Source organism: Anabrus simplex, chromosome 12 (assembly GCF_040414725.1).
Source record: "Anabrus simplex isolate iqAnaSimp1 chromosome 12, ASM4041472v1, whole genome shotgun sequence".
NCBI lineage: Eukaryota > Metazoa > Arthropoda > Insecta > Orthoptera > Tettigoniidae > Anabrus > Anabrus simplex.
The window spans coordinates 62,086,886-62,205,322 of NC_090276.1; the positions used below are offsets into that span (position 1 = coordinate 62,086,886).

The following is a 118,437-nucleotide window of genomic DNA, read 5'->3' on the forward strand; positions in this document are numbered from 1 at the left end:
GAACACAGCCCTTGAGGCGGCAAAGTGGGATCCGTCGCTGAGTCCGAGGGAAAACTAATGTAGGACGGTAAACGGGTTAAGAAAGAAAGAAAGAAAGAAAGAAAGAAAGAAAGAAAGAAAGAAAGAAAAAAAGGAAGCAAGTTAAAATCCCCAACAGGACCGAGAATAGAACCAAGAACAATATGAACAGAAGGCCACTAAGCTAACTCACTAAGGAAAGCAGCTAGATTTGTGGTAGGTGATTTCCGACAAAGAATTCATGTTACGAAAATGTTGCAAACTTTGGACTGGAAAGACTTGGGATGAGGAGAAGAGATGTTCAACTAAGTGGTATGTTTCGAGCTGTCAGTGGAGAGTTTGCGTGGAATGACATAATTAGACGAATAAGGTTGAGTGGAACTTTTAAAAGTGGGAAGGATCATAATGTAAAGATAAATTTATAATTCAAGAGGACAAATTGGGGCAAATTTATAGGACGAGGAGTTAGGGGTTGCATTAAATTATCAAGGGAAATGTTCGATAAGTTTCCGAGTTCTTTGAATAAGAAAAGGCTAGGTAAACAAACGTTAAGGAATCCGTCACCTGTGCGACAGACGTAAATGTAGATTATTTATTGAATCGTCCCTGGTCCTCCTCTCCAGTTGTATCCCCCCAACCAAATGTCTCAGGCTCCAGGCTCCAGGCTCTTGAGGCAGTAGAAGTGGGATCCCTCTCTGGGGAGACGAAATGGAATGACAAATTTGACAAATTAAAAGTCCAAAATCCTCCACTGACCTGACTTCAAAACGTGAGAACGAAAAATGAATGGATGGATATGAATTTTAAACAATCAGTGGAACGGATACGGTGCCTCACATTCAAACAAGCTGGCGTAAACCAATAGTATTACTGACCAAGAGACTGCTTCTATAGCACAACAGTGGAATCGATGATGCTTGTAATCGAAAGGAGTACAAACTCCAAGTCATCCGCCCCTCATAATGGTACTTATCGCTAGGAAAGTAGAACCATGGTATATGTCATGTCGCGGTACTAATCAAAAGTAGCGTAGACTCGCGGTATTCCACACATTATGGTACTATTCACAGGTAATGAAATTCGCACATGTAACAGAGACCTATGGTGTTTCGCACACTGCGGCGCTATTTACAGGTAACGCAAACCTATGGTGTTCATTACATAAGTGTACTAACCACTGGGACTCGCGCTATCCCGTGGTGTTCCTCATATGGTGGTTACTAATTATAGGCAAGCCAGAAGCATGGTGTCGCTCATATAATGCTACTAATCACAGGTACTGTAAAAGCCGGCAACGTACTCTGCTTCTACTAATCACAAACCTATTTGGTACCTAAGACAGTGGTATTACGCGCAGGAAAAGCGACCCAAGGTGTTCCCCGCGTGATGGTATTAATCACAAGTAGTTTCGTGGTTCTAATACAATCATCCCTTGGTCGCCCCTTTTAGTCGCCTCTTACGACAGGCAGGGGATACCGTGGGTGTATTCTTCGTCTGCGTCCCCCACCTACAGGGGATTTAAGAAAGAAAGAAAGAAAGAAAGCTTAAATCCCCAACTGAACCGAGAATCGACCCAAGAGCATTAAGCAGGACGGGAATCTTAACCCTAACGTGAGTGAGAACGCGAGAGGTCCGACACTTCGAAGAAAGAAGGTATCGGCGAAAGAAATAAAAAGGCCGTGGAGGGCGTGAATATAAAAGACTCCCTAGGCCTCACAAACTTATAATACCGTCCGGGTCGCACCAACACAGATATAGGTCTTACGGCGACAATGGACAGGAAAGGGCTAGGAATGGGAAGTAAGTGCCCGTGACCTTAACTAAGGTACAGCCTGGTGTGAAAATGGGAAACCACGGAAAAGTATCTTCAGGGCTCCCGACAGTGGGGTTCGAACCCAATATCTCCCGAATACGGAATACTGGCCGCACGTAAGCGACTGCAGCTATCAAGCTGGATAGGATAGAATAGGATAGGATAGGATAGGATAGGATAGGATAGGATAGGATAGGATAGGATAGGATAGGAGGAGCGTGACACACGTAAGTGGAAGAATACCCCATTCTGGTAAGGGAAGTGTGGCAGCCTACGCACTCTCCTGGTCCCCTTTACGACGGACAGGGGATACCGTGAATGCATTCTCCGCACCCCAACACACACACAAGGGGGATCAATGAATCCGAGATAAGAACAAAATATGAGGCAGAAATCTGAAGTGCACACACAAATTATAATGATATTTATCTAGAGTGGAACTAAGCCTCTCTTATCGGGTCCCTGCTTTGTCAGAATTTCTTTTGTACTTCCATTATCAGATGGAATGTACAGTTTTGTCAGCTGGTGTGTGGGATGCTGTGACATGCATCGTAGGTACATCCACGTGACATCTGAGATTACAGACAAATAGACCCCGGCGTGGCGCACACTTCGACACTCCAGTTCATTGCGAACCAGCCACCTGCACCAGAGGACAACCATCACTCCCAGGCACCAACACACCGACAGAGAGCAACAGTGAGTAAACAAATACGGCGCCTAGTGTCAAAAGCCGCTAACTCCATTTACCTGAATTTTTCGCATATTGAAAAAAATCCAGAGAGCCTCCGTAGCTCAGACGGCAGCGCGTCGGCATCTCACCGCTGGATACCGTGGTTCAAATCTCGGTCACTCCATGTGAGATTTGTGCTGGACAAAGCGGAGGCGGGATAGGTTTTTCTCCGGGTACTCCGGTTTTCCCCTGTCATCTTTCATTCCAGCAGCACTGTCCATTCTCATATCATAGCATCTATCAGTCATTAATACATCACTTTGGGAGTGACGACCCCATCGTACCAATAGCCTATAATATATGATTCATTCATTACATCCCTGACCCGGTCAATGCCTGGAAAACAGGTTGTAGGTTATTTTTAAAAAAATCCACAGTTGTAGCCCTTCAGGCAAGGAGTTCAATGTTGAAAACATCCTAGGGATATGAGCTACGAATTTTAGGTAAATAAAATATTATAAAGTATGATAATATATTCCTAAATATTACAATCCTTTTCTTAATCATCGTTATCCGGTCGGTTAGATTAGCACTTTGCCTTTTCCTACGACTAGGAGCGCTAATCTGAGTCAATGCAGAGTTTCACCTAAGCTCTTATAACTACATTCGGTGTGGACATTTTAAAAAAAAATCTTTAAAATGCCTGAGGGAGGTATTGGACCAAGGAACACATCACAGAAAGAATTATGTAAATAAGTTCATTTGGTTAGGATTTGAAGAAATGAAATTTGTTTGTTTAGTTTGATAGAGCTATCCAAGATTTCTCACAATATAAAACCTTTCCGGGCCCTTTAATCCTTCAACTTTCGGTAGAATTGAGGAAACTGCTTAATTTTACGTGTTTCGTAGTGTAGTGCCGCTACTTTATCTGTTAAGAAATGTGTTTTCAAGATTAAAAACTGCCCAATATAAATAATTATCCAGAGTAACAGCGATTTAACATTACAAATTTAAATTAGCTATTTATTTATTACTAGAATGTACCCGCGGCTTTACCCGCGTTTATTCATTCAACAGCTAGATGTTTTTAAAGCCATTTATTTGAAAGGAAAATATTTATTAACACAAATCGTTTTTACATAAATAGAATTCATAACATTATTTTATTTTCAAAAATAATTTTGCTGTACCGGGTTGATGGGTGGTACAAGTAATATTAAAACAATATTACAGAGCTTTCGTATAATCTATATAAATATTGTCCTTCCATTCGGATCTAAGATGTGTTAGTGTTTTTGACTTTCCAACTCTTGAACAACCCACGTACCATGAGGCCATGAGAGGGTGTCGTCCAGATTGCGAACAAGTGGGTACCTGAAGGGGATGATTTGGGTTTGACACACATGAATGAGTCGAGATTGCGGCCAGGCATAAAGTAGAGGCGCTTAAGCGAGAATATAATGGGCAAGAATATATCACTTTATATATGTCACGCCGCTTATCTAGGTGGATTGTGGCAGCAGTATGCATCGCTAGAGGCACGTACAGTCTTCTGAAATTCTTTAGAAAGCCGCTTTAATTATTACCAGGGAGATTTGTATGTATTCACAAACCAGCTCTGGCAATAAAGAAAGCGGCGAGAAAAATTAACCCTCAGTTGGTAAACCAAGTTGAGGTACACACAATTGGAATACTGGATGATACACAAAAAAATTGAAAAGTATGTAAGAAAAAACCCACTTGTTTCCAAATAAACTGATTATTTCACTTCTTATGTATTATTTTGAATAATAATAATAATAATAATAATAATAATAATAATAATAATAATGAAAATCCACAGCCTGTTTCCAGTCATCCGACCGGGTCAGGAATGGAATGAATGAAGCCCTATCTAGCGGCGAGGATAGGAATTGTGCCGGCTGCCGAAGCCTGTCGCACTCCTCTGGGGCAATGAATAATAATAATAATAATAATAATAATAATAATAATAATAATAATAATAATAATAATAATCATCATCATCATCATCATCATCATCATCAATATTCTAAAGGCTAATGGCTTGTCGATGCAACGACTCACTTCTTTCATTAGCATAATAATAATAATAATACCGGGCGAGTTGGCCGTGCGGTTAGGGGCGCGCGGCAGTGAGCTTGCATCCGGGAGATAGTGGGTTCGAATCCCACTGTCGGCAGCTCTGAAGATGGTTTTCCGTGGTTTCCCATTATCACACCAGCCAAATGCTGGGGCTGTACCTTAATTAAGGCCACGGCCGCTTCCTTCCAACTCCTAGGCCTTTTCTATCCAATCGTCGCCATAAGACCTGTCTGTGTCGGTGCGACGTAAAGCCACTAGCAAAAAAAAAAATAATAATAATAATAATAATAATAATAATAATAATAATAATAATAATAATAATAATAATAATAATAATAATAATAATACAACTCTCACCAGTCCACCATAAACAACTACCCCTCTAGTTATGTTATACAATAAAAAAGATAATCTTCTAAATGGTAAGATTACCTCAAACTAAATTATTAAACATTTTTCAATAAGACAAATATTTTTTAAAATATAGTTAGGTTATCTAAAACATACCAATGTACCAGTTAACGTTAATACTACTAAAACAACAATTACATATGAGACTGTTTTGAAAATTGTATCTGTGATATCTATCTCGCGTCAACACTAATCTCTTGTTCGCAATCTGTACTGTTCGCAATCAAGACACAAGCCATGAGAGAAGCCCCATTTCCGAAGATCGAGTCCTACAACTTTAAGCGATTGCCCTTGTGCCTTGTTGATGCATATAGCGAAACTCACACAAACTGCAAACGTCTAAATTGAAACGGTTTGTGCGAAGGGATGGTGTAAACCCGAAATATGAATAATACGCCCGCGGCATGTCCAGTCATGATGGTGGCTTCAATATATTTGGCATCACTTTCTTGACTGAGAGTCGTGTTCCGTTGCAGAGGGAAGGAGGATAATCGGTGCCACGGTCGTGCGCTCCAAGGTGTTTGATGGTGCTCCGCGTGACTCCAAGTTGCCGTGTAGTTGACACAACCTCATCTGTATTGTATGTTGTGCCGATAAACTCGTAAATGTGTAGAACACCGGCTATATCTTGTAAAAGTTGCTTGTTGATGACGTTGACAACTTCATTTCTTGGAGCAAAAATTTCCTTAGACACAGCCATGCATGATCGGTGAAATGCTGTAGGCCTACCCACCTATGACAACATTTTAGATCTCTGCGGGCCGTAGATACACACAGACCAACACTTTCGGATATTACGGACTGAATTGGGCTCCTCGTGTCGCGGACCGAAAATGGCTTCCTATGGCATGGCTCATTCACTTTGCTTGTATTATTATTATTATTATTATCATTATTATTATTATTATTATTATTATTATATTTAACGTCTTATTTAGTCAATTATTGAAGGATTTCAGCAGCTAGCCTACTCACAAGGGGTATTCTTTATTTTTGCCAAAATTGTTGATTTCCACTAAAGTCCGTTTTGAATCAAGATCCCTCTAGAAGTGCATTTGACCACCTGATGACATAGTGTCTTGTCAACTCATACTCGTCAAACTACGGCCTCAGCCACTCACATGTTCTTTTTACTTCTGAGATTTAGAAACTTAAAACCATCTTGCAACCTGACAACTAAGCTACTGCTATATTTCAAACAAGATTTATTTGATTCTTAAAGCCGACCAATTTAACTTGGCTTACCGCCTATATTCCAATGAGGATCTATTTTTAACAAACATTAAATAACGAATAGCTGTGCTCTTTTATAATATAACAATACTGGACACTTACTAATTTTATTTACATGAGTATTCTCACATGATAGCACGTCTAAAAATTTTAATACTATAGGAATGTCAATGCCCCAAATTTTATTAGGTGTATAAGCTGTTCAGACAGAAGTATTTTTAAAAGACGTCTTTTGTTATTTTACACACAATTGTAACAACAAAACATCACAGATATCATAGAACTGTAAATAGATCAATTTTACCTTTATCGTAAATTTTATAAGAGGTATATATAAGAGATTTTATACATTCAAAATTTTGTACAGATCAACGCTATTATGAATTGCCAATATGGTAGAAAGTTTATTTGTGTATTGACATGTATGTAATTTACTTGTGTCCTTGTTTATCTAACTTTAGGCTGATGACGGCATAAATATGCCGAAACCGGTCCCTAATATTTATTAATAAAATGTGACATTTCAATATATATCACATTTGAATTTGTATTGAACAGCTGGAAAATCATATACTTTCATCTCTTAATTGTTTACCTATCTTATGTACGTTGCCTAGCGACGGTGAATCTATGCATTTAATCCTAGTAACAACACGTTGGATTGTTATATCCTAACACACGGTTTACGCCTGTTTTTCGTTCGTAACTTATCAAGGAAAGAAAAAATTAAAAAGTCGACCTCGAGGTGCATTTGGACCTCGTTATATCTACCTACATTAAAACTTTTAGATCTTTGCGTGCTGTTGATTTGGCTGGGCATGGCGCAAAGAAAAACACTTCCTTTTATTTTAATATTATGTAACTTAAGACGACTTTCTGAACATGGCGGGGCTCAAGCTATGAAGGCTTCCATTATGCCAAACGATATAATTAAACATCTGCATAAACGTAATATATTGAGCATTATAACTACTTCGAATTAAAAGCAAATTTAATATAATTTAAAGTTAACTTAAAATGTAATGCAACTTAAATTTAAATTATCATAAAAATTAGTTTTAAAATGATTAAATGAATGTACATTTTCTGCCGGCCCTGTGGTGTAGGGGTAGCGTGCCTGCCTCTTAGTGGTGGTGATTATTGTTTTAAGAGGAAGTACAACTAGGCAACCATCCTCTATATAACACTAATCATAGAGAAAAAATGGAAGGGGTCCGATACTTCGAAGAATGAAGATATCGGCCAAAGGAAGACAAGAGCCACGAAGGGCGTGAAAATGAAAGACTCCCTAGCCCTCGCAAACCTAATAGCGTCGGGGTCGGAAAAAACAAGAGTTGACCAAGATAGGTCGGATAGGATAGATGAAAGTGAGGAGCCTGGCACAAGTAAGTGGAAGCAATGCTAGGACTCAGCTAGGGGCCCCGTGGTCGCCAACCCACGCTCCAAAAATCAGAGCCCCTGGGGCCCCTTTTAGTCGCCTCTTACGACAGGCAGGGGATTCCGTGGGTGTTATTCTACCGCCCCCACCCACAGGGGGACCTGCCTCTTATTCGGAGGCCCCGGGTTTGATTCCCGGCCAGGTCAGGGATTTTTACCTGGACCTGAGGGCTGGTGCGAGGTGCACTCAGCCTACGTGATTAGAATTGAGGAACTATCTGACGGTGAGATAGCGGCCCCGGTCTAGAAAGCCAAGAATAACGGCCGAGATGATTCGTCGTACTGACCATGCGACACCTCGTAATCTGCGGCCCTTCGGGCTGAGCAGCGTTCGCTTGGTAGGCCAAGGCCCTTCAAGGGCTGTAGTGCCATGGGGTTTGTTTTGAATGTATAGTTTTTACTACGATTAAAAACTAAATCTTGAAAAAATTAAACTATAATGTCACTAACATTACATTTACATAATATTTATTTAATAATCTAAATTTTGAGGGTGCCATTAATGCCATTAATCTTAACGTAGGTGCAACTTTCAACACTTTCTTCTGAATAGCTTTAGGTTACTTATGTCTCTAATTTGCCGGGCTGAGTGGCTCAGACGGTTGACGCGCTGGCCTTCTAACCCCAACTTGGCAGGTTCGATCCTGGCTCAGTCCGGTGGTATTTGAAGGTGCTCAAATACGTCAGCCTCGTGTCGGTAGATTTACTGGACACATAAAAGAACTCCTGAGGGACTAAATTCCGGCACCTCAGCGTCTCTCTGAAAACCGTAAAAGAGTAGTTAGTGGGACATTATTATGTCTCTAGTTTGAGACGGGATAGAATTCCAGGAACGAATGGTCCCCCGTACAAATGAGTTGTTATACGTTAGTGGCGATGGGCGGCAAGGATAGTACTGATGGCCTTGAGGGTACTCTACCCGAGGTGGAGAGCTACAGTAGAGTCCCGTTAATCCGAACTAATTGGGAGCGGAGTCTGTTCGGATTACGAAATTTTCGGATTAACCGGAAAATATTTTCTAATAATAATGTTATTGTTTTTACGTCTCGCTAAAATACTTTTACGGTTTCCGGAGACGCCTAGGTGCTGGGATTTTCTCCCGCAGGAGTTCTTTTTCGTGCCAGTAAATCTACTTAAACGAGGCTGACGTATTTGAGCACTTTCAAATACCACCGGACTGAGCCAGGATCGAACCTGCCAAGTTGGGGTCAGAAGGCCAGCGACTTAACCGTCTGAGGAAAATAGTTTCGACAGTACAATACAGTACAGTACATACTGTAATTTGAAATGTCCATTCTTTAGCAGTTACATTAATAAAATACTGTATAAAAGAAATGCACTCCGCTGCTACGCCCACTGATGTGACATTTATGAGACGCTGGTTTAACACTGCATCTTCGAGTAGGTTCCAATCACTACGGCAAAATAAACTAAAAGACATTGTAAAGATGAACGACCAGTGATTGAAGATTTATGATGTGTAATTATGTTTATATTAAGTTATTCTAGTAACATATGACATAAAATGCAAGTAAATCTCCATTCTATAATATGTCCTTTCATTTCAATAAGGATTTTTTTAAAAAATTGAATATTTCAGTTCGGATTAACCGGACTTTCGGATTAACGGGACTCTAGTGTAGTGTGTGAAGAAATTGAATTAGGAAGAGGTGTAAGACAGGGCTGCTCTTTATAACCGACACTGTTCAACATCTACCTCGAAGAAATAATCATGAAAGTTTTAATGGAAATAGTGGAGTTTGTGTTGGAGGTAAGAGAGTAGAATGTATAAGATTTGCAGATGATATGGTTGTGATGGGAGAAAGCGAACGTAAAATGATACAAATGTTAGATAAACTCACCATGAAACTAGAATAATATGGAATGAGAATTAATAAGAAGAAGACCAAAAGTATGATAATTGGAGGAAAAGGTAGAAGTTGTATTAGTATAGGGGGAGAAGAAATAGAGCAAGTCAGTAACTTCAAGTATTTGGGAAGTATGATCAGAGATGATGTGTATTGCATAACAGAAATTAAGAAAAGAATTGCCATAGCAAAAGAAGGTTTTAAGAAAAAATCAAAATTATTTTGTGGACCACTAAACAAAGATTTGAGGAAAAGACTTACTAAGTGTTACATTTGGAGCATAGCGCTGTATGGCGCAGAGACTTGGACATTGAGAAAGAAAGATGAGAGAAGATTGGAGGCACTAGAGATGTGGGTATGGAGAGGAATAGAAAGAGTGAAATGGGAAGACCGGGTAAGGAATGAGGAGGTATTACGAAGAGTTGGAGAAGAACGAAGTATGTTACAAATCATTAGAAGGAGAAAAATGAACTGGATCGGATATTGTTTGAGGAGTGACTGTTTACTGAAAGAAGGAATAGAATGAATGGTGAAAGGCAAACGAGGAAGAGGAAGGAAAAAGTATTAAATGTTGGACAATATCCAAGGAAATAAATATTCGGACATGAAAAACTTGGCGCAGGACAGGCAACAATGGAAGAGGTTTATCCCATGACAAGACCTGCCATAAGGCAGAATACCTAGCTGAGCTGAGTGTAGTTGAAATCTATTCTGAGGTAATCTGGTTTACCTGTTTGCAGAAGAGAAACAGCTAATTATGTCTATCACATAATCTTAAAAAGCTGATGTGGAAATGGAGTGGAACATTTAGAATGAATCGAAGGCTGGCTCTGCGTGACGTTATGAAAGTCGCATGCTTCTTTCGAACGTTCTAAAGGCTATTTTCTAACGCTGCATGAGGGCCTACCAACCTTACAATTTAGGGTCTTAAAGGTCTCCAAATGGAAACTTCGTTTCAGGGACTTTTGGCCAGGTTTTCGGCATTTGAAACCACTATGTGGAGTGATTATACAATTAAAAAGTCATTTAGTATTTGACTACAAAGTAACATACTGTACACTGGACAGAACTAAATGTTGGGTATTCAGCCCGAAGGCTGGTTTGATCCTCCACAGCTATGCCAACAGCTGTCCTAGGTGGCTTAGGCATCACTGAAGAGGCGTACTAGGGAACTGAGGAGTGAGGTAGTTTCCCGTTGCTTTCCTCACCGAGCCAGAAGTTGCTCACATATCAGTCTGCCAAGCCCACTGAAATGCATGCACCAGCCGACCCTATGAGTGATATTTTCAAAGCATTCATAACAGGGACTGGCTGCATAAGGAATGGTATTACTAGCATCGCTGATACCTGAGTCACTTTCATACTGTCGAAGTCAAAGATAAGACTGAGACAAGTCAATGAAAGTAACACATTTATTCTAGCCCATACCAGAAGATATAGTGCACTGTAAACACTACATCTCGCCAGCAAAGGCATAGGACAGAATTGAACAAACACATTTACTGGGTGAGACTGGCAGACTAACGAATGTGCGCGGCAAGTGGGTGACCTTGGCAAAAATCTACCCCTGCAACGCTTCGTCTCAGAACATGCTACACTTTGCTGTAGTGCTGTACAATTCGGTTAGCCGCGACGAACGACATTTTGTGCGTATTTCCGCCAAGAATTTTTTTCTTAACAATTAAAGAAATTAAGGGAAATAATTAATTTGTACAAATTCCTTTTTTATCTTTATACTTCGTAGTTTCAGGCGGGTAAAATGGAACACAAATTTAATTTTTTTTTTCTCCGCTAAAGATCGGCACTACTGCAAAAATTCTACCGGCGCCCGTGCTCGTGCGATATCGGTTGTCTGCAATTCTGCTTCTCACTGTCATTCAAATCTTCAATAAATGTATTATAATTGTCATCATTATCATCAAAATCTCATTGTTCTCCACAATCACTCATATTATCTAACATTCGCGAACATCGAGACATGCTTAGTCACCGCACACATCTCCATCTTCGGTGAGATGTTTATGCCGGAAGCTAGCACATTTATTTATTTGATAAAACTGAAGATGCACAGAACTTGTGTTCGAGGAGGCTCCGTGCGTATAGCAATGTGCTGCTGTGGGTGGATACTACGAGTACTTCTTAGAGGCATGTTCATTAACAATATTGACCGCAAGAAGCTCGAGTAGGTGCGATGCTTACATGCATTTATTCAATCATTTTATAGTGCTATCTTCAGAGATTATTTTTTTAATGCCATAACGTTCCGGGAGATGTATGTGATTTCTGCTGGGTGCATTAATACCGTAGATACTGTAATACAGAGCTTTTCTTTCACTATCTAGTGAAATTTACTTCAAAAAAAACGGTGGATTTTAGCAGTAAATCGTAAGAAGTAACTCGGTTTAAAGTTCGGCCCCGCGGTGTAGGGGGCAATGCGTCCGCCTGTCACCCGGCGGTCCCGGGTTCGTTTCCCGGTCGGATCAGGGGTTTTTAATTGTAAATGATTAATATCTGGGGACTGGAGTTTGTGTCGTCATTAACGTTCCTTTCCTCACATTCAACATTCTACACTTCTGCAATTCCAATTACACCGGTTAATATCACATGGTGCAAGTAGGGGCAAAAGTTTTCTATAGGTCGACGCCCCGAACAAATAGAATTTTGTATTTAAAAAACTCGGTTTAAATGTTTTAATTAATACAAAATAACTCCTTACGAAACTTTTTTTTTTTATAAAAGGTTAACAATTACAAACAAATTACAGCAGTGTTATATTTGCAAAGTAAGCTGCAGCAGCCATCTTTTTTAAAGCACACGAGTGGACGCACTATTGTACTCTATAACCGTAGTATTAAATGTCTGTCTGTCTGTTCGGTCATCAGCCCAGAGGCTAGTTGGATCCTCAAATAGCACCACCAAAGGCGATGCAGTTATAGGGAAATTGCAACAAATGGCAGAGCCCAGATGAGGCATACTAGGCAAGATGAGGAGTGAGGTAGTTTGCCATTATTTTCCTCACTGGGCCAGAAGGTGCCACTGCAGCACGACTGACCCTATGAGCAACACCTTTCATAACACTATTTGTGCTCCGAATGTCATTACTCAGCACCACCCACACCCCAGCAGCTTCCATATTGTCACAGCCATGGGTGAGACTGGGACTTCAGTGGAAGCTACACTTTGCTCTGGCCTGTGCCAAGAGACGGATAGTAAAGTACTGCATCCATCAAGAAATGGCAACAGGCAGGCAGTATAATAATAATAATAATAATAATAATAATAATAATAATAATAATAATAATAATAATAATAATAATAATAATATTTCCTGCGAACTTTTTTCTTGTAAATATGACCACAACACCGGGCGAGTTGGCCTTGCGGTTAGGGGCGCGCAGCTGTGAGCATGCATCGGGGATATAGTGGGTTCGAACCCCGCTGTCGGCAGCCCTGAAAATGGTTTTCCGTAGTTTTCCATTTTCACACCAGGCAAATGCTGGGGCTGTACCTTCATTAAGGCCACGGCCGCTTCCTTCCCGTTCCAGGCATTTCCTATCCCATCGTCGCCATAAGACCTATCTGTGTCGGTGCGACGTAAAGCAAAAAAAAAAAAAAGAGAGACTATTTTCTGCAAGATTGGAAGAATTAGGCTGATAGCTACCATATAAAACACTCTGAAGTCCCAATGTTATTTTAGTCGGCCGTTGCAACACGCGGTGAGATTACAGCAGATACCGCGGCAACACACGAAAACTTAGAATGTTCGCCACACGCAGCGCAGCGGTGCATTTCTCCCATTAACGCACGGTACGACACTGAGTTAAAATACTCGATGGCGGAATATTCTGTCTACGACAGTGGCGGTGGTAGTGATGATTGTTTTAAGAGCAAGTACAACTGGGCAACCATCCGCTATTAAACCATTGGATACTGAATTATTTTCACCCGCAGTAACCTCTGTCCATTTATTCCGAGGAAATGGCACAATGCCTATCAATTGTTTATCTAGTCTTTTCTTGAAGACTTCTCTTTTTCAATCAATCACTACTGACCTGCATTTAGGGCAGTCGCCCAGGTGGCAGATTTCCTAGCCTTTTCTTAAATGATTTCAAAGAAATTGGGAATTTATTGCAAATCTCCCTTGGTACGTTATTCCAATCCTTAACTCCCCTTCTTACAAATGAATATTTGCCCCAATTTGTCCTCTTGAATTCCAACTTTATCTCCATATTGTGATCTTACCTACTTTTAAAGACACCTCTTAAACTTATTCGTCTACTAATGTCATTCCACGCCATCCCTCCACTGACAGCTCGGAACGTACCGCATAGTCGAGCAGCTCGTCTCCTTTCTCCTAAGTCTTCCCAGCCCAAATTTTACAACATTTTCGTAACGCTACTCTTTTGTCGGAAATCATCCAGAACAAATCGAGCTGCTTTTCTTTGGATTTTTTTTTTCCATTTATTGAATCAAGTAATCCTGATGAGGGCCACACACACTGGAACCACACTCTAGCTGGGGTCTTACCAGAGTCGTATATGCCCTCTCCTTGACATTCTTACTACAACCCCTAAACACCCTTATTACCATTTGAAAGAACTTGTGGAATTGTATTGAACATTTCCCTTGATAAATTATTCCATTCCATAATTATCTTCCTATAAATTAATATTTGTCCTCTTGAATTCCAATGGGTAGGATGAGAGGAAAGAGAAGAACTAAGTGGGTTGTCTGGTCTGAGATGGGGATCAAGGTGGAAGGGGCGGAGACCTGGAGAAATAAATAGACACCAGCTAATATACCAGAGCTCAATGACAGAGAACGGTACAAGAATAGGATAGAGACATACCAGTGGAAGAGACAAGAGAAGAGGATACTGAAAATATCAGCTGAAGAACGGGAGAGGAGAGAGAGATTGAAGAGGTTCTGGGAGGAGAAGAAGAAAACACAAACCATGACAAAGCTGTCCGGCTCCATGGCTAAATGGTTAGCGTGCTGGCCTTTGATCACTGGGGTCTCGGTTTCGATTCCCGGCAGGGTCGGGAATTTTAACCATCATTGGTTAATTTCGCTGGCACGGGGGCTGGGTGTATGTGTCGTCTTCATCATCATTTCATCCTCATCACGACGCGCAGGTCGCTTACGGGATTCAAATCAAAAGACCTGCAGCTGGCGAGCCGAAAATGTCCTCGGACACTCCCGGCACTAAAAGCCTTATGCCATTTCATTTCACGACACACAGCTGACTGTGGTCCTTCAGAGGCGACAACGAAAGAAGTAGAAGAATCAATGTTGGACTCAGCTAGGGATCTCGTGATGACATACCCACGTTAATGCCGTCAGAGCCTCGGAAGAAAACAAGAGTCGACCAAGAGAAGTAGGATATGAATTAGTTCACGTGTTATATACTTTCCGAGAGTTTCTGTGACCACGTAAGCCATTTTCGCCTGCGCAGGTCCAAAGTACTTTAAAAGCCATGCATACACAGGATTAATTTAATTCGCTTTTATAACATACACATTCAGAATTCTTGACAATGGAAAGCGGTTTATTAGGTTGTGTAATAATGGTTGAGGCTCCAAGGACTTGACCTTGCTTCAATAATCTTCATTAAGGTACAGAATTAAGTAAATATGATGGCATAATATAATATGACTCAAGATAAGAATTCCACATGGCCTCCTGGAACGGAGAGGACGATGACCTAACCATAGAGAACAGCCCACTGATCTCTATACCTGGATGGCTGGTAGCTTGGGTAGCAGTAAGCCGAATAGAAGATGACTGGCGTAGTAAGATGGCAGCGAGCGCATGGTGCAATAGACCACGAGGAGCGCGCTTGCTTTGTTTATGCTTAGTTCAGTGACGCCAGGCCTCTTGATTGTAGTTCCACGAGTGTTCTATGCTGTGTTATTGCAAAGTAAATAGTAGTGTATTTTACGAATTTAGGTTCGTTGCCTTGTAGTATACTTGTGGATTACAAAATTCAATTTAAATATGTATGTGTTTATCTGAAATATGAATGAAGAAACATTCTACGGGGTATTAACATACCGCAGTATTCAGTTTATGGATGTACAAACAGAACCGATCAGCAGAAGGAGAAATCATTTCATCGAGGAGTTTTAATAATAATCTTATTTGCTTTACGTCCCACTAACTACTTTTTTAAGGTCTTCGGAGACGCCGAGGTGCCGTAATTTAGTCCGGCAGGAGTTCTTTTACGTGCCAGTAAATCTACCGACACGGGGCTGTCGTATTTGAGCACCTTCAAATACCACCGGACTGAGCCAGGATCGAACCTGCCAAGTTGGGGTTAGAAGGCCAGCGCCTTAACCGTCTGAGCCACTCAACCTGGCTCGGGGAGTTTTATACTGTACATAAGAATCTTCCTAGGGTAGTTTTTTGAGTTTTAGGTTTATTGTATCTTATTTCGCATATTCCGGGAGCAAAATGGCAATTAATTTTTGTAGGTTTCCTTTCTCGAGACCCGAACATCTAAGATCATCGATTAGGAGTATCAGGCGGGAGAATTGGGAGCCTTCTAAAACAGCTGTTCTCTGCTCGGATCACTTAGAGGAAGACTGTTTTGATAGAAATGGACAAACTGTACGCCTTAGAAGTGATGTACAGCCAACTGTTTTCAATTTTACTGAACATTAACTGCAAGTAAAGATTTACTTTTTTTTCCCTCATAATTAAACTGACGGTTTCGATGAAATAATTGACGTGACCTTATAACAATCTTAGAAAATGAAGTCTGGAGGAATTCTAGACCTTATTTACATCAGTAATAATTATGGGTTTCAGACACTGAAGTGGTGGGAGAAGGGAAAGTGTGGTGGGTGTTTGGGGCTATCCCATTATACTATTCGTGGTATTTGGGACTCTTTTAACTGGTGTTACATATTTCTGATGATTACTATCAATATCGCTTTGCTAGCTGAATTTAATTAAAGAGGTCTGTAATAGTAAATTAAGCTGCAGGTAATGTGATATATTGACAAGTTTTGAATATTTGCTGGTTTTATAAATGTGTACATTTGCTTCAATGATATTTTAATTTGATAATATGCGCGTTATTTCATGAAAACAGGAAACAGAAATTCATTATCAAGCACCGATTACGATATGTCGAATCTAGGCCTGTATATTGAGCTACGTGTATAGGTACATCATTTTAAGAATGCATAATTTCGTGGCATAAATGTATACAATTTACAGCAATGTTTCCAGAAACTGGTTTTCACTCGTATTGTGTTACCGGTCGCTAATTGCATGTATTCAGCACCTAAGTTAATATTTGTCGGCCGTTATTATACACTCATGTTTATTGTTATCCCGGAGATTCAGTGACCTCGGAATGACGTGTCAGTGATCCCAATGTCCTTATGCTTTGAGTGAACATGTCTCTATATTTTTAATTATTCCAATGCGCCATTAATTGCGACTTAAAATTGACTATATTATCATTGCTTCCCTATAAGGAGAACTCTAGGTTGGGTACGCCAACATGGCGAACCGCGCGCTCAACTTGGCGTACTTTCTCCTGCAGCGGAGACCTGCCATCAGCGATCCATGTATAGAGATCAGTGGAACAGCCTTATTAATAATGCTTAGCTCCCTGGCAACGAGAATTTCGTGTCGACTCAAAATATCCAAATTCCAGAAACCGGTTTAGGGCCGGTATTATAATGAAGGTTTAAACTGAAGATTGAGTTAAACTGTAACTTGGGTTTAAACCGATGTTGAGTCTTATAATGGCCAGCCTAAGTAAAACTGAGGTGAAGAAGGAAATATACGATCTTGGTAGCAGTGACTTGTGCGAAAAGATGACTATCGATAATGTTCTGCAGTGACTTTCAAGAAAAGATGACTATCGGCAATGTTTTGTTTACTTCTTGTAGGGAAAATGGCGGATGAAAACAATAAACGTTGTTCTAATTTTACTTGTAAGTAAATAGAATTCCTTGTGCAATTAGTGCAGAAATATATGTATATAGTCCGTGAAACAGTGGCCTTATGAATCCCTCCGAAATCTCCCATTGTAATAAACATACTACCGGAGGCATAAAACCGTAATGCTATTCGTAGGTGACTGAGGGGTTCTAAAGCATGATTTCCAAAATAGAAGGAAGTTACTTTATTTTCTAAAATTTACACTTTTGACATTCAAACAGTTCAAGAAGTCATTTTTATATTCTCACCTTTTCGTTGCATGTTTTATTCTAGCACCAATTTGCTGAAATAGGGTGATGACAGTCTGTTTTGTAAGCCTAAACCTATTTAAAAACTCTGTTTACATTCCATATATGAAAGTGACGTGCTCTTGCTCGAAAAACTCGTGGTGCCCGAGGTCGTTCAATAATTTGAACCACTTCTTCATCATCGCTTAGTATTTCTTCAAACACCTCAAAAATATCTTCGAGACCCATTCCTTCTGCCATGTTGTAAGGTTACGTATTCTTAAACTCCAGTTTAAACGGTAGATGAGTGGCAATGAATGTAATCTCTAGTTAAACTTAAGTTTTATAATACGCGACTAACAGATAAACCGCAGTTTAACCTAAACCAACAGTTTAAACCTCTATTATAATACCGGAAACCGGCCAGTTTGCTACCTGGACGACGAGTCCCAATGGTGGTACTGTTTTAAAACACCCTGCATTTCATCATCATACACTAGAGGCTAAGCCTTGCCGCTTTAGGGCCGGTATTATAATGAGGGTTTAAACTGAAGATTGACTTAAACTGTATCTTGAGTTTAAACCGATGTTGAGTCTTATAATGGCCGGCCTAAGTTAAACTGAAGTGAAGAAGGCAATATACGATCTTGGTAGCAGTGAATTGCGAGAAAAGATGACTATCGATAATGTTTTGTTTACTTCTTGTAGGTAAAATGGCGGCTAAAAGCAATAAACGTTTTCCTAATTTTACTTGTAAGGAAATAGAATTGCTTGTGCAATTAGTATAGAAATATTTATTTATATAGTCCGTGAAACAGTGGCCTTATGAATTCCTCCGAAATCTCCCATTGTAGTAAACATACTACCGGACGCATAAAACCGCAGCTGACTGAGGGGTTCTACAGCATGATTTCTGAAATAGGAGGAAGTTACTTTATTTTCTAAAATTTATACTTTTGACATTCAAACAGTTAAAAAATTTATTTGTACATTCTTACCTTTTCGTAGCACCAATTTGCTGAAATAGGGTTATGACAGTCTGTTTTGTAAGCCTAAACCTATTTAAAAACTATTTTTCATTCCATATATGAAAGTGAAGTTCCCTTGCTCGAAAAACTCGTAGTTCTGGTGGTCGTTCAATAATTTGAACCACTTCTTCGTCATCGCTTAATATTTCCTCAAACACCTCAAAAATATCTTCGAGATCCATTCGTTCTGCCTTGTTGTAAGGTTATGTATTCTTAAACTTCAGTTTAAACGGTAGATAAGTGGCAGTAAAATTAATCTGTAGTTAAACTTAAGTTTTATAATACACGACTAACAGATAAACCGAAGTTTAAACTGAACCAACAGTTTGAATCTCTATTATAATACCGGCCCTTAACCAGTCTCTTATCAATCCTACAGTTTTCTTCACTTACTGCTAGTTTTTACATCCCATCAAGTTTCTCACATCCTCGAACTGTCTTCCTCTTCCTTTCCTATTTCCTTCAAAGTCGTTTACCAGGAAGTCATTATGTCTCAGGATATGACCCGGACGTTTTATCTTCATTCTTTTCGTATCCTTTGTCAGTCTCCGTTGTTTATAGATTTCCTTTAGAAAATCTCGATTCGTCTTTCTTATAGTCCAGCATGTCCTCGTCATTTTTCTCCAAATCCACATTTCAGTTGCTTCCAGTAATTTGGTTCTGGAACATGAAAAGGCTGTTGATGCTGAAGAAATGGGATACCCAATTTTGAGGTCAGAGTTTGACAGAGGAACAAGGCACCTGGAATTGATAACATTCCCTCTGAATTACTGACTGTCTTAGGAGAAACCAGCATGGCAAGGTTATTCCATTTAGTGTGTAAGATATATGAGACAGGAGAAGTCCCAAGAAAGCCGGTGCTGACAGGTGTGAAAACTATCGCACCATTAGTTTAGTATCTCATGTCTGCAAAATTTTAACACGTATTATTTACAGAAGAATGGAAAAACAAGCTGAAGCTGAGTTGGGAGAAGATCAATTTGGCTTCATAAGAAATGTAGGAACACGTGAAGCAATCCTGACTTTACGTCTGATCTTAGAGGATCGAATCAAGGAGGACAAGCCCACGTACATAGCGTTCGTAGATCTAGAAAAGGCATTCGATAATGTTGATTGGACCAAGCTATTTAAGATTCTGAAGGTGATTGGGATCAGATACCGAGAACGAAGAATTATCTACAATCTGTATAAAAATCAGTCTGCAGTGATAAGAATCGAGGGCTTTGAAAAAGAAGCAGCAATCCAGAAAGGAGTGAGCCAAGGCTGCAGTTTGTCCCCCCTCCTTTTCAATGTTTGCATAGAACAGGCAGTAAAGGTAATAAAAAAGTAATTTGGAAAGGGAATCACAGTCCAAGGAGAGGAAATCAAAACCTTGTATTTTGCCGATGATATTGTTATTTTATCTGAGATTGCAGAAGATTTCGAGAAGTTGCTGAATGGTATGGATGAAGTCTTCGGTAAGGAGTACAAGATGAAAATAAATAAGTCCAAAACAAAAGTAATGGACTGCAGTCGAACGAAGGCAGGTTGTAACGTTCCAGACGTTACAGTGTAATTATGTTAATTTTATTATGTGTAATTAATTCAGGAATTTAACGTCATGATATTTATTTTAGTATGTAATTGTATTATAATTCATGTTTAATCATTTGCTCACTATCATTTCATTACTTTGTAACTACGACTTGTAAACGAGGGCTGAATATCCTAATATTCACTTAGATTCTTGCGACATTTGTTTAAAATTAACTTGCAGTAGATTTCCGCTATCTTGCCACATCACCGAGGAGGGAGAAAGGACAAATTTAGACACCAAGTTCTGGGAAAGCGAGCACGTGTTCACGCGTCGTAACGTAAGCTACCGTATTTCGACCAGAATTATTCAAACTGTTCACCGACTATATTTTGAAAGGAGCGTCATATTGCCATGGATACTGAGAGAATGGACCAATAGAAGAACAGTTAATATCAGAGTTAAGACCCGTCAACTCTAATATCTGGAGTGGGGAGAGACATGTCATCTGATTGGACCACGTGTAGCGACCTGTAATGAGCGCCAGTGAAGGTTATAAAAGGGCGTGCTGGAGCTCTTGGAATCTCTTCTACTTATATCTTGGAACTTGGATCTTCTACGTGACCTGCTACTTAATCTTCTTCGTTTGATTCTGCATTAGTATTCTACAGTAATTACTTCATTTACCACGACGTGGTACTTAGAAATTCTGAATGAGGGATGTATAGCCACTCTCATCAGGAAGTACGTACAGCTCGGCTACAAGACCGGTTTGAACCAGTCTAAGTCAATAGGTAGTATTAATCTAGATAGAAATGAAACTTCAGAGAACATTTTCAGTAAAGTTGGAAGGATTCTTAATTGAGTATCCTCTCCAAATAACCCAAGGTGGTTCTTCTAACTACGACTTAGGGCTTATCTCCAATATACGGGATAAAGCATAATAGGGAGTGTTAGTTTTGAAGTCATCTTCCAATTAGTGGTGGGTGCAATTTGCAAGGCAGGAATGGTACTTAGCTGCAGATGAAGAGATCTCAAAGACGACCGATGATGTTCCCGCTACAAGGATGGAAGCTTCCCAAGGACCAGCAGAACAAGACTAAATGGTGAGCAAGCGAGTTAAAGATATTGCAAGTTTTCGCGAAGTAGAGTCATTCAATTTTTTATTAAATTCATTTTCTATTTTAAATTCAGTCTTCGTTAAACCGTCGTCATTTATATTAAATATAATAAATCGTATTTTTCCAGTTCACTTTAATCAATCTGCTTTAATTAGCCTTTTGATTTCTAATTCTCCTACTTAATGATTAGTGCACTATCACCCCACCCCTGTGATAAGAGTCCGTCCAAGCTTGATTATAAATTTTTATCTTTAAGTCCTCAACTTAAAGATTGGCGCCCTTCGCTTGAATGGTTGCATTTCTCATTTGATGATTGTTCTCCGAGAGGGGAAGTCACATAAATGCCGCTCCAACGTGTGGCGAGAAAATCATTAAGTACGGAGCAGTTAATGACAGTAACGATATCAGAATTCGTATTATGGGCAAAATTTGGATATCCACGTTTCATTAGAAGTGTTTGATTGTGGGAAGGGTCATGGTTGATCAGACGAAAGAGGAGAGGATGTTGCGCAGTGGACGGGCGATAAAAGGCAATAATGTATTGAGTTCAGAGGAAGAGTTGTGTAGTCTGGTAGAGGAAATTGAAGATAGAAGTGTAAGTAGTATGGAGAGTGAAGGCAAGCAGAAAGAAGTCAGTATGGAGTCAGATGATAGTAGGATGGGGGGCGAAGCGGAAGTAAACACTAACAATGAAAGTAATAATAATGATCAGTTAATGGGAATGATGCAGTTAATGTTAAGTAAGATAGAGGACAGTAAAACTGAAATAAAAAGTGAATTGGAACAAATTAAAACAGATGTAGAACAAACTAACACTAAAATTGAGAATATTAAATATGAACTTAAAGAACAGTTAGAGCAAACTAAAGCTGAATTAAGCAGGGAGATGAGGGAAAATAAGGAGGAATCGAATCGGAGAATGGACGAACACAGTAGGCAGTTACGAGATCTGGTGGTAAAAAATGAACATTTTAATAAGCGATTAGAGGACCAGAAAAGTGAATATGAACGGCGAGGGAAAGAGGTAGAAGAAAAGTTTGCGGATCAGAGAAGTGAATTCCTGGAATTAATGGGGAAGGAAAACAACTCTACTAGGGAGGAAGTAATGAGGCAGGTCACTAGTATTGATAAGAGAGTTGAGACTCAAAGAGGGGAAATACGGATATTTAAAGACCACGTCCAACAAGAGATTGACACGGTAAAGCTTAGAATAGAAGATGAGACCCGGGCAAGTGAAGAAAGGTTTGCGATAGCTGAAGAGAATAAGATTGAAATCAGGACATTGAAAGAGAAGCAGGTTAATTTGGAGAGAGAAATTGATAGGAGAGACAGAGATGTAGAATGCCGGATGGAGAAAGCAGAAAATCAGTTAAAACAGGTGGCAAAGGATAAACAGGTTTTCACGGGAAGGCAATGTCTAGGAAATAGCTACATTAGGGAAATAGAACTACCTAAATTTAATGGGAAACAAACGAACCCGCTAGATTTCCTTAAGATGATAGAAAAACGATTTGAAAAGCGTCTAGAGGAAGGGTCTATGGACTGGGAAGACGTTATGGAAAATATTGACCATGCTTTTGTAGGAGAAACACGGTCTTGGTTCATGGTATATAGGCAGACAATGACGAACCTGAAAGAATTCAGAAATAAATTTAGAGAGAAATTCTGGAATGAAGCGATACAAGCTCGGGAGAGAGAAAGGGTGGTATTTGGGAGGTACAAACAGCATGAAGGAGTCACTATGACCGAGTACTTCCTGGCACATGTCATGATTTGTCAGAACTTAGATGGTATAACCGAGGGGTCTGATGTAGTAAGACTACTTTTAAGACATTTTCCGGACAGGGTGAGAGAAGCGGCCTGTATGCAAAAAGTTGGAACTATTCAGGAGATGGAAAACCTACTAGGCAGTTTTGATGCGTTAGGTAACCTTAGGAGTAGAACGGAGAATATTCAGAACTTTAGTCATCACAACGGAATGAGACATAACGGTAGAACACAGAATCACGAAGCTCGCAATCAGTTCAGACCTCAGCAGAACAGCAGGAGCGGAGCACAAGAATATAGGACAGGAAATTCCCAACGGAGGCCAGAGCAATGTACTAATGAGTCCAACGTCAATACACAAAGGGAAACTTTAAACTAACTAGAGGCTGTAATGTTAGGTCAGAATTCCAGCCTAGTACGAAGGTAGCGAAGTGTCTTGCCATGAAAGTGTTACCATATGACCTCGATGTTAGAGACGATTTGTTGTATGAACCCGAGCAGAATAATGGAGATTCAAGTAATAAAGTAGTCAATCCCGTTGTTAAATTGAAAGTCTGGGGGGCGTGGGTTAAAGTTTTGATTGATTCTGGTAGCCAAATATCATGTATTAGTTCTCAGTGGTATGAGTCATTAGTAAAACAGGGTATTCAGTTGGAGGAAATGCCTGTTAAGACTACTTTCATCATTACGGCTGTTGGAAAGAAGTCTAAGCAAATTTGTAAACAAGTAGCTGTCCCGATCTGCATTAATAATTCTATTAGCGTTCAGATATGTTTGGTAATTCCGCATTTGATATTTGATCTTATCTTGGGATCTGACTGGTTAACGTTAAAATTGGCTCAGTTAAATTACAATGATCTTATGCTAAATTTGAGGTGGAATAATGAGGATATCAAAGTCAAGTTTGAGGAGGAAATTCAGAGGAAAACGGAAGTTAGTACAGTGTGGAGAATGAGAGAGGTTTCTAAAGTAAATGAAGAGGCTAGTGAGGGCCTGAAGTTGTGTCAGTTGTGGATTAATGAGGATAAGATATGTGGCTTGAAAGAAGCCGTAAGTAGAAATGAGTTAAATGAAATCCAGAAGGACAAGTTATATGAAGTGTTATGTGAACACGTGGAGATTTTCTCCGAGAAACCTGGTGTTACCCATCTGTATGAACATTCTTTTTCTGTGCTGGATAAGACTCCATTCAGCGGACTGCGGTATCCAATACCACACAAATATGCTAAAGCCGTAGAGGATCAAATTCAAGCTATGTTAGCAGACGATGTGATTGAATTATCAAACAGTCAATATGTTAATCCCTTAATTGTCGTGCCTAAGTCTGATGGATCAATACGTTTGTGTATTGAATGCGAGAGCGTAGTGAGAGTGTTAGGTTTGCCTGAGGAACCGCCTCGTAATGCTGAATTTTACGTCCGACTGGCACGGGAGAACCTAATTAAATCTGGAGATAAACGTAAAAGGCAACAGAAACGTAAGGTACTGGATAACTTTGAGGTAGGTGATATGGTTTTGGTGAGAGTTCCCATGTTGTCAAATAGTGAGGATAAGGTAACTAAGAAATTTTTTCTGTTATATCAAGGCCCTTATAAAGTACATCGTAAACTAGGACCCTGTGCTTACAAGTTAGCGGATGGCGAGAGCGTAATGAATGGTTCATATAACATTAGTAGTTTACGGAGATACCTGTCGTGTGAGGTGGCTGAACCGGATTGTGAGATATAGGTCAGTAACTCGGGGAAGTTGCTACTTGTTATGTCAGACTTCGAGCGGGATGAGTTTACGTCTCTATTGTGGTGGTATTTCCTAGTTGTGTTTGTAAACAAGGGAGGTGTTTATGTGACGGTAGATTTACGCTTGTTCATTGACGATGGATCATCTGTTTTACGTATGTGAGGCCATGAAATTTTATATATTTGTTTTCTGAGATGTTACAGAAGGCTAATTAAAGCTGACGACGGCAAATAATTAATTTTCCCGTATGTGCATTTCTAACTTGCAATAATTTTACCGTGAGCTTAAATCACGTGTGTATTCGAGTGAAGTGTATTGCATCCTGCTTCAAGATAAAGTTGAAACATTCGAAAGAGTGATAAAAGTGTAAATTGTTTGTATCATTTGTTTTACATGTTTCTAATGTAAAAGATTGGAAGAGAACGTGTTACTGCCATCTAGCAAAGAATGTCGGAGAGATGTGGGGAGTAAAAGGACAAATAGACACTCGGCAGAGTCTGTAATCTGAATTGTATATATATTATGTTATATTTTCTAGGATAATCTTGTTTTTTTTACAAAAGTGAAAAGTTGCTCATGTTGGGCATAATTTAGCATCTAAACCTCAAGATGAACTGAAATAACAGACAGTTGCAATAGTAAGCAGTCTAAGAGAGATATGATGGAAAGAGTGAGATATAATTAATTGTATGAAAATAATGTCGCTCGTTATGGGCAGGTAATAGAGGTATTTCAAGTCAATATGGGAGTAAGTGTGTGAGTTCTCAACTCATGTGATATTTGTTAAGAACTCATGGGGGCGTATGTAACGTTCCAGACGTTACAGTGTAATTATGTTAATTTTATTATGTGTAATTAATTCAGGAATTTAACGTCATGATATTTATTTTAGTATGTAATTGTATTATAATTCATGTTTAATCATTTGCTCACTATCATTTCATTACTTTGTAACTACGACTTGTAAACGAGGGCTGAATATCCTAATATTCACTTAGATTCTTGCGACATTTGTTTAAAATTAACTTGCAGTAGATTTCCGCTATCTTGCCACATCACCGAGGAGGGAGAAAGGACAAATTTAGACACCAAGTTCTGGGAAAGCGAGCACGTGTTCACGCGTCGTAACGTAAGCTACCGTATTTCGACCAGAATTATTCAAACTGTTCACCGACTATATTTTGAAAGGAGCGTCATATTGCCATGGATACTGAGAGAATGGACCAATAGAAGAACAGTTAATATCAGAGTTAAGACCCGTCAACTCTAATATCTGGAGTGGGGAGAGACATGTCATCTGATTGGACCACGTGTAGCGACCTGTAATGAGCGCCAGTGAAGGTTATAAAAGGGCGTGCTGGAGCTCTTGGAATCTCTTCTACTTATATCTTGGAACTTGGATCTTCTACGTGACCTGCTACTTAATCTTCTTCGTTTGATTCTGCATTAGTATTCTACAGTAATTACTTCATTTACCACGACGTGGTACTTAGAAATTCTGAATGAGGGATGTATAGCCACTCTCATCAGGAAGTACGTACAGCTCGGCTACAAGACCGGTTTGAACCAGTCTAAGTCAATAGGTAGTATTAATCTAGATAGAAATGAAACTTCAGAGAACATTTTCAGTAAAGTTGGAAGGATTCTTAATTGAGTATCCTCTCCAAATAACCCAAGGTGGTTCTTCTAACTACGACTTAGGGCTTATCTCCAATATACGGGATAAAGCATAATAGGGAGTGTTAGTTTTGAAGTCATCTTCCAATTAGTGGTGGGTGCAATTTGCAAGGCAGGAATGGTACTTAGCTGCAGATGAAGAGATCTCAAAGACGACCGATGATGTTCCCGCTACAAGGATGGAAGCTTCCCAAGGACCAGCAGAACAAGACTAAATGGTGAGCAAGCGAGTTAAAGATATTGCAAGTTTTCGCGAAGTAGAGTCATTCAATTTTTTATTAAATTCATTTTCTATTTTAAATTCAGTCTTCGTTAAACCGTCGTCATTTATATTAAATATAATAAATCGTATTTTTCTAGTTCACTTTAATCAATCTGCCTTAATTAGCCTTTTGATGTTTAATTCTCCTGCGTAATGATTAGTGCACTATCACCCCACCCCTGTGATAAGAGTCCGTCCAAGCTTGATTATAAATTTTTATCTTTAAGTCCTCAACTTAAAGATTGGCGCCCTTCGCTTGAATGGTTGCATTTCTCATTTGATGATGGTTCTCCGAGAGGGGAAGTCACAAGGTGATGCAGGAAATATTAGATTAGGAAATTAAGTCTTACAGGAAGTAGATGAATATTGTTACTTGGGTAGTAAATAACTAACGATGGCAGAAGTAAGGAGGACATAAAATGCAGACTAGCACAAGCAAAGAAGAGCTTTCTTAAGAAAAGAAATTTTCTCACTTCAAACATTGATATAGGAATTAAAAAGATGTTTTTGAAGACTTTCGTGTGGAGCGTGGCATTGTATGGAAGTGAAACATGGACGATAACTAGCTCAGAAAGAAAAAGAATAGAAGCTTTTGAAATGTGGTGTTACAGAAGAATGCTGAAGGTGAGATGGATAGATCGAATCACGAATGAAGAGATACTGAATCGAATTGGTGAGAGGAGATCGATTTGGCTAAATTTGACGAGAAGAAGAGATAGAATGATAGGACACATCTTAAGACACCCAGGACTTGTTCAGTTGGTTTTTGAAGGAAGTGTAGGTGGTAAGAACGGTAGGGGTAGACCAAGGTATGAATATGACAAGCAGATTAAAGCAGATGTAGGATGCAATAGTTACGTAGAAATGAAAAGGTTAGCACAGGATAGGGTTGCATGGAGAGCTGCATCAAACCAGTCTATGGACTGATGACTCAAACAACAACAACCAGAGGATTTCACAAAAGCCTTTCTTGTTTCTAAACTTATATGGATATTTGTTAAAAGACTTCAGATATCAAGTCTCCAAGCTCTATTGTCTTATACAACAGCAGTCATTGCACATCAACTCTAACTTCTTGCGGCACACATCAAAATTCAAATCGACAGCCTGTTTCCAGTCATTCGACTGGGTCAGGAATGGAATGATTGAAGCCCCCATCTAGGGGCAAGGCTAGAAAATGTGCCGGCTGCCGAAGCCTGTCACACTCCTCTGGGGCAATGATAAATGGCTGACAGATGAGATTAAATGTTAATGGAGAGTGTTGCTGGAATGAAAGATGACAGGGAAAACCGGAGTACGCGGAGAAAAACCTGTCCCGCCTCCGCTTTGATCAGCACAAATCTTACATGGAGTGACCGGGATTTGAACCACGATATCCAGCGGTGAGAGACCGGCGCGCTGCCACCTGAACCACGGAGGCTCTGCTCTTGTGGTACACATCAAAACTTTATATGCAGAGGGTCACATTGCAATTTTCACAATAGGTTATAGGGTTTTTCTTTACTTCTTACTCATTTTCAAAGGACAGTCACCTGTTCCATTTTTCCCATACAGTGCCTTTTGCTCTATATCCTAGGGATCAGAGATGAATCAGCGTAAAAGTTGCCAAAGAACACTATGTGTCTCTTAGGATTGTCCACACAGTCTATCGTGCCCAGAATAACACAAGCTCCTAGTTACATACACTGTCTTTCACCCTCGGTATAATTCTTTCCATAACATCGATTGAAATTGAAACGGTAAACAAGACACACATACGACCCATAACTTGTACCCGAATTGAATAGGCTTGCCTTTGATGAACTGTTTCTGGTTATTGTGTCCGTAGTATTTCAGTACAATTTCATCCACCACTAGACATTCTTCAAACACTCCGAACTGTTGAAAAGCTGCATCCATCATCTCGATTAGAGGCTGTACCTTAAAGCCCTCGTCCCTCCTGTTTTTACTGACGATCATTGTTGCAAAAATGAATTATAACCCGCCTACATCTCTTGGCCAGAGAGAGGGCGTAACCCTCTAGGTAGCCCGCTCCGCCCCTTCAGGATGGGGAATGAAAACTTTTGATGTATGCGTATGTAAATGAATATTAGTCTCGTCAACTTCAGATATTTATTTCTTGGCATGGCTTTCTTGACGATGTCTATACCTAAAAAACCAATACTCCCTTTCTGAATGTAATTTGTGGCATCCATTAACAATAAGAAACTCTACGAAACTCCTTAGTTCGTGAGAGCTGAGAGTACATCTGGGACATTCTTTTATTTACAAGATATCGAACAGTTTCCCTTACAATGTGTTCAAGCGTCTCTTCATGAAAAACATTTTCGAAGTTCCTACTTCATTCTCTTCAGTTTCACCTTGGCATTTTCTCTTATCCGGCAGTTTCATTTATTGGGTTTTTCTTTCTTCCAGTCTGCTTTCTCCTCGGTAAAGAGGCACTATTTTCTTGATTTATCGATGTAACTAGCTGGAGCAAACTCTTCTCTTTGACCACATGTTTCCGTAGAACGAGCAAAATACAGAATATAAGACTGAAATACAATTCACTGTAGTACAAGCCAAGACAGTCAAAATACCAACAGTGTTCAACTGCAATGCGGGCGGAGCTGCAGGTACTGCTAGTAACGAATACAATTATTTCAAACTCTTATGAGTTGACTACTCTGCTATCAAGATTAATGCTTTATCACGGGCGGTAATGAAGGTTGACCTTTCCTTAATATTATCATCCAATACTAGGTTATAATTCTGAAATCTCTATTCAATCACATTCATATAGTGTATTAAAGTGTCTTCGTTTACAAGTCACTGATTTTTACTGATAAGAATTTCATAACTAATCTTTGATCAATCAAAATCGCACGACAAAAGATTGAAGACAATAGAGATTTGGGGTTTTCCTGGTCTGTATACGCAAGTCATCCCTAGAGCACATTAGCCTTGATATGTTATCATAAGACAATAATCCTTCAATACACAAGCAGTCCACAGTATGATTTAAAAGAGTGACCATACAGAGCGTGTTAAGTGCACCATAGTCCACTATATTTCCTATAGTTTTATGTTCGCTAAGTAGTTTAGACAAGGCTGTCCATAGATCATTTACATCATACATACATCTTCATTATAGCCTGGTAAGCCCTTCAGCATTCAGTCTGCTGCTGCTGATGATGAAGTTTGTTGTTTAAAGGGGCCTAACATCTAGGTCATCGTCCGCTAATGGTACGAAATGTAATGGCAAATTAAAAGTCCAAAATCCTCCACTGACCAGAATTCAAAACCTGAGGGCGAAGAATGAATGGATGGGTATGAATTTAAAACAATCAGTGGATCCGACCCGCAGTGTCTCACGTGCACAGAAGCTGACACAAAACAATAGTATTACTGACCAAGGGACTGCTTCTATAGCATAATACTGAATCGATGATGCTTGTAGTCGAAAGGAGTCCAAAATCCAAGTCATCGGCCCTTCATAATTGTACTTATCGCTAGGAAAGTAGAACCACGGTATTTGTCATGTTGCGGTACTAATCCAAAGTAGCGTAGACTCGCGGTATTCCATACATTATGGTACTGCTCACAGGTAATGTAATTCGCACATGTAATACAGACCTATGGTGTTTCTCACATTGCGGCGTCATTTATAGGCAACGCCAACCTATAGTGTTCATCACATACGTGTACTAACCACAGGGACTCGCACTATTCCGTGGTGTTCCTCATATAGTGGGCACTAATCACAGGCACTGTAAAAGCCGGCAGCGCACTCTGTTGCTATGAATCACAAACCTATTTTGTAACTAACATAGTGGTACTACGCGCAAGTAAAAGCGGGTCGCTTGGTGTTCCCCGCGTGGTGGTACTAATCACAAGTAGTTTCATAGTTCTAATACAATCATCCCTTGGTCGCCCCTTTTAGTCGCCTCTTACGACAGGCAGGGGATACCGTGGGTGTATTCTTCGTCTGCGTCCCCCACCCACAGGGGGTCGTTCAGTCTGCAAGTCTCTGTGAGTTTACTAAACAATCCTCTATTTGCAACTATTGCTGTGGCCTCATTTAGTTCTATGCCTTTTATCTTTAAATCGTTAGAAACTGAGTCTAACCATTGTCGTCTTGGTCTCCCTATACGTCTATTACCCTCCCTAACAGAGTCCATTAATCTCCTAGGTAACCTACCCTCCTCCATTCACCTCACGTAACCCCACCACCGAAGCCGGTTTCATCCACCGAGTTCATTCCCAATTTAGCCTTTCATTCCTCATTCAGAGTACCCTCCTGTCATTGTTCCCGCCTGTTTGTACCAGCGATCATACTGGCGAGTTGGCCGTGCGCGTAGAGGCGCGTGGCTGTGAGCTTGCATCCGGGAGATAGTAGGTTCGAATCCCACTATCGGCAGCCCTGAAGATGGTTTTCCGTGGTTTCCCATTTTCACACCAGGCGAATGCTGGGGCTGTACCTTAATTAAGGCCACGGCCGCTTCCTTCCAACTCCTAGGCCTTTCCTATCCCATCGTCGCCATAAGACCTTCATGACTGTTACTTCGAACTTATGAATACGATATTCTGAGTCCACCCGGCTTTCACTCCCGTGGATCATTTACTGAGAGGTATAAAGTGGCAGGGAAGGATTCAGCTGGGTGGAAATGTAGCGTACTAAACAACTGATCTAATGTTATTGTTTTTACGTCCCATTAACTACTTTTGAAGGTTTTCGGAGACGCCGAGGTGCCAGAATATTGTCCCGCAGTGGTTCTTTTACGTGCCAATAAATCTACCGACACGAGGCTGACGTATTTGAGCACCTTCAAATACCACCGGACTGAGCCAGGATCGAACCTGCCAAGTTAACCGTCTGAGCCACTCGGCCCGGCGATTTTGCAAAATTTTTCCTTGATATCTTTACTAGTTAGAATACGTTTTGCATGTTTTTGCCATCGCTATTCCACTCTTCACATCCACGAAGCATCTGTTGTCTTCTATGATCCTACTTCCGAGATAAGAGAACTGTTTATTTTGATTCCATCAATCTTTATTCTGGGCTTGATGTTGCTATTCTTATTTCGTACACCCTTTCGTCTTCTTCTTATTCACTTTTAATTTGCATTGTTTGAGAGTCAAGTAGCGAATATTTAAGAATAACTTAAGTATTATATTTAAGCGGTCCGCTTATTCAATGCATATTTTATTAAATATAGTAGGCTACATGTTTCTTCCCCTAAGGGGCATCATCAGCTAGAATAAATCACACAGTATATCAGATACAAAAATTACATTAATAGATCGGTAGGACAAATTAAATTAAATGAAATGTCGTATGGCTTTTAGTGCCGGGATATCCCAGGACGGGTTCGGCTCGCCAGGTGCAGGTCTTTCTACTTGACACCCGTAGGCGACCTGCGTGTCGTGATGAGATGAAATGATGATGAAGACAACACATACACCCAGCCCCCGTGCCAATGGAATTAACCAATTAAGGTTAAAATCCCCGACCCGGCCGGGAATCGAACCCGGGACCCTCTGAACCGAAGGCCAGTACGCTGACCGTTCAACGAGTCGGACAGGACAAATTAAAATACACTTTTATACACAAGGATATTTAAAATAAAATATTTGCAAACTTTGTTAAAATTTCAAGTCATATATTCAATAAAATTGATGTGAATTGTTCATTAAAATTCTTGATGACAAAGTCCGTGGAAACTAACATTTGTATTCATAAAATTGTTTGAGACTTTCAGATAGAACTCGTAACAGTTTGTTAGTTTTCAGCTACTGTTACAATATGAAGAAGAAAAAACTCCACAGCCTGTTCCCAGTAATTTGACCGGGTCAGGAATGGAATCGAATGAAGCCCCATCTAGCGGCGAGGATAGGAATTCTGCCGGCTGCCGAAGCCTATCACACTCCTCTGGGGCAATGATTGATGAATGACAGATGAAATGAAATGATATTGGAGAGTGCTGCTGAAATGAAAGATGACAGGGAAAACCGGAGTACCCGGAGGAAAACCTGTCCCGCCTCCGCTTTGTCCAGCACAAATCTCACATGGAGTGACCAGGATTTGAACCACGGAACCCAGCGGTGAGAGGCCGACGCGCTGCCGCCTGAGCCACGGAGGCACTACTATTACAATATCCTCATTAATAATTATCACTATCATCACCATCATCATCATCTTGGATCTTAAAAAGAAGTGCAGTAAGAATTATACGCAAATATAGTTTGACCCAAAAGTCCGTTAGTATTCACTAACAGTGCCTTTTCTGGTAACGACAACATGCCACGATTGCAGGCGCATCTGACGCCCTCTCTCAGGACAGCTCGTTTTATACCGTACACGAATCTCATGCGGCATCAACTGACCTGTTTGTGCACTCGTTGTTGGAGTCAATAAAACACCATGCCATGTCAAGCATGTGTGGCCATTTATACCTGTCGTGCTGCTGTCCAGCGCCATCTGTTGGGCATTTTATTTTGGTGTCATTAAAGCCCGATGTCATGTCAATAATGTGTGTCAGTTATTACCTCTCTACCTCCAATATTCCGCGAAGTATTACCTTGTCAAATGTTAACGAACTTTTGGGTCACCCTATACTTCATCGCCAAGGCTAAAATGATGCCAGAGTAGGGAAGAAAACGAAGAGGATTGAATGTAAGCATAGGGAAACAAAACTTATTCAGGTGGACCACTTCAAGTATTACCACATATATTCTGCCAGGTTGGTAGTACACTAACAAGAGATGTTCGCCGATCTTGCGTAAACTGTTCATACCTTAAATGAGCCAAGAATTGAATTTTCAAGATCCAAGTTCAATAACCGAACAGTGTCAGATAATTTACGTGCAAATAGTAACTTTAGGAAATATCCTGAACTTAGGTATTACGCTCAATCGTTTGTTCGACTTCCGTGATTGCTTCTTCTTATCTCTTAACGACAACAATACTAGCTTCCGAGTACTCATGAAGAACAATAAGGGCCACTGATCTCTCGCTAAATAATAACAGATAACACGATCAGCATCCACGGGGGAAATGCAAGTCAGGTAATTAAACAAAGATTACATAACTTGAGGAAAGTTAAACGTGATTTATTCGTGACTAAAGATGTAAGAAGATTATTCATTATGTAATATTTTTAGGGTCATGTCATGTAATAAACTATATAAAGACACTCCAACGCGCGTTTCGAAAGGTACCTCCATGCAGATTCTCACCATCACCCTGCCCAGAAACATGGTATCCTTACAACTCTAACTACCAGGGCTAGGAGGATTTATGAAGTGTCTGCTCTACAAGAGGAAATATTAACAACTTGAGAACCACCTTTGAGAGCAACTGTTACAGCAAAGCTTTGATGTCTACAATTCTGAAACCGATTCATAGTCGAAAGTCTGTTGAGAAATAAAAAGATGTAAGAGGAACTGCTTACCTACCTTACATACGAAACACGATGGATAGTATTGCTAAAATCTTACATAGGTACAATATACGAACTGCATTCGGAACTTCAATACTACGCACAGTTCGCCTAAATTGCAACAACCGGGCATCTACAGAGTTCCCTCTACTTGTGACAAGGTTTATGTTAGGCAGATGTACTCGCAATAAGGAACATAATATATGTATCAGACTCAGGTACTCGCAATAAGGAACATAATAGATGTATCAGACTCAGGTACTCGCAATAAGGAACATAATAGATGTGTCAGACTCAACCACCCTGAAAAAAAAAAATCAGTTGTTGCTGATCATAATTTAGTACGTGGTCATGATGTCATGTATTATATGGAGTGGATGTTCTTGCTCGTAGGAAACAATATAGCCCCAGAATCATCAGGGAGGCGGTTGAAATACGTAAACAATCAGATGATTTCAACCGTGATACAGGCTACATCCTCGGTGAATCATTAGATGATCAGAGAGTGATGCTTCACTGCTGCCATTCATTGTCTCTAGCATGGGGCTAAAATGACGACCCTATTACATCTTAGGGCACCATTTTAAGTTCTTAGTTGCTTTCTCTTAGCAACCATTGATGCGTCGTGTTTCTGTTTTCTTCTGATGAAGAAAGGCAAGGTACCTTTCGAAACACGCGTTGAGTGTGCTTATATAGTTATTACATGGCATCAACCCAAAAATATTACATCATGGATTATCTTCAGATGGTGGTATTAATCGCACGTAACGCCGACCCATGGTCTCGTGGTTCTAATTTCATCATCCCTTGGTCGCTCCTTTAATCGTCTCTTACGGCAGGCAGGGGATAACTTCCCTGGTAAGAGGATTGGAGATATGATGCTGGTGACGTATTGTATGTTACGAATACCTTGGGTCGGAGAGGATAAGGTATGAAGACACGCGCTTTCTAAGGTCTCTCTGACGGCATTGAGGAGAGGAAAACATTTATCGGCCATCTGATAAAGACACTCCAAATGAAGCACCAGGCTACTAGAAGGACGTGCTGAAGGCAGAATACCTACAGAACGACCTAGAACAGCATTCCTTGATATCATCAGACAAGGACGACTTTCTCAAGGAATCATATAACTAGCTGAAACAAGGCAGCGAACACACTACTTCTATATTGCCCACCGACCTTTGGGCTGAGGAGATGATGATGCTTGTTGTTTAAAGGGGCGTAACATCTAGGTCATCGGCCCCTAATAGTACGAAATGTAATGACAATTTAAAAGTCCAAAACCATCCATTGACCAGAATTTCAAAACGTGATGACGAAGAATGAATGGGTGGATCCGATCCGCAATGTCCCACTTTCCCAGAAACGATCGTAAAACAATAGTATATACTCACCAAGGGGCTGCTTCTAAAGCACAATCCTGAATCGACGATCCTTGTTGTCTAAAGGGGTCCAAAATCCAGGTCAGCGGCCTCTCATTATGGTACTTATCGCTAGTAAAGTACAACCATGGTATTTGTCACATTGTGGTACTAATCAAAAGTAACGTAGACTCACGGTATTCCACACATTATGGTACTACTCACAGGTAATCATTATGGTACTACTCACAGGTAATGTAATACGCGCATATAACGAAGACCTATGGTGTTTCTCACATAATGGCGCCACTTATAGGCAACGCAAACCTACGGCGTTCCGCACATAGTAGGTACCAGTCACAGGCAACGCAGGCCCACGGTGTCGCTCGTATAGTGGTACTAATCACAGGCAACGTAAGCCCGTGGTGTTCCGCACGTAGTGGTATTAATCAGGGGTACTGTAAATCCCATCCTGATTCACGCTCTGTTGCTACTGATCACAAACCTATGTTGTACCTAACATAGTGGTACTACTCGCAAGTAAAGGCGACCCATGGTGTTCCCCGCGTGATGGTACAAATTACAAGTGGTCTCATGATTCTAATTCGATCACACCCCTGGTCGCCCCCTACGACATGCAGGGGATACCGTGGGTGTATTCTTCGTCTGCGTCCCCCACCCACAGGGGGTGAGATGATGATTATGCAATAGTCTCAGGTATATTTCCATTGCACATGTTGATATCATTACACCATGACCTACTATTGTCTCACCTGGAAGGTTGTATGATGCTCCTCAGGTCAATGAAGCAAGGCCACCTGCTGTATGTTATCTCTCTTGACGTGATTCGCTATCACAATCAGAGTGTCAGGCAAATAAATCATGACGTATCATAAGACTGGTCTTTGTTTTCAGAGATAAAATAATCTCGTCATACAAGATTACAAAAAGAAAAATCAAAGTCTTTCAATGGATTATGCGTCACAGAGTAACTAATTCTATAGACAGCAAACCTAGAAACAGAAGTTCAGATTTCACTTAAGATTACGATAACATAATGTATAGGTTCTCAATAAATGAACCTCGAGATTCAACCCTTTGAAAATTAACGTCTTCAAATTTAGTTACTTGCTTGATTAGCAACGTGACTTTCCTTTTAAGGCACTCGCAGCTTGAAGAATTTACCAAAACAATGAAAAATGAACGAGAGAGAATATGAAGTGTAGCCAGTTTTGTCTCATGTTTTAGTCGTTGGAGTAACTGGTTCAAGAACGTGTTAGGCGAACTACAATCTATCATCAATCAGTCATCACTGATCTGCATCTAGAGCAGTCTCCCAGGTGACAGATTCCCTATCTGCTGTTTACCCAATCTTTTCTTAAATAATTGCAAATAATTTGGAATTTTTTGAACAACTCCCTTGGTAAATTATTCCAGTCCCTAACTCCTCTTCCTATATATGATATTTTCCCCAATTTGTGTCCATGGATTCCACCTTCATCTTCATATTGTGATCTTTCCTATTTTTAAAAACACCACGCACACATAAAGTCTAAAAATACTGCCTTGAGGAATACCTAGTCTAAGCCGTAATTTATTTATCCATTTCCGTACATACATTTCCACTGATATTTGAATTTAGCGCGAATTTCCAGGTCACGCCACTAGGAGCGCCCCTTGCGAATTGTCTCCCATTTTAATAAGGCTAAATCCGGAAGTGTCTCTACTATTTGACGTGGGTTATGTTCAAGGTCTCTCCTCGTTGCTTCTCATAGTTCCATGCCAACTAAACCTCTTCGCTGATTTCCGAGAGCAACCGAATGTTGAAGTCAACATTACCGCTACGTGCGCAAACATACGGAGCCAATTAAAGGAATAGGCTCTTGATAAAGCATTAACTATTTCTACGGGGCATGCTAAACGTTGCGGCACTTGCTCCAGATCCTTAAGAAAGAAACAATAAAAAAAAAAGAAAAAATCAGGCAAGCATCTCAAATGTTGAAAACATCCTAGGAATATGAGCTACGAATTTTAGCTAAATAAAATATAATAAAGCATGATAATATATTTAATTATTCCTAAAAATTACAATCCTCTTCTTAATCATCGTTATCCGGTTGATTAGATTAGCAGTTTGCCTTTTTCTACCACTGTTTCACTTAAGCCCTTATAATTACATTCGGTGTGGACATTTTAAAAAAAAATCAAAAAACGCCTGAGGGTATTGAACCAAGGAATACATTCCAGAAATAATTATGTAAATAAGTTTATTTGGCTAGGATTTGAATCAAAAGGAAACGAGTGAAGAAACAAGCCATTTTAGGCTGTTCTTCCGGAAATAATTTTCGATTTTTTTAAAAAGTTTGATAGAACTACCTTTCCTGCCATTTGACTCTTCAATATTCGCCACAATTAAGGAAATTGCTTAATTTTACGTTTTCCGTAGTTTGGGGGTCCCTACTTTGTCTGCTAAGAAATGTTTTCAACAAAAGCAAAAAGAAAACGTTTCCGTTTGCGAAAATCAAATTATCATAAATATGTCCCCCGTTCATGGCCATCCATCAACGGCTGCTAATTTCAGATGACCACCAGCGCGGTTGCTAGGTAACAATCCCTTACATCACTACCTGCATGGTTGCTAGGTAACAATCCCTTACATCACTACTTGCATGGTTGCTAGGTAACAATCCCTTACATCACTACCTGCATGGTTGCTAGGTAACAATCCCTTACATCACTACCTGCATGGTTGCTAGGTAACAGTCCCTTACATCACCACCAGCACGGTTTCTAGGTAACAATCCCTTACATCACTACCTGCATTGTTGCTAGGTAACAATCCCTTACATCACTACCAGCACGGTTGCTAGGCAACAATCCCTTACATCACTACCTGCACGGTTCCTGGGTAACAATCCCTTACATCACTACCTGCATGGTTGCTAGGTAACAATCCCTTACGTCACTACGTGCATGGTTGCTAGGTAACAATCCCTTACATCACTACCAGCACGGTTGCTAGGCAACAATCCCTTACATCACTACCTGCATGGTTGCTACGTAACAATTCCTTACATCACTACCTGCGTGGTTGCTAGGTAACAATCCCTTACATCACTACCTGCACGGTTGCTAGGTAACAATCCCTTACATCACTACCTGCACGGTTGCTAGGTAACAATCCCTTACATCACTACCTGCACGGTTGCTAGGTAACAATCCCTTACATCACTACCTGCATGGTTGCTAGGTAACAATCCCTTACATCACTACCTGCATTGTTGCTAGGTAACAATCCCTTACATCACTACCAGCACGGTTGCTAGGCAACAATCCCTTACATCACTACCTGCACGGTTCCTGGGTAACAATCCCTTACATCACTACCTGCATGGTTGCTAGGTAACAATCCCTTACGTCACTACGTGCATGGTTGCTAGGTAACAATCCCTTACATCACTACCAGCACGGTTGCTAGGCAACAATCCCTTACATCACTACCTGCATGGTTGCTACGTAACAATTCCTTACATCACTACCTGCGTGGTTGCTAGGTAACAATCCCTTACATCACTACCTGCACGGTTGCTAGGTAACAATCCCTTACATCACTACCTGCACGGTTGCTAGGTAACAATCCCTTACATCACTACCTTCACGGTTGCTAGGTAACAATCCCTTACATCACTACCTGCATGGTTGCTAGGTAACAATCCCTTACATCACTACCTGCACGGTTGCTAGGTAACAATCCCTTACATCACTACCTGCACGGTTGCTAGGTAACAATCCCTTACATCACTACCTGCACGGTTGCTAGGTAACAATCCCTTACATCACTACCTGCATGGTTGCTAGGTAACAATCTTTTACATCACTACCTGCATGGTTGCTAGGTAACAATCCCTTACATCACTACCTGCATGGTTGCTAGGTAACAATCCCTTACATCACTACCTGCACGGTTGCTATGGTTACATTTTCGTCACACGTTTTGTCGCGCCACGTAACACAAGTTTTCGGAAGACCTCCAGCCATAAAACATATTTATATCAAAATACGGACATTCTGCTTTCATATTCTTAAACATGTTATGGAGTTCGTGAAACAAAATACTTCTCTTTTGCGTGGAATCTATGCATAAAGAGTTGAAGAAAGCATACCGCGTGTCTTCCAAATAATGTACCATAAAGACAAAAACATGTGAATTAATTGTTCTTTATATTTACAATATTTTCTTATCCGACTTTACATAATCTTGTCGAGGAACTTTCACTATTCCAAAGTATTAACTATGAACAGATTAAGCTCGAAAGTTACTGTTTAAATAATATTTTATAACTTAATTATTTAGAATCTCTATATAAAAATGAATGTATGTATGTACAGTAAAACCCCGCTTAACCGAACTTCGCTAAACCGAAACCCGGCTTAACCGAAATGACGGCGAAAATTAAATTAATAATTTGTGAGAACGGTACTTAAAATCGAGCAAGCAACACAATATTCTTATCCCTACCCCAATATTCCAGTACCCCGTATACGTTAACTTTTTACCCACTCATTATTTGTCGTCACAAGTGGTACAGCACCTACTCGCAAGCATTGCGAGCAGATAGTTCAAAATAAAATGTCCGATAGTATGAAATAAATAAATAGTTCCTACTGTTTGTCCGAAAATATTTCTTAACCGAAATGGCTCTGTCCCTTTTACTTCGGTTAAGAGGGCTTTTTCTGTATGATTGTATGTATGTATGTATGTATGTATGTATGTATGTATGTATGTATGTATGTATGTTCAAACATAGTTCTAGAAAGCGTGGATCAATTTCAACCAAACTTGGTACACATATGTCTTACTACCTAAAAAAATACTATAGGGGTAAAGACACTCCAAAGCACCCTTAGAGATAGGGATGGGGAGAGGGTGAAATGTAAAAATGATCGAAAACGATCAACATTAGCGTCGAAATGAATAATGGCACTCCGGAAGCCGCATAAGTCCGAGTTCAACCCCACCGATATGGGTTAGAACCCTACGCTGCTTTGTTTGTTTCGTACACCTAAAACCAAACCAAACCAAACCAAACCACATGGCACTACAGCCCTTGAAGGGCCTTGGCCTACCAAGCGACCACTGCTCAGCCCGAAGGCCTGCAGATTACGAGGTGTCGTGTGGTCAGCACGACGAATCCTCTCGGCCGTTATTCTTGGCTTTCTAGACCGGGGCCGCTATCTCACCGTCAGATAGCTCCTTAATTCTAATCACGTAGGCTGAGTGGACCTCGAACCAGCCCTCAGGTCCAGGTAAAAATCCCTGACCTGGCTGGGAATCGAACCCGGGGCCTCCGGGTGAGAGGCAGGCACGCTACCCCTACACCACGGGGCCGGGTTTCGTACACCTGCTACTTCCAATTTCCCGAAATTTATTATGAATATTATGGACAATTTTATGCTCGAACGTCTACACCCAGGGATCTGTCTTGAAACCGTCTTTGCGATTTTTTTTTACTGTTGTACAGAACATTTACCGAGGATTAGGGATATGAAATGAAATGAAATGAAATGAAATGAAATGAAATGAAATGAAATGAAATGAAATGAAATGAAATGACGTAGGGCTTTTATTGCCGGGAGTGTCCGAGGACAAGTTTGGCTCGCCAGATGCAAGTCTTTCGAGTTGACGCCCGTAGGTGATCTGCGTGTCGTGATGAGGATGAAATGATTATGAAGACGGCACATACACCCAGCCCCCGTGTCAGCGAAATTAACCAATTATGGTTAAAATTCCCGACCCTGCCGGGAATCGAACCCGGGACCCCTGTGACCAAAGGCCAGCACGCTAACCATTTAGCCATGGAGCCGGACAGGGGTATAAAATATAAATCTACGACAAAAGGGAGAACAGTAGTGGTAACTGTAGACAAGAAATTCAACGAGAAAAAAAAATGGATATCCGATTTCTTGGTGTAAGGTGCTAAAATCGTCAACGATAGACCGAGAAGTGTGTGTGGAAGAATCGATGAGCACAACAAAAGATTTCCGCGACGTTGCATAAGAGGTAACCTTTAAAAAGGGCCTTTATGTCATAGATTTTTTTTTTTGCTAGTTGCTAATATGAAAATGGGAAATGACGGAAAACCATTTTCATGGGTGCCGACAGTGGGGTTCGAACCCACTATCTCCCGGATGCAAGCTACAGCTGCGCACTCCTAACCGCACGGCCAACTCGCCCGGTATATCATAGATTGCAGCAAAAAGCAACCTTATTTGGAGATTATTAAAACCGTCGCCCACTTTATTTTTCAGATCTCTTGATGATTTTACTGAAATACTGCCACTTTATTTCTATTTCAGATGGGAGAGAAAATGGAGAAAAATGCAGAGAACACGAAGTCACAGTCATCACTTAACTTTTCATCCACGTAAGTTTGTTTGCATCACGTATTATTTATTTACTGTAGTTCTGCATTCTCTAGTTATAAAGAATAAATATTTTTTGTGAATAAATTAATTCCATCCCCTTGTCTACGGAGAATGGGCCCTGGGACCGCTACTGTAGCTGTGAAGGCCCTTCAGGAACTCTGAAATGCGGTGGCAAAAGGGGCTCTGGTTAAGACGCAGTATGTTGTTATGCGCGTTACGTACCAAAATTAGTTTTAAAAAAAGCAATGTAAATTTAAATCTTATAGCAGTTGTATAGTATTTTTAGAAATGATTGCACATATTATATATGAATTGATTATGTGTGTAAGTACAGAAGATATTATGAGTAGAATTTTGTAAATACTGTAATATAGGATGAGTTATGTTTAATAGAAAAATTGTTAGTATAAATTGCGTAATACTGTATTTTTTTTTGGAAAATGCCTCCTTTTCTTTTTAAATTTAAAATTTAGTGCTTGAGAACAATGTATTTTTGTGTATCATTTGCCACCGAGGTAGACGCTTCATTTGCAAATCAAGTATTTTGACTTGATTTTATATATAACAGAACTAAATCTTAATTACAATCCGTATCAGCAAATACAACCAATGAGGTGAGAGGACCAGACGGATGAGCTCTGGCTTTCTGAGCCCATACAAGCTCAGGCCGGTGGCATTTGAAGGAGCTCAAACACACCCAGAACACAAAATTCCAGCACCTCGGCGTCTCCTGCTCAGTTTGGTGGTATTTGAAGGCGCTGAACACGTGTTTATTGACATGTAAAAGAACTCCCAAGGGACAAAATTTCGGAATCTCGGCGTCTCCGAAAACCATATAACTATTTAGTGGGACGTAAAACCAACAAAGTTATTCAATTCACAGGCTGGTTGGATCCTTTAATATCACCACCAAAGGTTATGCAGTTATAGGAAAACCGCAATATCCAATGATACTATAATGAGATATAGGCCTACAAGACTTAAGTACTATTGCAGAACCCTATGAATAGCACCTTTCATAACATTTCACAACATTCAGACGTACTAGTCGTGTTCCTACCGACATTATTCATCCCTGCCATTACGTTAACCACAAAACTATTGTTCCTGTAGAGTTGGCCAATGAATTGTATTTTCTTTTCCTTACTGTTGCAAGTAGAGTTCTTTCCTCACCTTCTTCTAAGAATTCCTTCATTTGTGAGCCTTGCTGTCAATGTTTTCCATCCTTCTCCAGCGCCATATCCCAAATGCCTCCAGGCGTATCTTATCGCATGCACCACACAGAACACTTAATACATCCCTTTTTGGTCTCCACATTTAGACCCTTTATCTTGTAATAGGCTGCTTTTGTCTGTGCAATTCTGCTCTTTATGTCGGCTGAACGTTTGCCTTCTGAAGTGATTTTACTTCCTAAGTAGGTTAAATTATTTACTTGTCTGAGTCTAATGTCGCCTGCAATATGTTGGCGGTTGCGACCATAATTTCAGTCTTAAAAAAAAAAAATCATGTTATGGGTCTCTCTCGAGGTGTTGTTCGTTCTTGCTAACACTTTCTGCAGTTTCTCTTCGTTCCCCTCAATGACAGGTATGTCATTAGCAAACTAAGACAGTTTAATTTCCACATCATTGATCTTTATCCCTTCCATATCCTCCTTTACATTTATCGATGCCTTCCTCAGTATATAAGATGAACAACAATGGTGACAAATTACATCCCTGTGGAACTCCTTTCTGGTTTTTATACAGTTCTTGCACAATTTACCTGCGTCTGGAATCTTCATTAAGAAGTAATACACCAATGTAACCAGGAAATTCTTCGTTTACTTTCTGGAATAGAACTCTATTAATGCCATTTGTGTGTGTCTCTGTGTGTTCTGTAACTCCCCTTAATAGAGCATGGCAATTCCTTTGTTCCAGGGCACAGCTGGCTGACGGAGTGAACAAAGAAAAGGGAAGTGTTGCTTACAACCCTTTCGAAGAACGTAATCTGGAACATCCTACATCGTAAGTATTCGCAGGAGCAGAGCTGTAGTCGAGGCTTAACTCCACTCATTGGAGTAGGCCTATGCCTTCTGGTTTCTTGCGTCTACATTCTATTTTGGTTTATTTTATTTTCCATTTCGCCATTCCGTCGGTGAATTTCAACTAAATCTTTTGAACAAGTATACTGAGAATATTTCAGGAGACAGTATGGCATAGCGGTATTAATATTTTTCCGGTACGACCAGTGGCAGATGCTGAGTCCAAGACGTTGGCTACCACTAAACTTAGGTTACCCCTTTTCGATGGTTGGTTTAGTGAATTAGAAGCCTGTTAAGCGTTTTGAGCTTCAACGAAGAATAGTTGCCTTATGGATAATACAAGATAAATAGGGGCATAATTATCTGTACTACATGACCTTAAGAGCAAAAGAGAAAAGGTTCCACATAACCGGCCATTAACAAAAGGCAAGGAGGCGAAACTCCACCACTCCTATAGAAATTTCTATAGAAATTACTAAAAAGTTAAGTGGGCTTACGGCCCAAAGATACAGAGGTTAATCCCATACTACAAGAGGGTGACTAAAGGAGGAACATTTAAAGGCAAAACGAGATTTAAAAAATTTAGAGTTTGAAAACTTAAAAAAATAAGGAAACAAGATCTTGCACGGAGAAACTTTATTTTACAGGCAGATAAAAGGATACATTGTAGTACACATTGCTATTCAACATACTCACTATTCTTATCTAAGCACTTGTTCCTCTACATCAAGACATCGATGTTGGTTAAGACAGAAATCTGCTTCCAGTTTCTGAAGCCACGTCATTACGTTCATCCTCGTGCTTCATCAGCGATCCGAGGAGATGGAAATCACTAGAGGCCTGGTCGGACGGTCGTCGCTCAGCCCAGCTCGACAAGGTTTGCCTTTTCCTATGCGAGAAAGTTTTTTTTTTTTTTTTGGTAGTTGTTTCACGTCGCACCGACACAGATAGGTCTTATGGCGACGATGGGGCGGGAAAGGGCTAGGAGTGCGAAGGAAAATTAAGGTACAGCTCCAGCATTTGCCTGGTGTGAAAATGGGAAACCACGGAAAACCATTTTCACGGCTGCCGACAGTGGGGTTCGAACCTACTATCTCCCGAACACTGGATACTAGCCGCACTTAAACGACTGCAGCTATCGAGCTCGGTCTAGGTGAGATAAAGAGAATAGAGCTGTGTTAGTATGTGTCTTTGGGGGGGGGGGGTGCCGTGAGGCTCCGCCCCGCCTCACAGCCCGTGGTGACCTACCTGTTTGGACAAATGACCGACAAGCGAGTACTAACGCAGGAACATAGCCTAGTACAAGAGTACAGAATAACTTGAGGTGCAAAGGCTAGTCTTCTGCCAGCTACTTCCACCCCTCCGTAAAGGAGAAGTTATGAGAAACCTCCCTAAACCCACCAGGCAATCCCATATCTCCTTTCGGCACTGGTTACTCTGTCGCGGTCGTACCAAGACATCCCCGGCGCTAGACCACTGCCGCTCAAGAGCCACTGTCACCCCCGGTCCATGGCCGCCTACAAGGCTTTCAAGGTAGAAAATGCAGAAGATAATATAATAGAAAAGAAATTTTGACGCGCGGTCGAGAGAGAATAAATAAATAAAAAGTAGTCTTGCAAACGACCATGCGGATGGCCAGTAATGCGAAAGCTCTTCCTAAAGGAGCTACTTCGCATACCCCCTTCAAATTAGGATATTATTACAGTGACCACTTATAACATTAGGACGGACCGCATAGAGAATGTGGTGCCGCCCCATTGTTGTCACAGCGCTGGTGGTGGTGCTGAATATTGTTTTAAGAGGACGTACAACTGGGCAGTCATCCTCCGATAACACTAATCAGGGAGGGGGAGTAGAGGGGATCCGACAATTAGAAAAATTAAGGTATCGGCAAAAGAAAGATAAAGTCCACTACGCGCATGAAAATGAAAGATTCCCTAGGCCTCGTGACCTAATACTGTCGGGGTCTGAAATGAACAAGAGTTGATCAACTGAGGTCGGGTAGGACAGATGAAAGTGAGGAGCCTGGAACAAGCAATGCCAGGGCTCAGCTAAAGACCCCGTGGTCGCCAACCTATGCTCCCAAGCTAAGAGTCCATGGAACCCCTTTTAGTCGCCTCTTACGACAGGCAGGAGATAGCGTGGGTGTTATTCTACTGCCCCCACCCACAAGGCAATTTAAAGTATATTAAAGCTCTCCCATAAACTTTACGTCTTGTAGACGAGAAATAACTGGCATGGCGAGCATCACATCTGGACTAGCATTCATCTCTGGTCTTCTGGGGGTAATTCCCCGTAATATTTACGTTGTTACTGCTGATTGTTTGACTGGATCCTAAGGAACAGTGCAGGACAAGGTATATTGCGGAAATCATAATTAAGGAGGTTGTCAAGAAAGGTTACACATTTCTCCACACGGTTATGAGGGTATTTAGGGGGTGTAGTAAGGATGCAAAGGAGAGGGCATATAAGTCTCTTGTAAGACCCCAGTGTATGGGATCCTCACCAGGACTACTTGATACGAGAACTGGAAATAATTCAAAGGAAAGCAGCACGATATGTTCTGGGTGTTTTCCGACAAAGGTGTAGTGTTACGAAAATGTTACAAACTTTGGGCTGGGAAGACTTGCGAGTAAGGAGACGAGATGCTCGACTATGTGGTATGTTTCGAACTGTCAGTGGTGAGTTCGCGTGGAGTGACATAAGTAGCTTGAGTGGTGTTTTAAAAGTAGGAAAGAAGTATGAAGTTAAAGTTGGAATTCGAGGGGAAATTGGGGCAAATATTCGTTTATAGGAAGAGGAGTTAGGGATTGGAATAATTTATCAAGGGAGAAGTTCAATATATTTCCAAATTCTTTGCAATTATTGAAGAAAAGACTAGGGAATGTGCCACCTGGACGACTACCCTAAATGCAAATCAGTGGTGATTGATTGATTGATTGATTGATTGATTGATTGATTGATTGATTGATTGATTGATTGATTGATTGATTGATTGATTGATTGATTGATTGATTGATTGATTGATTGATTGATTGATTGATTGATTGATTGATTGATTGATTGATTGATTGATTGATTGATTGAGAGGCAGGATATCGTGGGCGTTATTCTACTTGCACCCACCCAGGAGATTGAACAATTGGTTTGATTGATTGATCATTGGCTTATGGTGGGATCAAGACGTGGGCTACCAGTAGACTTAAGTTACCCCCTTTTGATGGTTGGTTTACTAAACGTCAAGCATTCAGCGTTTTGAGCTGCAGCCAATAGCCAACGAAGAAGCCTGTTGTGTTGTGAAATCTGCTTCACAAGCTACTGCCCTGCCCTCTGCTCCTGCCAATACTCAACACCTGATCAGTGGAGATGGTAGCCGAAGGTTTAGCAAATTAAAGTCCGGCTTTGTGGCTAAATGGATAGAATGCTTGCCTTTGGTCCGATTGCCCCGGATCAATTTTCAGAATCAATCCCCTCATACTGTTAATTCCCCTGGCTTGGGGACTGGGTGTTTATGACGTCTTCGCCATTCATTTTATCCTCATTAGGACACTACCAAGCCTACAGAGATGCCATGCACCATTACTATCATTATTAAATAAAATGTTGAATTTTTCAGCGGTCGTACCCACCGTTTACTGGTTTATTAGCTTCCTCGGGAGATCAGTGGTGGTGTCTGACCCATGACCACGGGTTCGATTCCAACCAACAAAAGAGAACATGAAAGATTGCATTTCATTTTAGCAGTTGTACCTATAAAAATAAAACTATATCGCTCCTATAACAGCAGCCCTGCAGTGTCTTCCTACAGGGATGTAGAAGGAAACAGGAATGAAATACCAGCACTCTGTTATCTATAAGATTAAGTCAGAAATATGAGATGAGGAAGTATATACCATGAGTAACGCATGGTTGATAGTTAGTAGTGGTGATCTGACGGACCGAAGCCTAGCACAGCTAAACCTCCCGGTCCCCGCTCCTATCCGATGTACGGCAGCAAGCCGCTATGGGTGAGTAGAGGGTAGAGGGACGAGAGTCTGGGCTGCGATATCAGTCTCCGATGCTTATCTCTCAGAAATACGTACGACGTTTTTCTCACTGCTTTCAAGTTTTGAAAATGGAACAATGTGTCAGATGCTTACATTATAATGTGCTTTAGACTTCCATCCTTCTCAATTGAGGTTTGGGCTTCACCGATAGCCTTGATAGCCCTCTGTACACGCCACTGGGTACGAAGTACCATCCTGTACCAAAGGGGTGCGTGGTTAAAGTGGACATAACTTCACACGAAAGCGACGGACCGTGGTTAAGGCGTACTCCGCTTTCCGGGTTCAAATAAGAAAAGACGAGAAAAAACCAGAAGCAGTATTTCCCAAGGACGCTGCGGACCGTGTGAGATTCTATTATTTAGCTTTCTAAGCGTCAGTTGTAAACAGCATGTTTGTGGAATGGTCGTTGTATATTGGCGCGAAGATAGCATGCAGTCCTTTTTCCTGTGCAAGTCTGCCTCGTTTTACGTTACTGACGTACTGGTAAGAAACACGCAGCAATATCGACCTTGTGGACTGTAAGTGTTAGACGGGTTGTTTATCTTCATAGAATACAAATGACTGGTGGACCACAAATACGAACCTGAAACTCCTAACGAAATACCAGGTGAACAGGAACTACGTCACCCCTCGCACGCTTTCTGCATACCTCCATCTTTTTCCTTGTTTCGATATTTGAAATATTCGGAACACAAGTATGTTCCCTGTAGCTTCCACCGATGAGATGGAGATTTTTGGTGGTTTTAAACGCTCCAGAACAGTGGAACTTCATCTGGCGTACGAAGAGCCAAAAAGTAAGTCCCTCCCTTGTTCTGTGTGCCCTGTATCGATATCCGTTCAACACCAGAGGTGGTTATCAGATTGTACCATTTACTTCGTCATCATTTCTATCTCACTATCACTCATTATATACTGGACTGATTTCCAAGACGGATGCACGAAGATTGCTGTTTATAAAATGTCAACATTTGATGATGATGATGATGATGATGATGATGATGATGATGATGATGATGATGCTTGCTGTTTAAAGGGGCCTAACATCGAGGTCATCGCCCCCTAATGGTACGAAATGAGACGAAATGGAATGACAAATTAAACGTCCAAAATTCTCCACTGACCAGAATTAAAAACGTGAGGACGAAGAATGAATGGATGGAGATGAATTTAAAACAATCAGTGGATGCGACCCGCAATGCCTTACATTCACAGAAACTGACGGAAAACAATATGATTACTGACCAAGGGACTGCTGCTATAGCATAACAATGAATCGATGATTCTTGCAATCTAAAGGTGGTCCAAAATCCAAGTTATCGGCCCCGCATAACGGTACTTATCGCTAGAAAAGTAGAACCATGGTATCTGTTGCGGTACTAAGCAAAAGTAGCAGAGACTCGCGGTATTCCACACATTATGGTACTACTCACAGGTTATGAAATTCGACATATACTACAGACTTATGGTTTTTCTCACATTGCGGCGCCATTTACACGCAACGCAACCCTATGGTGTTCAGCACATAAGAGTACTAACCACAGGGACCTTCCCCTATCCCGTGGTGTTCTTCATATAGTGGGTACTGATCATAGGCAAGGCAGAACCATGGTAGCTATCATCCCATAATCCCGCTCATATGGTGGTACTAATCACAGGTACTGCAAAAGCCGACCGCACGGTGCTCCTGTGTGCTACTAATCACAAACCTATTTGGTACCCAATATAGTGGTACTACACACAAGTGAAAGCGACCCATGATGTTCTCCGCGTGGTGGTACTAATCACAAGTAGTTTCATGGTTGCAAGACAAACATGCCTTGGTCGCCCCTTGTAGTCGCCTCTTACGACAGGCAGGGGATACCGAGGGTGTATTCTTTGTCTGCGTCCCCCCCCCCACAGGGGGTTGTCAACATTTGCATGGGATGTAGAATCGAGTAGGAACATCTCGTTTACACAAAAAGGAGTTAGAATTCCCCACTTAGCAGACTTGGACCCAGCGAAGTTGTTATCAAAACTTATCCATCTGTACCTTCGCGCACATGGAAATTTCGCTGTAGACTTACGCCTAAACCACTGTACGCCTCGGACACGGAGCCTACCAAAGCATAAAATTAATGTGTAAAATGGTGTTAATCTTCTCGTTTCAGGAGTTTTGGTGCCTTGGCTCATATTCTGAAATGCAGTCTGGGTTCTGGGATTTTGGCCATGCCAAACGCCTTCAAGAACGCCGGACTTGCCTTTGGACTAGTGGGCACTGTGCTGGTCGGAATAATCTGTACTCATTGCGTTCATATACTGGTACGTGAGTACTTAAACACTGTGTATAAAGTAGAATAATATTGTATGGATAATTATGATATAATTGGAGTAACTATTTGAAAATGTAATTCACATTTTACAGAACCATTACAGCGCCGGTCAAAACTTTAAGACCCTTAAATAAAGGTCATCTACAATCTAAATTGTTACCGTAAGAACTTCGTGATCTTTTTTCTGAGTAATTTAATTTTTATGTTTCGCCAGATTTCATTCAGAAAGCATTCTCAAAGTTAATATTTTTTAAAACCAGAACGAAAAAATATGCATATGGTCATTATTACACCTGAAACGGAAAAATGAATAAAAATTTCGCCAAAATAGTCAATGTACAGACACACGGTCGTTACGATTTTATTTATATAGATTATTATTATGATTATTATTATTATTATTATTATTATTATTATTATTATTATTATTATTATTATTATTATTATTATTATTATTATTATTATTCTCGTTTCATTTGGACGATCTCACCAAGGTGAAATGAAATGAAATGGCGTATGGCTTTTAGGACCGCGAGTGTCCGAGGACATGTTCGGCTCGCCAGGTGCAGGTCTTTCGATTTCACTCCCGTAGGCGACCTGCGCGTCGTGATGAGGATGAAATGATGAAGACAATACATACACCCAGCCCCGTAATTAACCACTGATGGTTAACATTTTCGACCCTGCCGGGAATCGAACCCTAAGAACAAAAGTACAACAGTGGTTGGATGATGGAAAAACGGCAGGCTGTCAAGGAAAGAATGCAGGGATTTTGAGCTGCAAATAAAAAAATAAAAAAGACTTCCAAAAATGTGTAACAGTGGTCTTTATTGTTCCTAAACGAGAATAATAATAATAATAATAATAATAATAATAATAATAATAATAATAATAATAATAATAATATTAATAATAATAATAATAATAACGTCCGGCTCCATGGCTAAATGGTTAGCGTGGTGGCTTTTGGTCACAGGGGTCCCGGGTTCGATTACCGGCAGGGTCGGGAATTTTAACCATTATTGGTTAATTTCTCTAGCACGGGGCTGGGTGTATGCGTCGTCTTGATCATTTAATCCTCATCATGACGCACAGGTCGCCTATGGTCGTCAAATCAAAAGACCTGCACCTGGCGACGCGAACATCTCCTCGGACACTCCCGGCACTAAAAGCCACACGCCATTTCATTTCATAATAATAGTAATAATAATTATATAAATAAAATCGTAACGACCGTGTGTGTCTACATTGACTATTTTGGTGAAATTTTTTTTCATTTTTCCGTTTCAGTTGTAATAATGACCATATGCACATTTGTTAGCTTTGTGTCTGAGTTCTTTTAGCTTGAAAACTACTGGATATATTTCTACCTAACTTCATATTTATACTCCACCTTTCCTTGGGTAGGTTTTATGGCCAATATTGTTTCTAAATCCCTGAATGGAATGGGGGTTTATACAAAACCGAAACAGTGATTTTGCACTCCTCAAAATATACACAAACAAACTTAATGGGAATCAATTTCTAAAACTTTCTTCTCATGTGCATCATTTCGATACGGTGATTAATAAGGGACCCTTCATTAACGGACCCTTCTTCAGTCTAAATTCGAGCGGACTTTTTTTAAAAAAAAATTGTCGATTTGTCTGTTCGTCCGTTTGTTGAGTTCTTATAACTGGGAAACTACTCTATATATTTCTTCCGAACTTTATATCTGTCCTTGGGTAGGTATTAGGGCCAATATTATTTTTTTAATCCCGGATTGGTTTGCGGGTTTATAGTAGGTCGAAACAGTGATTACCCTCACACAAAGTATACATGATCAACCTTAATGGAAATCAATTTCTAAAATTGTTTTTCTCTGTGCACCTTTTCGATAGGAGGATAATAAGGGAGATACTCTATCATTTACGGACTGTTTTACAGGTTGTCATGTCATTTCAGTTTGTATCCGCCAAGACCCTAACTTCGAGGATATCCGCAACCGTGTAGGGCTCTAGGATTCAGCCACAGAATTACGCACAACTTCGGACCAGCAACTGTATCGTTCAATAACTGTGATCTGTCCCATTCTGTCTCCACTTTGTGCAGCTTTATCGTACTTCACTTTACTGCCTCATGCTTCCGAAGAAGAATATCAGTTTGACATGCATTAAACGTTAGAAAACAGGCGGGTAACTTTGCATAAATTCATGAAGGAATCGTGAAATCGTTTATCAATTCCCATGAGAACAGCGGGCACATATGCTAGTAATAATTAGGGCCCGGATTTTTAGGTTTTAAACTATTTTATTCCTTGCTAGCTAACTGCAGTATTGTAACTTACTTATCCATTTCATTATCATTGGAGTAAATTACTCGAATCTTATAAGACCTAAAAATAACTAAATAAGACATAACCTAAAAAAACTAAATGGGCTATTCAAGACAGTATTACGTTATTTTGAAATAGAAGTACCAAATATTAATGAAATTGAATGATTTTTTTTTTAAATAAACATTATGCACGACTTTTTGAAATGACTTCATGGTTTGGAACTGGAAGTGGTTTGTAAGTATAACTAGTGAGAGCGAAACAACGTGATACGATACTATTCCACTAGGGTACAGCACAAATCAAGAGACAACCCCCTGGCGTTCACTGACCTGTATCTAGCAGGTACAAGCCCGCCTAACTTGCCAGCTTCAGTGCATCTCTCATTGTGTACGGACGACTACCGCCAGCTACGGCTGTTTAGCTCTATACACATTATTATGCAACGGACTAAAATTAATTTTCCCTATAAATTAAGTTATTATTGAAGGCAGTTTAAGAAGCTTGCGCATCTCAGAGGTAGCGATGCCTAAAGGCAAGTCATCATTTGCTTTACGTCGCACCGACGCAGATATGTCTTATGGCGACGATGGGATAGGAAAGGCCTAGGAATGGGAAGGAAGCGGCCGTGGCCTTAATTAAGGTACAGCCCCAGCATTTGCCTAGTGTTAAAATGGGAAACCTTGGAAAACTATCTTCAGGGCTGCCGACAGTGGGATTCGAACCCGCCATCTCCCGATTACTGGATACTAGCCGCACTTAAGCGACTGCAAAAAAAAGTTTGAATGAATAGTATAACTTTAGTAATGATTGAATTGATCATTAAACACTATTTCAGGAGGATAAAAAACTAGAAAAAACTATTTTGAGCTATGAAAAAACTAAAACGTGGTTTTTAAGAACCTAAAAATCCGGGCCCTAGTAATAATACTATAAGTACAATTCCACGAAAGATGATGAAGTCACCAAAAATGAAATAACTGAGTTGCCAGTGAAATTACCAGCTCATTAAACGAAGTATGATGACGCTAATTCCAGATAGACCCCCAGTCCAATAGGATATCCATGGTTTTGTTTTTTAATGCCACAAACCATTGTTTTCCAGGTGAAGTCGTCGCATTTGGTGTGCTTCAAAGCTCAAAGACCGTCTCTCACGTTTGCGGAGACGGCGGAGATGGCATTCTCGACAGGGCCAGAGTCCTTCAAGAAGTGGGCTCCCTTCGCCAAGTAAGTGCACTCAATATTATTATTTTAAATACACAGATAACCACCTCATAAACAGGACAATCTTAGCCGCGGTACCCAGCGTCGCGAACAGACTAGTTCTTGTACAATATTGCAGCAGTAACGTTATTGTCGATTAGTTTTAGGAGCTTAGGACATTGTAGACCACCACCCTCGTGTATGATATTGAAATCACGTTAAATTGGAATGGATACAATTACTACTAGGTTTAAATATAATATTTAATGTAGAAATAGATAAATAGTTGTAAGAAAGGTAATGTAATGTGTGTGTCACACAAATGGATTGCAATAAATGCGTGTTCTCTCCCCTATTCTTTACAATTGGTTTTACGAAGCACCGACACAAATACGTCTTATGGCGACGGTGGATAGGAAGCGTCCGTGGCCTTAAAGTGAAAATGGGAAACCACGGAAAACCATTTTCGGGCTGCCGACAGTGGGGTTCGAACCCACTATCTCCCGAAAGCAAGCTCATAGCTTCGTCATTGGGAGTACGGTAGTAGTTAATTCTGAAAGAATGTGGGTTTCCCAACCTGTTCCAATCACATGCTGCCACTCACAACAATGACTTCTTCATCTTCATGACCGCGACCAGGAAAGTATTGGAACCGGGAACGGTTCTCTTACGAGAGCCGCAGAAGTTTTCTTTCCGAATTCTTAACAAACTCTGAGCTAAAAGAAAAACTACGAATAAGAGAATCGGTGCCTTAAAAAGGGTCATATAAATAATAATATTAATAATAATAATAAGGAAGTCGGACGAGATAGGTGGGTCCAGCGGAGTTATAGATCCGAAAGGCTCGGCGCACTGGTATCCCTGTCTGGCGGAGTTTCTGGATGATATATGCTGATGGAAGACTGGGCTCCACACCGCAGGCGACACAGCTAAAGGTGGTAGTGCCGGTGGAAGGCGGTGGGACCAATGGTGGCTGTGCCAAGTTGCCAGGAGTATCTTGATGGGAATATCCCTCTGAAGTGATGAGCGCTGGGGGTGTGTGGGGTCAGTGGAGGGAGGTAAGGGGAAAGGAAATGTCATGAGAGGGGAAGGATGAGTGGTAATAGTAGTAGTGATAGGAAGGGAAGAGGAGGTGTGAACTGAGGTGGTATTTATTTATTTCGTGTCAGAGTGTTGAGAAACTTAAAAATACATATAAGGTATTATATACAAATAAAACAGAATACATTTTATGTCACAAAACATGTTTCACACAATGTCTGCCCAGAAATGGGCAACAGAAATTCCCTCTTCCGTGGCTTGAATCAAGTCTTGAAGTGTACAACGAACAGGGCAGGACTGACAGTCATACAGGTGTTGGGTAGTTTGTTGCTCCCCACAATCGCAGAAGTCTCACTGATCTTTCAGATAACCCCATTTTTTAAGGTTATCCTTGGATTTACCTACTCCACTCCTCAAACGATTAAGTGCCTTCCAGGTTGTCCATTCCAAATGATGACCAGGGGGTGGAGATTCAGAAGGCACCATCCAATCAGAAAGATGCTCCATTTTTGCTCGCCACATATCACAACGTGCTGTTCTTGCTGGTTTATCCAAAGCCTTGGAGACATTGAGGAAACTTTTCCTGGACTTCAGTCTTCTGGGTGGAGGTCGATGTCCAAATAACGGGTGGTTGCTTGTGAGATCCACCTTCGACCTCTCTTGCCTTGCAAACACTTCTCGCCGAATGTCTGGAGGAGAAATACCAGCCAAGCAGTAGAGTTTGTCAGTGGGAGTAGGTTTCAGACACCCAGTTACTATTCTACATGTTTCATTAAGGGCTGCATCCACCCGCTTCGTATGGGCTGACCTAAACCATACAGGACACGCATACTCAGCTGCAGAAAAACTCAGAGCAAGAGCTGAGGTTCTTAACAAAGTTGGATGGGCTCCCCATTTGCTTGAGCCAAGTTTACGGAGGATGTTATTTCGGGCTGAGGTGGTAATGGTGGTGGTAGCAGTGGTTAAATCAGTGACAGAGGTATATAACAGGAGTGAAGGACAAAGAGGGCGGGTGTGAGCAGTAGGGAGGTGGTGTGGTCGCAACGGGCAGATCGATGGTTCCAGGCGGAGGGTCGTCGGTGTCCGGTAGCTCAGCCAAAAGATCCTCTGGAGTAGGTTCAACTGTATAGAGATGGTTGTGGATGCGTGCGCCATTCTTGATGATGGTAGAGACGTCAGCTGGAGTGGATAAATAGAGAAGTACATCGTATAGTGGTTGATCCCCGTCGTCGACTAGCCGGCAGGCACCATAGGCACCCGCCGGACGAAGAGCAGTGAGGACATCTTGGTCTGAGAAGACGAGAGGAACGTCGCGGGCAAGGCCGACCTCCTACGTGGTGCCAGCCTATATGCTTTGTTGTCTCGGCGGGGTGATAAGTAAAGGTGAGCAGTCACCTGGCCGAAGAAAAAATTTTGCGTTGCGCTGAAGCAGAGGAGAGTAGCCGTGCTGTGTGATGTGCCTGTGTCAACGAATGTGCTGTGCTCCTATGAATTGGAAGTAATATAATGGAAAATAATATGCGAGTACGTTTTACGTTTGTATATAACAGAAGAGAAATCCTGTACATGCACTTGGAACAAAAATGATAGCAAATAATTTTAGTGTAATAATAAAAATAACAACAACAAAAAGTCAAGACAATATTTCAAAATATAGATGTGATTTCCGTCTATGGCGTTTATTTAAATGATCTGTTACATCTGGTGATGAACCAACACAAGCACATGACTGACGCTCCATCCTCACACCACGGAGGACAAAGTTCTGGCTGTAAACCAGCTTGAAGTTCAAATGTAAGACATAAGATAACACCACAGCATAGAGGCGTGATGATACACGCTATTTCATTTTCCAAAAATGTGTTGGTTACATCCTTATCCGAGGGAGGTCTTCAGTTATGCTGAATGAAAATGGGTAAGAAGATGGAAGGTTTCGGCTGTGAGTTGTGAATAGGAACTGTCCCGGTATTTGCCTGGAAGTGAAAATGGTAAACCACAGAAAACCATTTTCGGTGGGGTTCGAACCCACTCGTCTTCTGAATGCAGAGCCGCAGGGCGTTAAACACGCGCAACCACTCTGTTCGATTGCTTAATAAAACAGGAGAATTCAGTGATAATCTGTTGTACAAACTGGAATGAACTCTTATCTGGACAATTTTGTGCACAACATTATTATTGCTTTAATGAGAGATTGTGCTCTCCTTTCAGGAAGTTCGTGAACACCGCTCTGGTAGCTACATACTACACAGCTCTCTCGGTGTACGTGGTATTCATTGCTGAGAGTTTTGAACAGGTAAGAACAACACAATTTTGTTAAAATGAATAACGACTATTGTACACCATCACATCCTCCTTTCAATGCAATACATCATAAGAAAAGTAGTCAAATTTTGTCAAAATTTCTTATGGTTTGATAAGGGATAAGATTTAAAAAGAAAAGCAACGCGTAATATACTATAATTTACATGGAGAAAATAATAATTATGTAATGCCATAACACCATTTGCAGAGGTTATGTTATATTGCATTAATTGGATAAAACGATAGCAATGAAACGAAAATTCCTACCTCATTACATGAAAACATATTAGGAATTCAATAATAATAATAATAATAATAATAATAATAATAATAATAATAATAATAATAATAATAATAATAATAATAATAATAATAATAATAATAACAATACGCCTCTGTGGTGTAGTGGTTAGCGTGATTAGCTGCCACCCCCGGAGGCCCGGGTTCGATTCCCGGCTCTGCCACGAAATTTGAAAAGTGGTACGAGGGCTGGAACGGGGTCCACTCAGCCTCGGGAGGTCAACTGAGTAGAGGTGGGTTCGATTCCCACCTCAGCCATCCTGGAAGTGGTTTTCCGTGGTTTCCCACTTCTCCTCCAGACGAATGCCGGGATGGTACATAACTTAAGGCCACGGCCGCTTCCTTCCCTCTTCCTTGCCTATCCCTTCCAATCTTCCCATACCTCCACAAGGCCCCTGTTTAGCATAGCAGATGAGGCCGCCTGGGCGAGGTACTGGTCATACTCCCCAGTTGTATCCCCCGACCAAGAGTCTGAAGCTCCAGGACACTGCCCTTGAGGCGGTAGAGGTGGGATCCCTCGCTAAGTCCGAGGGAAAAAACCGAACCTGGAGGGTAAACAGATGATGATGATGATGATTAATAATACGATGCGTAGAACATCATAAATCGATCACTGCTGATAATTTTACTTATAGATTACCGTATGGTGATAAAAATAAATGCTGTCCACTTCCTTGAGATATTTCTCTTGCAATTTTGGTATTCTACGGAGTCCACTGAATATAATCAGGAACGTGCCTCATTCCTAGCAATTAATACACAGACATCATCTCCCGGTCATGAAGATGAATAAGTCATTTTTGTTGTTTTGATTCTCGTCCCCGCAATCCCAGCACGCTTAGCCGCCTAGCGCGAACTCCACTGGTCAATTCTGTCAAACTTCGCAATTCTTTGATCGATTAGAACTTGTTCTAATTCACGTTCAAGACGTGTCGATTATTGAAAGTGATTTGACAAGTTAACTTGTGAAGTACTGACAATTCTTGAATTTGACAAACATCTGATCGTGTACAACAGGCTTAACATAGCGAGGGATAATTTGGTGCCATGTGTATTTATAACGAGTTCAATTGTGTTGGATATTATTATTATTATTATTATTATTATTATTATTATTATTATTATTATTATTATTATTATTATTATTATTAGGACTCGGACGTTGAGACCTAAACATTGCGTTAAAAAGACCTAAAATATAAAAAACCTAAAAACTAAAACAGACGTAAAATATGACCCAGCCCGCCTTGTTGACGTAGTGGTTAGCTTGATTATCTGCCACCAGCGGAGGACCGGGTTCGATTCCCGGCTCTGCCACGAAATATTAAAAGGGGTATGAAGGTTACAATGGGGTCCGCTCAGCTTCGGGAGGTCAACTAATTAGATGGCGGGGGGGGGGATTCGATTCCCTCCTCAACCATCTTCGAAGTGGTTTCCCATTTCACCCCCAGACAAACTCCGAGATGGTACCTAACTTAAGGCCACGGCCGCTTCCTTCCCCATCCCCCACAAGGCCCATGTTAAGCATAGCAGATGAGGCCACCCGGGCGAGGTACTGGTCCTCCTCTCCGGTTGTATCCCCGACCAAATGTCTCACGTTGCAGAACACTGTCCTTGAAACGGTGGAGGTGGGATGCCTCGCCGAGTCCGGGTGGGAAAAAACAAATTCTGCAGGGTCAATTGATTAAATAAATATGAAAATGTGACCCAAATTAATATAAGTTACTTTTATTTATACATTTAATTAATATAATAATGTTTAAAAAGCACAACATTTTGGTGGTATGCAACATGCAGTGAGAAAAACTATATGAATGAAATGCTTCTTCTTTCAGACATTACACAGGCTGACGCTGTTCTCCACCGACAAACGTTTGTAGGTTGTTCAGAGATACCTTTCGAGTATATTGATTTAGAAGACGCATGGTCTCCGGTGGATCTTTAGAGAGTAATTATATAATAATGATTGATTCGGTTTGTTACCCCCAATCACCCTTGTTTCTATATAGCTACCTTCACTAAGTTAAAAAGGCAATAATCAAAACGTACAATACAAAACAGAGTAATGCAACAACCCTCAGACAAACACGTACATTTTATGACAGTGTGTTCAATCTGCTCTCAATCTATTTTCACTACTGATCTGCATTTAGTGCAGTCGCCCAGGTGGCAGATTCCCTATCTGCTGTTTTCCTAGCCTTTTCTGGAATGATTTCAAAGAAACTGGAAATTTATTGAACATTTCCCTTGGTAACTTATTCGAATCCCTAATGCCCCTTCCTATAAACGAATATTTGCCCCCAATTTGTCCTCTTGAATTCCAACTTTATCTTCATATTGTGATCTTTCCTACTCTTAAAAACACCACTCAGACTTATTCGTCTACTGATGTCATTCCACGCCATCTTTCCATTGACAGCTCGGAACATACCGCTTAGTCGAACAGCTCGTCTTCTTTCTCCCAAGTCTTCCCAGCCCAAACTTTGCAACATGTTTGTAACGGTACTCTTTTGTCGGAAATCACCCGGAACAAATCAAGCTGCTTTATTTTTGGGGATTTTTTTTTCCAGTTCTTGAATCAAGTAATCCTGGTAAGGGTCCCATGCACTGAAACCATACTCTATTCGGGGTCTTACCAGAGACTTGTATGCCCCTCCTTTACATCCTTACTACAACCCCTAAACACCCGCATAACCATGTGCAGAGATCTGTATCCTTTATTTATAATCCCATTGATGCAATTACTCCAATGAAGATCTTTCCTTATATTAACGCCTAGGTACTTACAGTGATCCCCATAAGGAAATTTCACCCCATCAACGCAGTAATTACTTCGGTTATGGTTCCTACACTCAAATTCATTGCCTTCGGCATATCCCCAGCAATCTTATCAATTCCAGCTACTTTTTTTAGCTTTCAACTTTTGTAACTTTTGGTAAATATACTCCTATTTGTTGTTATAAAAAAATGTAGATGTGGCAATTATGTGGAGATGAAGCGGCTAGCACAGGATATGGTGGCATGCAGAGCTGGATCAAACCAGGCACTATTTCGACTCTCCTTTATTAGTGCATACGGGTGCCGTAAATAGATTAGTGACAATATTGATAAAACACAGTATTTAATGAAGTAACAAGTACAACTGCATTCAATTCATTCAATGTAGTCACCCGCCAAAGTCTATTACATTTTGCCAAAAGTCGGGAAGCCATTGGGTACCGTTGGCAAGACGTTCTCTGTTGATGACTGCGACAGATTGCCCTACTGCGCATCAGGAAATCGGTAGTCCCCGAGGGGTTCCTTCAACTTCGGAAACAGGTCGAAGTCGTAAGGATTCATGTCTGGTGAGTACGGAGGGTGTTCCAAGACCTACCAATACCACAGTTGCAATAAGAACTTGACATTGTTTGCAACACGATAGAGCGATCGTCTCGCAATGAACGTCGATACTTGCGCTGCATAACTGGACGCAGATATCGTTCCAGAAATCGGCAACAGTAGCCACTGTTGACGGTTTGTCCCTCAGGTACAGCATGCGTAAGAATAACACTCTTGTAGTTGTATACCAAAAGCAGTATAAGCTTCACACGAATGACGAAATTCATTCGACTGACGCTTTAATTCAGGCTCGTAGGCTCGTACCCACGTCGACAAAACGCTGCAGAAATGCGTCTCCTTCGTTGCCGTATCCGTCCAGGTGGATGCCAGCCAATGCATAATTCTGTACGTGTTTGCGATGATGCGGAACCCAACGGGACGCAATTTTCCTCACTTTTCGTCAGTATGTGCCACACCGTTTGATGACTCAGACCAACCTCTACGGATGATTACCGGACAGTCCATCGATGGTCTAAGGAAACGGTGCAAATCCGCAGTTTCACTCGGACCCTCACGAAACGCCTTGACCCAACGTGCAACCGTCACATACGGTAATGTATTTTCGCAACAGGCTTCATGTTATTTTCAATAACATTCTGTTGCATTTTTGCCAAGGGCAACCTCGATTTTAATCCAGGAATACTGATCACATTTAGAAAACATGCTTCAGGGTGGTGAAATCGACACTCTTCACTTCAACGCCACACAGCAAAAACACTCCCAACTGGATGCTCGTCAAAAACACACTGCACATCAACAAAAGCGCCACTTAACAGCTCATATTCTATTTGCGCATGCCCGATCTCCTGCGAGTGTCTGAATCACGTTGCCACTACTTTACCTACAGCCATCTTATAAATGAAAGAGAATGGTCAACTCTAACCTCAAAAACACTTATTCTTCTCCTTCTCCTTGTTTCAGGTAATAGAGTACTACGTGGATGACCTTCACCTCGACATCAGAGTCTACATAGTGATTCTGCTGGTACCACTCAGCCTGCTCTGTCTTATCCGGAATCTCAAATACTTGGTTCCTTTCTCGATGCTGGCCAACTGTTTCATCCTAGTGGGCTTTGGTATCACACTCTACTACATGTTCTCGGAGATGCCTTCCATCTCCGACCGAGATCTAGTAGCACCTGTCCACAGTTGGCCGCTTTTCTTCAGTACAGTCATCTTCGCTATGGAGGGCATTGGAGCGGTAAGCGACCACTTTTTTTTATATGTTCAATGAAACCTCGATAAAAACGGGCCCACTTCAACTATCCCATATAAAACCAGTTTCCTAGGTCTCTGCACATTTCATATTCTGGATGGTCGGAAACTATGTGAACCGGGTAAATGCAGGTTAGAGAGTCGCTCATATTAATGAATAATTTGAAAAAAATTATAGGCAGCGTGCACGGCCGCTCTTAGCGCCTCTAGCAGAAGAAATCGGTAACATTTTGGTGATCTTGTCTTTAGCGGTCAGTTCAGGCTGTGTAACTGTGGGTGTGAAATTATGGTGGTAGTAGTGTATTAAAATGCCTAAATCAAATAGAAACTGTTGTGCAGTGAACTGCCACAACACACAAAGAAACACGCATGGAAAAGAAATTACATTTCATACATTTCCTGGTCGTCCATAGGAACCGGGCAGATGCAAGGAAGTGGATTTCGGCTGTGGGAAGGATGAAGTAAGTACAGTAGGCTACCTTATTTCATTTGTGACGTAAATCACACATTTCAAACATACCAGGTATGCCAAGTCAAGAGCACGTTCATTTAAGTACACGTTGAAATAGTACATTTCATTTCAATTATGCCTTGCAGCAGGTTCGTATGTTTACATTCATGTCCTTCCATGTGCACGTGTCTTGACTACGCCGAATAATAATAATAATAATAATAATAATAATAATAATAATAATAATAATAATAATAATAATAATAATTGGCGTAGGGATGTGGCGACCCCATCGCCCAGTGGGAAACCACTGCAATCAGCTACCCGAGTATTGGCGGGAAAACCATAACATATGCGGAGTATGGAGGAAATGCCTACTCCCAGTCCTGAACAACTAGGATGAACTTGTAGCACTTCATTCATCACCAATTCATACTTCATTAATCACCTTTCCAGATCACATCTGGAATTGTAAAGCCTGACCTTGGTCAGAAATGTTTCGATCGAAAGATCAGACAATCAATGATGATGAGTCTTCTAATGAATAAATCCACCGGTGTGGACAAACAACAACAAGGATCTGCACAAAGACACCACTCGGAATCGGTGGGGTGTCAAGTAGAAGACCTAGGCGAATCGGAGCGCCTGGAAGCCCAACAGACAATCGACAGACAGCTGACAGACAGTGGACTAACCCAACAATGTAAGAAGAGACTTAAGTTCAACAAATCAGGAAAATTTTCATACTTTGCAACATTAAACATTAATTCACTAAGTAAGGTGGGCAAGTTGAAACATTTAACTGATGTGATGGACCAACATAGGATTTCAATAATGGCTTTACAAGAACTTAGGAACACAGACCAGGACCCAATTGAATCAGGAGGTTATCGTCTCTACAAAGGACCTCCAGGAGAAAGAGTAATGAAGAATGTCCCTCAATTTGGTGTAGGTTTTCTTGTTCATAGTAGCATAATAGACTCAATTGAAGAATTTTCTTCAAAATCTTCGAGGATGGCACTTCTAACAATTAAAGTAGGGAATAAAACTTATACTTTAATAAATGTCCATGCACCAACAAATGACAAAAACAATAAAGATAGAGAAGGAGTTGAAAACTTTTGGGAGGAACTTGATTACATATTAGCGAAGATCCCTGATGAGCATATAAAAATCTTACTTGGAGATTTCAATGCTAAAATAGGCAGAGAAAAGAAGTATCGCACAGTTGTAGGAAAATGGCCAGCTCATAAATTAACGAACAAAAATGGCCAAAGATTAATTGAACTTTGTGCAGATCATAGACTCGTTTTGGAAACCACCAGATTCATGAGGCGACCACATAAACTTATGACATGGAAATGCCCTAACGTAAAATTGGGAGAGTTTCAGATTGATCATGTTGCCATGGATAAAGATTATCATAAAGAAATTTATAATGTCAGAGTCCTCCGTGGGGTAGACATTGACTCGGATCATTATATCTCAAAAATAAAAATCAAGTTAACACCAAAAAGGAAACACAAACATAATCATCTCAAAGCAAGGAGAAATTATGATCCCAGTTACTTAATAAATAATAAAATATATTTAGAGAGATCCAAAACACCTTTAAATGACAAATTAGAGACAATGATCAACAAACTTAAAACCATAGCTGAAGAAATTGCCCCAATCAAAAGGAGAAAGAAACATGCGTGGTGGAACGAGGAATGTGACAAAGCAATTCAAGCAAGACACAAGGCATGGATAAATGATCAACAGAGGAAAACGGAAAAATCTCGAGAAGAACTAATTAATGCCAGAAGACAAACAGCTAAAGAAATTAGGACAATTAAAAGGAATTATCAAAAGGAAATGCTTAGCACTATAGAAGAAACATTCAATCAGCATAAAACAAGAGACTATTACAAAACATTCAAGCAATATCAATCTAAATTTACCCCTCCCACACTTATGTTAAGAAATAAAAATGGTAAAATGGCACACAATAATCAGGATAATGCTAACATTCTTGCAGAATACTTTAAAGAGTTACTTAATTGTGAGGATCCTGTGGAACATTTAGAATTTGATCCTAACCCAAAAAATAAAACTCCATTACAAAAGATTATACCACCAGTTTACAATGAAGTGAAAACGGCAATTAATGCACTTAAAAACTACAAAGCAGCAGGAGAGAATCAAATAGTAGCAGAAATATGGAAGAATGCTAATGATCAGACTATTCAAAACCTACATAAATACATCATTGATATTTGGAACACGGAGAAGCTTCCTGAGGAATGGAATACAGCGATAATCCACCCGCTGCACAAGAAAGGTGATCGCTCCGATCCAAATAATTATCGGGGGATATCCTTACTTGATATTACATACAAGATTTTATCCAAGATTATATACACAAGAATCCAAGAACAACTCGACCAAGAACTTGGAGAATATCAGGTAGGATTTCGACCAGGTAGAAGCTGTCCAGATCAAATCATTAGTTTAAAATGGATAATGAAGCACCAAAGAGTTCGAAGTAAGGGTCTGGTCATCACGTTTGTAGATTTTAAAAAAGCATACGACAGTATTCATCGTGACTCATTATTAAAAAGCCTTAAAGAATTTGGCTTACATCAAAAACTTGTTAACCTCATTAATATGACTTTTAAAAATACGAAGGCAAAAGTTAAATTTAGAGGTGAATTATCAGAATCATTCACTATAAGAACTGGACTTCGACAAGGAGACGGACTTTCACCATTGTTATTTAATTGTGCATTGGAGAAGGTTATGCGTGAATGGAACAAGAAATGCCAACCAACTATCAAGATCGGTAGAAATATTAAACTCAACTGCCTTGCTTTTGCGGACGATTTAGCATTACTTGCAAATACAATAGAAGAGGCTAAATTTCAAATTGAACAACTAGAAATTATAGCTAAAAAAATGGGATTACAAATTTCATTTGAAAAAACAGAAATGATGCCAACTTTTAAAGTTGATTTACCAGTTATTCAGCTGAACAGTAATAAAGAGATTAAAATTGTTCAGAAATTCAAATATCTTGGGGAAATAATAACATGGAACACAAATGAAAAAGAAGCAATAGAACACAGAACAACTAAATTTAAACAAGCACAAAGACTTACCTGGCCAACCTATAAAAAAAAATCTCGTTCGATAAACGCTAAGCTGAAACACTATAATTCCATAGTTAAACCAGAGGCAACCTATGCTAGTGAAACTTTATTCAAATTAAATGTAAAATCTACAACAGACAAATTACAGAAAACTGAGAGAAGAATTCTTAGAACAATTATTAATAAAAAACACCAAGTTGATGGACAGTGGAGATTGTTGCCTAACAACATTGTCTATCGTGAATGTGAATCAATAATATCTACAATGCGTAAAAGAAGAATTTCCTTTTTCTGTCACATATCAAGATTAGCAGACACCAGGATATTGAAACAACTATTCGATTACTTTTTGAAGAATAAAATCAATAATAATTGGTTCAAAGAAGTTCAGGACGATTTGGAAGAATTGGGTATAACTCGGCAACAAATCAAAGACAGAAAAGAGAAGAGGATTTTGAAGAACAAAAGCATAAGTCTCAAACTAAAAGCAGTTGAACGGAAACAATATACTATATCGGACACACAAAGGGCTTCCAGGTCGGAGAGGATGAAAAAGTTCTGGGAGAAGAAGAAGAAGAAATTAACTCAAATGTATTGATTTCAGTGCTCCAATGTGGGCGTAAAATATGTAAATAAATAATAAATAATAATAATAATAATAATAATAATAATAATAATAATAATAATAATAATGAAAATGAAAACCTACAACCTGTTTTCCAGTCATTGACCAGGTCAGGGATGTAATGAATGAAACATATACATGCTGTTATTTCAATGGGGTCGCCACTCCCAACGTGATTTATTAATGAGTGATAAATGCTATGAAATGATAATGGAGAGTGTTGCTGGAATGAAAGATGACAGGGAAAACCGGAGTACCCGGAGAAAAGCCTGTCCCGCCTCCGCTTTGTCCAGCACAAATCTCACATGGAGTCACCGGGATTTGAACCACGGTATCCAGCGCTGAGAGGCCGACGCGCTGCCGTCTGAGCCACGAAGGCTCTCGCAATAATAATAATAATAATAATAATAATAATAATAATAATAATAATAATAATAATAATAATAAATGTGTTCCTGCATTTCAGTGCAGATGGAACTCCATCGGAACACACCAAATGCTCCGTCATTTGCAGTGAACATTTTGTTGGAGGAAAGCCAAGTAATATTGAAAATCATCCATCATATATAGGCTACCATCTGTGTTTCATGAGAGCTATAAGAAGAAGCCGAAAAGTGAATGTGATGTATCCCGGTTTTAAGAGCGAGTAAATGAATGAAATGTTCACTTATATATTCGTCTTCTAATCAGGAAACTCATGAATTTATTGTGTAAAATGAGTGTGTGAGAAACTACATAAGTCGGTGCAAGCAGCATTTGAGATTGAAGCAACGACTTTCGAATTCACTTGTGTTTTTAGTGGGAGTGATATAGGCACACAGTGAAACTTAAGCACAGTACCTCCAAGTATTTCGGAAAAGATGGATAAAATTTGTGGTCCCAACACACACACACACACACACACACACACACACACACACACACACACACATACATACCTGGACATGTGCAGAGGATTTCATGGATACCAGAGCATAAAAAGTGAGGCACAGTTGAAGGATTTAACAAGTGTTTCAAATGAAACATTCAATATTTTACTTTCTTTCTTTGTTTCTAAAGTGTCTATAAATATAAGTAATAACGATGTTTGTTTACACTTTTTAATGAAAATAAATTGGACCCTTGCTTCCTTGGCAGTCATATTTGGTGTACATCGGAGTACTGCTGCGTGAATATTTTTTACTGCTGTCGGAGTAGTCAAGAAACGCACTTCTAATTTTATTTTCTGGCCTAGCAAACTTCCATGCAAAATACTTTACCTCGCGCTTTTAAAACATATTATCCTGAAGCACGAGTTGTAATACATTGCACAGAAATGAAATCAGAAACGCCAGCAAGAATAGATGAGAGACGTTACATGTATTCTTCGTACAAGTCATGTTATACATTTAAATTTTTATTAGGTGTGGCCCCAAACGGAACGATTGTTTTTGTTTCCCTTGTTATGGTGGAAGAACTAGTGATACTTTTATTGTTAACAATTCAGGCTTCCTAAATCTTTTGAGTGAAGGGGACGTTATATTAGCGGACAAAGGATTCCCAGGCATTAAAACAGAGTCACCTCATTCTTTGCTTGTTATGCCGCCTTTTCTTCACAATGGGAGATTTACAGCAGATGGAGTGTTACAAACTCAGAGTGTGCGAATTCATGTTGAACGATGCATACAGAGGGTGAACATTTTCTAAATCTTGAAAAATATTCCTAAAAATCTGTTTCTGTATACCAGCGACATTGTTTACGTAGGTTGTGTGCTGGCAAATTTCTTGCCACCAATAATAAACAACGTAGAACTGTAACCCCTGCACATAATCCACTCGTATAAATCTATCTTATCAGAACTTCGCTTAGCAACATGACGTGTTATCTATTTATTCCAACTGAATTCCTGTTTATTTGCTTACTGGATGCTGCCTGTCAATAGCTTGTCAAAAGCACAGTCAATTTCACCGGAAATCTCACAGATTTCACAGATTCATAGATATGAGGTAGTTACAATATTGTTATTAATTTCGCCCTGTGACAACAATATCAGGTTTATATGTACAGCATTACAACTTCCATAGCATTACTTCATATTTATCTTGACGCAGTGGCGGCTCGTGGATATCAGCAGTGGGGGGCGCGCCTTAGTTTCATAATTTCACAATATATCTCAAGTTCTTCAAACCATGTCATCAAGATACACACTTCGAACACTATACGGTGCAATGCATATGCAATTGTTATTATTATTATTATTATTATTATTATTATTATTATTATTATTATTATTATTATTATTATTATTATTATTATTATTATTATTAACATTTGCCTGTTCTTGTCCACGATCGAATTATGTTTACGAATAGTTTCGCTGTAGTGATCACTCAAACAAGACACGACATTGACTTTACCAAGCACTTCAGAGTCCATGGTACTATTGATATCACCCCTGTGGTGATCCATTTATCTCCTTTCCTAGAACGGGAGAATAGCAGGCAAGGAATGCAGTAAAAGGTTTCTGAGATATCACTTCCACATATCCGCGTGTTCTTGTTATATACGTCAGGAGAATTAATTTGTCTTTGGAAAGCTCTATTTTCATTTTCCTTGGTCTCCGGTCTTTTCAACGAGAAGTCTGGTGTCGGCCTACCACACTCCTTCATTTCGACTTTCTTCTCGATAGAAAGAGAAGAAAACGTTAGTTCTTTAATATGTTCGACGGTAATCATACTGTACGGCGCAATCATAACACTACGCCTACATATAAATCACAACCTTTCTCCTAATTTCACCTCGTCACGGTCACCTCACGAGATCATTCATCAACACACAGCTAAACATCGCGCTCTCCAGTGAGTATGGCTAACATGAGTCAAGTGCGAGGAGACAGTAGTTACAGTCGTTACTCGTTTCGTTAGTTAATAATCCTAAAAATTACAAGACTATTTTAAATATATACCGGCACATTTAACTCAGGTAAGTGCCTCAGTAAAATAGTTCCTATTTTTAGGAGAGAAATGGCACAAACTGACCCCTGTTAAATAGAAATCAAATCAGCAATGTTTCGGGTAGGTTGGCTGCAACCATAGGCCGCGGCAGAAACGCGCCGGAATCTCCGTTAGAACAGCACATCTCTACTGTGCCTCTGATTGGCTCCCTCAAGGCCAGTCGAGCGAGACTCGGAGTATTTGGTCCGCTATGAGAGAGCGCCCTCCTGCGCCGGGCTAGCAGCGCATCGGGCCGCAGTACAGTACAACTCGCGCCCTTGATAATAATAGTAAAATATTTCGCTTGTTAACATTTAAGATTAAAATTCCCTAATTTAATGGAAGCCCGTGGGGGGCGCGCGCCTTAGCGCCTCCCAAACGAGCCGCCACTGTCTTGACGACAAGATGCAACGATATTTTTTGCCGTAACTATGAAGCAAGTCTTCCAGCGGAACGCACTCTCACCGTATTAATTCTCGGAACTCCGCCAGAGCGCTCTGTTACTAGTACTGTGCACGCTCCCTATATTTTACCATCTGATGAAGTTAGCCAATGAGATCGCTTCGCGGGCGAATTCAAATGAGTTTTGCGAGGCGGTGTTGCTAAATCTGCACGCGGGTCAAGACAAGTTGAGAACACCAATCAAAGAAAGAAACGTCGCCAGCGAAGGGATTTGAACATGAACCTCCGAGCACATAGCAAGTACGCTGCGATGATACCAGTTGGAAGCGAATGTGTGTTTGATGCTGATTTCTCAGCATAGCTGTCAAGCTGTTCATAAGCCACATTCTGTTTTTGCAGCCGCGCTTCGCAGAACCCATTGATTTCGTCCACAAAGTGATCTGATTGCCTAATTTCTGCAGAGTCGGTGAGAGAGAAATGTACAGGGTGGGCAAAATAAAAGTGGCCCGGAAAATATAAGACTGACGCGGAATTGACCCTTCTTAATGAACAGGAGAACTGCCCATCACAGGAAACTGTGATTTCGATGCACTAATCGGCTGCTGTTGCATGTCCGCGTGTGAATATCTCCCGCATGCTCTGTCCCGAGTACGTCACTGTCTCATTACTCATTAGTACGTGTGAGTGAGTGAGAGGAACAGTTGAATGCAACACAAAATGGTGTTCACGATCAAACAGCGAGCGGTCATTGTCCAGTGTTATGCGAAAAACGATTCGCGATTGAACTGTGCGGAACTGTTTGCGCAAGAGTTTAAGACTGGAAGTGTTTTGGCAAAATCTCCAGCAAAGTCTGCAATGCAAAACTTATGGTGCGAAACGGGCTCTGCAGCGAATGGAAATCGAAACTATCCGAAAAGAGCTGAAATACTACAAAACTTAGCTCGAGTGAAGGAAAGCCTGGAAAGCAGTCCGACGAAATCTTAACGCCGTTTAAACATTATCAAAAAGGACCTGCATCTGTATCCTTACAAATATACTGTTGCGCATGCGTTAAACCAAGTATTACTCGTGCAACTTTTAGTGATACCTGGGCTCGCTAGTGTTGATTCGTTTATCTTCGAGATTTGCATTGGCAACCTTTGAAACACAAACCATGAATCGCTTATTCATCGCCGTGAGACATCTGGCGTACAGTTTACGTACTAGTACTGTTGTTGTTTACACAGCAAAGCCAAACTACAGAATTCGTGCTAGGAACAAGATTCGCATCGAGAAATGTCATATAATGTGTGTGTGACACAGTTATTGGCCTAACATAATAAAGGTTTAGAAAATTCATATCGATCGATCGATCATATTATCGATTCAATTCAGATTTAATTTCCATTCAGTTGGCAGTATTACCGGAACACCCCCGTAACACCTGGTATCACTAAAAGTGTAATACTTGGCTTTGACTATACATTGAGTTGAGTTCTATTAAAAAACTTTGGCCTCGGAACTGATCCTTCATATTTATTTGTTAAAATAATCCAAACTGGTCTTCTTAACTAATAAAACCATAGGCGATATATAGTATTGTCAGTCCGTTTTCCTCATAGCAGGGGCGTAGTCAAAGGGGGTTACTTTACTGGGGGTTAGAACCCCTGCCCCCTCATGGAATTTTTACAAACGAAAATACACAGAAAATGACAATAAACAAGTAAAAGTCGATTCAAAGGGTTGACTCTTTTGAACATTCACAGAGACATAATTATAAAACCGACAGATCTCTTGGATGTATTTTTAAAGAAGCCCCGAAAGATGGATTTTAGATTATAATCTGAACGCACCATTCGCCGTAAAACTATTTACCTTCATCATATTGTTTTTGCTCTGTATTTTAATGCAAGATTTTGATGATGATGATGATGATGATGATGCTTGTTGTTTAAAGGGGCCTAACATCTAGGTCATCGGCCCCTAATGATACAAAATAAGACGAAATGTGATGACAAATTAAAAGACAAAAAACTCCACTGACCAGAATTCAAAACGTGAGGACAAAGAATGTATGGATGGGTATGAATTTAAAACAGGCAGTGAATCCGACCCGCAATGCCTCACATGCACAGAAACTGACGAAAAACAATAGTACGGTATTACTGACCAAGGGACTGCTTCTATAGCATAATACTGAATCGATGATACTTGTACCAAAATCCAAGTCATCCGCCCCTCATAATGTTACTTATCACTAGGAAAGTAGAACCATGGTATTTGTCATGTTGCGGTACTAATCAAAAGTAGCGTAGACTCGCGGTATTCCACACATTATGGTACTACTCACAGGTAATGAAATTTGCACATGCAATACAGACCTATGGTGTTTCGCACATTGCCGCGCCATTTACAGGCAACGCAACGCAAACCTATGGTGTTCATCACATAATGTACTAACCACAGGGACCCCGCACTATCCCATGGTGTCGCTCATATAGTGGTACTAATGACAGGTGTTGTAAAAGCCGGCAACGCACTCTGTTGCTACTAATCACAAACCTATTTTGTACTTAACATAGTGGTACTACGTGCAAGTAAAAGCGACCCATGGTGTTACAAGTAGTCTCATGGTTCCAATTCGATCATCCCTTAGTCGCCCCTTTTAGCCGCCTCTTACGACAAGCAGGGGATACTGTGGGTGTATTCTTCGTCTGAGGCCCACACCCACAGGGGGTTGTGTACTTGGTCCGCGAGAAGTATTTTATTTCCCTCAAGTCCGCCGGCAAGCCGGTTAGTACCCCTTATCCGCCATCTGGGACTGGCCACGTGGGAGTATCTCCTCTCCCCTTGCTACGCCAGCATAGTAGGTTCGTGGTGGAAGATTTTGTAGAGTGTCGGTATTGCAATCTGAATGTCAACATAATTTACTTGTTTCACTGTTCTTATTGACCTCACGCACAGGTAACTTCATTATGTAGTATCACTGTCTTCGTGATCTACAGGCCGTACTGTAGCTCCGATGACGTCACGTAAAGAGGGGAACTGTTTCCTCCGTCCGACCCGTGAAGTACAAGGACATGATACGTCTGTACCTTGACATTATGAAATATTCACAAATGTTGTATTAATATAACAAGTGGAATCATTAACACTTGCAATCGCATCATAACTTGTAAGTCAGGTGTATGTAATTTTAGAAGAAGTAGGTTTGAAGTGTGATTTACGCGGTCAAAGCTTGAGAGTTTTACTCGTCAATGAACCAAACAAATAATTAGAAGACAATAAACATACAATAATAATAACAACAACATATTTTATCTCCATAACTCTAGATGGCCATAAATACAGTAGATTTCTTGTTTTTTTTGTTTTTTTTCTTGACGCTTCTGGCGCTATTTTTCAGACCCTTTCTTCCACACAACCATCTGTATAAATTTTTTTTTCCAATATTAATGCAATAACCAGGAAGATGTTAATTACTTCCCACATTCACGGAAATTGCCGAGGACTAATTTCTTAACTATTAATGAAATATTAATTAATTATTAAGTTGCATTGCTTCTAACATCTAAATATTATCTACCAGCAATAGAATATTGGTTACTATCCGTTTTTATGCTTGTTCTGTATCAACAATGAAACGCCCGGCTGTAAATCTGTGTAGCAAGAAAGTCAAAAGCAGAACTCATCATCAGCTCGGGAAAATGAGTGAAACATACTCCTTTATTCTTCGTAACAGGTACAGTTTCGGTTGGGATGTTTTTTTAAATTAATATATTAGTGTGTATATTTACTTGTATACCGGTAGTTGTATTTCTACCGTGGTACGCACACGTTCTTAGCATTGTGACACTTCCGTGCACTGTATTTAAATTCACAACACATATTTCCAAAAACATGTATTATACGATAACAATTAAATGAATTCCACGAAAAGTATTACGTCCCTTGAATTTATTTTACCCACCACAAGAAGATACAATACCTAACTTAAACTATGAGGTCTCATCATTTTAACAGCTGCTTACATAAATCCTGATGTGATAAATTTAAAGAACAAACATGCAATATACTTATATATAAAGTTCTGTGTTTCACAGTCACAGTTATCCAAACAATGCTCCGAGTTCTTATGAATTCAATTCACAAGTACAACTTGTACTGTAACACTCACTTAGCTCGCCTCAATTGATCAGCTGATTGGCTTGGCGCGCTTTCTACAGTACGGCCTGAATAATACGAAGGCAGTGGTAGTATCATATTTTGTAAAACTATAACCAGGTCGATCCTGGCTACGCTACTGCCTCGTAGTAAAGTAGACTGATTGCTAAACAGCCCTTCGTACGTTAATACATGTATTTTATTTTCCTCAGGTGATGCCAGTTGAGAACAGCATGAAGAACCCAGGCTTTTTTCTTGGCTGTCCCGGTATTCTCAACATTTCTATGACCACTGTCGTAACTTTGTATGCTGTCATCGGTTTCTTCGGTTACATGCAGTACGGGGAAGAGACGAAAGGAAGTGTCACCCTCAATCTTCCAGTTGAAGAAGTGTAAGTCTTTAAAACCCAACCTAAAAATGTATATTTCTTAAGGCCCACTCTCCCTTGGTCGCGGAGAGAGGAAATCCGGAGAATTTCTCTTGCATGCGCCCATACCTACGAGAAGCGCGCCTCGCCATTTGTATAGCTGTTCGTCAAAACCTGTCTGTCAGTTCGGTTATACATGAAGCGTTGGAACAGCCGAACACAATTAATGGATCGTTTGTTACCTATTGCTCTGTTGGCTGAAGATGCTAAAGGGGAAGAACAAGAGCAAAATCGGAGATTTTGGGTTCACGACATTAATATATCTAGAAATTTAAACGGTGAATTTTCTACATTTTTTCAGTCGTTGTTGCGCCATGGACAGAAATTCCAAGTGTATTTTCGAATGAGCATTGTGAAATTTCAACAGCTATTTCAACTTGTTGATGAACATTTATATAGGCCTAAGCTTGCTTTTATTTTTTGTACAAGTTGCTTTACGTTGCACCGACACAGATAGGTCTTATGGAGGCGATGGGACAGGAAATGTCTACGAGTGGGAAGGAAGCGTCCGTGGCCTTAATTAGGGCACAACCCCAGCATTCGCCTGGTGTGAAAATGGGAAACCACGGAAAACCCTCTTCAGAGCTGCCGACAGTGGGGCTCGAACTCACTTTCTCCCGAATACTGGATACTGACCGCACTTAAGCGACTGCAGCTATCGAGCTCGGCATATAAGCATTTGACGAGATTTTGCGAACGCAATCCGATTGCCTGTTAAATCAGGTCGTAAGTGAGCCAAGGGTCGCGATGTTTAAAATGTGTGTTCAGCTTCTTGCTTCTTACACCCGTTTTAAGAGAACTGAGATCTGACAGTCGGAATACGAAGTTCGGTTCATATCTTCCTGTTAGATTTTAGTATTGGTGTTTTGGTTATAATTCTAAGTGTCTTGTTTTGAAAAACTTATAATTTTTAAAGTGGAGTTTTTGGAATATAGCCCCAGGTCTTACAACCATACAACAGGATGAGTCTGATAGATGCTAGGTAAATATTTCTCTTGATACTTGTAGAGATATATTTATTTCGCAGCAGTGGTCTCAGAGCTTTCATCCGTGTCGTGGCACGTTGATCTCCAGGACATACTTCTGTCCATTGTTAATCCAAAATATTTCAATTTGTTTGTCCAAGACATGGGGACATTATTTATAGTAAGTTGACCAATTTTAGACGGATACTTAGTGAAAATAATTGCTGAGTTTTAGTGGGATTTATTCTCACCTTGTTTCGGACTCACCACTCCCAGAAAGATGAGATCCATTGTTGGATTGCACGGACAGCATAATCATTTCTCCTCATACAGGTGTAAATGGCAATGCCATCCGCGTATTGCTGGACGTCGACTCCTTGACGGGCTGGAAGGTCGTTCACATATAGGTGCAAATTCGCAGTCTCATTCCGACCAGTACGAAACGCCTTGACCCATCGTGCGACCGTCCAATACGGTAACGCAGTCTCGCAGGTTCCCGTAATCCTCGACAATATTATGATGCATTTTTGCCAAGGGCAACCTCGATTTTTATCCATGAACGCTAATCACCTTTTGCAAACATGCTTTAGATCGGTGAAATCGACACTCTTCACTTCATCGCCACACTCCCAACTGGATGCCCGACAAATGCACACTACACATCGACAAGAGCGGCACATGTCCGCTCCCATATCCTCTTTGCGCATGCCCCATATCCTGCGAGTGTCTGGACTACGTTGTCACTACTTTATTTACAGCCCTCGTACTTCGTCAGTATTAATATTTTTGAAGCATTAATGAAACTTGAGATTTTCATGTGAGATATCAACCATGGACATATTTTAGGACCTACAGTTTTGAGTGGAATCCAAACCAAAATGGCATAAATTTTAATTTTGGAAGTCAATTTCGATAATTTAAATGCATTCCTTAATCCTTTATAATGAGCAATACAAATTCGTGGTCCGTTTAATACTACATTAATTCAGCTACAAGACTGCCCACATTGGCAATGTCCTCTAAGCAACTCTAAGCTTCGCAGTGAGAGGGGAGTATGGACATTACTTTTGAAATCCGACCTCACCAATCAAATGCTGCCAGAGATAATCTACTACGAGCGCGAAAAATAGTTCTTCCGGAGATAACCCCTCCGTTCTCAGCACCAGTCTATAAAAGAGTCCACCCATTTTTTTTTTCTTTTTACTTCGAGGAACGCTAAGTCCGCTCCCCCGCGTGGCGATCAACACATGCTTCCGACATGTTAATTCTAAGGGGTTGGGAAAAAGTGATACTTAGTATCCTGTCTGTTTCCATGCCACCGGGCAAATATGGTATTAAGGAATTTGGTATTGGAAATTGGTGATAAGGACCAACAGAAAACGCCAATGGCAAAAATAGAAACATGCATGCAGATAAAAACCTGGCAAGTTCTACACAGGACATGCAGGCTGGACTTTCAATCAATCAATGACTTGCATTTAGAGCTGTCACCCAGGTGCCAGATTCCTTATCAATTATTCACCTAGACTTTTCTTAAAATGATTTCAAAGAACTTTGACATTTATCAGACATTTCCCTTAATACATTATTTCAATCCGTAATTCCTCTTCTTCTAAACGAACACTTGCGCTCGAATTTGTCCTCTTGAATTCTAACTTTTATCTTCATATTCCTGACCCGGTCGAAGGACTGGAAACAGGCTGTGGATTTTAATTTGTTCTGTTTTGAAAGCTCAACACTAGCTTATTCGTTCACAAATTTCATTACACGTCCTCTTCCCACGGAAAGCTCGGATCATACCGCTTAGTCGAACAGCTCGTGTTCAGAGGTAGTGTTAGGTAGGAATATGTATAATGTACAAATCATAATAATTTTCATCTTGGATAGACAGGCGAGCAGTTCTATCGACGGACGTACGGGGTGAGAAATGGGCGGCGGAGGCAAGTTAGCAGAAGCGCATTCAAGTTATGCAGTTAGCCGCTAGAATGAGACACCATACGAGCCATAGTCCTGCGCTCTCATCGGTAGTAGTTGGAATTAATAGCCCTGGGGTCCATCGACCCGTCGGCCAAATATTTCCCAGAATTCATTGTTACTTATTTCCTGAGTTCAGAAAGCCAACACCTAAACTCCAAAGTACCGAAGCGCCACACGTGCCTTTTATATGTATGTTGGCGTCTCTTCATCTTCACCTTGTCTTACGAGCATGATGGCTATTCTAGGCTGTTCCAGGATTTCGTACTCGAGAAAATATAGTGAAAATGTTAAGTGTGTTCATCTCCAGCGTTCACATGAGACACATGAAGCGCTCGCGGCCTACTCGGAAAGGATGTTCTCTAGCAGTGCTCAGTGCTGCCAACCTCTGTACTTAGGAACTATGCTTGCTTCGCTTGCTTCGATAGCTGGTAGTGGTGGGGGTGGTGATTGTTAGTTTGGCTCTTGCCGTGGACAAGACCATTGGTCTGGATAGTTAGGATTCTTGCCGTAGACAAGACTATTGGTCTGGATAGTTAGGATTCTTGCCATGGACAAGACCATTGGTCTGGACGGTTAGAAGCCGCGAAGCGGCGTTAGGCCCCTAGTTTCGTGAGGAAAGACGATTGGTCTGGACGGTTAGGATTCTTGCCGTGGAGAAAACCATTGGTCTGGATAATTAGGATTCTTGCCGTGGACAAGGCCATTGGTCTGGACGGTTAGAAGCCGCGAAGCGGCGTTAGGCCCCTAGTTTCGTGAGGAAAGACGATTGGTCTGGACGGTTAGGATTCTTGCCGTGGAGAAAACCATTGGTCTGGATAGTTAGGATTCTTGCCGTGGACAAGACCATTGGTCTGGACGGTTAGAAGCGGCATTAGGCCCCTAGTTTCGTATACGACTTGCGCTTTTATTGTGCTGCGGGTTGGTAACGGATTATCATCAAAACGTGATCACTTGCCACTTTACATTGGCCAATAAGAATACAAGTATCTACTTCAGAAATGAACATGGCGTGTAATAATCTTCATTAGGTTATAAAAGTAGATGTGCTTCTTGGGGCGGGATGGTGGGTTCCTGGACATCGCAAAGAACACATCCCTCCTCTGAGACGCTCTCAAAGTAAGATTTCACTAATTCCACTCACTTGTAACGTTACAATTTACGCCGGTCTACGGGCTGTACTAATGCCATCATATTTAATAAGAAATGCTTTAGCGGTTGAAGCTAAAAATATCTTATCAGACAAACTGAAAAAACATTTTTTTCTCTTAGATCGTTGACGAATCAATAGACAAAAGCATTAGCTGTTGTAGTTAGATATTATGGTGACGAGACAAAAATGGTAGAAGACTCTTTCCTAAGCGTCATAGATGTAACTGAATCCACTAGTTCATTTTTGTTTCAAGCAATAGTTTCGCTTTTTGAAGAATTAGAAATACCCCTCAAAAACTTGTTAGGATTTGCAGCTGATAATGCCTCTGTGATGATGGGACAGCATACGGGGATTAAAGCTAGGCTTAAAGAGCTGAATAAGTATTTATTTGTATCTAGATGCATTTGTCACAGCTTTGTGTTCCTCAGAAGCATGTAAAAGCCTTCTTAATTCTGTAGAAGAGCTGTGTAGTGATGTAGGGCCTATACAAGTTTATTCAAAGAAAGCCAAAAAGATTAGGGGAATTTAAGGAAATTCAACATTTATTAAATCTTAAAGCGCATAGCTTACTTAGATTAGCCAAAACACGGTGGTTGTCTATGAATGATGTAGTTCAAAGGATCGTAGAACGGTGGAATGAATTACTATCTTGTTTTAGTTTATGTGCTGTAGAAGATGGGATAGAGATAGCCCAGTCTATTTTAAACGCTCTGCAAGATCCTATTATAAAGGGATACTTTTTATTCTTGACTTTTTTCCTCCCAACTGTGGCCCAGCTCAATTTAGAATATCAGGGTACTTCATATAGACTTCACCAGTTGCTCTCATCTTTGGGAGATAGAATGAAAATGATTTTGAAATATTATGTGAAGTCAGAATATGTAAATAACACACCGATTCAAGATATAAATCCCGCAGATAATAGATATTTCTTACCTATTGAGAACATATATTTAGGAGGTAGAGTAGAAGCTCTTATATTGCAGCAGAACAAGAAGGAAATGGAAAAAAAGTATAAGAAATTTCAAAGTCAAGTGCCTATCATTTTATGTTGAATTCTGCAAACAGGTTTTTAAGAGGGTGGATTTTTGTGATCCTATTTTAAGAAATCTGTCCATGTTGAACCCAGAAAACTGCAAAAGGGATGGCAGTTTCATCAGTATAATCCCATTAGCTGTACATTTCCCTAATGTAATCACGGAAAGTGTTTATGAAGAGTTAGATAGGGAATGGCAGTTAGCCAAATCCAAAGAATCACTAAAAGAAAACCAGGACTTCGTGAAATTTTGGAACTCTGTTTTTGAATTGAAAAATCCTGTAGGTGATTACATACTTCCAAATTTAACGAAATTTATGAGGGAAATGCTCTGTTTACCACATTCTTCTGCTGCTACAGAACGGGTCTTTTCTGCTGTTACTATGAATAAGACCAAATTGAGAAACAAACTCCAATCCAGTACGTTGAATGGACTCCTTTTAACAAAGGAGAAACTAAAACATTCGTCTGCCCAAAATTTTCATATTTCGAAACAGCTTCTTGCTTTGGCAAAGTCTTGCAAGGATTAAGACAAGAGCAAAAAAGACAGCCAACATTTGATTAGTAGTATGATGACAAAAGGCGTGCGTGCGTGCGTGTGGTGTGAATGTTCAACTGAAATGCGTGAGAATATTCATAGTGTTTATATGATTAACATAAATGTCTATCAACTCATAGTTAGATTAGAACTGGAAGTCTTAAGAGGGTGGTGACAGAGATTGCAACATTTCTGCTTTCCATCATATAGGCTACATCAAAACTGGTAAGTTCACATTATTATACATTTCTAATTTAATCAATGATTATTTGTGATAAGCATACTTTGTTTTCTATACTGCCTTTATGAATATTCCCACTCTATTGTGCGAAAACAAGATTTAGTACTTTTCTTCGTAATATAGTACCTTTTTAGGGGGAAATTTAGTACGAATTTTTTGTCTTGTGGCAACCCTGCTCCCAGTCAGCTGCGAGTCCGAGTAATGTATAGAATGTGACCGAGTTTTCTGAGCGAAAGCCGATTGTATCTTCTCTAATTTTACTCCAAGACTATATTAATTAATTGTATAGGTATATCCCCTAGTATATTACGGACTATTTTCAGCGTTTTAGCCTTAAACAGCCGCAATATGAACTACGGACCAGAAACGCTAAAACTAGCGGGAGGAAGGAAGAATGTGTACAGCGGTAATTAGAAAATTCTATCACGCTTCATTATCTAAATATTGAATAGGAGCCAGCAAGCCTTTTCCTAAAGATTACAATTACTTGAGTATTGTACATTGATAAATATATAAATGTACCTCCACAAGACAAATCAAAAATAGATATTTAAACACGCACTTTCTCCCCTTGCTTATAGACTTCGATTCATATATATATTTAAGGTTGATGGCTTACATGAAAGTGCAGATACAGCCTTTGTCCACCACCAAAGGCACGTGAATATTCTTGAGTTTCCCATTGCCGGTTCCTTTGAATATTTGACCATCAGCCACAAGGTGAAGATCACTATCATAAATTTGCATCTGATGGATTATTTCGTATTCAGAAAATCGGAAATAGATGGAGCACCTGTTTCCAACTGCAAATCATTGTGTTATGCTGGATACAGACTTTTCAGTGAAAAGTTTGTTTTGTTTATAAAATGTTAATTTCAATCGGGTAAAATTCTAAAACGCAATGCTGTGAAATCCGAGTACACAAAACATAAGACCTATAATGTGAAGCTTATTTTAGGAGTACCTGGTGATATTATAGGAGAGGAATGTGAACGTTTTGCTAGAACAGGCCCCAAGGCATGTTGTAAGCATATTGCTTCTGTAAGCTACGCATTAGAGCACTTCCTCAAGACTGGTATTATTCAGTGTTCAGAAACATGCAGCCAAAATTTATGAACTTTTCAGCATCCCCGTACCAAATGGTTGAGGCCTGTTAGCCCTATGAAAGTATAATATTTGCCTTTGGAACAAGTTTTGCTATTATAATCTCAGTTGAACCAGTTATAACTCTAGTCGAGGGGTATTTCTGTCTAAAAGCAATGTGGTTGTTTTCAAGGGCATTTTCTCTCAGGCCAAATGTTAAACACTTTAAATTGGCAGTACGTGAAATTAATCCAGACATTAAATTTGTATGGATTGCGAAGTTAAGACCTACTTCTTTGTCAGATTTGTTGGTCCTTAGCTTCATAACTGTCAGGAAGAAACACAGTCTGGGTTCAAGATGGAATATCTGTAAATTGTATCTGTTGTCTCCCAGAACAGCAAACACCAAATTACAATGTTGGACGTCTACAACCCCTGTGTAAAGCAATACGGCATCAGGATTACGCATTGTTTGCTCAACAACCAAATCACCTGTCTTTGAAAATGGGAGTCACAAATGTAACATTTACTTCTTCGGGTATATTCACGATTTCTTCCCGTACTTCAAAGAAGGTGATTTCTGCATATTCCGATATTGTAGGCTTATCGTGGTAATCCGGCAATTTTCTGGTGTATGGCCTCTTCCTTGTTTTTGTTGTGTTCGTGGTACACGGAAAAAGCGATGGAACAGTGCCCGGTTTTAATCTTGCTCTCTCACCTTTAAATACAAACGCATAAATTCGGTGGTTGTTATCAAAATGCCTAATCAGTTTATAGGTAGGCAATAGGAATTATTTCCCTTCGTAAATCGCACTTACCCAACAAAGTTTTCGTGAAGACACCGGGTTGAAAATAACGGGAACACACTTTAATATTTTCGGTCAGATTCTTCTCACCGAAATTTTTCCTTCTAATAGCATGTAACCATATCTTCCTCATTTCTTTATTTTGTGGAAACTGGTGAAACGAAAATGGGCTTCCCTGATTTTTCAAAGAGGAACACTGCAGTAGCTCGGTATAGTCACGAAAATAACAATTTAAGCAAGTTAAATTCGTGGATATTTAGCGGCATGAGTACACAGGAGACAAATGAGAATCTCATTGCGCTTACCCAGCACAACAGCAGTGCGCTCTATTGGTGCTAGTTCTATACATCCCTATTACAAATACAGATCTATAGCATATTCCAGTTGAACAGGCAGGCTTCAGACCAGGACGTAGCTGCTGTGACCAAGTATTGTCTCTTACATCCTTCATTGAGGCAGGATATCAAATGAAGCTGAAAACATCTGTAGCATTTGTTGATCTTACTGCTGCCTTTGACACTGTATGGAGGGAAGGCCTTATCTACAAATTTCTTCGTATCATACCATGCAGAAAGATGGCTCAACTGATTAACAACATGTTAAGTGATCGGAAGTTCCAAGTAATCACTGGATGCAAGATAAGCAAGGACAGGAAGCTAAACATCGGATGCCCCAAGGATCAGTTCTCTCACCAGTATTGTTCAACTTATATCTCTCTGACCTTCCTGACACCTCATCCAGAAAATTCTGCTATGCCGACGACTTGGCTCTAGCTGTACAAGATCAGGTAATGGAGACGACTGAAGAGATTCTGACCAAAGACCTGTCTTTACTGGATGATTACTTCAAAATCTGGAGACTCCAATCCAGTACGAGTAAAACAGAAGTGTCTTGCTTTCATTTAAATAATTATTTGGCGAACGTGAAACTGAATGTTAGTTTCAGAGGGAGAATTCTTCGTCATAACTGGAACCCAAAATACCTTGGTGTCATCTTGGACTGTACACTATCCTTCAAACAACACCTCCTGAACTTAGCACAAAAGTTGAAGTCTCGAAATAACATCCTTCATAAACTCTATGGAACTACCTGGGGATCTTCAGCAACCACTTTGCGATCTTCAGCCCTGGTTTTGGTGTATTCAAGTGCCGAGTATTGTGCACCTGTTTGGATGAACAGTCATCATACAAGGCTTGTTGACACCCAGCTTAATACCACAATGCGCATCATATCTGGCACAATCACATCTACTCCAGTTCATTGGCTTCCACTGCTAACTGGTATAATGCCACCTGATCTGCGCCGATCTAATGCCCTTATGAAGGAATTTCACAAGATCTCAAGAAATCCTAGTCTACCCGTGAATAGTGACCTGCCACTTCTGAATCTTAACAGATTAAAATCACGTCATCCAACTCTGCGTGTTGCCTCTAACATGGATGCTAAGGATTTTAAATCTCTTGATGAGTGGAAAAGTAGATGGGAAGCAGCAACGGGTGTGCGCCTTCATACCTTCTTCTCAGGTCCCAGACTTCCAAGTGGATCCCACCTACCACGCAAGACCTGGACTGCCCTGAATAGAATCAGAACAGGACATGGTCGGCGCAGAGCCGCTCTCCATAAGTGGATAAAGCTACCTAATCTAGACTGTGACTGCGGAGCTCCTCACCAGACTGTTCGTCATATCGTCAGGGAATGTAGGATTCGAGCCTATCACGGTGATGAGGATGACTTCCTGCTGCTAACTCCGGATGCTGCACGCTGGATCGAAGAATTAGACATTCAATTGTGAAGCACAAGTTGCTTTGTTTCTCAGCTGTAAATATGTATATATGTATGTTACTGATTATGTCTGTATATGCCATACGCTAAATAATAAATAACAAATAAAGAACACTACTGCAGACACCACAATAACACAAGTTATCATACACATTCTAACGGACATACCGTACACACACACACACACACACACACACACACACACACACAAGCACACACAAGCACATGGGACTACTACACGACTACGATGTCCAAGCCCCAGAAATGAAATAACAACTACTATTCTCTGTACCCCTTCGGGTGTCTTAATCACGTACGTCCGGAGAGAAATCCAAACAATAAGATGCATTACTGGAAGTGCTAACGTATAAGCATTACTCTTCTGGAGTTCACTTAGTATTTGAAAATGTGGATGTTGACATGCAATCGCAGTGTGAATGACGCACGTTCTTCAAACAAATGGAAATAGTAAGGGAGGGTAGTGTAGCTGCTATTAGAGCGCATAGGAGGGGAAAGTCTTATCCACCCTGTGTCGCACGGGCCTCATATTACGTACAGTACAGTTTTGGAGTACTTACGCAATGCCTACACAAACCAAGAGAAACTGGATATGCTTCTTCTGTACGGAGAGTGTGGGGTGTGGACGGAGTTCTAGGAGAGCTTCGCGACTGTATACTGAGAGGTATCCCGCCCGGGGTCATCCGTCACATATGACAATACAACGTCTTTGCCGCAAGTTGTTGCAGAACGGACACTGGAATAATAATGTGAAGAGAAACAGGCACACAGCAGCGACAGGGGAAGAGAAGGCAATAGGTGTTCTGGCGGCCGTCGCCCATAATCCACATACTTCCTCACACGCAATTGCGCGTGATGCCGGGATAATCCAGGCAAGTGTCATTCGCATTTTGCAGCGACACAAGTTTCATCCCTATCACATATCTTTGCATCAACAACTTGATGAGCGAGATTATAGACAACGTGTGGATTTCTGCCGTGCTGTTCTTTTGCGAGTACGGGACGACAGGAACTTCCTGCAGAGACTTCTCTTCACTGACGAAGCGACCTTCAGTAACCATGGACATATCAATTTACGAAATATGCACTATTGGTCTTGTGAGAAGCCACACTGGCTCAGGCAGGTGGATCATCAGCGGTAATGGAGTGTCAATGTGTGGTGCGGGATAATCGGCGACCAGGTAGTAGGGCCATATTTTCTTGAAGGTACTTTAACGGGGAACAGATATGCTGAATTTCTATCTGAAGTGTTACCGGTTCTCCTGGATAACGTACCCCTTAACATATAACAGGATATGTGGTTCCAGCATGACGGGTCTCCTGCCCACTATTCGCTTGAGGCCCGGCAAGTCTTAAACGAGATATTCTCCGGTCGATGGATCGGACGTGGAGGTGCCATCAGGTGGCCAGCACGGTCACTTGATTTGACACCGCTGGACTTTTTCCTCTGGGGTACGTGCAAGGACATAGTCTACGCGCAAGCTCCAGCAACACCACAGGATCTCAAGCGACGTATCATCGCAGCATGTGCTACAATATCGAGGGAAACTCTTCGGTCTGTGACATCATCCCTCGCGACACGATTTCAAATGTGCATCGCCGTAGATGGTCAACATTTCGAGCACATAGTTAAATAGACAACCGAGCTCGATAGCTGCAGTCGCTTAAGTGCGGCCAGTATCCAGTAATCGGGAGATAGTGGGTTCGAGCCCCACTGTCGGCAGCCCTGAAGATGGTTTTCCGTGGTTTCCCATTTTCACACCAGGCAAATGCCGGGTCTGTACCTTAATTAAGGCCACGGCCGCGTCCTGCATATGACGTCAAGTTTATTACTTGGAGTTAGCTTTTATAAAAACGTCACTTCTCAATAAATATTTGTTAAATTAGGTCTAGCAAAAGAGTGTATATAATGAACACCTAAAGAATATGTTACTTCCGTTATATTGTATTGTACAGTCCACAGAACATCTGGTATTCCATAAAATTTCACCAGAGCTTGAACATCCTCCTCCTTTTCTTTGCTCACCATATTTTTCTTTGGTAAAGCAGAGGATTTTAGTTCCAAGAATACATCATTTCAATAACGGAGTCCAGCGTTTCGTTGTACCACAGAGTAACACTTCCATGGGAATGCCATGTGATTAATGCTTAACCGCATTTATCGAGTTTTGCTTAAACTTTCCGAGAGCATACATTGACTTTTGCAAAAAAAAAACTAGAGATTTCAACCACTTCTACACATGGCAAATATCGACTTATGCAAAAGATGATTGCGCAGGCTGGTGAGCAAGGTCGAACTGATAACATTAGCATGCATAACTCAATTTTGAAATGTTTTGCATTTATCGAGTTTTGAAAAATCGCTCCTCAATTACCTGGGGTCTTCACTACATGTGGATTAGGCCCAGTTTTGTGGCTGAACGCTTTTTTCAATGCCAACACGCTGTGAAGGATGTATTCACTACCGAGTGTAACTGCAGTGGCTAGTAATACGATGTGTTAAGGCAGTATACAAATATCCAGTTCTCAAGCCAGAGGAATTAACCAAACAAGGCTAAAATCCCCAGCCTGACAACAAATAGAAACGTATTGCAATTTTTGCTTTACGTCGCACCGATACGGATAGTTTTGTTTTGTTTTTGTTTTTTTGCTAGGGGGCTTTACGTCGCACCGACACAGATAGGTCTTATGGCGACGATGGGATAGGAAAGGCCTAGGAGTTGGAAGGAAGCGGCCGTGGCCTTAATTAAGGTACAGCCCCAGCATTTGCCTGGTGTGAAAATGGGAAACCACGGAAAACCATTTTCAAGGCTGCCGATAGTGGGATTTGAAGAATAAATTGAGATGGTTTGAACATGATATGAGGATGGAGGAGGGAAGGATACCAGAACAAGTGTTAGAGGCTAAGACAGAAGGAAAGAGGGCAAGAGGGAGGCCCAGAGCAAAAGAAGACTGGACTGGAATACACTTCCTGAGGAGGAGTGGTGGACAGAGAGCAACGGCGGAGAAGTGCCATCGATGCCCCGATCTGGCACGAGCGGGACAAGGGGAAATGAAAATGATGATGATGATGATGATGAATGTAACTTACTACTTCATAAACATCAACGCATTCTACGGAGTCTTGTTACGTTCCAAATGTTGATTATTAGAATAGTGTAAACAAGTACTGAACAAAGGGAAACAAATATATTTCTGTCAAGGAATAAAAATTGATTTTTGTAACATATAGTCGCGCATTCAATATTTAATATTTTAACATAATATTAATTATTATCGAAATATAATTACCTCCCACGTAGATACAAACCCTACGAATACCGACAACAAACATATTTATACGTTCAATTATTTCTGATAATGGGACCTGCAAGGAACCTGAACAATACCATGTGCTAATTCCTTTTTTGGGAACTACAATTTTTTATCACCTTTTAAAATGTTCCAAACTTTCTGACTGATGGTGTTAACTTGCTTTGCTACTTTCTGAAAGAAGAATTCAATTCTCATAAGGATGTGAAGAAAACCCAACATATAGGGTGACATGCACCAACCAAGAGCAAGTTCTACTTCCGTAGTAAAGTATTCTTGAAGTCGGCATTCGGCGATCTCCATACAAGAGTAAATTACCGGGTACTTCCGAAGTATTTTAGTCCTTTCAGATGCTCCTGTACTAAATTACTACAAGAGTAAAATGTTGAAGAGCACCATCTTGTAATATATTACTAAAGAAGTAAATAACGTACGAATATAGGTTCGAATTTACTCTCACGTCGTGCATGGGGTAAGCTAGGTCTAGACTTGTTTACTAATGATAATATTGTGTCGTATATGAGAGGAAGATGTTTTAAGCGTGTTTATGGATTACTTAGATTATATTGACGATCTCAATGCAGAAAACGATGGGAAATGTTAAAGTACGTACAGTACATAAAAGGCGCGAACCGTATGACGTGCACCAGAGAGAGTTTAAGGAACGTTTGGTCTTAGGAAGGAATCCTTTACTTTCATTCTAAATCTACTTGGAGCTGTCCTGTCCTAATTTCAGTTAGTTGCCGGTGATCTAATTAACGTCGCACGACTGCTGGCCATATTTTTCATCGCGGGTATTGAGGTTAAGAGGGAGGTAGGGTATACCTGCAAATGATGATGATTGTTCAGAAAATAAAAGGAAATTCTTCACGTTGGCAGGTTCGCACACATTATGGGTGCAATTGACTGCACACATATTCCCATTTTTTGGCTTGCCGGTGACAACGGTGAACTTTTCATAAATCGGAAGAGGTATGTTTTCTTCAGTTTCCTTAACGTCACATCAACACAGATAGGTCTTATGGCGACGATAGGGTAGGAAAGGCCTAGGATTGGGAAGGAAGCGGCCGTGGTCTTAAGGTACAGGCCCAGTATTTGCCTGGTATGAAAATGGGAAACAACTTTGCTGTGGATGTAGGTGATCTGTATGAAGAAACCACCATCAGTTTTAATTTTTCACGTACGCCCACGATTTTCTGCTTTTTTGTAGCCTTCGTTTTTAAGTCTTTCCACAGAATTTTAACTTGCTCTTCACTGCGTTTTCTGGCTCGAAGCGTTGAATTCTTCTTTCACGGATTTCCATGAATTTATTTTCTTATCCAGCATCTTTATGTCGTGTTTCTTACACTATCCTATGCATAGATCTTCATTATCTCTACTAGCAGGCATTTATCATTTTACCTTACGTCGTTCCCCCTCCCGTTTCCTTTCACACAGAACCTTATCTACTTAGATTTCTTTAAAGAAAACACACAAACACAATTACACTCCCTGAGCAATGAATGCTACTTCTATAGTAATAACTAAAAGAGTACAATGTACTTCAACTCTCCAACGTTAGTTCCTGAAATAACTCCCGTAGTAATTTACTTCTGTAGTATGGACTTCTTTAGTAATTTACTCCAAGATGGTGCACGCCACCCATACTGTTCAGTATTTTTTTGAAATACTGTTTTGTGAAATCCCAGTAATTCCCTTTCAACCTATTTCTCCACTGCTGAGTTTTAGAAGCTATTTACTATACTTGGAATCGACAACAATTTGCATTATTTTATACTTTTAAAATCATCTTTTTTTTTTTTTTTTGCTTTATGTTGCACGGACACAGATAGGTCTTATGGCGACGATGGGACAGGAAAGGCCTAGGAATGAGAAACCACAAAAAACCATCTTCAGGACTGCCGACAGTAGGGTTCAAACCCACTATCTTCCGGATGGCGAGCTCACAGCTGCAAGCCCCTAACCGCAAGGCAAACTTGCCCAGTAATTTTCATTTTAGGACAGAGGTAGAATATTTTTAAACTGACTGAACAAGGGTCGATGCCGGCCCCGTGTTGTAGGGGTAACGTGCCTGCCTCTCGCCCAGAGGTCCCAGCCCAGCCAGGTCAGGGATTTTTTTCTCGGCCTGAGGGCTGGTTCGAGGTCCACTCAGCCTGTGTGATTAGAATTAAGGAGCTAACTGACGGTGAGATGGCGGCTCTGATACGAAAGTCCAGAATAACGGCTGAGAGGATGCGACGTGCTGACCACACGACCACTCGTAATCTGCAGGCCTTCGGGCTGGGTCGGTAACTGCATAGTTTTAAAATCCTGTTAGCACTGACATTTGAAGTTGTTCGAAGTGGATCAGAAAATCGTGCTGCTAATCTGAATGTCATTTTCAATTTCCTGTAGTTTATATGAAAATTTCTGATTTTCTTTCCTAAGTGCATACCTTCCTATTTTTTGCAATTCTTTTGAACAGATCTATAGAATTCTTGTATTTGGTTTAACCATCATAAATTGATTAATAATAGATAGGCACCGGTCTACAATTTTAGGTTCAAGCAGTGTGGCGGCCATGTGGATCCTTTTGCTTCAACTAAGGTTCCAATACATATTTGCTTTTTATGGCTAGTCTATGTAATCACAAGCATATTCCAGCTTAAAGTCTAGTTGAATGACTTAAAAAAGTACATGTTTCATTCCTCTGCTAAAAACGTGTATAAAGATACAAAAATTGGCACATATGAAATAAACAACACTTATGGGATAAAATATTTTAAAACACTCAATAAGTCAGTGATCAAATTTGTAATAAAATCTAGGTGTAAGGGATTCTAGAAAGTGATCTTTCTTCAAAATGCTGGAGAAGTTGCTAACGAGGTGTATTAGATATGTAAAAAACATTGAGTTTACTTGTATAAACAAACTACCAATAATTATCTCTATTACTTCTCAAAATATTCATATTTATTATATTACAAATTCAATCTGGACACCTTACATAATGTAGTTACAATGGAGTTTGAAACATGCAACACTTTGGCTGTTCTAGTGTTTACCAAAGGGTATTTCCTTTTTTTGTTTTACAGGGCTGCACAAGTTGTCAAGATACTGGTTGCTTTGGCCATCATGTTCACGTACCCTCTTCAGTTTTACGTTGGTACGGAGATTGTGCTTAGTTTGGTGATGCATCGCATCCAGAAACGATATGAGAATCTCTTCGAGAACAGTTACAGAATAATGATTGTCATTCTAACAGGTACCGAATCTTATCTCAAGTTATACTTTTCTTTCAGATGGGTTCAGAATTTATGTGAACAGCAGAATTTAAAAAAATCAAAATCATGTGCATTTCAAATTGAAAATCATCAGATGCAAGGCTTCAGAAATTATCAGTGGATATTTGCAAAATATTTTATGAACAAGGGTAACTCCAAAACAAATGCACCACATTTCTTTTTTCTTAAATTACTCCAAAACAAATGCACCACATTTCTTTTTAAAAAATGTTTATAATTGGCTTCACGTCACACCGACACAGATAGGTCTTATGGCGATGATGGAATAGGAAAGGCCTTAGAATGGGATAGAAGTGGCCATGGCCTTAATTAAGGTACAGCCTGGTGTGAAAATGGGGAACCACGGAAAACCATCTTGAGGGCTGCCGACAGTGGGGTTCAAATCCACTATCACCCAGATGCAAGCTCACAGCTGCGCGCCCCTAACCGCACAGCCAACTCGCCCGGTACATTTCTTTTTAGAAAGCCATCTTTTTTCCCCTACTCTTTTGATATTTAAAATAAAAAGTACATAGAAGCACTCTTCCTCCTTGCATTAGAATCTAGTTCAAATAATTCCCTCATGTGATGCAACTGTTGTACTTGTTCAAGTTGGCCATTATGCTTGATCTCCTCAAAAGCAACAGGATACTATGGAGTTCTGTGTTTTGAGAAAAACACTGTGAGAAACATTCACAAGAGGTTGAAACAAATGTATAGAAATGTCTTTATCGATTACAGTATTCGGTAAGAGGCTGAGTACATAAGGCAATAACAGGCACGTCAAGATTCTAATTCTAATAAGAACAAACACCAAAAAATATTAACAACATTAATTAATATTAATGTTAACAACAAATGTATAACTGAGCAAAAACCTCTCATCATCTGGGACTTGTCCGGCTCCGTAGCTAAATGGTTATTGTCCTGGCCTTTGGTACAAAGCGTCCCAGTTCGATTCCCGGCCGGCCCGGGGATTTTAACCTTCATTGGTTAATTCCAATGGTTCGGGGGGCTAGGTGTTTCAATCTTCATCACAGATAGGGCCCCATTCTCACAGATGTGCATGTCGCCTATCAGTTGTCAACTCGAAAGACCTGCACCAGGCGTTTCATGAGGCCACACGTGAAAAATAAAAATCTGGGACTTGGGGAAGCAAGTGTATTTCAAATACTGAAACAGCTGAGTTTTAAGAAGGTTGGCTCCAGGCGAGGTAACAAGTTCTATCCAAAATTGGAACAGATAGCATTACGACACATTTTTAGAGTCCTTTCAGCATATGTACAGTAAGCAGAAGAACTGTCACCTCGGAAGGAGACTTGAAGATAAAAATTCTCTTGTGATGGCCTCTACGCAAATGACTTAGAAGTGCCGGAATACATGTGCTCTTTCCAAGGTCGCATTAGGCAGTCAAAAGGGATGGATGTTATAGAGAAGTGACACTGTGAGACCATGGAATGTAGCAATATAATGTAAAACTACCGAAGGTACAGAATGAGAATTGATGCATTCGTTTTTGGAGTGACTTGGCAGTTAGAAGGAATTTGATTTTCTAATTAAAATTATGTAGGAAAAGTTACAACAATGACATTTATACAGTCAAGATTTCACAATGTTTCAACATGAGAACAAGAAGGTATGTAAACTTGTGTAAACCTGTCATTGCAGATTAGATTATCAGTCCATAGACTGGGATGGTGCAGCTCTCCCTGCCACCATATCTCTATTACATAACTAATGCAAACAGCATCTGAGCTTACATGCATCTTTTTCCAGTGAATACAGCTTGCCTTTATATAATTTTCCATACATTTCTTGTATTCTGGGTGCATGGATTTACAAGCATCTTTTCTACCCAGTACATCTTATTATATTCCAACTCTCCATAGCCCTCATTTTCCAGTGATGTTTGTTTATATGTGCTTTTTCCAATCAAGTCATCTTTCCCTCAGCTCATTTTCCAGGAATATCTTGTATTCTAGTAGTTTGCATGTGTTTTTTTTTTTTTTTTTTGCAGCCAGTATGAAGACTTCCACAAATTATTGAATGATTATTTAATACTATATTATCCCTGATATTAAAGGACAGATCAGAGGAGTGCAAGAGGCTTCGGCAGCTGGCACAATTCCTATCCTCACTGCTGGATGGGGGCTTCATTAATTCTATTCCTGACCCGGCTGAATGACTGGAAGCAGACTGTTCCTTTTCATTCATTAAACGGACAAGTATGATATGACGATTTGAAAAGAATAGAAGTTTCTTACTGCCATCTGAGTTTCATTGTTTGAGACAATTTCTGCCTTAGTAGGGGGTGTGTGCACAAATATCCGACTTAGGTCTATTGTCGTAGTTACCTATGCCTTCCAGCGACAATTTAGAAGTCCTGATCCTCCCATGTCATCAGTCCGAAGGTGGGACGAACCATTTCGTTGATTGAGTGCATAAAAGGTCCTAAAAAAAATCAGCCTGGGGAGCGAGTCAGCAGTTGACTTTACTGAAATCAACAATATGGAAGATTCTATGAAGGCTTGTACACGTACAAATTACAAATGATACAGAAACTGCAGCCTAATGATCTAGTCAAGTGGCAGTAGTTTTGTGAAAATTTGCTGGCTATGATGGAAAGGAGTGGGGTTTGTAACAACTTACTGATGAACCAACATTTCAGTTATCCAGAAATGTCAACAGCAGAATACATCTGTATATCTGGATATGGGGATCTCAAAACCCCCGTGCTGTCATGGAGATAGAACATAACAGTTCCAAAGTGAATGAGTTTAGTGCCATTATAGTGGACGATTGTCTGGCCTATTTTTCTTCACTAGTCGTCTCTTGCTCTGGTGGAAAATTGGTTAATGCCACAACTCATGGATGAGGATGGATTCATTTTCCAACCAGATGGAGACCCACCACATTGGCATGTGAGTGTCCAGCATTACATCAATGAATACCTGTCAGATCTATATATTAGTGGTGCAGCAGCCGAAGACAACACCACCTGCACATGACCACCCAATTCATGGGATCTCACAGGTTGGGATTATGTCAAGGAAATGTTTACGTCCCTCCGCTTCTAATGACATCAGAATTGGCACTGCCATTCAGAACGTCGCTCAAAACAGGCTTCAGAAAGTTTGTTTTGAATGAAAAAACCTCCTGGGCATCTGTTATGTTTCATGCGAGGCACACTCACGATGCATTTAAGGTGAAATTTCACAGGGTATTATCATGCATTGCTGTTCAGTGGTGGATTAAATAACAGTATTGCAGAAACCAATAATTTGTGGATGAATTACATTTTTCTTAGCCTTGTTTTCGAACTCTTTCCTTTAGCTCATTTTCCATAAATTTCCCTTCTTCCTGTGGTATTACCTAGCATGCGTTTTTGTCCAACCAATACTTCCTTGAATTAAATCACTCCAGTTGTATTATTCCAGCCAAGTCTTCCTTCCTTAAACTCTTTTTCGATAAATGTCACTCATCTTTCAGTGGGCTTTGCTGTTGCGGTCCCCAAACTTGGACCAATCATCGGGCTAGTAGGTGCCATCTGCTTCTCCATCCTGGGACTGTTTTGTCCGGCTATAATTGAGATTGCAGCTTGCTGGGATGGAGGTCTGGGGATTGGCAGGTGGCGTCTCTACAAGAACATCATCATCGCCATCTTGTCTGGTCTAGCTCTGATATCTGGAACATACTCCAGCATTGAGGATATCATCAAAACATACGGTTGAACAGAATCAACAGAAATGGTGAAAGTCTGAAAGGACAATATTCAGTAGTGCATGATGTCTCCTTAAACTCTGTTTTAAAGAGTTTTAGGTGTTGGTCATTAACAGTACTTTATATTAGCTTTCTGTGAAAGCGACAATTCCTAGCACATGATAACTGGGGAAGGGTGTTATGATGACGTATTTCCCAGTCATATCCTGTATTTTAAAGTGTCAGGATGAAACTCATCCTACATACTCTTTATTTGTGTAAGCATTTTAGATTAAAATTTTATTTGCTGTGCATTCAATTAGAGTGAGTAAAGATACTGTTAACACTATCAAAGCCTAGCTATAAAAATGCATATGATTTCTCACTGGATGCTAAATGAATAATGACTAAAGCAGTGACCTGGCCAGACAGCTTGCATACATTGGGGTATCACAAGGTCAGTGTATCTCCTTTACATATTGTTTAGTTTTCATAGAGTTCACTTTCATATTAGACAGCTCCTATGTTGACGTTACGAAGCTGAGCGATCGGGTACTAGCGGCAAGAGGCAGGGACGCTAGACCTTCACCGCGGAGCAAGCATTGAATAACAACCACCTACCCAAAACCTTGTAAATCTTTCCCCTGACAGCAGATGTGTGACAAAGAGCATTGATTCAATAAACTGCCAACAGTAGAGAGTAGGGATATACAGAGATTCCAATTCTCAACTTGCAGTAATTCTCTGATATTCAGAGAATAATCTGTTCCAGTGCATGTAACATGAGTATGGAGTATGGAGTGAACTAGAACTAAAATAAAAGCAAATGCTTACTTCAGGTTACCAGAATGTTTCGAGCAATCTTTGGAGAGGCAGTGTACGAATAAGCTTGAGTGGAGTTATTAAAAGTAGGAAAAATCATAATATTAAAATAAAATTGGAATTCAAGAGGACAAATTGGGGCAATGTTTATTGTTTATTATATTTTTTTTACACTGCGCTGACACAAACAGGTCTTATGGAGACAATAGGACAGGAAAAGTCTGGGAGTGGTAAGGAAGCAGCTGTAGCCTGAATTAAGCTACAGCCACAGCATTTGCCTCGTGCAAAAATGGGAAACAACGGAAAACCATCTTCAGGGCTGCCGACAGTGAGGTTTCGATCCCACTATCTTCTGAATGCAAGCCACGCAGCTACTAGCTCGGTGAGCAAATATTTGTTTATAGGAAGGGGAATCAGTGATTGGAATAATTTAACCAAGGGAGATGTCTGATAAATTTCCAACTTCTTTGAGGTCATTTTCGAACAGAATAGGTAAAGAATTGATAGGACATCTGCCACCTGGGCAACTGCTCTAAATGCAGATCAGTGGTGACTGGTTGGCAATGCTAGAACAACACTTTTTACTCTCTTGTTACATCACTAAAAGAGTACTAGACCGTTTATAACCATTTTCTGCCAAGTTTTGATGACCTGGCGAGCCCCACGAGCCAGGTTTCCTTTAACATTCAACACCATTGTTAGAAAGAAATGGTTACGTACTTCACAATGTCATATTGGGAATAGGATGGTGAGAAAAATATAACACTGTCAAAGAGTTTCCATTCCAAGCATGGAGGAAAGAGTAATGCATCTGTAACAATGAACCTCTTTAAACATTCACACTAAATTCAAATTGTGACAACTTAATGATGCTTTGGCAAAGTGAGCACAGAACCAAAACATACATAATTATACAAGTTTGGTTTACTGGGCTTGGCATTCAAAAATGTACAAATATGGGTTTTGCAGTGTTTGGTTTAATTACAATTATGATGTTGCAAAGTAACTGTCATCTGAACTTCTATGCTTAACAACTAACAGAACTTTAACCATAGCTGAGAATGCCACAACTCAAAGTAACATGTGATGCAAATACCTAAAGGATATAAAAGTTAAAATACATATAGTGGTGTGGAAATTATTAGATTAAATGATAATTTTGAATACCACATATATGAACATTAAAATAAGAATGATAGTTAACACCACCTTTCCAATACTTAACTTTCCTTATATTTAGGAAATAAACATTACAACAGGCGTTGTAAGATGGGACACGTTTCGCTTAACTGTCGTAAGCATCATCAGCCGAAAATAAATCTTAGCCTAAAGTTAGGTCAGGGCCCCGAACCTAGTGTCCTTAAAATATATGGTACCCTAAGAAACAACATTTACATTTAGAAAATCAAATAGGCTTAAAACTAGTGTGAAAAAAACAAACATAGAATATTACAACATGGCTAAGAGAAAAAAACACACAATCGTGTTGAAACAGAGGATAAAAACAAAAAGTACAATACAGAGCTGGTAGTGAAATAATTAAAATCATTAGGGTATCATTGCTACCAGTCAGTCAATCAGAATGTTCAAACATAAAACAAGAGTGAAAATATATGAGTGTTCATCATGGCTAAGTGAGAAAAGAAAAAACACGTAATCGTGTTGCCAGAAGTTAAAAACGTACGGTACAGCACAGAGCTGGCAGTGTAATAATCAAACTCATAGCTGCCAGTCAGTTAATAAAGAATGTTCATCATAACGAAAAATGATGATTATATTCTTTAGAATGAAGAAATAATTAAATCCCACTCTTGTATAGATACGTTTAAAGTGTTACTATTCCATGTCTGCTACAATATATGATTTCTCTTGCCTGTCGTAAAATATTATTATTTTCACTCTTGTTTTATCTATGAACATTCTGATTGACTGACTGGTAGCAGTGATATCCTAATGATTTTAATTATTTCACTACCAGCTCTATATTGTACTTTCTGTTTTTATCCTCTGTTTCAACACAATTGTGTGTTTTTTTTTCTCTTAGCCATGTTGTAATATTCTGTTTTTTTTTTCTTGTTTTCTTTCACACTAGTTTTAAGCCTATTTGATTTTCTAAATGTAAATGTTGTTTCTTAGGGTACCATATATTTTAAGGACACTAGGTTCGGGGCACTGACCTAACTTTAGGCTAAGATTTATTTTCGGCTGATGATGCTTACGACAGTTAAGCGAAACATGTCCCATCTTACAACGCCTGTTGTAATGTTTATTTCCTAAATATAAGGAAAGTTAAGTATTGGAAAGGTGGTGTTAACTATTATTCTTATTTTAATGTTCATAATCTGATATCCAATAGGGTCTACAATAAGATTTATTACTTCTAATACCACATATATGTGAATAAACCCTGCATTCTAATATTAGAAAGGTAAATTTGCAGAAAAAAGTTAATAGTTGTATTTGTATAGCTTTGTTTAATATTTGTACTGAAAACTGTAAAAACTACATTACAATAAATTGTTCATTGTATAGTTCAATGGCATTTCAAAACATACTGATCTGCATTACCAGAGACACGAATTATTGGGAGCAAAGAAAAAAATCTTATGCCTTCTGCAGTGTGAAGAAAGGAAAGTGCAATCTACTTTGGAAGGGGAGAGTGAAAAATGAGCATTCAGACCAGGGACGTAATTATGAAAGCAGTGCTGATAGCAACTATCCCACCGATCGATCTGAAGTACACGCACAAAAGGTAAGAAGAAATGAATTTTTAATACCATCTTCATCTTCTACTGCCTAAGCGTTTGTCCCGGGGTGTGGAGGGGTCTGCTTTCTTGGCGTTGTTTCTCCACTTGTTATTACCCTATGCCTGGTCGAGGCGTAAACCTACGATCTTCAGGTCGTTATGAAGAGTGTCAAGCCATTGCTGCTTTCATCTTTCATAAAAATCGGTTGATATTAGAACAAAATATTTCATATTTCAGGCTATTGCCGCATGACGACATTGCAATGCTGTGCAAGAAATACACATTTCTTTCATAAAGAACAAATTTCTCCCATGCAAACCAATAACAAATTGTGCAAATTCACCACCTGTTCTTCACAACTGACTGGGAAACATTCTGCAATGCTAGGTTTCCTGTGAAAATTTAAGTTATTTCATTAAAAAACGTGATCTATGGCTAGTCTTACAACTCATAATTTTTAACTTCCTTGCTATAGCTCTCAGACATATTTCACTCGTAACTGCACAACCAAACTGTCCCGTTTCAGTAAATTTATAATACCAATATAATGGTCCATTACTTACTCATTCAGGACAAATATTTTAAGTTCCCTATGGGAATCAACATCTGTATCATCTGATGGCCAGGCAGGCATCAATTTTTGGAAATGAGACATAGCTCTCATAGTGCATTGGCACTGCTGGTGGCTTCAAGTAGCCTTGCAGTGGCCTCCACGGCACACCTCTCTCCATTCCGGACTACGAAACTCCACAGCAGCTCCAAATATTTTTGCTCGGCCGGGTGGCCCTCATCTCTATCTAGCTACCTAGCCGACGTAATAAAGCATAACGGCCTGACACCAAGTCGGTAGTCGGCCTCCCCTACAAACGTGCATACCTGTCTAATCCCCAATGTGGATCTGGATCTCTCTGAAGACGACATTTTCATCGACCTCCGCACATCCGGCGTTCCAGTTGACAACATCTATAGACTGGAGGATGGCGCAACTTCCACACCATCATCGCAGATTCTAGTATATCTAGGCAATGATGACGACCTGCGACGACTACAAGCCTCCGGAGCGACTATTAACCATAGAACCTATGCAGTGGTGCCCACTCCTTCGTATATCCTAGCCCAACTATCCGCAAACCCCTCTCTTGTTCCCTTCGCCAATGTGTCTCCACCCTGGACATCACACCAGCAATCATCGCCTTCCTTCTCTACAACTACAACCACCACGATCACCACAACGTCCGCCTACACCCCCTCCCCACTTCCAGTCACTACTGTCACGACCTATCACCCTTCGCCCGTAATGTCATCTACCGTCCCACTTTCCTCGACTCCTGCACCCCAGCAACTCCCTACCACCTCGGTGCCTGCGACTTCGACCGCCACCGCTTCGCCACTACCACCTACACAGGACAACATCACAGCCGCCGCCACGTCATCTTCGCCCCAGCAACCACCACCAGCCTTCCACACCATGTCAAGTTGTGTTCTCCGTGGGATAGCACCGGACATCTCTGAACGGGACATCATACAGAAACTACAAGCAGAAGGCGCTCCAGCTCGACGCACAATGTTAACGGCCCCACATATGTGGTGCGACTCCATCTTCCCACTCCAGATGACGTCCACAACCTCATTAGCACCAGTGCCGGAATCCAAGGACATCGATACCAAGTGGAGCCTTCTCGCTCCCCACCCTCAACAGTTCGCCAACCCCACAACAACTCACATCGTCGCCCCCGGCCTGGCTCTCCTCCTGTTCCACCCCCTCAACCCCTTGGTCCACCCCCTCCCCAATCTAGTCATCTCCTCCTACCCCTACCAACATTAGATATAATCCGCCTTCTCACCACATCTCTTAATAATATCACCGCTACCCTCCACCTCCTCTTTATACATCTTCCCCCTGGCGTTCTCTTCTAAACTTCTCCCATCGCATACACACATCTCCTGTCATTTCCCACTTCGTCTACCCACCTTCCTTCTCCATCGCATCTCCTCGACCCGCTCTCTTCTCTTGGCCAGAGAAAGGGTTAACATTTAATGAGTGATCTTATGTTTTAGGAGTGTGTGTGTGTGTGAGAGAGAGAAAGAGGAAGTTGATGAAAGAAATGAAAAAATGGTGAGAAAGTGGTCTTTTTCCAAATGTGCGTTACAAACCGTGAGTGTGTGTTTTAAAATATATATATATATTAAAAAGAACTGACTGTCCCTCTTCAGTATACATTAAAAAATTAAGAGAACATAAAACAGTTTTTTAAAACAGGATATGTGAACAGGTAATAGAATTTATATGTTGAATGTATTGTATTATAATAATAATAACAACAACAATACACTAGGTTTTTTAAAAGGAAGAAAGTGTAATTGTTAGCTACTGTGCCAAAATGTACTGTACTGCTTTGTTAATAACTTAGACAATGACTACAACAACAACAAAAAACAATGTAAAGTAGACTGTTGAATTCTCAGCCCATTGCTGTCTTTCAGTTTTTGAAACAAGAAAAAGAAATAAATGGAGAAAGATATAGATACAATGAGAGAATTACAATTTTATGATTTCAAGGTGTTTATTGAGTGAATGTTCATCTTGAATTACAGGAAATGAATAAAAAATACTTGGATATCAATCTGTATGCCTGCCAATAACTTTTATTTAAATAACTGTAGTAATAATAATAGATAAATGTGAAGTAGGAAAATCCTTTTTTAAGGAAATTTAAATAGAATTTCTCTTTACAATTAAAACAAAGGGCAAATTCTGTCAGAAATGGTCTTTTTCATGTAAAATATATACATTAAAGACTATTATGCCTTTCAGTACAGAGCCTGCAAGCCTCACTGATAGCATAAGTAAAAATTAGTAGTAATAGATACAATAAAATGGTATGGCCCCTGATGTGTAGGCCTACAAAGATTGGAAACAAAAAGATGTATTTAAGGCCAAGCTACAAAGTGCATGAAGTTACAAGAACATTTGTAATATGAAGAAGTGGTAAATTGGCATTGGCAACAGAGGATGTGACACTGTATAGAGTTCATAGATTTCTTTAAAAAAATACAGCACTTTCCTAATATTTAACATAGGTATAGGCCAGAGTCTGCTGAAGGAATTGCAGAAAGACAAAACATCCTACTGTCATCTGATGAGCTTAAGATTTTTATTATAATTTAAAGAAAATCAATCAAGAATACTGAAATCAATAGCTACAGTCACTGAAGTGCAGCCAGTATTTGGGAGATGGTGGGTTCGAACCCCACTGTCGGCAGTCCTGAGGATGGTTTTCCATGGTTTCCCATTTTTATGCCAGGTTAATGCTGGGGCAGTACCTTAATGAAGGCCATGGCTGCTTTGTTCCCACTCATAGCCCTTTCCTGTCCCATCATCGCTATAAGATCTATCTGTGTCTTGCAACGTAAATAATTTTGTAAAAAAAAATTTAAAAAAAAATCAAAAGATGAAATGTTAGAAACATCTCAAAAAGAATCCACTTCCAATTATTGTTCATCCTTATTTCCACATATTTCAGATTTAAAAGTTTGTCCTCATCCCAAGGTGGTGCAGCTCTTTTCACGCACCCTCACCTCAGTGGAGTACCTTTTCCACAACATATCAGCCTTCCTGCTAATTTTAAATGTTTGGGAGTAGACTATTGGGAATCAAACATGGGCCTACACAGTCTGGAAGACCACTTTTGCAATTAGCATAGATTTCCCTGTGTTTAAGGAAAGTCTGTTCTTTTTGTCATTCATCCCCAACTGTCTTCACGAAGGAAAGGACTATCAAAATCTTCAGTGAATATGCACTTTCTAAATCATATGAAATTAATTTCATTATGTACATACGATGATTTATCACTATTAACAAAGATGGGTAGGTCCACCTTAAATTATATGTTCTTATTATTTGTTCATTATATATTAGGACTTGTTTTGGCCATCATCAGCCTTAATAACCCGATGTATCATATGGTCAAACATGAAACCAGTGATCAAATACAAACTGTTTCTCAGTTTTACTGCTCTGGATTTTACCTTCCCTAGGATGGATCTTTTCCTCAATCCTCAAAAGTCTTGGTATAAAACATATTGATGGCTGAAAATAATAGGATTAGAACTGAAAAAAATTGATGCAGTTTTGAGATCTTAAAAATCAATGTATAGGTTATTTTGAAATGTACAAGCTCCAAAAATGTTATCAAAAAAAATCTAATGTATTCATGCAGGAAGCACTTCTAACATTTTTCAATGCTCTGACAACAATATTTTGCTTAATTCCAAAGGGTCATTTGAGTTTTAACTCTTTTCCAGGTTATAATAAATGATACAAGAAATATTTTTTACAATTTGCTTTACATCTCACCAACACAGGTCTTATGGCGAGGATGGGAGAGGAAAGGGCTAGGAGTGGGAAGGAAATAGCTGTGGCCTTAATTAAGGTACAGACTCAGCATCTGCTGGGTGTGAAAATGGGAAACCACAGAAAATCATCTTCAAGGCTGCCGACAGTGGGGTTCGAACCCACTATCTCCCTAACGCAAACTCACAGCCGCGCGATCCTAATTGCACTACATACTCACCAGTTTTCATAAAAATTGTGTAACAAGTGCATTTTTGAGAGACAATGAACTGCTAAAATATTTAAACTCTTCTGAAAAATCATGGATTTTGAATTTTAACACTTTCGTTCTCAGCCATCAATATCGTGCCAGTCATGAGCTATGAACTTGATCAGCTACCGTGATTGAACAAGAAAAATAGTCCTCTTCTGTCTCCAGCAGAGAAGGAGAGAGAAAATAAGAAATAAGGAATTTTGCAAGCAGCTTGGGTTGGAAATGAGCCTGCTAGCAATGTTAAAACTGAACAGACTAAAGTTGTATGACTCCTGGCAGGATCCATGAGGAAGGTCTGGACACATTTGGGAAAAACAAGAATGGAGAGACTTGGCTAAAAGATACAGGATGGCAACAAAAACTGGAACAGCAATTATCATTGGATAGAAAATTTTGGAAAAGGCTAATTTATTACTATACACAGCTTTCTAGAAAGGATAAATGATGATGAAATTTTTATCTTTCTTGGGAGTGGTTATGGTTATTTTTATAATTCTCATAGCCTACATCACTGAAGAGCATCTCTGATAAATATACATAGGTAGGTAGTTTAATTAATAATGATTTTCATACATACCTTGTAGAAGGATCCTGTTGTTATGATATACAAAATCACTTTTTCTGTGTTTGTAGAGAGTAGTCAGTTGGAGAGCCTGAACTGGCAAAGGATACATAGTTTATTTTTCAATCATCTCTCATTGTGACATATGTAAGGAATGTTTGATGTACCTGGAAATAAACAAAACAAATTTCTATGATAATTTTCCTTTCGTGATACGTTATTGGCAGGTATGCACGGAGACTTTTTCTCACTATTTAGTAACTGCTTTATAATATTTAGACTTGCTTAGCGCTTGCCAGATTAAAATTTGAATGAAAAATAATAGGCTTTAAAACCCAAAAAGAAAAAAAATGTCTTTAAAGTGTCATATTGATGTTCCACCTATTGTACATTTTACTGGAGTATAATACTACATACTTGGCAGGATAAAGTATAACTTATTAAATTATTATTTCTTAAACAACATGATAGATTTTATATTGCATTTAAATACAGTAAAGTCTTGGATTGCGAGCACAATTCGTTCTGTAAAAGTGTTTGTAATCCAAAGCACTTGTACATCAAAGTGATTTTTTTCTATAAGAAATAACTGAAAATTAGACGACTAGTTCCACAACCGAAATGTATGTATTGCTATCACATTATCCCCATGAGAAGCAACATTGCTACTTTTTCTAGAACACATGATCATTGCCTTGGTATTCTCATGATTCCTTTTGCTGCATCCAGAGCCTGCAGATTGTTGATGCAGGCTTTGTGTAAAATCTTGCAATATTAAGCACACACATTTGTACGTATTCCTTCTTAACTTCCAGTGTTATCATTTCCTTCTTCTTACTGCCATTATCTTCAATATTTTTTCTCCATGGGACCAACTGCTGCAGTAAAGTTATTAAAGAATAGTTCCTGTACTTGGACACAAAATAAGAAATGCCTTGTGATTTCAATGCTGTAATAGAGTACGGTAGGTAGCGGTATACACTCGTATGGATGTTGACTGTACAAGTGAAGGGCAATAACTGAACTCAAGCATGGGAGAATATTATCCAGAATCGCACAGCTTGAGGGAATGGCACTTTTGCTGCTACCTGACGCACAGCGGACAGTAAACCTCACTCGTTTATGAAGTTAAAATAGATTTAAAATTTTTGCTCATCTTGCAAAACAATTGCAGACCAATATGCTCACAATCCAAGGTTTTACTATTTACTTCATTATTTTAATTTCATTTCAATTATCTGTTTCCACTGGTCAAAAACTGACATTTATAATTAATACCTGTTTTGTTCCTGGTTCTGCCACTTATAGTACTGATGAACCCAACAGATTGGCTTCTGTTGATTTGTTTACCGAGGTGAATATTTTCAGAAAGAAGACTTTCTTGGTGTCTACTGAGCGATGCGAATAAACTGCACTTTTCACCTCTCTTATTTTAACATATATGAAAACAGTACACTATTTTCAACAAAGAAGAAAATAAAATCTTAGAGAGTGATCACTTAATGCCACAATGGACAAGAAACACTGGTAACAGCGCCTCCAAGTTATCATCATCATTCGCCTTGTCCACTTTGATATTGGGTTGTGGGTCACTGACCTCCATCTCTGCCTGTATTTCCATCATTCTTCATCAAAGACATCTTGTTCAGTTTCTTCTTGCCATCGTTTTCTGGGTGTGTCTCTAGGTGTTTTGCCTTCAACCTCCAGTTCAGATGGGATCCTCCAATTCTTTTCACATGCCCATACCAGCTCAGTCTCTGTAATTCTGTTCTGCCTCTCACTCTGCATACCTTGTATTACCTTATTTCTTATTCACTCCTGTCTTGCCTTGGTCAGCATACATCTTAGGAATTTGATCTCACTTGCCTGGATTTTACTTTCCTCTGCTTTGGTCATTATCGAAGTTTCACCTCCATACGTCAAGACTGGTAGAAAGTAGATCTTGAACATGATTTCCTTACTCCATAGTAGTCCTCTTACACTCTGGTAAACTCCCCAGGTTACTCTACTCTTCTGCTTATTTACTGGTCACATCACATTCCCAAGGTACTGAAATGTTCTTTACTACCTCTATTGATTCACCCTGAATTGTTACACCTCTTCCATTCCTTGGTCCTCATGTAACAACACCACTTTTACTCTTTTCTGTGTTAATTTTCATTCCCCATTCTTCAATCACTTCATTGCAAGTGGTACATCACTAAAACTGAAGTCTCGGTATTAGATTCACAAGGAAATAAAACTCAAAGACATTACAAGATATTAGGATCGTCCCATATTTGACAGTTTTCACTTTACAATAGAAAAGGTTTTATTATGTCGTCCTGTTCGATACATGTCTCCATCTTTTGATGAAGTGATTTTTTTATCAAACATGTTTCGGCTTATTTTGAGCCAACTGTAGTGAAAAAAATATTTTAAAAGCTACATGAAATTATGTTGAAAGAGTATCATCAAAACTAATGAGAAAGAATATATAGAAACCAAGTTAAACATGATGATAAATCTAAAACAATACGAGTTTGTGGCAAGGTTGAAAACCTCTCAGTGTAAAAGTTTTGTATGTCACTTAAAAATGAGGACAAAATCACAAATTGAAATTTTAGAACAGTCTACTTTAATGATTCACATGTTTGTGGATGTTGTATAAGAGAGAGACCAAGGGCCACTCCATCAAGAGATGGATTCGTGTATCAAAAAGGAGGATGTAATAAAAAACTTTTGTATTGTAAAGTAAAAAACTCCAAGACGTCAGTGAAGCAACAATAAAAGAAATGACAGATCTCAAATCAGTGGACATGGGTGTGCTATCATTGGCCTGCAAAGGAAGTTGAACTCATTCTCCTCCCTATGGCTCTACTTAGATTATAGTGAGGAAACAAAATTTATTTTGAATACAAATGTCGTATGGTAAGCAAATGCATTTAATTATATCCACTTCATTAAGTTATGTGTAGGAAGCAAAATTAATTACTGTATTGTGACATTTGATAACTAAATGCTTCTTTGACTTCTACCTGTACCGGTACTCATAGAAATACTGCTGGCCAACATAAAAACTTGTTTAGGAATACATCATAAACAATGAACAACAAACAAACTGTACAGTTGTATTACATAGACATAATTTATTCAGCCAGGTACGTTGCTGTGGCTTTTACCTTTATAAATCACAAAAAAACACGACATAACCAAAAATACTGAGCTGCATTGATTGGGTCTTTTTTTCCTTGAAGAAGATGCTTAAATCTAAAGGATGAAGCACAATGAATGTTATAATGGAAATTATTTTTAAGAAACTAAACATTTAAATTGTCTCTCAAAAATTTAACAGCTTTTTGTTTAATTTCCGAAGTATATCTTAGTTATTTTAAAATATAACATCATGAACGTGCTTCATCCAATAAAGATCATTAATAGGGATATTTATGCCAAGTTTCACTCAGTTTTCTCAAATAGTTCCAGAGATATTGCGTTTTCCCTCCGAAAAAGTTTTTAAAACTTTCGGGGAAAATAGCTTTGAAAGTTCAACACTTTGTATCTGCAAATGTGCACATGTTCTCAGGTAATACACTATATCTCTTCCAAAATGCCGACTTTAGCTCTGAAAATTAACAGATGTGCTAAGAAAGGTATGGTCTTTCATAAAAATGCAAACAAGAGAAAACGGAAACTTTGACATCTCACAGTGCACTAGCCCACTTATGAGATTTGAAGGAAATGCATATGACATTTCTGGTAGGAAATCTCATTTCAAGGAAAACATGCTGCACTCATTTCTCGACAGGCCCAACCGTTTACCCATGAATTCAGTTGAGGTAGGGCAAAAATTGCCCAAATTTGGGACAAAGCCCTGTAAAATCTCCCACTAATTTGAAACGGTGAAATGTAACAAAATCAAAAGTGTCCCTTGCGTGACTCAGGATTTACCAAATTTCAGCTCAGTCAGTCCAGTAGTTGTCAAGGCTATCTGGAATCAAACAAACACCATCTCATTTTTTTAACCCTACAAGTGCCATGCGTTAATGCTGAAACTGTAGTGGTTTAGGAAATATCTGATAAAATTGGTAAATATTATCAGAAACCAACAATATAAAAACCATTTTGATCAAAAAGAGTTGTTTCATGATAAAAACACATATAAACATGAAAATATTAGAAGTAAAGAACATTTATAGAAAGCAAACGTTTTGTTGGTTTGAATTTTTGTTATCTTGAAAACACAAAATGAAATTGCACAAAAAATTGTCATCATAACAAAAAAAATCAAAATGTTCCCCATACAATGCTGAAATAACCCTGAAAATTTCAAGAAAATCTGTACCAGGTATTTAGCACTCCTAGACAACTTTAGGTCACAATAGGGGAAACAGAAAACATTCACTTTTTTTCTTGCTTATTCTGATTCTACTTTCTCTTCCTGGGATTTCTTCCTTTTGTGTGCTCTAACTGATCCCAGCATGTTTTATGGACTCCCACATTACATTACATCACATCAGTCTGGATCGTCCTTGCTGTCATCGCATATACGGCTCACTTCCTCAGTCGTCTGTAATGGTGTATTGTCATCTGACAAATTATCCAAACTTCCTCCAGCTTCACCTGGATTTTCAATGTCCTCAGAATCATTTTCACTATCAGTTTCACTAAAGACGCTACCCTCATCAAAAACTTGTAAATTATCAAATTCAGTTAGCAATGTTTTTGATTTTGATGCTGCAACAAATACTATCAAAAGCGACAATAGTGGTGATAAGTGTTGCTAGAGACATTCAAGTTGATGTAGTATGAATGTTTCACCAACAGATGACATAACAGTCAAGGGAACACACACTTACTGAGGATCTCAAAAAGCGACCCTGGCACCACAGGAAGGTGCGATCCTTTGCATTTCTTGGGTTAAATAGAAATTTTGCACAGTATTAGCGGATTCGTTCTAAACAATGAACAATGTGCCAGTAAGATTCGTTGACCAGTGGAAATAGTTTTCTGTACAGTAATGTGAAGCTCATTTCATTTTTTAAAAATTTGTAGTCATTGCATTGGTGTGGAGACTTGTATCAGGTCTGAAGTACCACAATCACTGCCATGACATAGACTTTTAATGTGTAGTAGTGACTTTCCTTTTCTTCCCAGCTCCCTCCATATTACCAATATAAATGTATGTGGTGCTTTAACATGATGCTTGGTTCTAAAGAGTGCTCTTGTATAATGTGTTAAAATTATGTACTGTATACTTAAATGTTCAATATTTTATTGTAGTTATAATAATACTGTTTATTGATCGCAATAGTGATCGAGAAGAATAAATGAATAATACCTTGTTACTTATAGTACAGACTTGTGCTTTCTTCACTCTTTCCTTCCTCATTGCATTCGATCTTGATGGCGGCACGTGGGGTTTAGACGAGGTGGAGCACAATGATTCAGGTCTTTTATGCCGGTCTTACGAGGGGAACCTGCCAAGTGTAACAACCAGATTTCCCAGAAACTTTCGTCAGTGAAATAAGCGAACACCTGTTTTGGCTTATCCCATAGACACTTGACTGTTTCCATCTGGCTCCATGGCTAAATGGTCTGAGTGCTGTCGCTTCCACCTCGAAAATAAGTGAGTTGTCTGGCCCAGAATGTTTGTGTATAATAAAAAGCTTAATGAACACACCATTTTCGTTAAGAAATTTTGAAGAAAAGAAAAACATAATTGAAAATGGTAGACCCACGCTTCCTGTTAAAAATTTATTCAAGGAATCGAAAAGAACAGTACAATATTTTCATGACTTGCGGTACATAAATCTGGACTGGTTCTGTGGTTGTGCACTTCAGATAGTTTCAGAGTTTTAAAGAGACGCCATGAGGTGTTTCAAACACACATCAATGCTGTTGCTGATATGATTCAGTTCTGAAGGTCCAGAATAGAGTTCTGTTTGAGCACAGCTTACAGAAAGGAAATTGACGAGCATAATAAGATAGTAAAAAAATATCAGGTCTGCCTCTGTGGTGTACAGGTTAGCGTGATTAGCTGCCACCCCCGGAGGCCCGGGTTTGATTCCCGGCTCTGCCACGAAATTTGAAAAGTGGTACGAAGGCTGGAACAGGCTCTAGTCAGCCTCGAGAGGTCAACTGAGTAGAGGTGGGTTCGATTCCCAGCTCAGCCATTCTCGAAGTGGTGTTCCGTGGTTTCCCACTTCTCCTCCAGGCAAATGCCGGGATGGTACTGAACTTAAGGCCATGGCCGCTTCCCTCCCTCTTCCTTGTTTATTCCTTCCAATCTTCTCATTCCCCACTATGGCCCCTGTTCAGCATAGCAGGTGAGGCTGCCTGGGCAAGGTACTGGTCATCCTCCCCAGTTGTATCCCCCAACCCAGAGTCTGAAGCTCCAGGACACTGCCCCTGAGGCGGTAGAGGTGGGATTCCTCGCTGAGTCCGAGGGGAAAACCGACCCTGGAGGGTAAAGAGATGAAGAAGAAAGCTTGAAATACACAGTGGTTCCAAACAGCAATTTATTCATTAGCGTAGAGAATACTTCCTCCTCCTCTCCCAATATTTTTAGAATTAATACTCATATTACACTAACAGAAAAAGATCGTTGTTCTTTTTTTTTTTTTTTTTTTTTTGCTAGTGGCTTTACCTCGCACCGACACAGATATGTCTTATGTTGACGATGGGATAGGAAACGCCTAGGAATTGGAAGGAAGCGGCCGTGGCCTTAATTAAGGTACAGTACCAGCATTTGCCTGGTGTGAAAATGGGAAACCTCGGAAACCCATCTTCAGGGCTGCCGACAGTGGGATTCGAACCCACTATCTCCCGAATGCAAGCTTACAGCCGCGCGCCTCTAACCGAACGGCTAACTCGCCCGGTAGAAAAAATCTGACTAGTCGACAAAGTCCATATAGAATCCAAGAGAGTGTACCAAAAATCTACCGGAGTTAAACGTTATAATGGATCAAATGAAACATACCGAGCAAATTGATTAATTATTATTGATTCAAAGACCAGGGAACAGTGCAATCTTAATCCGGAATCCAAGATGTACCGGTACCAAAAAAACAAGCAGAGTTAAACGTAATGATAGAAAAGCCCAGAATAATAACTGTAAATCGAGAATTTAATCCAGAATCCAAGACAAAAACGCTACGAGGTATATATAGTACGTAGCTCGACCCAAATGCTGGGAACAAGACCGACTCCAATCGGCTCCATATTCTCTTTGGGGCAGTCGATCGGTCTTGATCACTGCCTGCTCGATCTGCATCCGATGGCTGCTTGAGCAACGTTTGGTATTATAATTGGCCGTGGGTTTGTTTTGGTTTGTTGTTATCGTATATAGTCGGTGTAATTTCATGAAAGTTGACGATAAATGTTAGTTTATTTGTAGAATACAAGTGTGCGAGTGTATTTATATGAGTCAGTGGACGTGTAATTATACGCAGTAATGTGAGAATGTGTTGGTTTTGATCGTGTTGTGAACCAGGTTTAAGTCTAACTACGGCAATACCTCTCTTACAACTATTCTTAAGTTTTCTACGGAATGAAATATTTAGAGAGAAATGGTTTAGGAATATACATCGTGATTATTGTAAAGTCGATGACAAAACTGCAGTGTGCATAGACCTACATTATTTTGAGAATTATTCTGAGGTTAGGGAAGACCTTTCTCTAATTCTAAATGGGGAACCTATTCGTATTCCTCAAAAAATATTGATTTAGATAGAATATAATCGATATTGTGAAAATCTATCAGTGTGAATGTGCTTTAAAGTGTCGAGTGATTGAGATGCAAGTATATTTTACAATAATGTGTGCTTGCCTGCGGACATGTTTGGCTGGATCTTGTGGAGTACCGTATAACAAAACTTATATGACCGATGGAGCAATCTGTATACTGTTAGCCAGAAGAAATAGTGACTTGGAGGGATTAGCTGTTTTTGTAACACCTTTCGATTCATGCTGTGGTTATCTGTTATCAAGCAGACTACACCAAAGAGGATTAGACTACACTGAACTGCAGCTCGTCCATGTAGTTAAATTTCAATGTTAAAGTCAATAGAGATTTTGCACTCATGTTCTTTAATGGGTAAAACTCTATTCTATCTTTAGTGTCTGAACGTTTCATTACTAAGATTACTATCATTGTGTGAAGTGTTGCTATGCCATATGTCAACATTATGTTAACATTACCAGTGCCGTTCATTGGGTCAACATAGTCATTTCGGGTGAAGGGCTGAGTGGCTCAGACGGTTAAGGCACTGGCCTTTTAACCCCAAGTTGGCAGGTTTGATCCTGGCTCAGTCCGGTGGTATTTGAAGGTGCTCAAATACATCAGCCTCGTGTCGGTAGATTTACTGGCACGTAAAAGAACTACTGCAGGACTAAATTCCGGCACTTCAGCGTCTCTAAAAATCGTAAAATAGTAATGGGATGTAAAGCCAATAACATTATTTTGGGTGTACTTCCTTCCCTTTCATTGGGTGCTGAATGTAAGAAATTATTGAGACAGTCTGAAAGTAAAATTCTAATATTTATTTGTTGCTATTGATTAGCTGTGATCAATCCTGCTCAATGGCTAAATGGTTAGCATGCTGGCCTTTGGTCAAAGAGGTTCCGGGTTCGATTCCTGACATGGTCAGGCATTTTAACCATCATTGGTTAATTTTGCTGGCACGGAGGCTGGGTGTACGTGTTGTCTTCAACATCATTTCATCCTCATCACGACACCCAGGTCGCCTACGGGCCTCAAATAAAAAGACCTGCACCTGAGCCAAACATGTCCTCGGACACTCCCGGCACTAAAAGCCATATAGGTGATGCAGTTGTGGAAGGCAACAGTCATATTGGTTTAGTGTAAGAGAAGGCACAATGGCCTTAACTAGCCAATCAATCCATATATATATATATTTATGTCTCCGATAGAGTTCACATGGTGTTTCATCACAGGGTTACCACATTTGGACCCCTATGGGTGGGGGTGCTAGAATAACACTCATATTATTCCCTGCATGTTGTAAGAGGCGACTAAAAGGGGCCTGAGAACTGTTTACTTGGCAGAGTGGGTTGGCGACCATGGGACCCTTAGCTGAGTTCTGACATTGCTTCCAGTTGTGCCAGACTCCTCACTTGCATCTATCCCTTGGTCAACTCTTGTTCTTTTCTGACCCCAACGGTATTAAGGAATTCAAGGTCTAGGGAGTCTCATCATTTTTACGCCCTTCATGGCCCATTGTCTATCTCTTTTTTCATACCGAGCTCGATAGCTGCAGTCGCTTAAGTGCGGCAAGTATCCAGTATTGGGGAGATGGTAGGTTCGAACCCCACTGTCAGCAGCCCTGAAAATGGTTTTCCGTGGTTTCCCATTTTCACACCAGGCAAATGCTGGGGCTGTACCTTAATTAAGGCCACGGCCGCTTCCTTCCCACTCCTAGCCCTTTCCTGTCCCATCGTTGCCATAAGACCTATCTGTGTCGGTGCGACGTAAAGCAACTAGCAAAAAAAATTGTTTTTTCATAGTGTCAGATCCTTTCCATTTTTCCCATTTGATAAGTGTTAATAGAGGATGGTTGCCTAGGTGTACTTCCTCTTACAGTAATCACTTCTACTGCTACTACCACATTAGGAGCGGAGTTCGGAACAGACATGGTGGCTTCCCCAGTTTGTACTCACAGCTGGCACATTGTATCCCCGCTATGCCATAAAGGTAGGTCATTGATCATTAATTCACATTTTGTCCAGTTTGCAGGCCAGTCTCTTGTCATGAAGCAGTGACCCCTTTGGGGGCCACACTACTTTGCAGAGACTCTTTTCTACAGCCGTGGTGCATTCTGTTTGCACAGGAAGGAAATAAAAATTCATTTAGTAGTTCTAACCTACCTTTCATGTTTATCTTCTCTGTGTCACAAAAATTATCCGGGGGCTGCGGCACGTACTTACTGCACGGCAAAGTGTTTGAGAGCTGTAATCTATTTCTTAATTCATCTTTCGTGTTAATCAATAGCTATGTATAATACACGGATGCTGGTAAGCCTGTTCATATGCCACCACCATGTTGGATGTTTAAACGTAAGTCTTACCAAAAAGCTGCCATTATTAAAGTTGAAGATCAAGTTTGAATTGCAACTTCTACCACTGAAGATGATAAATTTGGATTCTGCAAATAGAAGTAATAATAATGTTATTTGCTTTACGTCCCACTAACTACTCTTTTACGGTTTTTGGAGACGCCGAGGTGCCGGAATTTAGTCCCGCAGGAGTTCTTTTACGTGCAAGTAAATCTACCGACACGAGGCTGTCGTATTTGAGCACCTTCAAATACCACCGGACTGAGCCAGGATCGAACCTGCCAAGTTGGGGTCAGAAGGCCAGCGCCTTAACCGTCTGAGCCACTCAGCCTGGCGCAAATAGAAGTATGTGTCTATTTCGTGTGGTTGAGTCGAAGTGTCCCTGAAGAAAGTTTCTGGGCTTGGCAGAGGAATTGGAGTTCCAAACAGATTTGTACCCTAGGACAGGTCTCCATGCAATCCTCTCAAGTGCTAACGTCTTCGTTTCCTCATAATTAGCATCCATCCTTTCACTCTGAACTATCTGGTATAGGCTATTCTTCTTCTTCCATTCACCATTCTTCCTGTAGCATCCTTCAGTAAACAATCTCTTCTCTTCTCAAAGGCTTCCATTCTTCTTTATTTCTCTTTCCTCAGTGTCCATGTCTCAGCTTCCTTCCTCAGCTCCCTCTCCATGCATCCACAAAGAAGCCTTCTCTTCTTATGAAATGTCTCCATGTCAACTGCGATATTATTTTTTTACCTCCTGCTTGCATCTCATGTCTTCATCAGTTACTATGCTTCCCGGATATTTGAAAGCACTTACTTGTTCTATATTTTCCCGTCCTAAATTTTACACTTGTCCTTACTTTTCTTGCACATATCACCATAAATTTTGTCTTTTTCTTATTGATTCTCATCCCAAATTCCTCATAGGTCTTGTTTAAATCTTTTATCATTGCAAGCATAGCTCTTTCACTCTTTGCCAATATCACCATCATCAGCAAGTCAAATACATTTATCCCACTACAAACCCGCATTCCTCTTTTTTCCTTCCATACGTTTCTGAATAATATTTATGTTCCTAATTCATGTTAAACAGTATTGGGGAGAGACAACAACCTTGCCTGCACTCGTATTTCCTGTTGTAGGTACGGTATAGATACTTAATCTGTGTTCTTTCCCTCCATTTAACTCATTCTTCCTTAGAATGTCCATTAATTTTTTCCACTGTGCTTTTCAAAGGCTTCTTCCAAGTCAGTGACTTGATTGACATTTTGAATTAATAAAAATGAAAATTATATTGGCCCAATCAGGGTTTGAGAATTGTGTGAGGAAAGAAAGGCAAGATGTTGTGAAGCATTCAAACGACAAACAGAACCTGAGAAGAAAGGTGACAACTTGCTTTCTGTGACTACTTTACATGATAGTGACTTGGAAAGTTACATCTTCTATAAGAAGAGCCACCAGAGTAGAAAGAGTTACTCATTCCAAGGCACTGGGTGAGAGAGAAATGCTTTTACTTCTGGGTATAAAGCTGCCAACTGTAAAGTGAAGGTGAAATGCGTCTGCCACCGGATGTACGAGAAATCTTCCTCAAGAATGATTGATCTGAGAAGAGTGAACCCAAGAAGGTAAGGAAGGATAAGGTCATCGTTACTTGGAAATGGTAAACTGTTTATTTACTGAGCTCGATAGCTGCAGTGGCTTAAGTGCGGTCAGTATCCAGTAATCGGGAGATAGTGGGTTCGAGCCCCACTGTCGGCAGCCCTGAAGATGGTTTTCCGTGGTTTCCCAATTTTACACCAGGCAAATGCCGGGGCTGTACCTTAATTAAGGCCACGGCCGCTTCCTTCCACTTCCTAGGCCTTTCCTATCCCATTGTCGCCATAAGACATATCTGTGTCGGTGCGACATAAAGCAAATAGCAAGAACAAGAAACTGTTTATGCAGAAACAATGTGGTGGGTGCTTCAAATCCTCATCATCACCATTTATAAGGGGAGAGGTCCAGAATAATATGAACATTTCTAGATTATGATTCCCAGCTAGGTGAAAATAAAATTCCACAGCCTGTTTTCAGTCATTTTACGAGGTCAGGAATGGAATGGATGAAACCCCCATCGAAATATTGAGGAGTTTACAGTTTCTCAGTTGGAAAGAATCAGTATAGGATGGATGAGGAGATTGATCAGTAAAACGAAATAGAGCAGTTGGCAGAAGAATATAGTGAAATGACAAGAGGTGAAAGTAATTGCACTGACCTTAATTCGAAGTACACAACTGGAATCTGTCTCTGAAGACAGGAGTGTTATTAATAGAATCCAGGTTCTTCTAGACAAGATAGGTGTGATGAATGTCAAGACAAATTGTTGTGCTTGAAAACTTAAGATGTTGCTGCCAAATGAACTTCCAGCAGTCATCGTACTTATGGAACAACGTCAGTGTCAGTGTAGTTAAGAAATACAGATTTATCTTAGCTGCTGTTGAAATATTGGAGAATACAGAGCAGAAGACCCTCAGAGAATGTGTTCAGTGTCAAGGACAAAATGCTAAACATGCAGAACCTGTCCCTCTGCCTTTACCAGTTGCAACCCCTGTTTGAGTTTATGGGGGATTGACCTTGCAGGATGTGAGAGATGGTGTGTGCTTTCTGAAGAACTATTCATTTGAAATTAGTATCCACTCTCAGCATTGAAAGATTCTTGCTTCTTTGTGACTGTAGCCAGGTATCATATGCTTAAAGGTGTGGACCAGTTAAAGAGGAAGTATAACTGGGCAACCATCCTCTATTAACAGTAATCAGAGGGGAAACGTGGAAGAGGTTCGACACTTCAAAAAATTAAGATATCAGCTAGACGAAGGGAAAGGGAAGCGCCACGAATGATGCTCAAAAAGATTCTTTCACTTCGTACTGATGTTCCTGATGCCACGATTTATTCGCCTACATACTACAAAGGTTGAGCTAGTTAAGGCCCAGTGGGAAGCATTTATTCAACATATCAACATGGTAAACATTCTAGAGAAATCGAATAAGTTATAGGCCTAGGCATTGTTTGGGAGAAATACTGAGAAAGAAAAAGCTGATTGCTTCCGTAATTTGAACAGTAATGCAGGGAAGTCGACAACAAAAACAAATGGCAGAGCTATCAGGGAAAGGCATACAGATGAGTTGGTGCTGCCTTCCTAAAAAAGGTAAAGGAATTGTCCTCTTCGCACAGCACCCTCAAGTGGTTTGCAGTAAAGATAGGCCTTTCAGCTTCAAAGCAGACTGAAAGACTTGGCTCCAGTAAGAAGCTTGTATGGTAGAACAACCACTGCTGGCGTGGGACATGTTCTCCATTCAGCTCATTGTTTAGGAATACTTGCCATCACACAATTCGCAACCTTGTTGCAGAAGCCTTCCGCGATGACGGGCGGGAGGTACAGGAGGAAGTGAACTGCTTTGCTGTAAACGGTAGCACGAGAAGAGTAGATATTTTAGCCTTCGATAAGCAGAGAGATTGTTCTGTAATATTGGACCCTACAGTACGGCAACAGCCACACGGTGTGCACTCTGAGAAGCGGGCAATCTACGTTCCAGTATCCAATTACATCGTGGAGAAGTACCATGTAAATTCAGTCACTGTTTGTGGTTTGTTAGTGGGTGCAAGAGGTACTGAGTTGTGGAAGGGATTTTCTCTCTAGGAAAGGTACCTAGCCACAATTGCCAAGGCAGCTGTGCGTCAGTCCGTGCTTATTTCAAGGAACAATTTATACTGTGTAAAAAATAAAAATCGTACAATACTGTATCCTATGGCAAACCTGTTGAGGATCACTTTCCTGAATAAAGGGACACGAAAGCAATACAATATCCACAGGGGTAGAAGAAAATAGAAAAAATTCAGTAGCCAGCCCCTTTTTACCAGGAGCCAGCACATTTTTTGCAAATATACATTACTAGCAAATGTACCCGAGCTTCGCTACGGCATTCTACATTGTATTCGAATATCGAAGTAAATACTGTACATACAGTAAGATTGTTTTAAAATGGCATGTCTCTTAGCGTTATCTGAGAAACAGCATAGGGAGGTTCCCAATTCGGTGTTTCCAATGTAAAGTGCTTGTTACGGATTTGTGATAACGACAGGCTCACTTGCCTACTGCCATTCACAATCGAGTTGGGAAGTTTTCATTATAACTGCAGGCCCCATCACCTACTGCGCGGTCACAATCTATTTGGGAGTTTTCGTTACAATAGCAGGCCCCCTTTCCTACTTCCAGACAGATTACAGTTTTCATTACAATGTTTGGCAACTTCCCTACTACCAGTCGAAATTGAGTTGTGCAGTTATAATTATAATGACAGGCCCCTTTTCCTACAGCCAGCCAGCTTACTACCAGTCACACCAAGTTGGTGAGTTTCATCAAAATAACAGGCCACTATGCCTAATACCAGTCACATTTTAGATGGATACATTTGTTTATAAGGGCGGGTACCCTTGCCTACAGCCAAACACAATCGGGTAGGGGACTTTTAAACAACAATGCATGCTCCCTTGCCTTCTGCAAGTCAAATCGAAAAGTGAATTATTCACTACAATGGTAGGCCTTCCTTACTAACGCCAGTTACACATGTGTTGGAGAAGGACCCCATTCCTACTGCCAGTCAAAGTCGGTGTGGGGAGTACTGATTACAATAGCAGACACGCCCTTTCTCGATTGCTACAAGACGACATCAGTGAATATATATAGATCGACATGCGATGTGTTACGATATGTCCACATGAAAGGATACTTGTTTGACGGGTTACAACGATATCTCCCATGACCGCTAGGCAGCTCCCGTGCAGAACTGAAACATCCAGTTCCAAGGTACGAAGAGCAATTACAGAATTCAAGACTCTGCCAAAAGCACAAAAAATGTTTATTGCACATATTAGAATATATGAGCTACAGAAAAAAAAAACGTGAAACACCACACGACTTGTTACTTTGTAAAGCAATGGGAAAGTACATGTAAGGGAACTCCGGATTTCAAAAAATAAATTTTCAAAACCGAATTTGAAAATTCAGGCATTTTTCGACTCCTGAATATCCACTCCCTGGCACTTCCTACGTAAAGGAGCGGGGAGTCACCAACAGGGCAATACAAAAGCAATTAGACACTGATCTACTCGCCTAGTACGATCCAAGCAACCCGGGCGATCTGCAGTGAAACACTATCTGAGCAACATGTTCTGATGTCACCTGTTGATAAAGAAGTGTTGAGGAAAGTGGGAAAACACAGTGTTATATTTGATTTCACTCTCGAGGAGTATTCCCGACAAGACATGACATCAGGTATTATTGTAATCATATACATATTACATGATAGAGGTAATGTAATAATATTACAAACTAGAATTGCCCAGAAGTCAAAATTTAAAAATAAAATGTAAATTTCATTTGAAAACAAAAATTCAGGAATTAATTCAAGAAATT

The 118,437-nt window shown here is 40.1% G+C and overlaps 1 protein-coding gene across 2 annotated transcripts; it reads left to right on the forward strand.

The window, feature by feature from the left end:
• Window positions 1–2,422: 2,422 nt before the first annotated feature.
• Window positions 2,423–97,562, forward strand: LOC136884465 (proton-coupled amino acid transporter-like protein pathetic). 2 transcript variants are annotated; one of them, XM_067156655.2, is made up of 10 exons: window positions 2,423–2,530; window positions 41,987–42,054; window positions 43,972–44,058; window positions 50,269–50,419; window positions 53,850–53,971; window positions 57,197–57,281; window positions 61,889–62,167; window positions 74,119–74,297; window positions 90,316–90,485; window positions 93,994–97,562. In XM_067156655.2, the coding sequence occupies exons 2-10, from the start codon at window positions 41,987–41,989 to the stop codon at window positions 94,233–94,235; spliced, it is 1,383 nt and encodes a 460-aa protein (XP_067012756.1). In that variant the 5' UTR covers window positions 2,423–2,530; the 3' UTR covers window positions 94,236–97,562. The 2 variants fall into 2 exon arrangements, with proteins under 2 accessions (XP_067012756.1, XP_068085984.1); XM_068229883.1 differs by having other exon boundaries at window positions 2,458–2,520.
• Window positions 97,563–118,437: the final 20,875 nt, after the last annotated feature.

Coding starts and splice junctions, on each gene's coding strand:
- LOC136884465 (XM_067156655.2), top strand. CDS start 41,987: ATGGGAGAGAAAATGGAGAAAAATGCAGAGAACACGAAGTCACAGTCA. Junction 50,420..53,849: donor CTCATTGCGTTCATATACTG/GTACGTGAGTAC, acceptor ATTGTTTTCCAG/GTGAAGTCGTCGCATTTGGT. Junction 74,298..90,315: donor AATCTTCCAGTTGAAGAAGT/GTAAGTCTTTAA, acceptor TTTGTTTTACAG/GGCTGCACAAGTTGTCAAGA.